This window comes from Oncorhynchus nerka, linkage group LG2 (genome assembly GCF_034236695.1).
Source record: "Oncorhynchus nerka isolate Pitt River linkage group LG2, Oner_Uvic_2.0, whole genome shotgun sequence".
Lineage (NCBI taxonomy): Eukaryota > Metazoa > Chordata > Actinopteri > Salmoniformes > Salmonidae > Oncorhynchus > Oncorhynchus nerka.
The window spans coordinates 60,035,328-60,179,506 of record NC_088397.1 but is presented as its reverse complement, the minus strand read 5'-3'; the positions used below and the strand labels follow the sequence as shown (position 1 = coordinate 60,179,506).

At 42.2% G+C, this 144,179-nt stretch overlaps 6 protein-coding genes and 2 pseudogenes across 7 annotated transcripts; 3 read left to right on the top strand and 5 right to left on the bottom strand.

The window, feature by feature from the left end:
- Positions 1 to 16,344: 16,344 nt before the first annotated feature.
- LOC115145804 (mRNA turnover protein 4 homolog) lies at positions 16,345 to 18,442 on the bottom strand. The gene is made up of 8 exons (XM_029687349.2): positions 18,336 to 18,442; positions 18,026 to 18,084; positions 17,807 to 17,910; positions 17,586 to 17,667; positions 17,397 to 17,464; positions 17,096 to 17,247; positions 16,801 to 16,877; positions 16,345 to 16,701 (listed from the first exon to the last, which is right to left on the bottom strand). The coding sequence occupies exons 1-8, from the start codon at positions 18,361 to 18,363 to the stop codon at positions 16,549 to 16,551; spliced, it is 723 nt and encodes a 240-aa protein (XP_029543209.1). The 5' UTR covers positions 18,364 to 18,442; the 3' UTR covers positions 16,345 to 16,548.
- Positions 18,443 to 25,852: 7,410 nt separating this feature from the next.
- On the top strand, positions 25,853 to 92,121 carry LOC115139021 (intermediate filament family orphan 2-like). Of its 2 annotated transcripts, none has more exons than XM_029676207.2 (8): positions 25,853 to 26,827; positions 77,068 to 77,128; positions 82,562 to 82,657; positions 85,262 to 85,432; positions 85,820 to 85,968; positions 86,517 to 86,685; positions 86,978 to 87,076; positions 87,624 to 92,121. In XM_029676207.2, exons 1-8 carry the CDS (start codon positions 26,325 to 26,327, stop codon positions 87,855 to 87,857), a joined length of 1,482 nt encoding a protein of 493 aa, XP_029532067.1. In that variant the 5' UTR covers positions 25,853 to 26,324; the 3' UTR covers positions 87,858 to 92,121. The 2 variants fall into 2 exon arrangements, with proteins under 2 accessions (XP_029532067.1, XP_029532060.1); XM_029676200.2 differs by having other exon boundaries at positions 86,487 to 86,685.
- A 1,796-nt stretch (positions 92,122 to 93,917) lies between these two features.
- LOC115139006 (delta-1-pyrroline-5-carboxylate dehydrogenase, mitochondrial-like) lies at positions 93,918 to 104,044 on the top strand. The gene is made up of 15 exons (XM_065000720.1): positions 93,918 to 95,119; positions 96,994 to 97,087; positions 97,225 to 97,317; positions 97,836 to 97,883; positions 97,983 to 98,138; positions 98,372 to 98,521; positions 98,674 to 98,748; positions 98,880 to 99,067; positions 99,200 to 99,273; positions 100,477 to 100,673; positions 100,866 to 100,913; positions 101,042 to 101,194; positions 102,732 to 102,853; positions 103,021 to 103,139; positions 103,369 to 104,044. Exons 1-15 carry the CDS (start codon positions 95,079 to 95,081, stop codon positions 103,479 to 103,481), a joined length of 1,671 nt encoding a protein of 556 aa, XP_064856792.1. The 5' UTR covers positions 93,918 to 95,078; the 3' UTR covers positions 103,482 to 104,044.
- Positions 104,045 to 108,477: 4,433 nt separating this feature from the next.
- On the bottom strand, positions 108,478 to 109,523 carry LOC115145798 (transcription factor HES-5-like). The gene is made up of 2 exons (XM_029687335.2): positions 109,421 to 109,523; positions 108,478 to 109,308 (listed from the first exon to the last, which is right to left on the bottom strand). Exons 1-2 carry the CDS (start codon positions 109,472 to 109,474, stop codon positions 108,877 to 108,879), a joined length of 486 nt encoding a protein of 161 aa, XP_029543195.1. The 5' UTR covers positions 109,475 to 109,523; the 3' UTR covers positions 108,478 to 108,876.
- Positions 109,524 to 112,928: 3,405 nt separating this feature from the next.
- Positions 112,929 to 114,661, top strand: LOC115145794 (transcription factor HES-5-like). The gene is made up of 2 exons (XM_029687322.2): positions 112,929 to 113,603; positions 113,715 to 114,661. Exons 1-2 carry the CDS (start codon positions 113,466 to 113,468, stop codon positions 114,114 to 114,116), a joined length of 540 nt encoding a protein of 179 aa, XP_029543182.2. The 5' UTR covers positions 112,929 to 113,465; the 3' UTR covers positions 114,117 to 114,661.
- Positions 114,662 to 118,116: 3,455 nt separating this feature from the next.
- Positions 118,117 to 119,267, bottom strand: LOC115145791 (transcription factor HES-5-like). Its single transcript, XM_029687306.2, has 2 exons — positions 119,172 to 119,267; positions 118,117 to 119,060 (listed from the first exon to the last, which is right to left on the bottom strand). Exons 1-2 carry the CDS (start codon positions 119,232 to 119,234, stop codon positions 118,659 to 118,661), a joined length of 465 nt encoding a protein of 154 aa, XP_029543166.1. The 5' UTR covers positions 119,235 to 119,267; the 3' UTR covers positions 118,117 to 118,658.
- Positions 119,268 to 124,217: 4,950 nt separating this feature from the next.
- Positions 124,218 to 124,798, bottom strand: LOC135572915 (transcription factor HES-5-like; annotated as a pseudogene).
- Positions 124,799 to 129,769: 4,971 nt separating this feature from the next.
- LOC135572612 (transcription factor HES-5-like) lies at positions 129,770 to 130,980 on the bottom strand (annotated as a pseudogene).
- Between the last annotated feature and the right edge of the window lie 13,199 nt (positions 130,981 to 144,179).

The following is a 144,179-nucleotide window of genomic DNA, read 5'->3' as shown; positions in this document are numbered from 1 at the left end:
ACTGGAAACACTTATCTCCCTCACTAGCTTTAAGCACCAACTGTCAGAGCAGCTCACAGATTACTGCACCTGTATATAGCCCACCCATAATTTAGCCCAAACAACTACCTCTTTCCCAACTGTATTTAATTAATTTATTTATTTTGCTCCTTTGCACCCCAGTATCTCTTATTTTTATTTCTACTTTGCACATTCTTCCATTGCAAAACTACCATTCCAGTGTTTTACTTGCTATATTGTATTTACTTTGCCACCATGGCCTTTTTTGCCTTTACCTCCCTTCTCACCTCATTTGCTCACATTGTATATAGACTTGTTTATACTGTATTATTGACTGTATGTTTGTTTTACTCCATGTGTAACTCTGTGTTGTTGTATCTGTCGAACTGCTTTGCTTTATCTTGGCCAGGTCGCAATTGTAAATGAGAACTTGTTCTCAACTTGCTTACCTGGTTAAATAAAGGTGAAAAAAAATAAACAGAGTCGTTTATTAAGTGCTCACAAAACTCAGAAAACCAAAATGTACAAAATAATAAAAGTGGGTACAAAACCCGTCGCACACCAAAACATAACTCGCACATACATACAATCAAACAATCTCCGACAAGGACATGAGGGGAAACAGAGGGTTAAATACACAACATGTAATTGATGGGATTGGAACCAGGTGTGAAGCAAGACAAGACAAAACCAATGGAAAATGAAAAATGGATCAGTGAAGGCTAGGAGGTTGGTGACGTCGACCGCCGAACAATGCCGAAGAAGGAGAGGAAGTCGTGACAGTACCCCCGCCCCCCTGACGCGCGGCTCCATCAGCTTGTCGACACCGACCTCGGGGACGACACGGAGGGCGAGGCGCAGGGCGATCCGGATGGAGACGGTGGAAATCTCGCAACATAGAAGGATCCAACACGTCCTCCACCGGAACCCAGCATCTCTCCTCCAGACCATACCCCTCCCAGTCCACGAGGTACTGAAGGCCCCTTGCCCAACGTCTCAAATCCAGTACAAAACGAACACAGTACGCCAGGGCCCCCTCAATGTCCAGAGGGGGGAGGAACCTCCCACACCCCAGACTCCTGGAGCAGGCCAGCCCCCACCGGCCTGAGGAGAGACACATGGAACGAGGGGTTAATGCGGTTATCGGGGGGAAGCTGTAACCTATAACAAACCTCATTCAGTCTCCTCAGGACTTTAAATGGCCCCACAAACTGTGGACCCAGCTTCTGACAGGGCAGGCGGAGGGGCAGGTTTCGGGTCGAGAGCCAGACCCATTCCCCCGGTGCCTCACTGCGGTGACGGTCTGCGCCAACTTTTTGGCACGGCGTGCTGAAGGTGGACATGGGCAGCATCCCATGTTTCCTCTGCGTGCTTGAACCAGTCGTCCACCGCAGGAGCCTCGGTCTGACTCTGATGCTAAGGAGCCAGAACCGGCTGTTACCCCAGTAAACACTGGAAGGGAGAGAGATTAGTGGTGGATTAGTGGCCCTCCAGACCCTCGATGTGAACTGTGGACCCCGATCAGACACTATATCCTCAGGCACCCCGTAGTGCCAGAAGACGTGTGTAAACAGAGCCTCCGCAGTCTGTAGGGCCGTAGGGAGTCTGGGCAAAGGTAGAAAACGACAGGACTTAGAAGAAAACGAACCACAACGACCAGGATCGGGATGTTACCCTGTGAAGGAGGAAGATCAGTCAGGAAATCTACCGACAGGTGCGACCACGGCCGTTGTGGAACGGGTAAGGGTTGTAACTTACCTCTGAGCAGGTGCCTAGGAGCCTTACACTGAGTGCACACCGAGCAGGAGGAAACATAAACCCTCATGTCCTTTGCCAAGGGAGGCCACCAGTACTTCCCACTCAGACAGCGCACCGTCCGACCGATCCCAGGATGACCAGAGGGGGGTGACGTGTGGGCCCAATAGATCAGCCAGTCGCGGACAGCAGACAGAACGTACAAACGTCCAGCTGGACACTGGAGGGGAGCCAGCTCCCACGCTACCGGCACCACCAGGCAATAGGCTGGGAGTATGGGAGTGGGATCCATGGGCCGCTCCTCTGTGTCATACAGCCAGGACAATGTGTCTGACTTAACATTCTGAGAGCCTGGTCTGTAGGAAAGGGTAAACACAAAATGGGTGAAAAACATGGCCCACCTAGCCTGGCGAGGGTTCAGTCTCCTTGCCTCCTGGATGCACTCCAGATTGTGGTGGTCAGTCCAGATGAGAAAAGGGTGTTTAGCCCCCTCAAGCCAATGTCTCCATGCATTCAAGGCCTTGACGACAGCCAACAGCTCCCGGTCCCCCACATCATAGTTTCGCTCCGCTTCTGTGGCGTACCCGAGCGCTGAGAGAGTACCGGGCCAACACGGGAGCCAAGGTAAACAGAGCCCTCAGGTGACTAAAAGCCCTGTCCACCTCAGCTGACCACTGCAAGCGCACCGGGCCCCCCTTCAGCAGTGAGGTAATGGGAGCCGCTACCTGACCAAAACCCCGGATAAACCTCTGGTAGTAATTGGCAAACCCTAAAAACCGCTGCACCCCCTTTACCGTGCAATGCGGTCACTCTCCATCTCCACCCCTGAAGTGGAAATGCAATACCCTAGGAAGGAGATGGACTGTTGGAAGAACAGGAATTTCTCAGCCTTGACATACAGGTCATGCTTCAACAGGCGACCAAGCACTCTGCGCACCAGGGACACATGCTCAGCGTGTGTAGCAGAGTATATCAGAATGTCATCAATATACTCCACTACACCCTGCCCGTACAGGTCCCTGAAAATGTTGTCTACAAAGGCTTGGAAGACTGATGGCGCATTCATCAACCTGTACGGCATGATGAGGTACTCATAGTGCCCAGAGGTGGTACTGAAAGCCGTCTTCCACTCGTGATCTGATTCAGACCCCGATAGTCAATACACGGGCGTATACCTCCCTCCTTCTTCTTCACAAAAATAAACTCGAGGAGGCGGGTGAGGTGGAGGACCGAATGTTCCCCTGACGCAGGGATTCAGAGACATATGTTTCCATAGCCTCCGTCTCCGCCTGTGAGAGGGGATACACGTGACTCTTGGGAAGTGCAGCATCTACCAGGAGATCTATCGCACAATCGCCCCGTCGATGAGTTGGTAATTGAGTGAGAGCCAAATCGGCATATTCAGGGGGTATGCACACGGTGGAGACCTGGTCTGGACATTCCACCGTAGTCACCAACGGGAACCCCGAAACACCTACCTGAGCACTCTCGCAACCACCCCGTGAGAGCCCTCTGTTGCCAAGAACCAGTGGGGTTATGACAAGATAACCAGGGTAGGCCCAGCACCACGGGAAACGCAGGAGAGTCAATAAGGAAGAGACTAATTCTCTCCGTATGACCCCCCTGCGTCACCATGCCCAGTGGCACGGTGACCTCCCTAATCAACCCTGACCCTAATGGTCAACTATCTAAGGCGTCAACAGGGAAGGGCACATCCACGGGAACGATGGGGATCCATAAACTATAGGCTAAAGCACTATCAAGAAAATTCCCAGCTGCGCCTGAATCGATAAGCGCCTTATGCTGGGAATGCGAGGGAAAATCAGGGAACGTAACAGACACAAACATATGAGCAACAGAGGGCTCTGGGTGAGAATGGTGCCAGCTCACCTGGGGTGACGCCAGAGAGCCCTGCCTATTGCCCCGATTCCCAGATGAACCAACCCGGCACTGACCGGCAGTGTGACCTCTGCGGCCACAGATGGTGCAAGAGCGTGAAACCCCTCCGGTCTGATGGACAGGTCCACCAGCTGGTCAAACGTGAGGGTGGTGTCTCTGCAGGCCAGCTGCCGACGGACATCCTCGCGCAAACTGCAGTGGTAATGGTCGATCAGGGCCCTGTTTTCCATCCTGCGCCGGCAGCCAGGGTCCTAAACTCCAGGGCGGACACCCTCTCACGGTCCGATGGAGCCGGGTGGATGGTGGCCAGATAGAGGTCTAATTGCAACAAGAATCCCTGGTAGTTCGCAGCCCTCCTGTCATACTCTTGGGGCAAGGAGCATCGCCCGGACAAGGAGAGGGACCGACTTTGGCGGAAGTCGTGACATAAACAGCTGCTCTTAGCAAAAATGTGTTTTGCGTTACCTTTCTAGCTAATAAGCTACGTTTGAGTTTACACTTCCTCTTTCAATTATAATGTGTGGGACGTCAAAATAATGAAAAACTATATCTACCAAAACCCATTTAAAAATGTTGATTACTTCTCCCTACCAATATCCTTCCCCTGAAAACAAGATGTGAAATTATTATTTTTTGCAAATATATGATGGGGGTCCCTGGGTTGCTGGTTTACCTGGGAGAGGGTCCCTGGGAAAGAAAGGGTTAGCCTGAATAGTGTACTGCATAGGCTAAGGCCAGGCACCACACCGGATAGAGTATTTTTTCTCCCTTCATATATACCAAAATGACCATTACTAGTTGAATGTAGACACAAATATGATAATATTTGTATTACACATTTGATGAAATATTGTTAAAAAATATATGCAAATGAAGCAATGCACATGTGCCTATACCCACTGTTCTGCACGTTTCTTTTCCACCATGTCAACTTCATAAAAATGGCAAAACAAGCTCTTTGAGCCCTTTTCCACAAAAAAAAGATATATGATTGACCGAAAAGTGTTATACGACACTTGGCATCATATACTCTGTAATGGAATAAATCATTCCATTTCCTACATACATGGTTAAATAAAGTCTGCCCACCACAATATTAGTGGTAATTAGGAACGTGGTTTTATTTTGAAATGACAACATGGGGATAGCAGAAATGTGTGGGATTATCCCTCGTCTTGATACAGTTGCATTTGCCATTAATCTGATTCACTTTACCATGACTGGAGGTACAGCTGACTACCTTCAATGTGTCAAACCAAAAACAAATCAAATGTATTTATTTATATAGCCCTTCGTACATCAGCTGATATCTCAAAGTGCTGTACAGAAACCCAGCCTAAAACCCCAAACAGCAAGCAATGCAGGTGGAGAAGCACGCTGGCTAGGAAAAACTCCCTAGAAAGGCCAAAACCTAGGAAGAAACCTAGAGAGGAACCAGGCTATGAGGGGTGGCCAGTCCTCTTCTGGCTGTGCCGGGTGGAGATTATAACAGAACATGGCCAAGATGTTCAAATGTTCATAAATGACCAGCATGGTCAAATAATAATAATCACAGTCAGAACAGTTGAAACTGGAGCAGCAGCACGGCCAGGTGGACTGGGGACAGCAAGGAGTCATCATGCCAGGTAGTCCTGAGGCATGTTCGTAGGGCTCAGGTCCTCCGAGAGAGAGAAAGAAAGAGAGAAAGAGAGAATTAGAGAGAGCATACTTAAATTCACACAGGACACCGGATAAGACAGGATATAACAAACTGACCCTAGCCCCCCGACACTGCAGCATAAATACTGGAGGCTGAGACAGGAGGGGTCAGGAGACACTGTGGCCCCATCCGATGATACCCCCGGACAGGATATAGGATATAACCCCACCCACTTTGCCAAAGCACAGCCCCCACACCACTATAGGGATATCTTCAACCACCAACTTACCATCCTGACACAAGGCCGAGTATAGCCCACAAAGATCTCCGCCACGGCACAAACCAAGGGGGGACGCCTACCCAGACAAGAAGATCACATCAGTGACTCAACCCACTCAAGTGACGCACCCCTCCTAGGGACGGCATGTCTAACTTGGACTGGCTGTGAAAATGCTCTCCTAATAGTAACCTGCTTCTGTTAGCAAGAAAGTGACCCAAGGGAACAGAGTATTCCACATAGGCCAACATAAGCTATGACTCCGCCAGCATGCTGAAGTCTCCACATTGACATAAATATTAGAAGACTGTAATTAATTTATTAAACTGTGTAGTCCATTCAGATGACAGGTTGATGAGCCAGAGGTGTTTCCCTAATAAAGGAGAACCTGTAACACTTAGTTATAAAGGTAATGTTTATACATTGATTATTCGTTTATAAATGCTACATTTACATCATTTAGCAGACACTCTTATGCAGAGAGATTTACAGTAGAGAATGCATACATTTTCATACTGGTCCCCCGTGGAAATGGAACCCACAACCCTAGCGTTGCAAGCGCCATGCTCTACCAACTGAGCTACACAGGTGCACATGTTAAACAGTAACACATTGGTTGAAATTGGTGCTTGTCTTTAATCTGCACAGAATACACATAGCATGTAGCCTGTGTTACTGTTAATCAGGCTATTGGTATTAAGATCAATGCAAGGCATTGATGAAGTTTCTGAATGAAGATTCAGAGGAATCTGTTGTAGTTTGCTGACACCATCTGGTTGAAATTAGAACTACACAAGAGAAGACGTTCAAATTGTTGACCGGCCTCCTAACCTGTAAATCATTGTCGGACAGAAGCAATTGAACTCTGCAGTCTACAATTCAATTTCAATTGAAGGGTCTTTATTGTCATGGGAAACATGTGTTTACATTGCCAAAGCAAGTGAAATAGATAATAAACAAAAGTGAAATAAACAATAAAAAAAGAACAGTAAACATTACACTTACAAAAGTTCCAACAAAAAATACATTTCAGATGTCATATTATGTATATATATACAGTGTTGTAATGATGTACAAATAGCTAAAGTACAAAAGGGAAAATAAATAAACAAATATTGGTTGTATTTACAGTGGTGTTTGTTCTTCACTGGTTGCCCTTTTCTTGTGGCAACAGGTCACATCTTGCTGCTGTGATTGCACACTGTGGCACTTCACCCAATAGATATGGGAGTTTATCAAAATTGGATTTGTTTTTGAATTCATTGTGGGTCTGTGTAATCTGAGGGAAATATGTGTCTCTAATACGGTCATACACTTGGCAGGAGGTTAGGAAGTGCAGCTCAGTTTCCACCTTATTTTGTGGGCAGTGTGCACATAGCCTGTCTTCTCTTGAGAGCAAGGTCTGCCTTCGGCGGCCTTTATCAATAGCAAGGCTATGCTCACTGAGTCTGTACATAGTCAAAGATGTCCTTAATTTTGGGTCAGTCACATTGGTCAGTTATTCTGCCACTGTGTACTCACCGTTTACGGCCAAATAGTATTCTTGTTTGCTCAGTTATTTTGGTAAATTCTTTCTAATGTGTCATGTAATTATCTTTTAGTTTTCTCATGATTTGGTTGGGTCTAATTGTGTTGCTGTCCTGGGGCTCTGTGGGGTCTGTTTGTGAACAGAGCCACAGGCCCAGTTTGCTTAGGGGGCTCTTCTCCAGATTAATTTCTCTGTAGGTGATGTCTTTGTCATGGAAGGTTTGGGAATCGCTTCCTATTAGGTGGTTGTAGAATTTAACGGCTCTTTTCTGGATTTTGATAATTAGGGGGTATCGGCCTAATTCTGCTCTGCATGCATTATTTGGTGTTTTATGTTGTACACAGAGGATATTTTTGCAGAGTTCTGCGTGCAGTCTCAATTTGGTGTTGTCCCATTTTGTGAATTCTTGGTTGGTGAGCGGACCCCAGACCTCACAACCATAAAGGGCAATGGGTTCTAGAACTGATTCAAGTATTTATTTGCAAGATCCTAGTTGGTATGCCGAATTTTATGTTCCTTTTGATGGCATAAAATGCCCTTCTTGCCTTGTCTCTCAGATCGTTCACAGCTTTGTGGAAGGTACCTATGGTGCTGATGTTTAGGCCGAGGTATGTATAGTTTGTGTGCTCTAGGGCAACGGTGTCTAGATGGAATTTTTATTCGTGGTCCTGGCAACTGGACCTTTTTTGGAACACCATTATTTTTGTCTTACTGAGATTGACTGTCAGAACAGAATCTGTGCAGAAGATCTAGGAGCTGCTGTAGGCCCTCCTTGGTTGGGGAGAGAAGCGCCATATCATCAGCAAACAGTAGACATTTGACTTCAGATTCTACCAGGGTGAGGCAGGGTGCTGCAGACTGTTCTAGTGCCCTTGCCAATTTGTTGATATATATGTAGAAGAGGGTGGGGCTTAAGCTGCATCCCTGTCTCATCAATTGGTCCTGTGGAAAGAAATGTGTGTATTTTTTTGCCAATTTTAACCTCACACTTGTTTGTGTGTATGGATTCTATAATGTTGTATGTTTTTCCCCCAGCACCACTGTTCATACATTTCTTTAGCAGGCCCTCATGCCAAATTGAATCAAAAGCTTTTTTTAAATCAACAAAGCACGAGAAGACTTTGCCTTTGTTTTGGTTGGTTTGTCTGTCAATTAAGGTGTGCAGGGTAAATACGTGGTCTGTCGCACGGTAATTTGGTAAAAAGCCCATTTGACATTTGCTCAGTACATTGTTTTTGCTGAGGAAATGTACGAGTCTGCTGTTAATGGTAATGCAGAGGATTTTCCCAAGCTTGCTGCTGACGCATATCCCACGGTTGTTATTGGGGTTTTGTGTCTACTTTTGTGGATTGGGGTGATCAGTCCTTGGTTCCAAATATTGGGGAATATGACAAAGCTGAGGATGATGTTAAAGACTTTAAGTATAGCCAATTGGAATTTGTAGTGTGTCGATTTCATCATTTCATTAAGGATACCATCAACCCCACAGGCCTTTTTGGGTTGGAGGGTTTGTATTTTGTTCACTCAATGTAATTGGAGAATCCAGCGGGTTCTGGTAGTCTTTAATAGTTGATTCTAAGATTTGTATTTGATCATGTATATGTTTTTTCTGTTTGTTCTTTGTTATAGGGCCAACAAGAATGGAGAAGTGGTTGACCCATATATCTCAGTTTTGGATAGATAACTCTTTGTGTTGTTGTTTGTTTAGAGTTTTCCAATTTTCCCAGAAGTGGTTCGATTCTATGGATTCATCAATTACATTGAGCTGATTTCTGACTTGCTGTTCCTTCTTTTTCCGTAGTGTATTTCTGTATTTTATCAGTGATTCACCATGGTGAAGGTGTAGGCTCAGGTTTTATGGGTCTCTATGTTTTTGGTTGGATATGTTTCTCAATTTCTTTCTTAGGTGTTTGCGTTCTTCATCAAACCATTGTTGTTAATTTTCTTCGGTTGTCCGCTTGATATTTTTAGATTTGATAGGGAAGCTGGGAGGTCAAATATATTGTTTAGGTTTTCTACTGCCAAGTATACACCTTCACTATTACAGTGAAACATTTTGTCCAGGAAATTGTCTAGAAGAGATTGAATTTGTTGTTGCCTAATTATTATTTTTTGGTAGATTAGCCACACTACTTTCCTTCCATCTATAGCATTTCTTAATATTATCCAGTTCCTTTGGCTTTGATGCCTCATTTTTTTTTTGCTGTGGTCTGATAGGGGTGTCAGTGGGCTGACTGTGAACGCTCTAACAGACTCTGGGTTGAGGTCAGTGATAAAGTAGTCTACAGTACTACTGCTAAGAGATGAGCTATAGGTGTACCTACCATAGGAGTCCCCTCGAAGCCTACCACTTACTATGTACATACCCAGCGTTCGACTGAGCTGCAGGAGTTGTGACCTGTTTTTGTTGTCATAGTTTTCTTTAGGGGACATATGGGGGAGGGAATGCTGTCACCTCCAGATAGGTGTTTGTCCCCCTGTGTGCTGAGGGTGTCAGGTTCTTGTCCAGTTCTGTCATTTAGGTCACCACAGACTAGTACATGTCCCTGGGCCTGGAAATGGTTGATCTCCCCCTCTAAGATGGAGGAGCTGTCCTAGTTAAAGTATGGGGATTCTATTGGGGGGATATAGGTAGCACACATGAGGACATTTCTCTCTGTTGAGATCATTTCCTTATTCATTTCTAGCCAGATGTAAAATGTTCCTGTTTTTACTAATAGAGTGGGTCAGGTCTGCTCTATACCAAATTAGCATACCCCCTGAGTCTCACACCTGGTAGTTTGATGGATGGGACTACCAGCTCCTTGTAACCTAGAGATCAACCAGTAGGTTCGTCTCCTTGATACCATGTTTCATGTAGGATGACAATGTCTGTATTTCCAATTTATTTTTATTTATTTTCTTTCACCTTTATTTAACCAGGTAGGCCAGTTGAGAACAAGTTCTCATTTACAACTGCGACCTGGCCAAGATAAAACAAAACAGTGTGAAAAAAACAACACAGAGTTACACATGGGATAAAGTCTGGGTTCTTCCTCTTTAGGACAAAGGCAGATGACCTCAGACCTTGTATATTCCAGGATAAGATTGTAAAAGCTTTGAGTTCCATAGTGTCTAGTGTTGTTTTTATGTGGTTTAGGCCCAGACCATTACAGTAGGTGTGAGTAGAACATTGACGTCACCAGATCCAGGCTTTGATTGATTTGGTCTCAGCCCTAGTCTTTTGCCCTGCTGGGATGTTGTAGAACAAACTAGGCTACAGTGCTTTACATTGAATATTCCAATCATCAGCCCTGGCCTGCCCTGCCTTTTTAGTTTTCCAAAGTCATTTTTAATTCGTCCAAATAAATGATATTTTGGCAAGCACGGGCGACTGTTCGTTCTCTGAGAGAGAGAGAGTGCAAAGATGACAAGGACGGAGGTCAACTTTGTTAGCTAACTTACATTTCAACATGTTGACTCAAAAGCTGCACTGACAGATAGCTAGTTTAACGTTAACTAACTAACGTTAGGCCGGGACTACTAGTCTAGCTACCTAGTGCTGCTAGCATTAGCTACCTGGTACAGAGATTTGACATGAATTGATTAGCTATCAAGACACTGAATCCAACTGCTGGAACTCCATTCACCACCCGACAAGTATCTCAAAATAAACTATTACTGTCTAACCATGGGGCAGAAGATAGCCTGTTGTGATTCTGGATGGCCAGATTGCTAGCAAGAGTGACAAACTCATGTGAGGAAACATAAGAGCTCATTTCCGGATGTTTCATCATGTTATTGATACCATGTCTTGAGTTGTTTGGACATTTCATGTCAATGCAAATATGGCTAAAATTCGCTAACTAGCTAACCAACAACTGTAACAATGTATTTGAGACAACAAGTGGTCATTGTGCAAATGTATTTGTTTGCAATAAGCATTGGAGATTAAATATAGCTTACATGTTGTCAACTATCTCGAAGCCTACCTCATCTGTTTTGCCCCATGGTTGCACACATGTTGATTTTGTTGCTAAAGCAACACAGAGAGAGAGAGAACACAGGTATTGTGTTAGGGAAGGGTAAGACAGTTGAATGTTAAATCAGACTTAAGATTGAGTGAACTAATATCATTAAGGAACAGTAATGATCCCAGATTTGACCTTTTCGCTCAATTCAGGTAAACATTATTGGCCTATTGTTCATATTGCATGTGTGTTCGTGCGCATATTGCTTCTGTGTCCGTTTGTCTGTTCAGAATACTTCATATTATTACGGCACATGATACTATGACATCTCTGTAATAAGATAGGAGATCCAGGGAGGCAGGACTTCAGACAGCAAGGAAGAGAGGGGAGGGAGAGAGAGGAGCAAACAAGACAGACAGAGAACACAGGAGAACATAGAGGGGAGGCACGCACAAGACAGATGTCATATTCCTCTCAAGCCAGAGGAAGTAGTTATTGCTAAACATTACCTCTTCTGACATGTCCTGTGTGTATAAACTGTTAGACCCTAATTGGTTTCCATCATTGAAGGCAATCATGCAGGACACGCTGACCATCCCTGTTATAGCAGCTGTGAGAGATCTTTCAGTGCATTAAGATGTCTACATACCTGGCTTAGGAGCCAAATGACCCAAGACTGCATCACGATATACATACTAACCTGCTTGGGAACGAGTGAGGTCAGACAGGTTCTCACCTACAGTTTCATTTGGTTTCATTTCTAATCTTTATGGATGGACTAATATCCTAGTACCGTGTAATATAACTCGCAAAGATTAACATTTAGTTGGAGAAAGGATTGTATGCTGGTAGGTACAGTTAGTTATATAATACAAGCCTACTGCTAGTGAGTTTACACAGTTCCAACATAATTCAAAAAATGTCAGCCTAAAATCCCAATCCTGCTATACTGCATGTAACTGGAACATTATTTTATGCAAAACATTGAATTGTTTTGGAACTGCACAGTGCACCCAGCATGACTAGCTCACATTAGTTAGCATTGATGTGACCAACATGAGCCTTGTTTTTATTGCCTATCAAATATTGGACATGGTTTATAGAAACAATGTAACAAAATAATGATACAAATACACTTTTTCCAATTTTTTTTGTTAATGGTAAATATAAACTCAGCAAAAAAGATCTGTTTTTGCCATTCTGTACCTGTCCCGCCAGTGTGATGTTCGGATGTACCGATCCTGAGCAGGTGTTGATACACATGGTCTGCTACTGCGAGGACGATCAGCTGTCCGTCTTGTCTCTCTGTAGCACTGTCCTAGGCCTCTCACAGTATGGACATTGCAATTTATTGCCCTGGCGACATCTGCAGTCCTCATGCCTCCTTGCAGCATGCCTAAGGCACATTCACGCAGATGAGCAGGGACCCTGGGCATCTTTCTTTTTGTTTTTCAGAATCAGTAGAAAGGCCTCTTTAGTGTCCTAAGTTTTCATAACTGTGACCTTAATTGCCTACGTCTGTAAGCTGTTAGTGTCTTAATGACCGTTCCACAGGTGCATGTTCATTAATTGTTAATGGTTCATTGAACAAGCATGGGAAACGGTGTTTATTAAACCCTTTACAATGAAGATCTGTGAAGTTACTTGGATTTTTACAAAATATCTTAATATATAGACAGGGTCTGGAAAAAGGGACATTTATTTTTTTGCTGAGTTTAGTTATGCACTTGTGATTTGTACTTGCTAATAAATAATTTCAACACCATATTCCATGGGTTTACTGACCACAATCCATTGAATTCATATTATAAAAAGTGTTGATTATTTGGCATAAGGAGAGCACAGCGCATGGAAAAAAAAACTATATTCCATATTTCACTGCTATGTTTCTGCAATATGTTCACTACTAGAGTATGGGGCGTTTCATTTCAGTTGTGCAGGGATCCCCAGATTGCATTGGAAAATAGGCATGTAGGCCTAATAACATAAGAGAAGAAGAGACAAGTTAAACAAACGTGTATGAGTGTAAGAAAAGTTAACCAAAATGCAGTGCCTAAAATGTGTCCAGAAATAGAATCCTAGTTTACAAAGCACAAACTAGCTACAATGTTTCAAACCTCTGCTACATTAGGGCCTACCACTATAACTTCTTACACATGCTCTCTGAAGTTATTGGACCTTATCAGCCATTTGTTTTATTGCCTGTATCTCCAGTGAGCATTGCCACTAAGACCAATCCCTGAGACGAAAAGACCCTGAAACCAGACAGTGTGAGTTCCCAGCTGGACCTGGCTGAAGAGACTGCTTACTTAGTCTGTGGAACTCTTCTACCTCCATGCTCCAGACCATCAGAACCCCATCCAGGCCTCACTGCAGGCTTGCCATGAGCTCCACGATGTACTGATGTACTGGCCTCACTGGGGGTTACCCTCCTAACACCACCTACAGGAAAATCTGGTCAGCCATATTAACTAAAATGCCAGTGCAACACAAAACCTCCAAAGTTGCAACACAGGCTACGTCTCGATTATTTTCCAATCGTTTTGTTCTGAACAGAACCATTATTCCGACCAGCGAAATAAAGTTCTGAACCAGTTCAACCCCCCCCCCCCCCCACCCCAAAAAATGAACGGTTTATATGGTTGCTTTCGGTTCCTTTCGAAACCTCTGAAATACATTTTTCACATTTAGCTCAACATGACATTTCTTCAACAATCAGTGTGCATAGAGCAGCTTGCTATGGAGTGGGCGAGCTATAGTAGGTTATCTGCATTGGACAGACAAATGTAGGAAATGTGACTGAACTTTTGCAGGTGTGCGAATGGATGGATAGAGAGAGAAAGGGTGGGGGAGGAGGCTTGACTTGAAGCACTGGGCATCTTCTTATGACATACATTACCTGAATTAGGCCCACATAATTATACATACGGAGGAGCGGCTTCTATGAAGGAACTTTGAACTTAATGTTGGACCAGAGCTAGCTAGCAAGCTTGTGTGTGACGTGCTGCACAAGAATATTTTAAAATGTACAAATCCAATGTGAAACGTGATAACTATAGTATCCTAAACTAGCATAGAAAAGGTAATCCATTCTTCTATAATTAAAAATCTCTCCCTAATTTCTGAATCGCGCTTGTAACGTCTGTGATACTGTGATACAGTAGCCTATGCTTCAGAGTGGAGGGGCAGGCATCCTACACATGTGCACACACACTGGCAAAGATTTTCAGCTGGCAGGTTGACACTGGAATACATTTCTGAGTGACAGAAGGGGGGGCTTTGCATAGGCACTTTGTTGTGTTTTTTTTTGTGAGACTGGAAAAAAACAGCCATAATGTAATAGAACATTATTAACCCATTCCCATGCTTTTAAAATAACAGCTCTACTCCTGAACAGTATAGATCCCTTTTGTTCCCGGCTCTGAATCTGTTCCTTGATAAAAGTTGTTTTCCGTTCTGTTCCTTGAGCCGGTTCTAATACCTGCTTCTGATATTTGAGCAAGAAAACAATTGTGGTGACCATACCAACCATTAAAATATTGCAATATTTTGCTAATGCAGGGATATGACTACTGAACATCTAATCAAATGGCTACCCAGACTAGTTGCATTTCCGCCACCCCCCTCCTCTTCTTTTACACTGCTGCTACTCTTAAGTCACTTTAATAACTCTACACACATGTATATTACCTCGACTAACGGGTGCCCCAGCACATTGACTCTGTACCGGAACCCCCTGTATATAGTCTCCACATTGACTCTGTACCGGTACCCCCTGTATATAGTCTCCACATTGACTCTGTACCGGTACCCCCTGTATATAGTCTCCACATTGACTCTGTACCGGTACCCCCTGTATATAGCCTCGCTATTGTTATTTTACAGCTGCTCTAATTATTTGTTACTTTATTTCTATTTTTTTTGTGTGCATTTTTCTTAACGACATTGTTGGTTAGGGGCTTGTAAGTAAGCACTTCACTCTAAGATATACAACTGTTGTATTCTGCGCATTTGACAAATAACATTTGATAATGCTCTTTGGGCATGGTCTTTATTTCTATGTTGGTTTTCAGGGGAAATACAAGGAGCTTGGCTTACCAAACTATATAGCATCAGAAGTCGCTACTATCTGCAAACAACTGGATACTTCCCACTGTTTATCAGGTAACACACACAGAAAGCCTGCATCTGTCACTCACCACATTGCCCTCATTCAAATTACAGAACAATGTTTTGTTTTTAAACTATTACAATAAATTAAACAGTAATAATAGGACAAACATTGTTATTCACAATGAAAACATTATTTGTCGAGATTACCTTTACTCTAGATACAATAAAACATTACCTTTGGATGATTCATGTGTTCTATGTCAGGTACTGGAAGGAATGTCACTCCCAGGATATTGAGCTTGTTCAGAAGACCCTGGAGACAGTGTATGGCTCAGACAAGCAGACCCTGACATGTGCTGCTTTACACTGGATGTACCACCACTCCAATCTCAATGTAACAAGCCACATGCAACAAGAACAGGGACAACCCACTATCAGCTAGTCACTTTGATTTTAAAGCTACAATATGTACCTTTTTGGGCAAACCAACCAAATTCACATAGAAATGTAAGCTATAGATCTGTCAGTCCCATTGAAAGCAAGTCTAAGCAGTAAATCTGTTTCATGTAGTGCAAATGGTTGGGTCCTCTTGCACCTGGGTTTTGTCGCCACTGTTCCAGAGGGATTTGGGATACAGTGTCATCATTGGAATGTCCTGCATCGAGCAGCTGCAGCAGAACCCGTTTGCCTCGGAGGGCCCTCTAGAATAGCGGGTGGTGGAGGCCTTCCAACAGGTCTGGGACCTGGTAGCCCCAATTACCTCTGCTAGATGTTTCAAAAACCCATGGTCATCTGATTGACTATATCGACATTATCCACAAACCATATAACAATTGGCTAATTGTACAGTGAGATTTTTCGTTATCAGATTGATGCAAGTATTCATTAAAACAAACTACGAAAGGCACAGATTACTTTGATCTTGTATATTCTAATGGTGAGCAATTCATGTAAATTCAATGAATTAGGGAAAAACATTTTCTGGAGGCTGTGTCTAATCAACTGGAGAACAATGGGAGTATTTTAACTTCACTGATCTGCCATGGCTGGTGCATTTGTAAGGATCAAAATGTGGCTAACAATTTTACATAGCTGGCAATTTTAAAGCTATACTGTGCATAAACAATTCCAACTAAACATTTTTTTTTGTGGGATGTTTTATAAGACACAACCAAGCAAACTGTTTTAGTTTGTACTGTTGTATTTGAGTGGACGACAAAAGATGTATAAAGCACAAAATGTATGTTCACAAGATTCAATGGGTAACATACCAGAAATCTAGCATTTCATAGGCAAAAGGAAACACTTGAAGGTTGAGACATTAACACATACAGGTCACACAGTATTAAAATCCTACGGTCTGAGAAGTCCATTAGTCTATCCAGATTCATTTCCCACCCCCTTCTTCCTCCTCTGTGTCATTATCCTGCATGGCCTCTTCCTCTTCTTCCTCAGCCAGCTTCTCAAAGTCGCTCGTTTCAGAGTTCCACATGCACTTGATCTGCACTCTGAATTCTGCCATCTCAATCCCAAAGAGTTTCTATATGGGAAAAATAATGGAACCATCTAGCAACTGTGGACTTGCAGAATGTCTCATAGGCCAATCAGGTGTAGACTGGAGGAAAGGTTTAGAACTCACCAGAATACGGGCCTGTTCAGGGGTTAGTGTGTCTCCCTCTTTGCACACGTCATGGTCTTTCAGTAGTGTCACCACTCCTACAACAATGGGGTATAAGCCAACAATTGCAACATTTAATCTTTCCCCTTTGGAAGTAATCCTACATAAACTTGACTAGTTATCGATGAGTTTGAATGAAGTCTGAAGCAGAAAAAGTTCATTTAAATTAAACAAAGTGGGTCACTAGAGAGGTTACAGCCATCCTTTCATTGCAGACTTATGAAAGGTTTCTCTGAACATCAGAGACAGGTCTCACCTTTCTTGAGTGCTGTGGGGAGTCCCAACTGTCTCAGCTGTGGCTCCATGGAGTGAGGGAACTGTTCCAGGGGTCCTTCATCAAGTGTTACGGCCATCCCTGCCTTGTTTCCCGCTCGTGCAAAATCCATCTCTTTGAACTGGCTGAAATGCCTGAAAAACATTTATCAAGAGAAAAACAACTTATATGAAACTACCATTGAGGGCAAGGAATCAGCCGAAGCACCAGATGAACCAAAAAAAAATACTACATTTAATGATGGTACATCTTTAATGGAAATGCAAGACATAGGTTTACATACTCTTGTACCTCTTCCTTGGTTTTATTTGTGAATAACACACCCACTTCTCCCCTCAGAAACCGGCTGACCTACAAAATAAGCAGAGACCAACATTAATTCAACTCCTTGAAAATTGTCTTTGTGCAAACCAAATGTACAAGACCTTAACTCATGAGTCTACATAACTTCATCACAACAAATATAGCATACCTTGTGCAAATTGTCTTTGTACTCGCTTGTTGGTCCTTTACCTATAGCGATCATCATGACCTTGTTTTTGCCAAAAAAGAATCTGAAGAAGAAAAACATCACCTCATTGTCAAACCAGCTGCACCTACCTATACGCATAACACATCATGGGTGTCTGACAATTAGATTTGTCTGAGTAATGAGAACCAGGCTGCTTAGACCTGTGTTGTGTGTGTTCTTACCGACTGTGTTTCCAGGCTGTCCTGATGTCTTTCAGTTTGTTGTTCCTCATGTTTGCCACAGAGAAGATGAACAGATGCTTGTAAATGTCCACACATTTCCGCAACTATAAAGACATGGACATACAGACCATTAGTCAAGCGTTTATTAGCTGGGTACCGATGTCAGACAGAAAACAACTTAGCTAGGAAGGATTGATGGGTATCAGTATACGTAGTTACCTCTTCTATTAAGTTCTGTTTAGTTTCCAGACCCTTCTTGGCTGTTTTTGTTAGTGAAACTGAAACGGTGAAAAAGACAAAACAATCAGGTTGGATGCATACAGGACAACAAAGTATGTTCAGCATTAGCCATCTTAATAAACATAATTAGCTAGTTAGCTAACGTTAGCTTCGTAGCTAGCTGGCTCCTCTTTTCACCTCTTGATGCAAGACATACCCTGGAAATGCTATATTCGTGAACTATTACATGAAGCAATACACTAGACTATATATACGCTTAATCTACTGGACGAATGACATACAAACATACCTTTCTTGTCTCTCTTTGACTTCGGCATGGTCCTCACGTTGTGTAGACCTATGGAGGAAAAGGACCCCACATGTTTCTGTCTGTTGAATATAGCGGTCCAAAATATGCCTACAAAAAAAATGAATTGTTGCGTTTCCCGAGCTTATTTTCTGCTACATAATTGACTTGAAATAAAATATTGACTTTGATAATATAAATACATGATTTAATCATCTGGATTAACAATGCAAAATAAATGTGCTTTATGGACATGGTCTCTTTTTCCCCAGTAGATGGAACCCTGCAAACATGAGAGGGCGCACCTCATAATAAGTGCTATAACAAGCACACAGAAATCATGATAAATCCATTAAAAGTTATTATGGTGTGACAGAAATTATGATTAAAAAATGTATTCTGTTGTTTTCTATTGAATATAAATATTGTACCTCTTTTGCTCCACAAAGCACATAATGCGCTGCAATGACAAAAGATATTGACAGGTTGGAGAGGGCAGCAGTCTCACTTGAATGAGGTGTCTGTGGTATACACTTGCAAGTAAAGGGTGTTATTCTCACTAAAATATGATTCAATGTAGACTAATTAATGAATGCTTTAAACAGACATGGATACAGTGGCTGTTGCCTGCTGTGTTTATTTTTATTTATTTTTAAATTTCACCTTTATTTAACCAGGTAGGCTAGTTGAGAACAAGTTCTCATTTGCAACTGCGACCTGGCCAAGATAAATCATAGCAGTGTGAACAGACAAAACAGAGTTACACATGGAGTAAACAATTAACAAGTCAATAACACAGTAGAAAAAAAGAGAGTCTATATACATTGTGTGCAAAAGACATGAGGAGGTAGGCGAATAATTACAATTTTGCATATTAACACTGAAGTGATAAATGATCAGATGGTCATGTAGAGGTAGAGATATTGGTGTGCAAAAGAGCAGAAAAGTAAATAAATATAAACAGTATGGGGATGAGGTAGGTAAAATTGGGTGGGCTATTTACCGATAGACTATGTACAGCTGCAGCGATCAGTTAGCTGCTCAGATAGCAGATGTTTGAAGTTGGTGAGGGAGATAAAAGTCTCCAACTTCAGCGATTTTTGCAATTCGTTCCAGTCACAGGCAGCAGAGAACTGGAACGAAAGGCGGCCAAATGAGGAGTTGGCTTTAGGGATGATCATTGAGATACACCTGCTGGAGCGCGTGCTACGGGTAGGTGTTGCCATCGTGACCAGTGAACTGAGATAAGGCGGAGCTTTACCTAGCATGGACTTGTAGATGACCTGGAGCCAGTGGGTCTGGCGACGAATATGTAGCGAGGGCCAGCCGACTAGAGCATACAGGTCGCAGTGGTGGATGGTATAAGGTGCTTTAGTAACAAAGCGGATGGCACTGTGATAAACTGCATCCAGTTTGCTGAGTAGAGTTTTGGAAGCTATTTTGTAGATGACATCGCCGAAGTCGAGGATCGGTAGGATAGTCAGTTTAACTAGGGTAAGTTTGACGGCGTGAGTGAATAGAAAGCCGACTCTAGAATTGATTTTAGATTGGAGATGTTTGATATGAGTCTGGAAGGAGAGTTTACAGTCTAGCCAGACACCTAGGTACTTATAGATGTCCACATATTCTAGGTCGGAACCATCCAGGGTGGTGATGTTAGTCGGGCGTGCGGGTGCAGGCAGCGAACGGTTGAAAAGCATTTGGTTTTACTAGCGTTTAAGAGCAGTTGGAGGCCACGGAAGGAGTGTTGTATGGTATTGAAGCTCGTTTGGAGGTTAGATAGCACAGTGTCCAAGGACGGGCCGGAAGTATACAGAATGGTGTCGTCTGCGTAGAGGTGGATCAGGGAATCGTCCGCAGCAAGAGCAACATCATTGATATACACAGAGAAAAGAGTCGGCCCGAGAATTGAACCCTGTGGCACCCCCATAGAGACTGCCAGAGGACCGGACAGCATGCCCTCCTATTTGACACACTGAACTCTGTCTGCAAAGTAGTTGGTGAACCAGGCAAAGCAGTCATTAGAAAAACCGAGGCTACTGAGTCTGCCGATAAGAATATGGTGATTGACAGAGTCGAAAGGCTTGGCAAGGTCGATGAAGACGGCTGCAAAGTACTGTCTTTTATCGATGGTGGTTATGATATCGTTTAGTACCTTGAGCGTGGCTGAGGTGCACCCGTGACCGGCTTGGAAACCAGATTGCACAGCGGAGAAGGTACGGTGGGATTCGAGATGGTCAGTGACCTGTTTGTTGACTTGGCTTTCGAAGACCTTAGATAGGCAGGGCAGGATGGATATAGGTCTGTAACAGTTTGGGTCCAGGGTGTCTCCCCCTTTGAAGAGGGGGATGACTGCGGCAGCTTTCCAATCCTTGGGGATCTCAGACGATACGAAAGAGAGGTTGAACAAGCTGGTAATAGGGGTTGCGATAATGGCGGTGGATAGTTTCAGAAATAGAGGGTCCAGATTGTCAAGCCCAGCTGATTTGTACGGGTCCAGGTTTTGCAGCTCTTTCAGAACATCTGCTATCTAGATTTGGGTAAAGGAGAACCTGGAGAGGCTTGGGCGAGTAGCTGGGGGGCTGTTGGCCGAGGTTGGAGTAGCCAGGAGGAAGGCATGGCCAGCCGTTGAGAAATGCTTGTTGAAGTTTTCGATAATCATGGATTTATCGGTGGTGACCGTGTGTTTGTGGAATAATTATCTGTAACAGATGAGTTTATGGAAAACATACTATTTATCTTATGCTCTGCACCGAGCCATGTATTCTGTCAAGGGAGCCACCTTGCAGCGAGATCTAGGGATCTGGTTTGAGGCGTTGCATGGATCAGCAGACACAACAGCTGCAGTAGTGCATTTATTGAGCATTATTCAGCAGGGGGTGGGGTGGGTGCTTGACTTGTCAAATCTGGGTCACAGTGATATGTTACATCATATCAGCCATTTCCCATTCTCATTCCATCTCTCTTTCCTTCCCATCCGCTAGGCTATGTAAGTATAGCCTATGATCATGTGGTGATGAGAATTACTGTGGTGATTTATACAAGGCTTAAAATGATGAATCTCCATCACCCATGGTTGTATCTGTGACCCTGAAGTGAGAAATGCAGTGGCAAGAGGTGAAATCCCAGATAGACAAGCTATTAGGCCTACCTTGGCTCCTACACACACAAGCACCTAGTGATGGTGTACCAAACATAAACAAATGAAATGGAGCTGTGAGTGTGCATGTGTTATTTATATTCTTTGTAGACTTCACTGATTTTCTTTAGCTTGTATGACTGAATATTTTCACCATATTTTCTCAATGATGCGACTGGGTATAAATGTAGGGCTTTATTCAAATTGAATCTAAAACCTCTGATGAAGTGTTGTCAAGTCTCCTTCAACTCAGCTGATCCCAATGTATCGATTGATTTCAGTGCCAACAAAAATTGTATTTGAATCCCATCATTTTGAATTTATATTCAGATATTGAATTTAAATGTGTAATGCTCAAATTGAATCATTCATTTCATAAATTGAACTTGTATTTCATGATTTCAAACTGAATTGAATGAATTCAAATACAATTTATTTTGGCACTGACTTTTTTTGTGGGGGGACACTGAAATCCCTCCATACCGATAACGGACACTACGTCAAAGCTAAAACAAAGATTAGATTGGTTAAAATGAGATCATATCATTTTAGGTCATATTTGGTCATATTTGGTCATATTTGCAGGACTATTTGAAGCAGAAGGAAAATATAGTTTTGAATAGAGTACAGCTTATGTCAGAATTGACTTTTCGTAGCAGGCTAGGAGAACTTACGCAGCAAGTTATGAGAATTAGGTTGAGGTTAGGAAAAGAGTAAGGGTTAGCTAAAATGCCAAAATGTTCTACTTTTGACGTCAATTTGACATAAGCTGTATTCTAACTAGACATGATCGGAAAATATTTCAACAAAGCACATTTGAAATGTTCAGCTGAAGATGAAACAACTGGATGAAGAACATGAAGGAGCAATGGAAGTTTATTTTCAACAGGTTAAAAACACTTTCGCTAACAGTTAGCTTCAGCTAGCTAACGTTTTCATTTCTACTGCGTGCTGTTGTCTCTTGTCTGTTTACTTTATTGCGAACTGGTGGTTTCTGTTTTTTCCAGATGTGATGGTGTGAGGCACTCTACCGCAAATGATGAAACTAGGAAAGTTATTGATATATATAGGACTCTGCTCCCCCCCTCTGTGTTGGCATTTCAGGGTCTCTCTTATCACTGGTATGCTGAAGGCACTCACTTTTTCTGCCTATCCCCTGACATATTATCTCTGTGTTTCTGGAAGATGTCTCCGCTTCAAAATCTAATTTTATTAGTCACATGCGCCGAATACAACAGGTGTAGGTAGACCTTACAGTGAAATGCTTACTTAGGAGTCCCTAACCAAACAATGCACTTTAAACAAATCTGGATAAGAGTAATTAAAGAGCAGCAGTAAAATAGAACCTTTTGAGGATCTGAGGACCCATGCCAAATCTTTTCAGTCTCCTGAGGGGGAATAGGTTTTGTTGTGCCCTCTTCACAACTGTCTTGGTATGTTTGGACCATGTTAGTTTGTTGGTGATGTGGACACCAAGAAACTTAAAGCTCTCAACCTGCTCCACTGCAGCCCCGTTGATGAGAAGGGGGGAATGATCGGTCCTCTTATTCCTGTAGTCAGGATCAGGCCTACCACTGTTGTGTCATCGGCAAACTTAATGATGGTGTTGGAGTCGTGCCTGGCCGTGCAGTCATGAGTGAACAGGGAGTACAGGAGGGGTCTGAGCATGCACCCCTGAGGGGCCCCTGTGTTGAGGTTCAGCGTGGTGGATGTGTTATTACACACGCTTGGATGTTGGTCCACACCCTCAGGTTCAAACTCTACAAGACAGCACTGCTATTCATTCCTTGGGAGACCTGCCAGCTCCAAGACCTCTCCATCACTGTTGACAACTGCGTTGTGTCAACCTCCCGACTGTGAAGAAACGTCAGACTGAGGTAGGCCGTCTTGGTGGATGTGCAATGAGGAGCCAGACAAGTATGCTAAGGTGCAATCTGCTATTAACACAGGACAGGAGAAAATATAGAGGACATGACAAGATGGGAATATCTCTCCTGTGTGTGCTGTTGCCTTGAGGAGGCATGGACAGAAGGTGGTAAAGCAAAAATAGTTTGTGGTTGTTTTAGTGTGGTAGTTGTGGTTGTGCTTTAGTAATCCACCGGGTGCGCTGTTGTGTTTGTTTATTTTCATTGTTGAAGTGTAACTGTTGAAAACTGTTGAAGTGTTAACACAGCCTCAGTTTGTGAAGATGAGATTTGATTTGATTTATTAGGATCCCCATTAGAAGATGCCAATGGCGACAGCTAGTCTTACTGGGGTCCGACACAATGAAAGACATTACAGACAAAAACAACTTTACAAATGACATTAACATGTATTGTGTGTGTGCATCTATCAGTTACATATACACTACTGGTCAACAGTTTTAGAACACCTACTCATTCAAGAGTTTTTCTTTATTTTCTTCAACGACAAACTACTTCCCTTTACCACCTTCTACATTGTAGAATAATAGTGAAGACAACAAAACTATGAAATTACACATAAACAAAAAAGTGCTAAACAAATCAAAACATATTTTATATTTGAAATTCTTCAAATAGCCACCCTTTGCCTTGATGACAGCTTTACACACTCTTGGCATTCTCTCAACCAGCTTCAGCTGGAATGCTTTTCTAACAGTCTTGAAGGAGCTCCCACAATGCTGACCACTTGTTGGCTGCTTTTCCTTCACTCTGCGGTCCTACTCATCCCAAACCATCTCATTTTGGTTGAGGTCAGGGGATTGTGGAGGCCAGGTCATCTGATGCAGCACTCCATCATTCTCATTCTTGGTAAAATAGCCCTTACACAGCCTGGAGGTGTGTTGGGTCATTATCCTGTTGACAAACAAATGATAGTCCCACTAAACCCAAAACAGATGGGATGGCGTACCGCTGCAAAATGCTGTGGTATTGCTTCAACCTCAGGAGGCTGAAGAAATTAGGCTTGTCACCAAAAGCACTCACAAACTTCTACAGATGCACAATCGAGAGCATCCTGGCGGGCTGTATCACCGCCTGGTACGGCAACTGCTCCGCCCTCAACCGTAAGGCTCTCCAGAGGGTAGTGAGGTCTGCACAACGCATCACCGGGGGCAAACTACCTGCCCTCCAGGACACCTACACCACCCGATGTTACAGGAAGGCCATAAAGATCATCAAGGACATCAACCACCCGAACCACTGCCTGTTCACCCCGCTATCATCCAGAAGGCGAGGTCAGTACAGGTGCATCAAAGCTGGGACCGAGAGACTGAAAAACAGCTTCTATCTCAAGGCCATCAGACTGTTAAACAGCCACCACTAACATTGAGTGGCTGCTGCCAACACACTGACACAACTCCAGCCACTTTAATAATGGGAATTGATGGGAAATTATGTAAATATATCACTAGCCACTTTAAACAATGCTACCTTATATAATGTTACTTAACCTACATTATTCATCTCATATGCATATGTATATACTGTACTCTAGATCAGACTGCATTCTTATGTCACTAGCCACTTTAACTATGCCACTTTGTTTACTTTGTCTACATACTCATCTCATATGTATATACTGTACTCGATACCATCTACTGTATGCTGCTCTGTACCATCACTCATTCATATATCCTTATGTACATATTCCTTATCCCCTTACACTGTGTACAAGACAGTAGTTTTGGAATTGTTAGTTAGATTACTTGTTGGTTATCACTGCATTGTCGGAACTAGAAGCACAAGCATTTCGCTACACTCGCATTAACATCTGCTAACCATGTGTATGTGACAAATAAAATATGATTTGATTTGATTTGATTTGATTTGGTAGCCAACATTGAATTGATGTCTGTGTCCAGTGGGATCTATCACACATCTTTTTTAGGACAACATTATACAGGCAGGTAGCTTAGTGTTTAGAGCATTGGGCCAGTAACGAAAGGTTGCTAGATCGAATCCCTGCCTGGAGCTGACAAGGTAAAATTCTGTCATCCTGCCCCTGAGGCAGTTTAAATCACTGTTCCTTGGCTGTCATTGTAAATAAAAATTTGTTCTTAACTGACTTGCAAAGTAAAAAAATAAATAATACTAATGATATTTTATTGCTTAATTTTAAACTTTAACAATGTGTTTTCTGCACAGGGTGACTGGGAGCTCTGAAGCCCAAAGCACAGAATTATGAGAGAAAATACAGTTCCTAAAATTGACATATTAGCCCACGAATTAGACAAGCCTACCTTGAAATAACAAATTGTGTCCACTTAAGGACATTCTTTGAAAGGCCTATGCATTTTGGGAGTACTGTGTGTGCGCGCGTGCTTGTGTTTTTGCACGTGAGGGTACGTGACAGAGAATGGGAGGGTTGATGCATACAGTGCCCAGTTTAGCAGTTTGCTTGAATGACCCAGCGGCGCCACAAAGAGGCAGGGGTAGGGCTGTAGACTAGTCTGTCATCACACCGCGGTACCAGAGTCCGGAGAAAGAAACGCGAATAGGAGCAAAGACAGTGAGTGTGTCTAGAGAGAATGGGAAAGGGAGAAACTGAGCGCATAGGCCTACAGCATCAGCAGCATCTGAAAAAGCAGAGGCAAACGCACGGTGTGTCATATTCCTGCGTATAACAGAGGAGGATGGAGACTTTCCCGTTGCGCCAGAGATCTGGACTGATAAGATTATATGTTTGTGGATAGCCTACCAATAGGAAAAGGTGTTTTCTGGAGGTTTGAGGACAGCGAAGGTCCATCACCTTCAACTGCCCCGTCAATCTAATTTCAAGGAGCCACATCATAAGAAACTACCTAGAGAACTGGCATTTTGGAGGATATGATCGGTTTTATTGTTCAATTCATGTAGCAAAACAAAAAACAAAAGGTTTTTATCATTTGTATGTTTACCAGTATGATGAACTCTTTTTTTGATTCTTCGTCTGCTGCTATGATTGATACAATTCCTGTCAGCGGTATGTCCACTGCTGGGACGGGCGCTGTAACCAGTGCGCTTCGAAATGATTTGGGGTCCAATATTCATGTCCTGAAGACTCTGAACCTGCGGTTTCGCTGTTTTCTTGCCAAAGTTCATGAATTAGAGCGGAGAAACAAATTATTAGAGAACCAACTGCAGCAAGCCTTGGATCAACAACGATACCAAGTATACACTCGTGAAGTAGCTGTCCAAACCGACTCTACTGAATCCCGACTACCTGGTACCATTTGGAGTTTCACGCACGTGAGAAGACACGGAGAGCGCTATGAGACTCTCCAGGGCCCTGGTGTATCCTGGAATCATCCGGACGGTGTTGGGGTCCAAATCGATACCATCACCCCAGAAATACGAGCTCTGTATAATGTGTTGGCTAAAGTCAAACGAGAGAGAGATGAATACAAGAGAAAGTAAGTAGCCTACCAACAAACTACTGCACTCTGACAGTGACATCAGTGCGCATTTTGAATTGCAGCAGTTATAGGCCTGACGGATTATTTTTTATTCAGGTAGGAATGAATGAAATACGCCATGGGTAGAGAAACTGCAACTCTCAATACCTCCCATTTCCCTATATTTTTTTAAAGAGGCAGTCAGCAGTTGAAACAATAACAAAGCCTTCTCATAGCCCCTGTTTCTGTAAAATGCAGAGGGATGGGGCTGGAGAAATTTAACCAAATTCATAGACAGAGCTATGGATGCAAGGACTGAACATACATTATATACAAACAATAGAGGCTATAAAGTGTTTAACATTGACTTTGTTTAGAAACATTGGAGTAAAACAAGCTGATATTTTGGGTTCTGATGGAGTACAACATTTGAACTGAGCTCAAATCAAATGTTATTTGTCAGATACACATGGTTAGCAGATGTTAATGTGAGTGCAGAGAAATGCTTGTACTTCTAGTTCCGACCATGCAGTAATATCTAACAAGTAATCTAACCTAACAATTTCACAACAACTACCTTATACACACAAGTGTAAAGGAATGAATAAGAATATGTACATAAAAATATATGATTGAGCGATGGCCCAAACGACATAGACAAGATGCAGTAGATGGTATAGAGTACAGTATATACATATGAGATGAGTCATGTAGGGTATGTAAACATTATATAAAGTGGCATTGTTTAAAGTGGCTAGTGATTTATTACATCCATTTTTTCATTATTAAAGTGGCTAGAGATGAGTCAGTATGTTGGCAGCAGCCACTCAATGTTAGTGATGGCTGTTTAACAGTTTGATGGCCTTGAGATAGAAGCTGTTTTTCAGTCTCTCGGTCCCCGCCTATACTGACATCGCTGTCTGGATGATAGCTGGGTGAACAGGCAGTGGCTCGGGTGGTTGTTGTCCTTGATGAACTTTTTGGCCTTCCTGTGACATTGGGTGGTGTAGGTGTCCTGGAGGGCAGGTAGTTTGCCCCCGGTGATGCGTTGTGCAGACCTCACTACCCTCTGGAGAGCCTTACGGTTGTGGGCGGGGCAGTTGCCGTACCAGGTGGTGATACAGCCCGACAGGATGCTCTCGCTTGTGCATCTGTAATGGTTTGTGAGTGTTTTTGGTGACAAGCCAAATTTCTTCAGCCTCCTGAGGTTGAAGAGGCGCTGTTGCACCTTCTTCACCACGCTGTCTGTGTGGGTGGACCATTTCAGTTTGTCCATGACGTGTACACCGAGGAACTTAAAAAACTTTCCAACTTCACTACTCTCCCGTCGATGTGGATAGGGGGCTGCTCCCTCTGCTGTTTCCTGAAGTCCACGATCATCTCCTTTGTTTTGTTGACATTGAGTGTGAGGTTATTTTCCTGACACCACACTCCGAGGGCCCTCACCTCCTCCCTGTAGGCCGTCTTGTCGTTGTTGGTAATCAAGCCTACCACTGTAGTGTCGTCTGCAAACTTGATGATTGATTTGGAGGCGTGCATGGCCACGCAGTCATGGGTGAACAGGGAGTACAGGAGAGGGCTCAGAACGCACCCTTGTGGGGCCCCAGTGTTGAGGATCAGCGGGGTGGAGATGTTGTTACCTACCCTCACCACCTGGGGGCGGCCCGTCAGGAAGTCCAGGACCCAGTTGCACAGGGCGGGGTCGAGACCCAGGGTCTCGAGCTTAATGAGGAGTTTGGAGGGTACTATGGTGTTAAATGCTGAGCTGTAGTCGATGAACAGCATTCTTACATAGGTATTGCTTTTGTCCAGATGGGTTAGGGCAGTGTGCAGTGGGATTGCGATTGTGTCTTCTGTGGACCTATTGGGGCAGTAAGCAAATTGGAGTGGGTCTAGGGTGTCAGGTAGGGTGGAGGTGATATGGTCCTTGACTAGTCTCTCAAAGCACTTCATGATGATGGAAGTGAGTGCTACAGGGCGATAGTCATTTAGCTCAGTTACCTTAGCTTTCTTGGGAACAGGAACAATGGTGGCTTTCTTGAAGCATGTGGGAACAGCAGACTGGGATAAGGATTGATTGATTATGTACGTAAACACACCAGGCAGCTGGTCTGCGCATGCTCTTGAGGATGAAGACATCGTGTTCCACGACAGGGCTGGTTTTCCTTTTGTAGTCTGTGATTGACTGTAGACCCTGGCACATACCTCTCGTGTCTGAGCCGTTGAATTGCGACTCTACTTTGTCTCTATACTGACGCGTAGCTTGTTTGATTGCCTTGCGGAGGGAATAGCTACACTGTTTGTATTCGGTCATGTTTCCGGTCACCTTGCCCTGATTGAAAGCAGTGGTTGGCACCTTCAGTTTTGCGTGGATGCTGCCATCAATCCACGGTTTCTGGTTGGAGAATGTTTTAATAGACGCTGTGGGTACAACATCACCGATGCACTTACTAATGAACTCGCTCACCGAATCAGCGTAGTCATCGATGTTATTGTCCGACGCTATGTAGAACATATCCCAGTCCACGATGCATTTATAAGTTATAATCTTCAAGAATCAATGGGTACATATCATTCATTTATAAATCAGAAAATGTATGTAGCAACTTCAGTTTGCCCCTTTAAAGGGGGGATGGATTCATTGCTTACCTGAAATCTTTGGCAGCCAAACAGCAAGCAACAAGGGTATTGCACCTCTTGCCAAAACCATGCAATTGCATTGCACAATCTACCTCCATGAAGTTTGAATTCAGGACAGATTTGTTGAAACCAGTTTCAAATATTTAATTGTCATCATGTTTAGTATGAACCATGATTGGTTGACCCATGAGCAGTTATGTGGCCTGTAGGCCAGAAGGTGCTGTTATCATGGTGAGATGATAGAAATGATAAAGAATATAGCTAAACGAAGCCAGAGGTCATACAGTATTGGTTTGCAGTGTTACTGGTACAGTAATAGATACAGCGAGAATGTTGAAACTAGAGGGTCTGAGGGAAAATAGTGGGCGCACTTCATTTAAATTGAACACTCATTTTAAACCTGATTACACTGTCTTAATGGAGTTCACCATGGTAGAATGGTTCATGGTGTGGATGTCCCATCCAACCCCCACTTCCTCTTTGCTCACACTAATGTCATTTCCCAAAGGATTCACTGCAGCCTCCCTGGCCCACGTCACAACTGGCCGGCATGGCTGGCTACTGCAGGAATCCCTGCCAATCGCCTCTGTATCCCCATGATTTAACCAGGGAAGGTTTAAATAACTGAACTAAGAGTTTGGCTTTGGAATAGACTCACTTCCATGTCCTCATAATGACTCACTGACACAGGATGATGAAGTCATGAACTGTGTTTAGTCATTTTTATTGAAACTTTATTTAACTATGCAAGTCAGTTAAGAACAAATTCTTATTTACAATGACGGCCGTAGGTAGCCTAGTGGAGGGTGATCTTATTGGTAAAGTAGACAATTTGTAACTCTGCTACAAATGACCGACAAGGCATGGGACAATCTTGCAAAGATCAGCTCACATTATGTTTGGGAGGTACCAGCTCCATGTACTTTAGACATTTCTGCAGTTAAGATAAAAAAAATGTCCTATGCCCAATGTTTCCATTGCTAAATTAGGGAGTCAGTAGCTGTCAGTTGAGGGCCCAGATATACCCCTGTCAGAACCACACGTGGAGTCATACATTTAACTGTTAGGCTTCAGACACTATTCATGTTCTTTAGATGCATCTCAGAAAATAGAATAGCAATTCATTATGAGAGGCAAGATTCCATGGATGGAACATTCAAGAATGCATGATGACAAGTCAACTGAGTAGAATATGCTGTCAAAAGACTGGCCTAATAGCCCACTAACTGTAGCCACCCTTTTCTCCACCCCTCCCTGTCTCATGCAGACTGCTTTGTAAAGCTTATTCAATCCTACTGGAGAGGCCCTGTACCTTCGGCCTAGTGTGCTGATTTAATTAATCTTTTTGAGTGTGGACACACCATGAGATGGATTCCCAAAGTATTCATATGTTTATAATCTGCTTCTTTACAATGCAACCTTCCCAAATCCGGCGTCCATTTTGTAAGCTTCAGGAAAAACAGAATGATTTGTCACCAGCCATCACGTTACACAATATTGATATACTGTGTCTATGGAATTAGTGTGGACAGGATTTATTAGATTTTTTTCATACCAGATTTGGGAAACTAAGTATCTGTAGAGACATGGCAAGAAGTAATCAATTTACTTATGTTAAACATGTCATAACAGAATTTGTTATCACATGTTATCACATGCTTTAAATATTGCCTGTTCCCCCCCCCCCCCCCCCAGGGAACAATAAAGATGAACTTCTTTCTAAATTGCTTAGTGCTCAGTTGCATAACGTTCATTGTTTTGCAGTTGTGCAACAGTCTCTATTATTTCTCGGTCGAAAAGTTTCATGCCAGATTTGAGAAAGAGCCTTACCTCTTATCTGATTTTATAACAGACTTTTGCAACACTGTCTGAGCAGGACATACTGTACATATAGATATACAATCAATTATTTTGACATTTTATTTTGGGGGATGCAAACACACACACGCAGTACATAGTCCCATGGATGGATGATAGGCTCAGTTAATCAGTGAGACATATTTGATTGATTTATTTAACCTTTATTTGATCACGGAAGACATATGGAGACCTAGGTCTCTTTTACAAATGTGCCCTGTATATACACCATAAATATATACATTATAACTAAACTACATATTACACACATATACAGTTGAAGTCGGACGTTCACATACACCTTAGCGAAATACATTTAAACTCAGTTTTCCACAATTCCTGACATTTAATACTCGTAAAAATGTCCCTGTCTTGGGTCAGTTAGGATCACAACTTTATTTTAAGAATTTGAAATGAATAAAAGGCACAGTCAACTTAGTGTATGTAAACTTCTGACCCACTGGAATTGTGATACACTGAATTATAAGTGAAAATATCTGTCTGTAAACAATTGTTGGAAAGATTACTTGTGTCATGCACAAAGTAGTGTTCTAACCGACTTGCCAAACTATAGTTTGTTAACGAGACATTTGTGGAGTGGTTGAAAAACAAGTTTTAATGACTCGAACCTAAGTGTATGTAAACTGCCGACTTCAACTGTATATATATATATATATATATATACTGTATCACAATTCCAGTACGTCAAAAGTTTTACATACACTAAGTTGACTGTGCCTTTAAACAGCTTGACAAATTCCAGAAAATGATGTCATGGCTTTAGAAGCTTCTGATAGGCTAATTGACATAATTTGAGACAATTGGAGGTGTACCTGTGGATGTATTTCGAGACATACCTTCAAACTCAGTGCCTCTTGCTTGACATCATGGGAAAATCAAAAGGAAACAGCCAAGACCTCAGAAAAAACATTGTGGACCTCCACAAGTCTGGTTCATCCTTGGGAGCAATTTCCAAACTCCTGAAGGAACCATGTTCATCTTTACAAACAATAGTACGCAAGTATAAACACCATGAGACCACGCAGCCGTCATGCCGCTCAGGAACGAGACGTGTTCTGTCTCCTAGAGATGAACGTTCTTTGATGCGAAAAGTGCAAATCAATCTCAGAACAACAGCAAAGAACCTTGTGAAGATGCTGGAGGAAACAGGTACAAAATTATCTATATCCACAGTAAAACGAGTCCTATATCAACATAACCTTAAAGGCCACTCAGCAAGGAAGAACCTATTGCTCCAAAACCGCCATAAAAAAGCCAGACTACGTTTTGCAACTGCACATGGGGACAAAGATTGTACTTTTTGGAGAAATGTCCTCTGGTCTGATGAAACAAAAATAGAACTGTTTGGCCATAATGACCATTGTTATGTTTGGAGGAAAAAGGGGGAGGCTTGCAAGCCGGAGACCACCATCCCAACCGTGAAGCCCGGGGGTGGCCGCATCATGTTGTGGGGGTGCTTTGCTGCAGGAGGGACTGGTGCACTTCACCAAATAGATGGCATCATGAGGAATTATGTGGATATATTGAAGCAACATCTCAAGACATCAGTCAGGAAGTTAAAGCTTGGTTGCAAATGAATCTTTCAAATGGAAAATGACCCCAAGCATACTTCCAATGTTATGGCAAAATGTCTTCAGGACAACAACGTCAAGGTATTGGAGTGGCCATCAATCACAAAGCCCTAACCTCAATCCCATAGAACATTTTTGGGCAGAACTGAAAATGTGTTTGCGAGCAAGGAGGCCTACAAACTTGACTCAGTTACACCAGCTCTGTCAGGAGGAATGGGCCAAAATTCACCCAAATTATTGTGGGAAGCTTGTGGAAGGCTACCTGAAACGTTTGACAGAAGTTAAACAATTTAAAGGCAATGCTACCAAGTACTAACTGAGTGTATGTAAACTTCTGACCCACTGGGAAAGTGATGAAAGAAATAAAAGCTGAAAGAAATAATTCTCTCTACTATTATTCTGACATTTCATATTCTTAAAATATAGTGGTGATCCTAACTGACCTAAGACAGGGACATTTTACTAGGATTAAATGTCAGGAATTGTGAAAATCTATGTTCAAATGTATTTGGCTAAGGTGTATGTAAACTTCCGACTTCAACTGTATATACTACCGGTCAAAAGTTTTCGAACACTTACTCATTCAAGGGTTTTTCTATATTTGACTATTTTCTACATTGTATAATAATAGTGAAGACATCAAAACTACTAAATAACATATGGAATCATGTAGTAACCAAAAAAGTGTTTAACAAAACAAAATATATGTTATATTTGAGATTCTTCACATAGCTACCCTTTGCCTTGATGACAGTTAACCACATGTGTGGCATTCTCTCAACCAGCTTCATGAGGTAGTCACTTGGAAAGCATTTCAATGAACAGGTGTGCCTTCTTAAAAATGTATGCGTTTGAGCCAATCAGTTGTGTTGTGACAAGGTAGGTAAATTTCTTCAACAAATGATCAGGTCTATATAATTATCAAACATGCATTAGTAATGGAAAGGAAACAGACTATTTTTTTTAAGTATTAAAAAAGACTTCTTTAGCAATACAATTTGGAGGCAGAAGTTGGTACAGAGTTCAGTATATGATACTTTCTTCCCAAGTTCTGCAAAATGTCTAAGACATCCAGTAACTCATATAGCCTCCCCAATCACCCTTACGTAACTTTCCCTGGCAACAACATTTTAATAAATCTGACCTCCCCCTGACAGCAGGAACCATCTTATCAGCAAGTAAAAACTCTTTGACCAAAACTTGACCTTTCATCACAAGTATAGGGTCATGACAAGGTGAACGAGTGTAAGCATCTTCTGACAGGGGGCTGGTTTCATCAGGTCTGTGGCAACCTCAGAAAACCAGATAACCATGGTGGGATCCAGAAAGGAGAAGTCTGAATGTAGTTGCCTTCTGATAGTGTCTGAAGGTCACACCACTCAACAACAGGTTTTAACACACACACACACACACACACAGAGGTCTCCTTAAGAGGAGACCTTACGTTTTATCATAACATCATTTATTAACCCCTTAAAAGGTATAAGGCCTTGGTTTAACCCTCTTCATTCCCCCCTTTGAGGCTACCAGGCCTCAACAAAAGCAAAGCAACTCAAGTATAGTAATTATAAGAATCATACATAAAAGGTGTATTAGATTGCAAGCAATCCTCAGGAGATTGAGGATAGAAATAAGGGTCTGGGGGATGAGAATCATGAAGCATAAACATGCCTGGCATGGCCTTATGAAAACAACTTCAATCCAAAATGTCCTAGTTTATCTTTCAACCACCCAAAAAGGAACCAGGAGTCTTCTATTGTGAGGGTGTAGGTGTCAGCCAACTGTTAATTCTTTCCAAATCTCAGTCATATTATCAGAGGAGTCAGGGAGAAGCATAACACAGTCAGTGGGGGAAATATAATTTAGGGTCCGGCAATATCCCCCCTCCTTATCCAGGATGTAGTCTAATGCATAGCCTGGCTGTAACAGCTTTAAGATTCTGAACATCAGTAGAAAGAAGGGCAAAACCAGCAATAGTCAAATTCATATGGGCCTGCATGGTGATGTTGTTAATCCAATCACCTAACACTTTAATTCCAACCCCTGGGAAGAGTGCCAATTCGAACGGTTCACCATTGCTAAGAGAAAATCTACTAGCCAAGCCATTATCTGCCATTGCTCATTTCACATGGAAACTACGGTGCGCTGTGGAGTTAGGCTTAGTCTTCAATAGGGTCAGCAGGGGTATGGTTGCGACTTGAATTTGAGTTTGGCCTAAATAACAGCAACCATCCCACACATTAGGCAATTCTAAGAAGCCATTGTCACCGCAAACCCACATAAACCCATTAGGAGCTCTCAATCCCTATAACCCTATAACGGATATCGGTATTCCAGTTTTAGAGTCAGAGAAGGTTAATGCATAATTCATATTAAGGGAAGGTTCGGTAGTTGGTGGCACACCCACGTAACACCTACAGCTGTCTGAAACGCCCATGGTAACACTACCTCTACCACAAAGACAAAGCTAGGGTTCGGTTACAGGTCTCAAATTATTCAAGACAGGTTCTCTCTTGTTATTTCCAATTGCCAAAGGCAGTGGATGAATGGGATATTTAGGACATTCAATAGCAGAGGAGACATTATATAACTTAGAGGCATACTTACTACCCCTAAACATAAGGGTGGGTCCTAGACTAAGGCTCTGGATGGACCCATTACTGGGGAGTATATTTCTCATTCTGGCACATGGATTGGTAAACTGACCAGAAACCTTATGAGAGCCAATAGTATGGTTAATCGTGGTGGAATACTCTTTGGAGACATATAATTGGATGCATCTGGGTTGATTCCTAGCTGTCTTAACTTGTTGGAGGATGTATGAGAGGACACTGCATGCGATAGACGTACTTAGCAATGTGACTACAATTTATCCAAACAATTCATTCTGACTGAGTTTGTGAAAAATTACTACATACGAACCACTAGGTGTGGCTTGTCGGCTCAGGTTCTGAACCATTTTTACCCATTGGTTACTGGTTTTCAATTGATTCCTTTGGATCTCTATTCCCCCCAACAGAGGCTGCTAGTGGATGAAAAGAAGTATCAAAAACATGTACCTCAATGGTTTAGCCCAAGTTTTATTTTTGACAATGTAACCATAGTGGTCATGTGTAACAACATCTGGGTCTGGGTGTGCACTCTTATCTGTTATGATGGTTGGGGCGTCTTTTGGCAGCGTGATAGGTGGTGCCACTCCTGGCGCTCCTAAACCTTTACTGCTGTGAGCATTGCTGCGATGACCTGGTATGGACCCATCCATCTGGGGTGGTTCCATTTTAGTTTGTGGACCTTTTAGCTTGATCCATTCTCCAACGTCAACAGGTAGGCTGTCTGGGTCACCCTGTTCTGGAACTTCCTGGGCCTTCCTGTATTGAGAATACAAAGATCTAACAGCATGGGTTAGTTCCTTCATATGTTTACCCAAATCATCACCCAGTGCAGTCAGGTCAGTCAGTTTTGAAGTCATTGGTCTGTGTAAAGGAACGTTCATTGGACGGTCAGTTAAGAGGTCATGTGCGCTAAGCCCTGTTCCGCGGTTTATACTTTTGCTCATTTTCACCAAGACTAAGGGGAGACACTCTACCCATGACGTTCCTGTGGAGTGGCATGCTTTGGCAAGCCCCCCTTTTATGGTTTGATTAGCCCTCTCAGTAATCACGTTACTTTGTGGGTGGTAGATAAAAAACTAACTTCTAATCTATCCCCAATTGGGCAGCCACCTGTGCAACCACATCTTGTGTGAAATGGGTGTCATTGTCTGCAGAAAGAACTTCCGGAATACCAAATCTAGGGATAATTTCCCTTACCGGAAGTTTTGCTACCGTTTTAGCATCACATTGAACAGTTGGAAAAGCTTCAACCCACCTGGTAAATCAAGAAAGGTTGACTGTGTCACGCCCTGGTCTAAGTATTTTGTGTTTTCTTCATGTATTGGGTCAGGCCAGGGTGTGGCATAGAGTTTTTGTATTGTGGTGTGTTTTGTCTTGGGATTTTGGAATGTGTGTATAGTGGGATTGTAGCTTAGTGGGGTGTTCTAGGAGAGTCTATGAAGTGGTTCTCAATCAGGTTAGTAGACACTTGTATAGGCTATTTTCGGTTTTCGTTTTTGTAGTGTTAGTGTTTTGTTGTGTGTTACGTTTGTTTATTAAAGATGAATCACAATAGACACGCTGCAGTTTGGTCCGACTCTCCTTCACCATTAGAAAGCCGTTACAGACTGAATAATCTGATTACCAATGCTTAGAGAAAGGCACAATCAGGTTTTTTATTTAAAACAAGCCATCTGTAAATCTTAGCTTCTTAATTAACCAGCTCATTTATATGTTTTTAAACGTCAAATCCATATCAATCCAAATGCCAAAGTATTCATATGCGGGAACACGTTCGATTGGAGAACCACCTAATGAGTGAACATGTAGTTCATCTGAAACAATGTATTTATTTTTAAGTTTTAAATCAGCAAGGGATTCCTGCACTGCTATAAAATCTGACTGTAGTTTTGACACAGTTGGGGCAATAGCATACATAAAAGTATCATCCGCATATAGATGAAATTGAATTTTTTTAACAGATTGATGGTGTCAATGGTGTTTATATAAATATTGACGAAAACCCCTGTGGGACACCTTTATATACTTCAATAAATTCAGATGGCCTGAGTTCTGTCACTAAGATAATCATGAAACCATAAACAGGCGTCAGAGCTCAGACCTATCGAGGACAGTTTATTTAATGAAATAGCATGATCAACATTATCAAAAGCATTTGACAGGTCCACAAACAAAGCAGCACATTTAATTTTAGTGTCTAAAGCATTCGCTCATCTGAGCTATCTTTGTTGCAGGTGCATGATAACAGTTGAATAAGATGAGAAAAAATAAGAAACCCGCACACTGCTCTGTCTAGTATCACTGCTCTTTATTAAGCTCTACATATCGGCCTCAAGGCCTTCGTCAGAGCTTTTGTGTCTAAAGCATTGACAAGATCATTAACAACTAAAGTGTTTGCTGTAATAGTGCAATGCCCAGGCCTAAACCCGATAGATTTATATTATAAATACATTTCTCAGATATAAAAAAGCAAAGTTGTGCATTTACCAAGGATTCAAGAATCTTAGCTAGAAAAGGAAGCCTTGAAATGGGACGATAATTATTAAGATCTCTACTATCCCGCCCTTTTGGAGTGGCAGCACGAGATGATTTTGGAATATTTCCTGATAATGGTAATTAAAAAATGTGGGTTATTGAGCCAACAATGATGGTCGCTGCACAGTTAAGCAGACTGGGAACCAATTGTTCGGTCCCTGTGGATTTATTGTTATTATTTATTGTCTATTGCTAGCAAAGCATCCAGGACTTATTTTTCTGTAAATAGCCTAAAAGAAAAGCTTTGACTATAATTTCTCTAATCATTCAGCAAGTTTCGTCTATCAGTATCCAGCCCAATATCATTGTGAATAGACTTAGAAGTTATTTAAAAGAGAGAGCCCGCTTAAATAAAATTGTGATTTACAGTGCCTTGCAAAAGTATTCATCCCCCTTGGCGTTTTTCCTATTTTGTTGCATTACAACCTGTAATTTAAATGGATTTTTATTTGGATTCCATGTAATGGACATACACAAAATAGTCCAAAGTGGTGAAGTGAAATGAAAAAAATAACTTGTTTCAAAAAATACAAATGGAAAATGGAAAAGTGGTGCGTGCATATGCATTCACCCCCTTTGCTATGTAGCCCCTAAATAAGATCTGGTGCAACCAAATAAAGTCCACCTGTGTGCAATCTAAGTGTCACATGATCTGTCACATGGTCTCACTATATATACACCTGTTCTGAAAGGCCCCAGAGTCTGCAACACCACTAAGCAAGGGGTATCACCAAGCAAGCGGCACCATGAAGACCAATAAGCTCCCCAAACAGGGCAGTGACAAAGTTGTGGAGAAGTACAGATCAGGGTTGGGTTATAAAAAAATATCAGAAACTTTGAACATCCCACGGAGCACCATTAAAGCAATTGTTAAAAAACTGAAATAATATGGCACCACAACAAACCTGCCAAGAGAGGGCCGCCCATCAAAACTCACAGACCAGGCAAGGAGGGCATTAATCAGAGAGGCAACAAAGAGACAAAATATAACCCTGAAGGAGCTGCAAAGCTCCACAGCAGATATTGGAGTATCTGTCCATCTGACAACTTTAAGCTGTACATTCCACAGAGCTGGGCAAGAGTGGAATAGTGGACAGAGAAAAGCCATTGCTTAAAGAAAAAAATAAGAAAACACATTTGGTGTTCACCAAAAGGCATGTGAGAGACTCCCGAAACACTTTGAAAAAAGTACTCTGGTCAGATGAGACTAAAATTGAGCTTATTGGCCATCAAGGAAAATGCTATGTCTGGCGCAAACCCAACACCTCTCACCACCCTGAGAACACCATCCCCACAGTGAAGCATGGTGGTGGCAGCATCATGCTGTGGGGATGTTTTTACATCGTCAGGGACTGTGAAACTGGTCAAAATTGAAGGAATGATGGATGGCGCTAAATACAGGGACATTCTTGAGGGAAACCTGTTTCAGTCTTCCAGAGATTTGAGACTGAGACGGAGGTTCACCTTCCAATAGGACAATGACCGTAAGCATACTGCTAAAACAACACCAGTGGTTTAAGAGGAAACAATTAAATGTATTGGAATGGCCTAGTCAAGGCCCAGACCTCAATCCAATTAAGAATCTGTGGTATGACTTAAAGATTGCTGTACACCAGTGGAACCCATCCAACTTGAAGGAGCTAGAGAAGATTTGCCTTGAAGAATGGGCAAAAATCCCAGTGGCTAGATGTGCCAAGCTTATAGAGACATACCCAAAGAGACTTGCAGCTATAATTTCTGCAAAAGGTGGCTCTACAAAAAGAAAATCCATTTTAATTCCAGGTTGTAGGGCAATAAAATAGGAAAAATGCCAAGGGGGTGAATACTTTCGCAAGCCACTGTAATTCATCAATGATGACCTTTTTTGAGGCCAGTGTCTGAATTCATTTGTTGTGGCAGAGAGGAGGAAGTAGAACCCTTCAGGGATTTGACAGTTTTCCAGAATTTGGCTGCCATTAGAATCCAAAAGAGTGATTACATAATAATCAGATTGAGCCTTTGTGATTGGATCACTTACACAGGGATTCATCAGTTGCTTAAAAGCTTGCCAGTCCGGGCCTAAGCCTGTGTTCCTGGCCTTGACCCAAGCAGAATGAGTTCTGATAATTCCGGAGTGTACCAGGCATTTCATCTACCTTTAACTCTTTATTTTCTGAAGGGAGCATGATTATCCACAAAAGTATTGAAGACATTTGCAAAAAGGCACAAAGCTAAATCAGGTTCAGGGATACCTGAAATACAATCAAGGTCACTAAAATAACGATCATGTAAAAAAGCCTGTTCAATGAAGTTTTTGAACTTCCTCTTTGCGGTGACACAAGGCTTATGGTCACTAATGTCTTGGGCGAAGACACCAATAGAAACATATTTCTCTGGTGTATTCATTAAAATAAGATCAATCAGAGTTGACTTTGGGCTGTGTAGGCAAGTCACAAACTGGGTTAAGTTTTGATCATTACATGTCTTTTAGGTTGTCTGAAGCCTGCAATTTCCAATAATAATAATAATAATAATACATTCTGATTGAATAAAAGAAGATAAACTAGTTAACTCCTCGAGTGCACAAAGGTTTTCCCGAGGGAGGATGGTAAAGGCCCCTATAACAGTTATGGATACATTCTTCCCCAGACAAAAGCTTAAAGATATTGGCTACATTATTTTGGCAAGGGAAATGGATTTCAGTAAAGAGACAGTGAAATAATTTTTTATAAGAATGGCCACTCCACCACCTCTACCCTGTCTGTCATCACTGAACACATTATAACCCTCAATATTAATATCAGTGTCCAGAATGTCCCCAGAGAGCCAAGTTTCAGTCAACACCAGAATGTCTGGATTTGTCTGCATAGCCTAAATCTTAATGTAATCCAGTTTAGAAAGTCAGCTTTTCAGATGCATCAACCCAGGTCCTTTAAGATTTTAAAGACACATGTGGTCTCCATCTCAAACAAGCTACGTTCAATAGGTGGTTACAGGCCCTGTCTGATATTGATATAGTTGGTATGGCTATAAGATTGCATAGAACTGCACAATTTGGTCTGTCCCTATTAGTAACAGAGGATGGAGTAGAAATTAAAATAACTTTTCCAAAGTTAGGCCCATTGGGCCTGAGGCCACAGCCAATTTCAATATGAGGAACTCTCTGAGTAACCAGTGATGGAATGTTATATACTGACTTACATGGGCCTTGGTTGCTATAGTGGAACAGCCCAAGCCCTCTAGGTGATTTGAAAACCGAGGGGGTATTCAAGTTTATGGAATTCACATTTGAACTTAAAGCACTAGGTGAGCAGACTACAGTGGGCTTCTCTTTTGAGATAACAATAGCATGCTGGAATATATGGACAGGAAGGTCTTTCATGTTGAAAAATTAGAATAGAAAGATAGGTGACCAGGATTATTGCCAGTGCCCCAGTTCAGATGCTGAATGTCATCCATAATACCAAAGCAATGGTTGAGGATAAGAACCATAAACATAGAAAACTATTTTTATTTTATTTTTTACTAGGCAAGTCAGTTAAGAACTAATTCTTATTTTCAATGATGGCCTAGGAACAGTGGGTTAACTGCCTGTTCAGGGGCAGAATGACAGATTTGTACCTTGTCAGCTCTGGGAATTGAACCTTTTGGTTACTACTCCAACACTCTTACCACTAGGCTACCCTGCCGCCTATAATGAAAATTGCATTTGAACTCCATCCCAATCACTGACACGGGAGAGACAGAGGGAGAGAGAGAGAAAAGCAATGTCCTTGTCCAATGTCCCTTTTTATTGGCAATAAAGTGTGTGTGTGTGTATGAGTGTGTGTGTTGCCTGTTGTGGAAGTTTGTTATTTTTATTGTAATGTAGTATCCCTTTAGTGTATTTTTTTATTGAATGGAGAGCAGGTTTCACACAGGCTGTGTGTGTGTGTGTGTGTGTGAGATAACTTCAAAATGTGAAAGAGAGAATGAAATTAGAGTTGTAAATGGGCAATTAGCTGCCTACTAGAGTCTGATGTACTGTAGTTGGATGGATGCTTCTATTTCAATGCGTCTTGTAGTGGGATGTTACACAATTTCTATGTACAGTTGTGACCACCCAGGTTTTGATCCTGTAACATCTGCACAACTCAATACCATGTTGTGCTTGTGAGCTAATCCTTACAGTAGGCATAAACTGTGCAAGCTAACATGAGTCTTCAGGACTAAGGCAAGGTTGCTCGTCATATGACCATTGTTCACCGAACCACCTCCGCTACACAATGTTTACTGCAGCAGTTCAGACACAGTGTAGCCCTCAACGACAAAAAGGGACCTGTTCCCAACCCCATACAGTGCAGGCAGGCAGCACAGCTCTTCGCGACAGTCAGTTTCTTCCTGCATTAATAATTGAAGGCAGCTGAATTTAGCTGCATCGCTGTGTGTAGATCAATGAGATGAGAATCCTGAGGAGACACTTTCTCTCTGCTTTGATCTCTCTGCTGCTGCTCAGGAGATGAAAGGGCTAATTGGGCCTGTTGGGTTCAGCAAAGGGAGGACAAAGACCTGCCTACGTGGAAAACCTAATATGGCTAATTACAGAGCACAATAACCTCAGGTTGTAAATTGTAACTTTATTCCATACATAATTCTGCATTATGTATGCAAACCTTTTTGCACTGTTGTGGTCTGCTATGTGTAATTCTCATCTGCTGTTCAGGTGGCCTGTTCCACCCAGTAGTCAGTCAGTCCTACACTACAAATTAGGGGTTCAACAAGGGTTCTTCTAAGATTCTCAAAGTTCTTTGAAGAACCTTCTGGGGGTACTGAAAATTGTCCCCAGAAGGTTCTTCCAAGAACCCCATAGGGGGTGGGGTTCATCGTGGAACCCCATTCATTTGAATGAATACATACAATAATAAAATGGTAACTATACCAACTTCAGATCAGCTCATTGAACCTATAAAACTATCAGTGTTCAGCCTTAATATGGGATGACAATTCAACAGAACAGATGCACAGGAATGACATTTACTCTTAACAGGTGGGCAAAAGAAAATATGAAAGCCACGCCCCCAGAAAAACACACCTCCACTCCAGGGTTCCTCCAGGAACCCATTGAAACATGAAAGGTTCCTCCAAGAACCCCTCAAATAATCGAAGGTGTAAATATGAACTATTGACTAGCAATGGTTCCTTGAGGAACTCCAGGGGTTCTTTGAGGATTTCTAGGATTCCTAGTCACCACTATTTCTAAGAGTGTAGCCTATATTGCATCCTGGCACTTAGTCCGCTGCCTGTGCTGAGCACATGGGCTGAGGCCTCCTCTCTCCAACCCCTGCTGATACACAGGCAGAGTGAACTCATTTCTCAGGGCACACAGTTTCTCTCTCTCTCTCGTCTGTATTTTCATCTCTAATTTTCGATTGCAGGCTCAACCAGTCATTACCTCCTTAGCCTGTGGAGGTCAACCCACTGATATCAGACTGTCATTAAGGTCAGGACGTGTCCACAGATATCTGTATCATTAGAAGTGCTTTCAATTTTCCACCGTAGAGGTGATGATAAGCTGCTTCATTTAATGAGAGGCTGCATGCTGTCATTAAGGTCAATGATAAGGCTAGGTATTTTGGTGTAAAGATGTGTAAAGAAGCTATGGTTTCTTTCCCTATTGATTCTGGGTGAACATGGGCGGGTACTCGGTTGCTGGAATCCTTTTTCCACCTTTGTGTGTCTGCTTTCTTAGTGAGTGCACCATGTTTCTGAAGTAGCACTGGTGCTAGTGGAGGCGATTATTCATGGGCATTCATGTAGCTGAGCGCAGTGGCACACTGCCATGTATAAACGTGCAATAATGCACCTGTCTCATTTAACCACTGAATACACTCTTAGAAAAAAACAGGTTTCTTCAGTTTGTTCCCATTGGGAAACCCTTTTTGGTGATGGTTAGAACTTTTTGCAGAGTGTTCTATCTAGGAACCTCTAAGTAGGGTTCTTCCTAGAACCGTCTATGTAGGGTTCTGCTTAGGACCTTATATGAAGGGTCCTACCCAAAACCCTTTTATCCTTGGAGGGTTCTTCCTAGAACCGTCTATGTAGGGTTCTGGTTAGGACCTTGTATGAAGGGTCCTACCGAGAACCCTTTTATCCTTGGAGGGTTCTTCCCAGAACCGTCTATGTACAGTTCCAGCAGCCGTATCATCCTTTACATTTGTATTATTTACGACAATACATATGTCATTAGGCCTTTCTTTGAGGGCCTAGTTATATTCTAATACAGTTGTGTTAGAAATCTCTTGGTTTACAGGCCACATCAGGCCTGCAATTCACATTATGCTGGCTTGCAAAGTGATGTGTAATTCTTCTTGGAATCCAGCTAGAGTTAAGATTAGTCAACAAGTGGAATTGTTAATTACTCACAACCTGCATTCAGACTGACTGCTAGGGTAGGTAAAAAAAAACTCCTGAGAGTACCTCAATCATTTAAACTTGAACCACCATCTCAGTAACAGGTGCAATAAATCCAATTACTAACATATTGGACTAGTTTAGAAAACTGTATGCTATGTATCTTTGTGTAGCATAAATGTAATCAACCAATCAATGTACATGCAAAAAACACAGATATTACAGTAAAACAAACCATTCTTAAAATCTCCCTGCAACAGACCATGCTGGGAAATAATATATATGGTTCTACGTAGAACCCTTTTTGCCTTCCAAAGAATCATCAAAGAACCTTTGACTTTCAAAAAAGGTTATTCTGATCAAAACGGTTCTTGGTAGAACCATCTCCATCTCCAAAGAACCCCTTTTCTAAGAGTGTAGTGCTATAGGAGGAGGCTATGGTCTGGTATAGTGGATACGGACATTCAGTGTTAAACGTAGATTTAGTGAAACATACATATAAATATTCGTAATTTAGCAGATGCCCTTATCCAGACAGATTTACAGGAAAGCAAATACATATTTTTCTCATGCTGGTCCCCCGTGCGAGCTGAACCCACAACCCTGACGTCAAACAAGCCATGCTCTACCAGCTGAGCCACACGGGACCATGTATATATTGATTGGAATTCTACTGCTCTATGTAGGATAAGGAGGATGTGGACTCTATCTATGCACCTTAATGAAACAGATTCATATACTGACACTGCATTGTGCCTTTATCACTGCTTTATTTCAAGATCTTAATAACGCAGGATAAAAACATTCTCTTGGTTGACCGCTAAGAAGCTCCAAGGCAAAGTACACAAAGATACAGCCTCAATCACTTACCAAGCTCAGGCTTGGGGTAGAATGTATTTATTATGATGGTGTGTTAGTGATTAGGGAAGGATATGGGTCAGCGTATTTGATGTCGTTATGGGTGAGTGACCTCAGACATGGATATTCCGTTGCATTAGACCAGACTAAACATGTCCATCTTAGAGACACACTAACACTTAAGACACACTTAATGCAGTTGGATGGAGAGCACATTAACCTTCTGTGACAGTGTTTTCATTATGTCTGTTTAAGTGGCCCACTGTGGAAAGGCTAATCGTCATGGTGATGTAGACGCGATTGCTGTAGCTCCCTCCCATCAAACAAGCAATATAGCTGGATGAAAACAGAGAGCCCACACATGTACTGTATACAATGCGTATCTATTATATGCTAGTATTGGTGCCTTGCTCTTTAATAATCATTCATATATAGTTTGCTGTAAGTTATCATTTTGTGGGAACTGCTGTGCTTGTCAGCCTCTCTTGTGATCCATTCCAAACTACACTTCAAATTATTTTAACCTTTGTTTAACCTATATTGAATTCGGGACATGTTGGCTTTGACATACCTTTAAGCCAGGGGATAAACAATGACGATGGACCATGATGAGAGTGAGGGGAAATTAAACAAGGATGATAATGATGGAAAGCTGACTTTCTGTCAATACAGCTGTCATGCTTTCCTGGGAGTTCTGATTTATTTGACACAATCTACTTAGACGATAATAGGGATGTACAATGGAGAACATTTCCAGTGAAAATGGAAAGCAGAAACATGGCTTTCCCATAGTTTAAACTGTACACATCCCGATTAGGGAGGATTTGTGCCAAAAGGGTAGAACTTCTCTAATGGGACTATCCACCCACAGCTCCACCCAAACCAGGCCTGAGCTTGTGTGTGTGTCCGGTGGGGACAAAAAATATTTCATAATACTCTCCAAATCCCCCATAATTTGTTAACCGGGAAAACCTATTGAAATGCACCCTTATTAGCGTAAGAAGACGTACTAATTTTCCACCATGAACTGTGTTTTATCTTTTCAGCTCTTTTCTTGCATTGATACATTTTAATGTCCCTCTATATCTCGAGTCAATAGCCTGGAGCGGACAGCCAATGTACTGGGTTCTAATGTGGCCTGCAGGAGGTTAGATCTTTATAGTGGAAAGAGCAGGCGTGTTCTCAATTGAGGATGGGTGGGTGAGCTGTTGGCTTTGCAGACCTCAGTGAAAAACAGATTTTCTGTAATTATTATCAAGCTCCTCTTAATTAACAAATTGCATCAATGTGCCAGAACTGTTGACGCCCTTCCCTGGGATGAAAGTACGATTTTATCGTAATTAGTGCCATTTACATTGGATAAATTAAATGACACAGAATGTTGTTGGTGTACAGTGCAATGACATTACACAAAACTGCACAACCAGTAGTAGACATTTAACCATACATTTTAGAAGAGAGAAACAATAATCTATTCTTTGTGCCTTTTAGAAATCCCTATTGTCAGGCATTTTTCAATACTGTCAGGTCATCTCTCTGTGAGTGAGCTTTACAGCTGTGGGGCTAAGCCTTGTGGTCCAGCCTTGGAATCCGCAGACTCAGGAGAAACACAAAGCAATAGGTTTGGGCGTTTTATCACACCGTCTCCTTCATCTTGCATCGGTTTATGGTGTTAAAAAAAAAATGGAAGCCAGTGCCAATGTGACAAGTCCATACACACCCACATTTATTATCTTTGCCTTTCTAGATCAAATGTTAGCAGCCTGAAACTGTTACTGTTAAAACAATTACCTGTGCCCTATTGAAAATGATGTGTTTTTCTCCCAGGCTGTTCTTTGATCACAGTGCCATGTGTTAACAAAATGTGAGATTACCTGTCTGGCTGACACGTAAGGCGGTGAACCAGAGCTCTGCCAGTCTTCTCACTGGGTGTGCCTCTGTAGAAGAGCTAATGGACGGACAGTATACCCCATTGGGGGAAATGGAGGGCCATCATGGCTGGCTGTGGGGCTTAGTGATTAAATAATGTGTTAGCAAAGTGCAGAAACTGGAGACAAGCCTAGCACACACTCCTATTGTTGGGATAGTCGAGTGGTGTGTGGCTCTGCATGGAGTAGGACCAGGAAAGGCCTTGGGTTTCGGACTGTTACAACGATGGCTTCAACCCATCCAGCACTCCACCCCTGACCGTGGTGTGTCCTCTAATACCTATACAACTCCTTCTATTGAGCTAGACTTTGATTCATTGCGGGTTCATCAGCAAATAGCTTACGGAATCGTGAATTATGTGAATTATGTGAAATGGCTATTTACTACAGACTACCTAGGCCTGTCTCTGTATCATTATTGCACCCAGAGCCTGTTGTGTGTTGTCAGAGCCTGCCCCTCCATGGTTTCTTAGTGCTGGGATGCTTGGAAAAGGAAGTTCCATTGCTCTAGGATTTGGAATACATGCTGTATATAAGTCTCCCTTGACCCTGTGAGACCATCGGTTGCAAAAATGCAACAGGTCCTAAACTCATTTCAAACACTACATAGTTCATCTCTTTAGACCCAGATGTACTATATCTCTTAGTATTCATTGTTGTGTCCTGTTTTCCCTATGACGTAGTGATTATGAGGAAAAATAAATAGAGAAACAAACATTCTGAGCTAGAGCTATGTTTCTAAGTTTGGCAAAAATGGGGACTCACAGGGCTAATAATGTATGTTCCCCTGACATTGTTGTGGTTGAACTGTTTTCAAGTTGATAACTAAAAGTAACAGACTCCTCACACAAACAAACAAACAAACAAACAAACAAACAGTGCTTGGAAAAAGTACCCAATTGTCATACTTTTTACTAAAATTAAAAATAGCTTGATAGAAATGACTCAAGTAAAAGTAAAATACCATCCAGTAAACTACCACCTGAATACACGTATTTGGTTTTAAATATACTTAAGTTAAATTGCTAAACTATACTTATGTATTAAGCAAACCAGACAGCACAATTTTCTTGTTTTAAAATTTACAGATAGCCACGGGTACACTCCAACACTCAGACATAATTTACAAATCAAGCATTTGTATTTAGTAAGTTCGCCAAATCAGAGTCAGTAGGGATGACCAGGGATGTTATCTTGATAAATGCGTGAATTGGAACATTTTCGTGTCCTGCTAAGCATTCAAAATGTAATTTTAGGTATTTTGGGTGTCAGGGAAAATGTATAGAGTAAAAAGTACATTATTTTCTGTAGGAATGTAGTAGAGTAAAACTAAAAGTTGTCAAAAAATATAAATAGTAAAGTACAGATACCTCTAAAAAAATACTTAAGTAAAAATACATTGAATGTACTACTTAAGTACTTTACACCACTGCACACACATACACACAACATTAGCCTGGGGCTTAACATACAATGTCTAAGACAGGCACGTTGCACACACACACACACACACACACACACACACACACACACACACACACACACACACACACACACACACACGGCATGCTGCTCTATAGTTTGTAGCGCCTTAGAAAGACAGAACATTTGCCAGGCTTCATCCTCCCAGCTGCTTGTCCTTTTCATTGTCATTGATACGTGTAGTGAACGTTGTAAGTTTAAGCTGGTTCAGGGTGGTCTATTTGAAGTGTAGTATTTATGGCTGTGGTCTTCCTCCCCAGTAAGGGTAGGCATCAGAGGAATCTTCTGAGTCATATAATGCTTACTGTTCCATTCAAAACTCAACCACTTCTCACTCGGATCAGTATTGAACTAGGTACATATCTAACCCAGTTATCCAATGGGGATCAATATTGTAATGGTGGTGCCGGAGAGGATGGCTGCTGTTTTATTGGCTCTTATCCAACCGTGCTTTTTTGTTAGTTTTTTTGCATTGTGTGTAATTTATTTTGAACATAACATGGTTGCTACCGTCTCGTATGACCGAAAAGAGCTTCTGAACATCACAACAGTGATTACTCACCTCGAATTGAACTATTAATTTTTCTTTATTGAGTCGGACAGGAAGGATATACTCCAAACGCCCTCATCAAATCAAATGTATTTATATAGCCCTTCGTACATCAGCTGATATCTCAAAGTGCTGTACAGAAACCCAGCCTAAAACCCCAAACAGCAAGCAATGCAGGTGTAGAAGCACGGTGGCTAGGAAAAACTCCCTAGAAAGGCCTCATCCCCATCATTCGCAGGAGAATGAAACTGAGATTTTGCGGAAAGAGATTGTGGTGCCTTGTGAGGATCAGGCGACGAGTGGCTAATCTGTCTTTGCCATCCGTAATGTTAGCCAACATTTAATCACTGGAAAATAAATGTGATGAACTGAAAGCACATATATCCTACCAACAGGACATTAAAAACTGCAATATCTTATGTTTCACCGAGTTGTGGCTGAACGACGACATTAATAACTTACAGCTGGTGGATAATACACTCTATCGGCAGGATAGAACAGCAGCCTCTGGTAAGACAAGGGTGGCGGCCTATGCATATTTGTAAACAACAGCTGGTGCACGAAATCTAAGGAAGTCTCAAGATTTTGCTCGCCTGAGGTAGAGTATCTCATGATAAGCTGTAGACCACACTATATGCCGAGGGAGTTTTTATCTGTATTTTCGTAGCTGTCAACATACCACCACAGACCGTTGCTGGCAATAAAACCGCACTCAATGAGTTGTATATTCCGACATAAGCAAACAGGAAAACACTCATCCAGAGGCGGCGCTCCTAGTGGCCGGGAACTTTAATTGCGGGAAACTAAAATCAGTTTTATCTCATTTCTATCAGCATGTTAATGTGCAACCAGAGGGGAAAAAAACTCTAGACCACCTTTACTCCACACACAGATACGTGTACAAAGCTCTCCCTCGCCCTCCATTTGGCAAATCTGATCATAATTCTATCCTCCCGATTCCTGCTTACAAGCAAAAATTAAAGCAGGAAGCACCAGTGACTCGGTCTAAAAAAGTGGTCAGATGAAGCAGATGCTAAACTACAGGACTGTTTTGCTAGCACAGACCGGAATATGTTCCGAGATTCTTCCAATGGCATTGAGGAGTACACCACATCAGTCACTGGCTTCATCAATAAGTGAAGTGCATCAATGACGTCGTCCCAACAGTGACTACGTACATATCCCAAACAGAAGCTATGGATTACAGGCAACATTCGCACTGAGCTAAAGGGTAGAGCTACCACTTTCAAGGAGCGGGACTCTAACCCGGAAGCTTATAAGAAACCCTGCTTTTTTTCTTATTTTTTTTCTACTGTGTTATTGACTTGTTAATTGTTTACTCCATGTGTAACTCTGTGTTGTCTGTTCACACAGTCGCAGTTGCAAATGAGAACTTGTTCTCAACTAGCCTACCTGGTTAAATAAAGGGTGAAATAAAAAATTAAATAAAAATAACCTCTGGCGAACCATCAAACAGGCAAAGCATCAATACAGGACTAAGATCGAATCGTCCTACACTGGCTCCGACACTCATCGGATGTGGCAGGGATTGCAAACTATTACAGACTACAAAGGGAAGCACAGACGAGAGCTGTCCAGTGATACAAGCCTACCAGACGAGTTAAATTACTTCTATGCTCGCTTTGAAAAAAGCAAAACTGGAACATGCATGAGAGCACCAGCTGTTCCGGACAACTGTGTGATCACACTCTCTTGCAGCCGATGTGAGTAAGACCTGTAAACAGGTCAACATTCACAAGGCCGCAGGGCCAGACGGATTACCAGGACATGTACTCCGAGCATGCGCTGACCAACTGTCAAGTGTCTTCACTGACATTTTCAACTTCTCCCTTTCTGGGTCTGTAATACCAAAATGTTTTAACAAGACCACTATAGTCCCTGTGCCCAAGAACACTAAGGTAACCTGCCTAAATAACTACTGACCTGTCGCACTCACGTCTGTAGCCATGAAATGCTTTGAAAGGCTGGTCATGGCTCACATCAACGCCATTATCCCAGAAACCCTAGACCCACTCCAATTTGCATACCACCCCAACAGATCCACAGATATGAAATCTCTACTGCACTCCACACTACCCTTTCCCACATGGACAAAAGGAACACCTATGTGAGAATGCTGTTCATTGACTACAGCTCAGCGTTCAACACCATAGTACCCTCAAGGCTCATCACTAAGCTAAGGACCCTGGGACTAAACACCTCCCTCTGCAACTGGATCCTGGACTTCCTGACAGGCCGCCCCCAGGTGGTTAGGGTAGGGAACAACGCATCCACCACGCTGATCCTCAACATGGGGGCCCCTCAGGGGTGCGTGCTCAATCCCCTCCTGTACTCACAGTTCACTTAAGCCTGCACGGCCAGGCACGACTCCAACACCATCATTAAATTTGCCGATGACACAGTGGTAGGTAACAACACAGTGGTAGGCCTGATCATGACAACAATGAGACAGCCTATAGGGAGGTCAGAGACCTGACCATGTGGTGCAAGGACAACCACCTCTCCCTTAACGTGATCAAGACTAAGGAGATGATTGTGGACTACGGGAAAAGGAAGACCGAGCACACCCCCATTCTCATCAATGGGGCTGTAGTGGAGCAGGTTGACAGCTTCAAGTTCCTTTGCGTCTACATCACCAACAAACTAACATGGTCCAAGCTCACCAAGACAGTCATGAAGAGGGCACAGCAAAACCTATTCCCCCTCAGGAGACTGAAAAGATTTGGCATGGGTCCTCAGATCCTCAAAAGGTTCTCCAGCTGCACCATTGAGAGAATCCTGACTGGTTGCATCACAGCCAGGTATGGCAACTGCTTGGCCTCCGACCACAAGGCACTACAGAGGATAGTGCGTACAGCCCAGTACATCACTGGAGCCAAGCTTTCTGCCATCCAGGACCTCTTTACCAGGCGTTGTCAGAGGAAGGCCCTAAAAATTGTCAAAGATTCCAGCCACCCTTGTCATAGACTGTTCTCTCTGCTACCGCACGGCAAGCGGTACCGGAGCGCCAAGTCTAGATCCAGGAGGCTTCTAAACAGCTTCTACCCCCCAAGCCATAAGACTCCTGAACATCTAATCAAATGGCTACCCAGACTATTTGCATTGCCCCTCCCCCTTATGCACTGCTGCTACTCTCTTATTATCTATGCATAGTCACTTTAATAACTCTACCTACATGTACATATTACCTCAATTACCTCGACAGCGGTGCTCCCACACATTGACTCTACCGGTACCCCCTGTATATAGCCCCGCTATAGTTTTTTTTACTGCTACTCTTTAATTTGTTGTTTTTATCTTTTTCTTAAAACTGCATTGCTGATTAAGGGCTTGTGTCACGTTCTGACCTTAATTTCCTTTGTTTTGTATTTATTTAGTATGGTCAGGGCGTGAGTTGGGTGGGTTGTCTATGTTTGTTTTTCTAGGTTTTGGGAATTTCAATGTTTCGGCCTAGTATGGTTCTCAATCAGAGGCAGGTGTCATTAGTTGTCTCTGATTGAGAATCATACTTAGGTAGCCTGGGTTTCACTGTGTGTTTGTGGGTGATTGTTTCCGTGTCTGTGTTTGTTCGCCACACGGTACTGTTTCGGTTTTGTTCACGTTTATTGTTTTGTATTCATTGAGTGTTCAGTTCATGTTTTTAAATAAACAACCATGGACACTTACCACGCCGCATCTTGGTCCGATCCTTGCTACACCTCCTCTTCAGACGAAGAGGAGGAAAACCCTACAGAATCACCCACCCACCAAGGACCGAGCGGCGTGGTAAAACCGCAGCGACGACAGCAGCAGCAGCAGCAACAGCGGCCAGCATCACAGGACTCCTGGACATGGGAGCAGATACTGAACAGAGAGGGACCCTGGGCACAGGCTGGGGAAAATCGCCGTCCTAAAGCAGAGCTGGAGGCAGCGAAAGCTGAGCGGCGTGGTAAAAAACCGCAGCGACGACAGCAGCAGCAGCAGCAACAACAGCGGCCAGCATCAGAGCAGAGTCTGGACTACACGACTTGGGAGGAGATAGACAGGTGGGCGGTCGACCCAGGGAGAGTGCCGGAGCCCGCCTGGGATTCGATGGAGCAGTGCAAGGAAGGCTACAGGAGAATGAGGTTGGCGAAGCCAGCACGGCAGTGCGACAGGTACGAGAGGCAGCCCCAAATTATTTTTTGGGGGGCACACGAGTGTGGTACTAAGCCAGGTAGCAGACCTGAGCTCACTCCTCGTGCTTATGATAAGCAGCGCATTACTGGTCAGGCACCGTGTTATGCGGTTAAGCGCACGGTGTCGCCAGTGCGTGCCCATAGCCCGGTGCGCTATAGGGCAGCCCCGAGAGTGCCATGCGAGTGTGGGCATTGAGCCAGGGCGTATGGTGCCTGCTCAGCGGGTCTGGTCGCCGGTGCACGCAGTTTTGGTCCAGGTTATCCTGCGCCGGCTCTGCGTGCTGTGTCTCCGGGCGCTGGGAGGGTGCAGTGCGTCCTCTGCCTGCGCTCCGCTCGTGCCGGGCAAATGTGGGAGTGGAGCCAAAGGGAGAGAGGTGCGTGTAGTAAGCACTAGATCTCCCGTGCTTACCCACAGCCCGGTTCAACCTGTGCCTGCACTCTGGAGGGTCCGGGCTAGAGTAGTTGTCCAGCCTGGGGAAGTGGTGCCAAGGTTGCGCACCAGAGCTCCAGTGCTCCCCCACAGCCCAGTCCTTCAGGCTCCTCCTAACACCAAGCCTCCTGAAGGTCTCCCCAGCCTGGTGGTTCCTGTGGCAGCCCCACGCACCAGGCTGTCTCTCTGTCTCCTCCCTGCAGGTGGTCCCGCCTGTCCGGCGCCGCTGCCGGAGCCTCCCGCCTGTCCGGCGCCGCTGCCGGGCGTCCTCCCCGCGCTGTCCCGCCTGTCCGGCGCCGCTGCCGGAGCCTCCCGCCTGTCCGGCGCCGCTGCCGGAGCTCTCCCGCCTGTCCGGCGCCGCTGCCGGAGCGTCCCGGCGCCGCTCCGGGCGCCCGCCTGTCCGGCGCCGCTGCCGGAGCCTCCCGCCTGTCCGGCGCCGCTGCCGGAGCCTCCCGCCTGTCCGTCCGGCGCCGCTGCCGGAGCCTCCCGCCTGTCCGGCGCCGCTGCCGGAGCGTCCCGCCTGTCCGGCGCCGCTGCCGGAGCCTCCCGCCTGTCCGGCGCCGCTGCCGGAGCGTCCCGCCTGTCCGGCGCCGCTGCCGGAGCCTCCCGCCTGTCTGGCGCCGCTGCCGGAGCCCCTCAGCCCAGAGGCGCCGGAGCCCCTCAGCCCAGAGGCGCCGGAGCCCCTCAGCCCAGAGGCGCCAGAGCCCCTCAGCCCAGAGGCGCCAGAGCCCCTCAGCCCAGAGGCGCCAGAGCCCCTGCCCCTCTGTCCCGAGCCCCTGCCCCTCTGTCCCGAGCTCCTGCCCCTCTGTCCCGAGCTCCTGCCCCTCTGTCCCGAGCTCCTGCCCCTCTGTCCCGAGCTCCTGCCCCTCTGTCCAGAGCTCCTGCCCCTCTGTCCCGAGCTGCCCCTCTGTCCAGTGGGGTCATTGAGAGGGGTGGCCATGGTGAGAAAGCCACGGAGGCGGACAATAAGGCGGACTAAGACAATGTTGAAGTGGGGTCCGCGTCCCGCGCCAGAACCGCCACCGCGGACAGACGCCCACCCAGACCCTCCCCTATAGGTCAAGGTTTTGCGGCCGGAGTCCGCACCTTTGGGGGGGGTACTGTCACGTTCTGACCTTAATTTCCTTTGTTTTGTATTTATTTAGTATGGTCAGGGCGTGAGTTGGGTGGGTTGTCTATGTTTGTTTTTCTAGGTTTTGGGAATTTCAATGTTTCGGCCTAGTATGGTTCTCAATCAGAGGCAGGTGTCATTAGTTGTCTCTGATTGAGAATCATACTTAGGTAGCCTGGGTTTCACTGTGTGTTTGTGGGTGATTGTTTCCGTGTCTGTGTTTGTTCGCCACACGGTACTGTTTCGGTTTTGTTCACGTTTATTGTTTTGTATTCATTGAGTGTTCAGTTCATGTTTTTAAATAAACAACCATGGACACTTACCACGCCGCATCTTGGTCCGATCCTTGCTACACCTCCTCTTCAGACGAAGAGGAGGAAAACCCTTACAGCTTGTAAGTAAGCATTTCACTGTAAGGTCTACAACTGTTGTATTCGGCGCATGTGACAAACACAAATGTATTTTATTTTATTGGAATATTAATTCATTAAATTCCATTCCACTGCAGCACATCCCAATCAGAATTAATGTGATTGTTTAAAAATATATATTTTATTACAACATTTTGTATTATTGTGTTGTTTTGCATGTCTGAGGTGATACTCTCTATTATTAGGGAGTAGTTTATTAATTGGAGATGTCAGGTTGTATAAAACAGTTTAGGCTGTGACTGTGGCCTGTCTGGGAGAGGACAGAGGAGTGCTATTTAAAGACAAAATTGTGGAACAGGTCAACTGCATTTATTGAGTGATGACTCCATCAGCTGTCTATATGTTGACTACAGTGTACACTACATGCTGGAGTAAGGTGTGAATGTAAAGTAGCTTTGTATGTATTAGATGTATGCAGGCAGTGGTATGTTATCTATGGACACGAGATAGCTACACCGGGACGGGTGATGGGAGAGGAAGGGGGTGGGAGGGGAGGAGGGAGATGGAGTCAGTCAGGGAGCAGGGAATGAGGTCAAGGCAAATCAAATTAGATCTGACCTTGAGGTGTTATTTATTCAGCAAATGCAGACCCCCACCCTCCGCCCGGCCTACAGCCTCTAGGGGGAGACTCCACGTATGCCTGCTGCTCCACCCACACCCCCACTGCTCATTAGCAGGGCCGTGCACAGGCCTTTGGAGGGGCAGGTGCTCAAAGTGACCCCACCCCCTCCCACAAACACACACACGCAAAACATATATGTAGTTGAAGTTGGAAGTTTACATACACCTTAGCCAAATATATTTGAACTCAGTTTTTCACAATTCCTGACATTTAATCCTAGTAAGAATTCCCTGTCTTAGGTCAGTTAGGATCACTACTTTATTTTAAGAATGTGAAATGTCAGAATTAGAGGTCGACCGATTAATCGGAATGGCCGATTTAATTAGCGCCGATTTCAGGTTTGCATATCAAATCAAATCAAATTTATTTATATAGCCCTTCGTACATCAGCTGATATCTCAAAGTGCTGTACAGAAACCCAGCCTAAAACCCCAAACAGCAAGCAATGCAGGTGTAGAAGCACGGTGGCTAGGAAAAACTCCCTAGAAAGGCCAAAACCTAGGAAGAAACCTAGAGAGGAACCAGGCTATGTGGGGTGGCCAGTCCTCTTCTGGCTGTGCCGGGTGGAGATTATAACAGAACATGGCCAAGATGTTCAAATGTTCATAAATGACCAGCATGGTTGACTAATAATAAGGCAGAACAGTTGAAACTGGAGCAGCAGCACGGCCAGGTGGACTGGGGACAGCAAGGAGTCATCATGTCAGGTAGTCCTGGGGCATGGTCCTAGGGCTCAGGTCCTCCGAGAGAGAGAAAGAGAGAATTAGAGAGAGCATATGTGGGGTGGCCAGTCCTCTTCTGGCTGTGCCGGGTGGAGATTATAACAGAACATGGCCAAGATGTTCAAATGTTCATAAATGACCAGCATGGTCGAATAATAATAAGGCAGAACAGTTGAAACTGGTAATCGGCATTGGTAATCTGCATTTTTGGACACCGTTCATGGCCGATTACATTGCACTCCACGAGGAGACTGCGTGACAGGCTGACTACCTGTTATGTGAGTGCAGCAAGGGGCCAAGGTAAGTTGCTAGCTAGCATTAAACGTATCTTATAAAAAACAATCAATCTTAACATAATCACTAGTTAACTACACATGGTTGATGATATTACTAGTTTATCCAGCTTGTCCTGTGTTGCGTATAATCGATGCGGGGCCTGTTAATTTATCATTGAATCATAGCCTACTTCGCCAAATGGATGATTTAACAAGCGCATTTGCAAAAAAAGCACTGTCGTTGCAGCAATGTGTACCTAACCATAAACATCAATGCCTTTCTTAAAGTCAATACACAAGTATATATTTTTAAACCTCCATATTTAGTTAATATTGCCTGCTAACATGAATTTATTTTAACTAGGAAAATTGTGTCACTTCTCTTGCGTTATGTGCAACAGACTCAGGGTATATGCAGCAGTTTGGGCCGCCTGGCTCGTTGTGAACTGTGTGAAGACTATTTGTTCCTAACAAAGACAGCCAACTTCACCAAACAGGGGATGATTTAACAAAAGCACATTTGTGAAAAAAGCACAATCGTTGCACGAATGTACCTAACCATAAACATCAATGCCTTTCTTCAAATCAATACACAGAAGTATTTTAAACCTGCATGTTTAGTTCAAAGAAATTCATGTTAGTAGGCAATATTAACTAGGCAAATTGTGTCACTTCTCTTGTGTTCATTGCACGCAGAGTCAGGGTATATGCAACAGTTTGGGCCGCCTGGCTTGTTGCGAACTAATTTGCCAGAATTTTATGTAATTATGACATAACATTGAAGGTTGTGCAATGTAACAGGAATATTTAGACTTATGGATGTCACCCGTTAAGTAAAATACGTAACGGTTCCGTATTTCACTGAAAGAATACAAGTTTTGTTTTCGAAATGATAATTTCCGGATTTGACCATATTAGTGACCCAAGGTTCATATTTCTGTGTGTTATTATGTTAGAATTAAGTCTATGATTTGATATTGCATTCTGACTGAGCGGTGGTAGGCAGCAGCAGGCTCGTAATCATTCATTCAAACAGCACTTTCGTGCATTTGCCAGCAGCTTTTCGCTGTGCTTCAAGCATTGAGCTGTTTATGACTTCAAGCCTATCAACACCCGAGATTAGGCTGGTGTAACCGATGTGAAATGGCTAGCTAGTTAGCGGGGTGCGCGCTAATAGTGTTTCAATCGGTGACGTCACTCGCTCTGAGACCCTGAAGTAGTTATTCCCCTTGCTCTGCAAGGGCTGCGGCTTTTGTGGAGCGATGGGAAATGATTCTTCGAGGGTGGCTGTTGTCGATGTGTTGCTGGTTCGAGCCCAGGTAGGGGCGAAAGGGACGGAAGCTATACTGTTACACTGGGAATACTAAAGTGCCTATAAGAATATCCAATAGTCAATGGTATATGAAATACAAATGGTATAGAGAGAAATAATAACTACAACCTAAAACTCATGTTAAAAGGAACCACCAGCTTTCATATGGTCTCATGTTCTGAGCAAGGAACTTAAACGTTAGCTTTTTTACATGGCACATATTGCACTTTTACTTTCTTCTCCAACACTTTCTTTTTGTATTATTTAAACCAAATTGAACATGTTTCATTATTTGAGGCTAAATTGATTTTATTGATGTATTATATTAAGTTAAAATAAGTGTTCATTCAGTATTGTTGTAATTGTCATTATTACAAATACACAAATTGAAAAAAATGTAAAAAATTCCAAATCGGACGAATAATCGGTATCGGCCTTTTTTTGGTCCTCCAATAATGGGTGAAAAAATCATAATCGGTCGACCTCTAGTCAGAATAACAGAAGAGAGAATGATTTATTTCAACCTTTATTTCTTTCATCACATTCCCAGTGGGTCAGAAGTTTACATACACTCAATGAGTATTTGATAGCATTGCCTTTAAATAGTTTAACTTGGGTCAAACGTTTTGGGTTCCACAAGCTTCCCACAATAAGTTGGGTGAATTTTGGCCCATTCCTCCTGACAGAGCTGGTGCAACTGAGTCAGGTTTGTAGGCCTCCTCGCTCGCACACGCTTTTTCAGTTCTGCCCACACATTTTCTATAAGATTGAGGTCAGGGCTTTGTGATGGCCACTCCAATACCTTGACATTGTTGTCCTTAAGCCATTGTGCCACAACTTTGGAAGTATGCTTGGCATATTTGTCCACTCGGAAGACCAATTTGCGACCAAGCTTTAACTTCCTGACTGATGTCTTGGGATTGCCAAACAGTTACATTTTTGTTTCATCAGACCAGAGGACATTTCTCCAAAAAGTACGATATTTGTGCCCATGTGCAGTTGCAAACCGTAGTCTGGCTTTTTTTATGACGGTTTTGGAGCAGTGGCTTCTTCCTTGCTGAGTGGCCTTTCAGGTTATGTTGATATAGGACTCGTTTTTTCATTAGTACCCCACACATGTCCCATAATGTGGACATCATAGATCACAGAGCCAGCCTGATAACATACAATCAATGATCCCTCTCCAGATGAAATCCTGTGACGAGTGAGGTCCATCCGCACTACAACCTGCCCGCTCGACTTTCTCCCTCCTTTCTTCCCCAAACCATCTCTGGAGACCTTCTCCTGTTCCTCATCAACTCATCCTTGACCACTGGCTGCATCCTCTCCGACTTAAAAATGGCCTGAGTCGCTGCCCTCCTCAAGGAACCAACAATCAACTCATCTGACTTCAAAAACTATAGACCTGTATCACTTATTTATTTTCTTTCTAAAACACTTGAGTGTGCCATCTTTGATCAACTCTCTCATTATCTCTCTCAGAACGATCTTCTTGACACTAACCAGTCAGACTTCAAGACGGGTCACTCAACCGAGGCCTGCTTGCTTGAAGACTTCTCCATCACGGTTGACACAGTGTCGCCCTCCCAGAGTGTAAAGAACCTTGGCGTGACCCTGTACAACACCCTGTCGTTCTCTGCAAACATCAAAGCAGTGACCCACTCCTGCAGGTTCATGCTCTACAACTTCTGTAGAGTATAACCCTAACTCACACAGGAAGCGGCGCAGGTCCTAGTCCAGGCACTTGTCCGCTGCCATCTGGACTACTGCAATTTATCCAGAACGCTGAAGCCCGCCTAATTTTCAACCTTCCCAAATTCTCCCATGTCACCCGCTCCTCCACACACTCCACTGGCTTCCAGTCGAAGCTCGTATCCACTGTAACAACATGGTGCTTGCCTATGGAACAGCAAGAAAAGCTGCCCCTCTCTACCTTCAGGCTATGCTCAAACCCTACACCCCAACCCGAGCACTCCGTTCTGCCACCTCTGGTCTCTTAGCCCTCCCACCCCTAAGGGAGGGCAGCTCCTGCTCAGCCCAGTTCAAGCTCTTCTCTGTCCTGGCACCTCCATGGTGGAACCAGCTTCCCACACAGCTAAGAGTCCCTGCCTATCTTCCGAAAGCACCTGAAACCCTACCTCTTCAAAGAGTTCTTAAATTATCCTCTACTTTGCTGATAGCTATCACTCTGGATAAGAGCGTCTACTAAATTACTAAAATGTAAAAAACTGAAATGTACCTCCATCTCCCAACAGACAGCCTCTGACTCAAACAACCAACACCTTTTTTTCAGTATTTTCCATCTTAACCCCTGTGTCAGATCCCTCCACACCCCACCTTCTGCCCTCCCTGTGAAGACAGAAGGTGGGGCTGAAGCCCCTTCCATGCAATAGATATAATTGCATGGAGAGGATGTGGGATGCTGTCATGGACCTGGAGATATATAGTGTCATGGATGGCGCTCCATAGGATGAATCATGTACAGTAGGTGTGTGTTCTAGCCTCAGTGCCTGGTGTGATTTATCTGTGTTGTCACTGGGTTCATCCTGGTCTTGTCTGTGAGGGAGGGTGATGAAAGGGCCGTTTCCTCCTGCATGGAGCAGACATATTGATCCTTCAATCCCGTAACACTAACACTTCTGAGTTTTCGATCACCGCTTCTCATATACATTAGGCGTTATTGATGACAATTATGGTGATCTTCCAGTGGTCAATCATTTAAATAATGAAATAATGCGCAGTCCTTTCTTATCAACTGTTTACAATATTATCATCTATATAGTAACATAATTTCGTTTTTAAAATATTTGAATTGATTCTCTAGAAGGCATTGTCCCCCAACCAAATGTCCGTTGAGAACCCTGGGTTAAGGGCAGCCAACAAAAAACTACTGTGTTTGACATGACATTTATGATAGAGTCACTTGGAATGTACTGTAATTCAGAACTTTATGTAAATGAGAATAGAGAGTCCTTGTCGATATGGAAAAGCGCTGTAAGGAAAAAAAACATGTTGATTCAATGTAAAATTGTAAGGCAAGTAGGATTGTGAATTTGCTCAACATTTGGCCATAAAGCTGAACAGTACATTCTCAAGTTTAATTGTATGTTCATTGAACTTTGAATTTTTGTTTGAGTGAACTTACAACTTCACTTAAGAATTTATTCTACCTTATTTGCATATTTCCCAGTGTGCCTTGCCTTTCGGGTAAATTGTAGTTGGCACCCATGACTGTACTTGTTAGTGACAGAGACATCATTGTTGTCAATGGCTTTCAGTCAAATCAAATCTTGTTGGTTACACACAGATGTTTGCAGATTTTATTGTGAGTGTAGCAACATGGTTATGTTCCTAGTCCAACAGTGCAGTAATACCTAACAATAGAAGCAAATCTCAAAAACAAGAAGTAAGAAATGTAGAAACATAAGAATGTGCAATGTATATATGTATATCATGATGTGTATAGACATTATGAAAGTGTATGAAAAAAAAGGTGTGTACAGCAGTAGTTATATATGATCCTTGATTAGAATACAGTATATACATATGAAGTGGGGGAAACAGCATGTTAACATTATCAAAGTGAATAGTGTTCAATGACTATGTACAATGACTATGTACAATGACTATGGTGCAGGGTTGAGTACCGGGTGGTAGCCGGCTAGTAACCGAGACAAATGTTCAGGGCAGGGTACTCGGCAGAGGCCGGCTATTGGTTACTATTTAACAGTCTGAAGATAGAAGCTGCTTTTCATTCTCTCTGTCCCTGCTTTGATGCACATGTACTGTCTCCACCTACTAGACTGTAACAGGGTGAACAGGCCATGGCTTGGGTGGCTGAGGTCCTTGATGATTTTCTTGGCCTTCCTGTGACACCGGGTGCTGTAGATGTCCTGGAGGGCAGGCAGTGTGCCCCAGGTGATGCGTTGGGCTGACCGCCCCACCCTCTGGAGGGCCTTGCTCTTACGGTCAGTGCAGTTGTCGTATCATGCTGTGATACAGCCCGACAGGATGCTCTCAATGCCGCATCTGTAGAAGTTTCTGTCTTAGGGTCCAAAACGCATTTCTTCAACCTCACTGTCTGTGTGTGGACCATTTCAGGATGTCAGTGATGTGCACGCCGAAGACGTTGATGCTTTTCACCCTCTCCGCTGTTGCCCTGTCGATGTGGATGGGGGCTGCCTCCTGAAGTCCACGATCAGCTCCTTTGTTTTAGTTGATGTTGAGGTTATTTCCCTGGCACCACTCCACCAGAGCCCTCACATCCTCCCTGTAGGCTGTCTCTTTGTTGTTGGTAATCAGATCTACCGCTGTTGTATTGTCTGCAACTTGCTGATTCAGTTGGAGACGTGCGTGGCCACGCAGCCATGGGTGAACAGGGAGTACAGGAGGGGGCTGAGCATGCACGCTTGTGGGGCCCCCATGTTGAGGGTCAGTGTAGCGGAGGTGTTGTTGCCTACCTTCATCACCCGGGGTCATCCTATCAGGAAGTCCAGGATCCAGTTGCACAGGGCCAGGTTCAGACCCAGGGCCCTAAGCTTATTGGGGAGCTTGGAGGGCACTATGGTGTTAAAGGCTGAGCTGTAGTTGATGAACATTATTCTTACATAGGTATTCCTCTTGTCCAGATGGGAAAGGTCAGTGTGCAGTGCAATTGCGATTGCATCTTCCATGGATCTGTTGGGGAGGTATGCAAATTGTAGTGGGTCTAGGGTGTCAGATAAGGTGGAGGTGAGATCATCCTTAACTATCCCCTTAAAGCCCTTTATGATGACGGAAAGGAGTGCTACGGAGCGATAGTCATTTAGTTCAGTTACAGGAACAATGGTTGACATCTTGAAGCAAGTGGGGACAACAGACTTGGATAGGGAGAGATTGAATATGCCAGCTGGTCTGTACATGCTCTTAGGACGTGGCTAGGAATGCCATCTGGGCCGGTAGCCTTGGAAGGGTTAACTCGCTTAATGTCTTATTCACATCGGCCACGGAGAACGAAAGCTCACAGTCCTCGTGAGCGTCGGCGGCCCACGTCGGCAGCTCTATATTTTCCTCAAAGCGAGCATTGTCCTGTAGCCTTTACCAAGTGAGTGTCTAAGTACAGATGTCGGATCTCATTTGAGCCCTTTCGTCTCGGAAGGAATATAATTCTGCAGAAGTAGTATTTGAATATCTGAATGAATATTTAGAATCGCCGCCACAGGGCAGATGGAAGCGGTGTTTGTATACGATGCTCACCATACCTACATTGTACCTTACATTATATAGACTATGTGCCGGCTATAGCCCTTCTCTCGTGAAATCTTCTGTGGATTATAATAAATGTATATATTTGTAGGGGGCAGATGTATTAGATCATATTCTTGGAGCTTGCTAGAGCACTGTGAATTGCAATAGCACAGTGGTCTAAGCAACGCACTCCGGCTCCAAGCCTCATGAGTTTGCGCCAAGTGCTGGGCAACATAGGGACCAGCCTGAGCCTACAAGTCAATTGCATTTATTTAAGTAAAACGAATAGTCTGATATTTATTTACACAAAGAAAACATTTGGATAGGCTCAAATGCATAAACATATTGACAGCTTCACAAAATCAAATATTAAAGCCAAACAATATAGGCTTTCAATCCACACAAAAGACCCGAACTATATTAACAAATTATACATAGCCTAAATATGAAACATGGACAAGCATCCACACTGGAGGAAAGTTTATCATTCTACAGTAGGCCTACATCTACCAATCAACTGATGGCTCAAATCCGCTCATCAACTCAGCCAGGGAAACACAGTATCCTATCATCAGATTTCACACCTTTCATTATGTGACAATGGATAGGCTAACGGGTAGCCTACAGAATGTAGCCTATTGGAAAATAATCAAATAACAAAAGGGATCAATTGTAACCATCAATGGCACTAGATTATCACCAGCTGATGTCCCGTTAAACCATCAATACATGCTAAATTCATCTGATCTCAAATGCAACCACTGTTGGTCACCTCATTGCCACTCCCTAAAAGATTATGTCGGTGTTACCTTTAGTCCTGCTTTCAACCAAGGTCTTTCAAGATATGTTCACCCTCTGGTTGATATTGTAATCAGAACATCTTACTCCATTTTGAACAGACTGAGGATGATTTCTCTATTTGACAAGCATTCAGTACAATAGAATAAAGTATTTAATTTTTACCACAACAAACCTGCTGTGGCAATTTACCCGACACTTTGTTTGAATGGAAACTAATGTTGGTGTAGTCTACAGTTATTATTTTATTAGTTTCCTATTTATGTTATCCAAAAGTTGTCTGGTAACAGTCATTTCTTATCAAGGTAATATATCCCTGGACTGTCCATATTTTAAATGTGTAACTAAATCAAGTCAATTGGGGGCAGTGGCGATGTTAGCAAGTCAATCTTGGTGGGGGGGGGAAGAAAGTGGGATGCGTGCCAGCAAATCCACTACACAATACAACACTAAACAATACATCAATTAAACTATAACGGTGACAAATGGTGCCCACAAACTGTTAGGGCCTACATAAAGCCGGCCCAACAACAGAGTCCCAACACCTTACCACTGTTAAACCTGGCTTTCAGTGGAGCCTTGTCTGGCAGCGAAACAGTTCATTCAGCCTCATTTACTGCCTTTTAAAAAACAAACCTGATATGGCTGACTTGCTTAAACAAATACGGTTTCTATTGACAATTGAGATGTACAAACTATGGCATAAGGGGACAACAAGCGGATAAGAGGAAATACGTAATTTTGATTAAGACATTAATGAGTGAGCTAGGACGGACGCAGTCAATATAACTATTTGTTCAGTAGTTTTAAAATGTCCAGCGACAGAGTTCAGAACATGGGCCATTCTTACAGTGTACACGTCAGAACCGTAGGATAAACAAATGGGGCATATAAAACAGACAATGAAAGCTCTTACAATATTTGATGATTACATTTCTCTAAAACAGGTCATAGGCTATTTGTACACCACCAAGTTAGAACAGTAGGCGAAATTAAGAGGTGAAAATAGAGCAAATGATTTGGGTGAGGCACATTGAACGCCATTTAGGTCTTTGCACGTCAAAAAAGATACGTCCTATAACACTATTTGACGCGTTAAGTAAGCTGTTAATGTGACACGTCAAATAACACAATTATATTATAGAATGTTGTGTGTGTTGAATTTGCACGTGCAAGCCAAGCACCACAACTACTAACGTTATATGTTTACAATACCGCGTTACTGAAAATAGACCCAATTATTAGGCTGAGGCACATGGGCTACTAACAGCTTACTACACAACATACAGTTAGTATTCATTTCTAAGCTACAGTTTACATTTCTCCCTTGCATATTACATCATTTATGCAGCAGCTTACTAGACATTTTTGGACTTACCTTGTGAAGGTGACACAGCGGTCCTTTGTAGGCTAATTTTGTCATCAAACTTTGTCATCAAAGTCTGGCATTCTCTGGATTTATGGTGGGAACTCGAAGAAAAAAAACACAGCCACTCCATTGAAATAGCGTTAGTGGTTGCTTTGCAACGCTTGCAGTCGGCCACTGCTTCCTTCCAAACGACTCATTGTTGAATTTGCGATTTCCAACTTGTTGTGTAATCTTTATGTACAATTGCCGATGAGCACCAATACGTTTTATCTATAATTCTATCTGTGGCCAATGACCTTGAGCCTTCTGGGATGGGCACTTCTAATATAACTCTATGGCAGAACCCAAGGGGCAATTTTTTCTCGAGCTCTAACCTTAGAATTGGGGATGAAAACTGAGCCAATCATGTCAGAAAACTGAGCCAATCAGGCTCAATGCTCTATATTTTCTGCTGGCTAGCCTCACCACCACAGAACGCACTGAGCTAGGTTTATACACCTGCAAGGCTGGTGCTCAAAACAGGTGCCCCCCCTGAATGACTGATCGCCATTGATCGGGGGATACTTAATTGAGATAAGATACTTAATTGTTTTGCTTTGTCTATTCACTCTCTGAATGGCACACATACACAATCCATGTCTCAAGGCTTAAAAATCCCTCTTTAACCTGTCTCCTACCCTACACCGATTCAAGTGAACTTAACAAGTTACATCTGTAAGGAATCAAGCTTTCACCTGGATTTACCTGGTCAGTCAATGTCTTGGAAAGAGCAGGTGTTCCTAATGTTTTGTATACTCAGTGTGTAATTTGTTTCCAAAATACTTTTTGGACCAATCACAAGTGGGTCACCACCCCTAATGCCCTAATGGACGAGCTGCCACTGGACCCCACTTTGGAAAGCTGAAACTCTCACGAACATGTACATGCGTCACGGGACTCTTCTGAAGTTGGTACCGCCGATGTGCCAACCTCTGTCTGTAGCGCCCGAATGGTTGGGGCTAATATGACCCCACCATCGAAAGCTGAGACTCTCACGAACATGTGCATGTTGGCTGCCCACAAGCCTCACAAGACTAAATCTGAAGGTAACCCAGTACCGGGCTGAAAAAGTTATGGAAGTGAATAGGGTATTTCTATGTCATTATGTGGTTTTAAAAAATTATACATTCCTGAGCTTTCTAATTTCTCTAATATGTAGGACAGATACTTCAAAACAAAAATGTCACTTTCTCTTTGGAAGAGTGGGGATAGAGTGCCGTTTGAAACTGTTAAGTGCACCTCATCTGACTTTAGATGATAGTTCGGCAGCCTCTGCCACTCTTTCGGTGCAGTGCGGGTGAAGCACGCCATCCTTTCATGTAGCTTGCCAGAGAGCAGTTCTTCCACTTTCGGGAGAAATGGTAATGAATATCAATATACACTGTATGTTAATTGCATGCAAATGAAGGTTGCGTAGCTACCACACCCACAACAGAAGCTCAATCATGGTCTCGAATTTGCAGGTGGATGACTTCTGTGAGAGGTCGCTGCTATGCCTGAATTCGACCCAAAAACCAATGAGGAAGTCTTCTGCAGTGTTGAAATCGGTTGTATGAAACCGATTGATATGTCAATAAAAGCTCTTAACCATGCCAGCCTGTTTTCAATTCCTATTCAGTTCAACTTCCCATAAATTCATTGACTGAACTGTGCCTTAGACTCCAAAGGACACATTAGCTTCAATTCTTGTCCTTTTGAAGTCCACTCAACTCACAGATTAACGTTCATTAAGCAATTGGTTAAATTGGCTTTTTTACAGTGAATTATTTCTCAGAGTGAAAGGTTGGCCAGAGCTTTACAGGGAAAAGGTTGACTAGTTACATGGATCTGGCCTTACTCTGGGAATGAATGGGTTGACACAAGCAGAAATCGCCCTATCCTTTGGGCATTTTCCGTTCATCAATGCAGAGCAGCCATAATAGAGCAGACCATTTCACATTCTAATACCTGAAAATTTTAAAAAGCTTATTTGCACCCTAAAAATGTAATTCTAACAACAACAAAAAACACAAAAAAAACAAAGAATTGATCATCAGATGGAGGAACCATGCTTCCTACAGATGTAGGATCTTAATGTGATCAATCTTTTGTTGCTGAGAATTTCCCCTAATTAATCATTCCTAATTATTTGCCCTAATGATACATTTATCAAACCTTATAATTACTGGACTTTTTTTTATAATCCTCATAAGAACTCACATTTACTGTTTCTGCAGGATTATTTTCCTGCTGTAGCAAACTGGCTCAAATTAAGATCCTACATCTGCAGGTAATAGTGATAATCTCTGTGTCCTGGGGCAGAGTGATAAATAAAGGATTAAAATGGCTCGCGTGCAAATGAAACTCCTTAGGCATACCATACTGAGAGGGAGTGTACGTTGGCAGGCCTTGCCTTATAATTAAATTGTTCAGCAGGGGAAAATCATACGAGAATCTCTGGCTAGGTCTGCCCAGAACTGCATTATTTTATCCTTGTTTAGAACCATTTTCCTGCATTAGCCATTTTTTATTTAAGTAATTGCATTGATTGTTTACTCAAATCAAATAATGTATGTATACATTGTTTATGTAACCTATATTGGACATGAATATGAATCCAGAGTGTACTCTAGTTGTGTTACAGCAGCCTGACTAGATAACAGGCATCTGGTCTCATACAAACAGATGTCTAAGGAATGACACAGTCGGGCTAATAGTCTCCTGCTGTCTTTGTCCTTGTAAGGAGACTCCAGGTTGGTTCACAGACTCCAGCTAAAAGGTCAAACTCATTCAACAATCCTTTGGGAGCGGGGTTATGGCAGAAGACAGAATACCTCTCCGATGTGGAATGGTGGAATGTTTATTTGGATGCCTTGGTTTCCAGGGACAGGTCTCATGACTGCTATCACTACACAGAACCTTTCTATAACCTAGAAGTGATGGAGCAACTTTGTCACATGACCATTTCCTCTGTTGTAATTCGTTTGAGACTCCAGTTATACCACAAATCAATTTGTATTTGTCACTCGCTTTGTAAATAACAAGTGTAGGCTAAGAGTGAAATGCTTACTTATGGGTCCTTTTCCATCAATGCACACTGTGTAAAGGAAATGGCCTAGTGCCCATCTGGGAAGTGACATACTACTGTACTTACAGAGCCTTCAGAATGTATTCACACCCCTTTTCTTTTTTCCACATGTTGTTGTGTTACAGCCTAAGTTTAAAATGGATTACATTTAGATTTGTCACTGGCCTACACACAATACCGCATAATGTCAAATTGGAATTATGTTAAGACAATTTTACAAATGAATAAAAAATGAAAAGCTGGAATGTCTTGAGTCAATAAGTATTCAACCTCTTTGCTATGGCAGGCCTAAATAAGTTCAGGAATAGAAATGTGCTTAACAGGTCGCAAAATAAGTTTCATGGATTCACTGTGTTTAATAATAGTGTTTCACATGATTATTATTATTATTATTATTATTTTTCTGAATATTTTATTTTTGCATTTTCCAATTAAGAACATTCAGAACAAAAGTGAAAAGATATTAGACAACGATAGGACAAAGTGACAGTAACAGACGAGGGTAACAAAACAAAATATATATATATATATATATAATTATATATACAAACATACAATAAGAAAAATAATAATAACGAGACATTGGATCACCTGCCGTAGGCTACATATTATACATTAAGTGTGAAACATTATGTGAGGATTATATATAGATTCAATCAATGAGATGTGGGGAGATTCTCCATATAGTCAATAAAAGGTTGCCAAATTCTGTAAAATGTCTTATTTTAACTTATTCCTCAAGCAGTAAGTGATTTTCTCCAAAGGGATTCAACTATTAACTTCCGATAGCCACATTGCAACTGGCAGGGAGGAATCCAATTTCCATTTCAAGGCAATACATTTCTTGGCAATCGCTAGCAATATTTCTGTTAGCTTTATAGTATGGCTTTGCCTAAGATTGGTGTTAGTAAAGTTACCCAGTAGACAGACCTCCGGGTCTAAAGGGAATGCAACCCCTTGAATTGAGGATATGGCATCGCATACCCCCTGCCAGAAACCGTGTAGTTTTGAACACTGCCAAGTGGAATGGAGGAATGTTCCTTCATCTGAGCCACATCTAAAACATAGGGAGGAGATATCTGGGTTGAACTTGTGCAGTCTAGATGGGGTGATATAGAGCTGATGGAGGAAATTAAACTGGATCAGTCTGTATCTGGAGTTCAATGTGGATGTAACACCATCCCTGCATAGGTCGTTTCACATGATTTTTGAATGACTACCTCATCTCTGTACCCCACATGTAAAATTATATGTAAGTTCCCTCAGTCAAGTAGTGAATTTCAAACACAGATTCAACCAAAGACCAGGGAAGTTTTCCAATGCTTCGCAAAGAAGGGCACCTATTGGTAGATGTGTTTAAAAAACAAAGCATACATTGAATATCCCTTTGAGCATGGTGAAGTAATCAATACAATTTGGATGGTGTATCAATCAATACACCCAGTCACTACAAAGATACAGGCGTCCTTCCTAACTCAGTTGCCGAAGAGGAAGGAATCCAAAACTGCAAAAGCAAGTCTCTTCTTACTATTGGTGTCCTTTTTATTTTTTTCACCTTTATTTAACCAGCTAGGCTAGTTGAGAACAAGTTCTCATTTACAACTGTGACCTGGCCAAGATAAAGCAAAGCAGTGTGACACAAACAACAACACAGAGTTACACATGGAATAAACAAACATACAATCAATAATACAATAGAAAAAGTCTATATACAGTGTGTGCAAATGAGGTAGGATAAGGGAGGTAAGGCCATAGTGGTGAAATAATTACAATATAGCAATTAAACACTGGAGTGATAGATGTGCAGAAGATGAGTGTGCAAGTTGAGATACTGGGGTGCAAAGGAGCAAAATAAATAACAGTATGGGGATGCGGTAGTTGGATGGGCTATTTACAGATGGGCTATGTACAGGTGCAGTGATCTGTGAGCTGCTCTGACAGCTGGTGCTTAAAGTTAGTGAGGGAGATATGAGTCTCCAGCCTCAGTGATTTTTGCAGTTCGTTCCAGTCATTGGCAGCAGAGAACTGGAAGGAAAGGCGGCCAAAGGAGGAATAGGCTTTGGGGGTGACCAGTGAAATATACCTGCCGGAGCGCGTGCTACGGGTGGCTGCTGCTATGGTGACCAGAGAGCTGGGATAAAGCATAGCTTTACCTAGCAAAGACTTTTAGATGACCTGGAGCCAGTGGGTTTTGTCAACGAATATGAAGCGAGGGCCAGCCAACGAGAGCATACAGGTCGCAGTGATGGATAGTATATGGGGCTTTGGTGACAAAACAGATGGCACTGTTGTAGACTGCATCCATTTTGCTGAGTAGAGTGTTGGAGGCTATTTTGTAAATGACATCGCTGAAGTCGAGGATCAGTAGGATAGTCAGTTTCACGAGGGTATGTTTGGCAGCATGAGTGAAGGATGCTTTGTTGCGAAATAGGAAGCCGATTCTAGATTTAAGTTAGGATTGGAGATGCTTAATGTGAGTCTGAAAGGAGAGTTTACAGTCTAACCAGACACCTAGGTATTTGTAGTTGTCCACATATTCTAAGTTAGAACCGTCCAGAGTAGTGATGCTGGACGGGCGGGCAGCGATCAGTTGAAGAGCATGCATTTAGTTTTACTTGCATTTAAGAGCAGTTGGAGGCCACGGAAGGAGAGTTGTATGGCATTGAAGCTCGTCTGGAGGTTAGTTAACACAGTGTCCAAAGAAGGGGCAGAAGTATACAGAATGGTGTCATCTGCGTAGAGGTGGATCAGAGAATCACCAGCAGCAAGAGCGACATCATTGATGTGTACAGAGAAAAGAGTCGGCCTGAGAATTGAACCCTGTAGCACCCCCATAGAGACTGCCTGAGTTTCGGAAAACAGGCCCTCCGATTTGACACACTGAACTCTGTCTGAGAAGTAGTTGGTGAACCAGGTGAGGCAGTCATTTGAGAAACCAAGGCTGTTGAGTCTGCCGATAAGAATGTGAATGTCCTTAGTAGTGGTTCGACCATAAAGGCCTGATTCACGCAGTCTCCTCTGAACAGTTGATGTTGAGATGTGTCTGCTACTTGAACTCTGTGAAGCATTTATTTGGGCTGCAATTCCTGAGTCTGGTAACTCTAATGAACTTATCCTCTGCAGCAGAGGTAACTCTGGGTCTTCCTTTCCTGTGGCAGTCCTCATGAGAGCCAGTTTCATCATAGCACTTGATGGTTTTTGCAACTGCACTTGAAGAAACTTTCAAAGTTCTTGTTGTTTTCAAAGTTCTTCATGTCTTAAAGTAATGATGGGCTCCCGTTTCTCTTTGCTTATTTGAGCTGTTCTTGCCATAATTAATAGGAATCAAGGTAACACCCAAGTGCAGACTGTGTGAAGTAACAATGTTTATTGTAACCACAGGGGCAGGCAAATGACAGGTCAAGGCAGGCAGGGGTCGATAATCCAGAGTAGGAGCAAAGGTACATGACGGCAGGCAGGCTCAGAGACAGGTGGAGTGGTCAGGCAGGCAGGTACCGGGTCAGGACAGGCAAGAGTCAAATACCAGGAGGACGAGAAAAAGAGAGGCTGGGAAAAGACAGGAGCTGACAGGGCAAACGCTGGTAAGCTTGACGAACAAGACAAACAGACAAACAGAACACAGGTATAAATACACAGGGGATAATGGGGAAGATGGGCGACACGTGGAGGGGGGTGGAGACAAGCACAAAGACTGGTGAAACAGATCAGGTGGTGACAATAATATGGACTTGGTCTTTTACCAAAAAAGGCTATCTTCTGTATACCCTCTACCTTCTCACAACACAACTGATTGGCTCAAAATGCATTAAGAAGATAGGAAATGCCACAAATGAACTTTTAACAAGGCACACCTGTTAATTGTAACCTCATACTCAATGTCAACAAAACAAAGGAGATGATTGTGGACTTCAGGAAACAGCAGAGGGAGCACCCGCCTATCCACATCGATGGGACAGTAGTGGAAAGGGTAGTAACTTTTAAGTTCCTCGGGATACACATCACGGACAAACTGAATTGGTCCACCCACACAGACAGCGTGGTGAAGAAGGTGCAGCAGCGCCTCTTCAACCTCAGGAGGCTGAAGAAATTCGGCTTGTCACCAAAAGCACTCACAAACTTCTACAGATGCACAATCGAGAGCATACTGTCGGGCTGTATCACCACCTGGTACGGCAACTGCTTCGCCCACAACCGTAAGGCTCTCCAGAGGGTAGGGAGGTCTGCACAATGCATCACATGGGGCAAACTTCCTGCCCTCCAGGACACCAACACCACCCGATGTCACAGGAAGGTCATAAAGATTATCAAGGACAACAACCACCTGAGCTACTGCCTGTTCACCCCGCTATCATCCAGAAGGCGAGGTCAGTACAGGTGCATCAAAGCAGAGACAGAGAGACTGAAAAACCATCTCAAGGCCATCAGACTGTTAAACTGCCACCACTAACATTGGGTGGCTGCTGCCAACATACTGACTCAACTCAAGCCACTTTTAATATTGGAAAAATGTATGTAGAAAATGTATCACTAGCCACTTTAAACAATGCCACTTAATATAATGTTTACATACCTTACATTACTCCTCATATGTATATACTGTACTCGATACCATCTACTGCATCTTGCCTATGCCGTTCTGTACCATCACTCATTCATATATCTTTATGTGCATATTCTTTATCCCTTTACACTTGTGTGTATAAGGTAGTTGTTGTGGATTGTTAGGTTAGATTACTTGTTGGTTATTACTGCCTTGTTGGAACTAGAAGCACAAGCATTTCGCTACCCTCGCATTAACATCTGCTAACCATGTGTATGTGACAAATCAAATTTGATTTGATTTGAAATGCATTCCAGGTGACTACCTCATGAATCTGGTTGAGAGAATGCCAAGATTTTGCAAAGCTGTCATTAAAGCAAAGGGTTACTACTTTGAAGAATCTCAAATATAAAATAGATTTATATATTAAAAATATAATTTGTTCAACACTTTTTTGGTTACTATATGATTCCATATGTGTTATTTCATAGTTTGGTGTCTTCACTATTATTCTACAACGTAGAAATAGTAAAAAATAAAGATAAACCGTGGAATGAGTAGGTGTGTCCAAACTTTTGACTGGTACTGTATATAAATGACAAATTGGTTTCTCGGTAGGTCCAGGTCCAAACGCCAACAAGTAAGTCCAATCAGTCCAGGTCATACACAGTAAATCCAGCCAATATATATATTGCCACTTTCTATATGCTTCACAAATCCCCCAGCCCCTTCTTCTCTTCCTAGTTTGTCTTGACCCCTTATTTGTGGGTCGGCCCCACTTTCTGGACGTTCCTCTTGCTTCTGGGAGTTGTGGTTTTGGCGGTCGGCCATTTTGTGATCTGTAGTTCTGGTTGTGGTGGCCAGTTTAGTGAGAGGGCAGAGCCCTTTTATTAGTTCTGCCCTCACATATCTGCCATTTATCACTCGGCCCCCTTCTTTGCCACACATCTCCCCCCTAGATTCGACCCCTAGGTCGGGCTACCGCAGCAAACTGGGTGTGTATGCGGGATAACCCATCCACATTTCCCATTTCCTTCCCTGCTCTGTGTTTTAAGTCAATGTGAAACGGTTGGAGACTCAAAAACCACTGCATCACCCGAGCGTTCTTCTCTTTAGCCCTATGCATCCAGGTGAGTGGGGCATGGTCACTGATGAGGGTGAAGTGGTGCCCTAGCAGGTAGTATTTCAGTCTTTCTAGAGCCCACTTTACTGCCAGCGACTCTTTCTCAACGACTGAGTAGTTGGCCTCCCATGGTTCCAGCTTCCTGCTTAAAAACAGGATGGGGTGTTCAACCCCTTCTCCCTCTTGGGAGAGCACGGCTCCAAAGCCGACCTCTGAGGCATCCGTCTGAATTACAAACTCTCGTTTATTAGTTCTGACCTCAGATATCTGCCATTTATCACTCGGCCCCCTTCTTTGCCCCACATCTCCCCCCACACATCTCAGCCATTTTGTGATCTGTAGTTCTGGTCGGGGTGGCCATTTTAGTGAGAGCGCAGAGCTCGTTTATTAGTTCTGCCCTTTATCACTCGGCCCCCTTCTTTGCCACAGTAGATGTTTGAGATTTGTTGTATTTATTTAATCCATTTTGAATTCAGGCTGTAACACAACAACATGTGGAACAAGTGGTATGAATACTCTCTGAAGGCTCTGTAGAATGTAAGTGATGCGGAGCACATGCAGATGCTGTGACAGACTGTTTTCCTCTGTCTACAGAGGGTGGATGTGATGTAGTTCTGAACTCCAATGACCTTTGTGTTACTTGGGAAACATCCTGCTCTTGGACACAGTAAAGCAGCAGTGCCAGCATTTTATTTGAACCAACGCTTCAATCAAATGTGAGCTGGAGACCGCCCAGCCAGGGATACTTCTCTCTAGCTAATAAGACGGTGTCGCCTACATTTAGTGGATTCCGAAAGCAACAAAGGGAGGTTGGTCAGACAGAATGTACTAGTGATGTACTTACTCTATGTTGTTTACTCTACATTCAATGGTGAATTCTAGAAAATTGCTTTTAGATCAAGATTTCTGTCTCTGGTCCTGTTGCTATAGTGAGATCTGAAAATCCCCCACCCCCTGTCTCACATTGGAATCATGCTGTGCCTAAAGTCATTTAGTCACGTTTGCTGTCTGACACTGTCCTCTTTTGACTTTATTGTCTATCCTTAGACAATGTAGCAGTCAGAGTCTAGTTTGGATATACTGACCAGGCCTGTGCTATAACTGCCTGTTATGTCATGTGAATGTAATAGAGGCTAAAAGTGTCTTATAACCCATTGTGGCACTATTTCTATTTCTACACAAGTCTACTGGCATGCTATAGTAATCAAGAAGATATGACCTGTCAACTGAGAGAACGATTCCCTGCTAACCATAGGCTATGAGTAACGGTTGTGACTCTGAGAGAGTCAGGCAGTTCATATACTCTCACATTTATCATGGTCTCTTCTGACTATTCCTGTAAGGAGTTGGTTTATACAAACAATAACTCTGAAGATTTTCTTGAGTAACCATATTCATATTTCTCACTAGTTAAATATTTAAACATCTTTAATACATTAATCTCGTTAGAGTTCATATATACTGACATTAATTTTCAAGTTCTTGCCCAAGCTTTAGCAACAATAGATACAACACATGCTCAGTTATTCCCCTTCTGTGACTAGGATGGAAGGAATGATTCTTCCCCTTCTGTGACTAGGATGGAAGGAATGATTCTTCCCCTTCTGTGAATAGGATGGAAGGAATGTTTCTTCCCCTTCTGTGACTAGGATGGAAGGAATGTTTCTTCCCATTCTGTGACTAGGATGGAAGGACTGTTTCTTCCCCTTCTGTGACTAGGATGGAAGGAATGTTTCTTCCCCTTCTGTGACTAGGATGGAAGGAATGTTTCTTCCCCTTCTGTGACTAGGATGGAAGAATGATTCTTCCCCTTCTGTGACTAGGATGGAAGGAATGTTTCTTCCCCTTCTGTGACTAGGATGGAAGGAATGTTTCTTCCCCTTCTGTGACTAGGATGGAAGAATGATTCTTCCCCTTCTGTGACTAGGATGGAAGGAATGATTCTTCCCCTTCTGTGACTAGGATGGAAGGAATGTTTTTTCCATTGATGTTAGCCACTGAATTCCATGTAATGATGAGACCCTGGTAGATAGTTGCCTGTTTAAGCAGCTAAGACATGATATCAATTGAGACATGCTGTCAACTTCATGGAATCTCTTTTGTAAACATAAAACAGAGGTCCAATCTGGAGGAACCTCAAGCAATTTGTAGTGAAGACTTAGTGATCCTTTGTTTTTCTAGGTGATATACACACAGTATATTGTATGGAATCTCCTGTCCTTTGTTGTATTCAAAGACCCAGTGGGAAGTGTATAGGGCAGTAGTGGGAGACAGAGTTCAGGTTACAGTCAAGGTAAAGGTTAAGGCTGGGACGGGGAGACTCTGACCATATAGTGTCTTTACTAACTGTGACATTCTGTTCACACTGATATACCACAAAGGGCTATATGGCATATTAAACAATACTAAGGCTAGTTGAGAGCTCCATGAGCACGGTTATTCCTAACATTTTTAGAAGCATTAGGCCAGAACCTTTACACTGTTTGACGTCTATGTTTGAACATTAGTCTTGGAGATTAGGCTATTTTCTATTTCAAATGTAAGTATAATGTAAGTGCAGGTAACTGACCCTCCATGTGTTCTGTGTTGTAGATGGGAAGAGGAGCAGAACAGACGAGAGCAGCTCGAGTCCTTGGTGGAATCCATGCAGGAGGTGAGTAGACATAAACCATCAATTCACCTTCAACATAAAATAAATGTACCTTCACCATAACATCATTTCACCTTCATCTCAAGATCCAATTGTACTTTATTCACTACCGTATAATGCCTTTCAGATGGTTATTGTCATAAAGACAAAGAAAATGTCCCACAGCTGCTGAAAAAAGATACATCCTTTGAATCAGGGCAATTCCACCGTGACGGAATTGCGCTGAAACTCACTTGTGCTGAGATGTTTCACTTAAAATGTATGCCAAACAAAAAACATTGATTTCAAAGTTTAACAAACTGTGCAGATGTAAAGTTTGGTAACCGAATTAAGATTCATGCAAAAGTACAACCTTTAATAATTTACATAGAATATTTTACAAAAACACATTTACTCGAGGAACTGTGCAGATGTAAAGTTTGGTAACCGAATTAAGATTCAACGATGTCTGCAGAAAGAATGGTGTGTCAGCTATGACATGACACATTGCCTTCGGAAAAATCTATTTTGGTTATTGAACTACAGTAAGTTAAGTGGATTTACACCCGTAACAGAATTGTAACAGAATTTCATCATGTGTCCCTGATCTGTACTACACAGAAATAGATAATTATGGAAAAACATGTCATCCTCTTCATGGTGATGTATCCTAAATAGGTACACTAAGATATAAACATGCAATATCCTCCTTTGCATATTTGGGTATTATTCTACACACTGGCAATTATTTTAATGAGCTCTGGACCGGACCAAATCTGAACCAATCATGGTGTAAGTTTGGACATCAAATTACATCAAGCACAGTAGAGCTCAGGGGCCTCATTTGTCAATGGTTTATGGACACAAAACAATACTCTAAAGCTTGCGTGCTTTAGTTTTCCCGCAAAGGTTGGTATTTATCCATTTTGAACTTGAAGGGAAAGTGCACATATCTCCACTCAAATCTCAAACCATGCGTGTGCACAACTTCTACAAGGTTGAGCAACTCTATTGCAAGCAAATAGACATTGTTTGTTTGTGGGAAATGGGAGGTGTTTGATGCACAGGAATTACAATAGTGGTAAGTTAATAAAAACATTAAAATGGAGGCCTAATAATAAAACACATGCATTTGCTGATGGTAAAAAGATTGCATAGCAGCATGTCGTCTAATACAGTATATTTATTTTGTTTTTATTATATAGGCCTAAATCATAATCATATTGCAGGACATGTCTCTCCTTTGCTGACATAATTGGTTTAAATTATTCTGTCTACACAACAAATGTTAATTCGCTCATTCAATAGTGAAGCATGCTCTGAAGTAAATAGACTGAAGTAAATAGACTCCCACAACATGATGCTGCCACCCCCGTGTTTCAAGGTTGGGATGGTGTTGGCTTGCAAGCCTCCCCCCTTTTCCTCCAAAAGTAATGATGGTCACAATGGCCAAACAGTTCTATTTTTGTTTAATCAGACCAGAGGACATTTCTCCAAAAAGTATGATCTTTGTCCCCATGTGCAGTTGCAAACCATAGTCTGGCATTTTTATGGTGGTTTTGGAGCAGTGGCTTCTTCCTTGCTGAGCGGCCTTTCAGGTTATATCGATATAGGACTCGTTTTACTGTTGATATAGATACTTTTGTACCTGTTTCCTCCAGCATCTTCACAAGGTCCTTTGCTGTTGTTCTGGGATTGATTTGCACTTCTCACACCAAAGTACGTTTATCTCTAGGAGACAGAATGCGTCTTCTTCCTGAGTGGCATACGGCTGCGTGGTCCCATGGTGTTTATACTTCATGCCTCAAGCTCATTAGCATAACGCAACGTTAACTATTCATGAAAATCGCAAATGAAATTAAATAAATATATTGGCTCACAAGCTTAGCCTTTTGTTAACAACACTTTCATCTCAGATTTTCAAAATATGCTTTTCAACCATAGCTACACAAGCATTTGTGTAAGAGTATTGATAGCTAGCATAGCATTAAGCCTAGCATTCAGCAGGCAACATTTTCACAAAAACAAGAAAAGCATTCAAATAAAATAATTTACCTTTGAAGAACTTCAGATGTTTTCAATGAGGAGACTCTCAGTTAGATAGCAAATGTTCAGTTTTTCCAAAAATATTATTTGTGTAGGAGAAATCGCTCCGTTTTGTTCATCACGTTTGGCTAAGAAAACCCCCCGAAAATTCAGTCATTACAACGCCAAACTTCTTTCCAAATTAACTCCATAATATCGACAGAAACATGGCAAACGTTGTTTAGAATCAATCCTCAATGTGTTTTTCACATATCTATTCGATGATAAGTCATTCGTGGCAGTTGGGTTTCTCCTCTGAAGCAAATGGAAAAATGCACGCAGCTGGAGATTACGCAATAATTGCAACGGAGGACACCAAGCGAGCACCTGGTAAATGTAGTCTCTTATGGTCAATCTTCCAATGATATGCCTACAAATACGTCACAATGCTGCAGACACCTTGGGGAAACGACAGAAAGTGTAGGCTCATTCCTTGCGCATTCACAGCCATATAAGGAGACATTGGAACACAGTGCCTTCAAAATCTGGGGCATTTCCTGTTTGAAATGTAATCTTGGTTTCGCCTGTAGCATCAGTTCTGTGGCACTCACAGATAATATCTTTGCAGTTTTGGAAACGTCAGAGTGTTTTCTTTCCAAAGCTGTCAATTATATGCATAGTCGAGCATCTTTTCGTGACAAAAAATCTTGTTTAAAACGGTAACGTTTTTTTATCCAAAAATTAAAAGAGCGCCCCCTATATCGAAGAAGTTAATAAACTGATCCAGATTACAGGCACTGGTTACAGTGAGAAGCTTCCTCTTGAGTAGACAGATTGATGAAAACCAGCCAATATTCAGGTCCCCAAGAAAGTAGACCTCTCTGTTTACATCACATACACTATCAAGCATTTCACACATATTATTTAGATACTGACTGTTCTCACTTGGTGGCCTATAACAACACCCCAAAAGAAAAGGCTTTAAATGTGCCAAGTGAACCTGCAACAACAACACTTCAATAACACTCCAGGTCTCGTGGAGATTCTAAAATTTCGTCCACAAGCATGTTGTTCCGCCTTGATTGTCCCTCCAGAAAGTCTGATTTATCCATCGTTGTAATCCTGGATTCACACACAGAACTGATGTCCTCTCTCAATGACTTACAGATTGCTGTCATCTTGCCGTTCTCCTGTTTCAACTCATCGAGCTGACCCTGGGAGAATTGCAAACTGTTCTTCAGGTGCTGGACCTCTCTGGTCAAGTCACCATTATTTTATTAGTTGAATTCACCAGTATTTGGACAAAGCACTTGAAGCTATTTTCTTATTGTTGTAGCAACTGCTTGTAGAACTAGTTTTGTTCATTTAAAAGATCCTTCACGTGTGATAGAGAGACACCACTGGCACTGTCCTCAACGGTACTTTGGTCTCTGCCGGTTTTGGTCTTTGTCATGGTAGCTAGCGACGTAGGTTATGCTATTATTCCTCACAGTTCCAGACAGGGCTGGTCACGGGGAAGATTGAAAACAACAAACAGCAGGGATCTAGACAGCCACAAACCTGGGACAATCCGCAGTCCCAGCCACAATGGCTAACTGCGTCACGGGCTGCCTTCAAAAAAACCCAGCTGGCTTGATAATGCCAAAAGGCTCCTCAGATCCATCCTTGTTCGACAGGATCACTGGACAGAGACCAGCAGTCCCAACAACTGATGCCAACTGCGTCACGGGATCCAAACAAAAAAGTTAGCTAGCTACTTCCCATACACTTTCAAAACAACAAACTTTTCAAAACAACAAATCCGAGCTCTTCCTCCTTCCGCGTTCAAAGGGAAGTGACGTATTACAACCTGACAAGGTAGGGGTGGTGTATCAATTCATCAGTAGAGTTCAGTACAGTACAGTAGAGTGCAGTAGATTACAGTAGAGTACAGTAGGATATAATACAGTACAGTAAAGTAGAGTAGACTATAGTTCAGAACAGTACAGTAAAGTTCAGTACAGTAGAGTTCAGTAAAGTACAATACAGTAGAGTACAGTAAAGTACAGTATAGTTCAGTATAGAGTGGCCAGACGGAAACCACTCCTCAGTAAAAGACACATGACAGCCTGCCTTTTGGAGTTTTGCCAAAAGGCAAAGATTCTCTAGTCTGATGAAACCAAGATTGAACTCTTTGGCCTGAATGCCAAGCGTCACGTCTGGAGGAAACCTGGCACCAACCCTACAGTGAAGCATGGTGGTGGCAAAATCTAATCCATTTTAGAATAACGCTGTAATGTAACAAAATGTGGAAAAAGTCAAGGGGTCTGAATACTTTCCAAGTGCACTATATTTCTAATGAGGGGTCTTTGCTTATTCAACATTTTTAGGATGGAACATTTGTGCGTAAAAAAAAAAAATATGCCCAAATATCAAAAATAATATAGACTCTTATCTTTCATTTGACACCCAATTTGATATGCTCCTATGAACTTCACATGTTGGTGCTCATGGTTCCTTTTACGTGGAAATGACCATTACTTATTGTACATGCCCCCATCCTTCATTTCTTATGGTCTGTTCATATCCATAATGTCTTGAGCGGGTGTGTGTCAACAGAATTTGGCCCGAGATCAGGTAGTAGGGCTGGGAATGTCTAGGGACCTCACGATACGATATTATGGGATTCTTATGATTTTCACTATTCTATATGTATTGCGATTTGATACTGTGATACTGTCTAAATTAATATCTTGATATGTAACTGTATAGATTTTTTCCCCCCATCACTATCTGGTAGATGTATGTCAGAAAACCTACATAGACCCTGGTGACCTGGATGGCCCCCATAGCAAACCTGGAAATCCGTGTCTCACCACTATGCCCCGTGCCTCATCGTTACACCAGTTTGCAGTATCATGGCCCAAGGCAGGCACCATGCTTCCTATGCAACACCAAAAGCCTCAGCAGGTGCTCGTACACTAGCAATCCCCCCTCTCTCTGCACCACCGTCAACAGACAAATCGATCAATGGCAGCGTATGTGTTTGTGTTGGATTATGGGTCAGCAGAACGCTGGAAGAGAGCAGACTTCCCTGGGGTGCTCTAACCTCTCTGAGGTGACACAGGTAGATATTGTTTAGCATGAAAGTGAAACAGGAGGTCTGCATTATAATAGTCATTTGACAAATAATATCAGTTGATTATGTAGTGTGATTTACTCTGTATGTGGTCTCCCTGGGCATCTACTGTAATGTCCATAATCCATCTTTACTACTTATCCCACTGCATACTAGTACAAATATAGATTGGGGCCATATTCAATAACATGCTTTCTCTAATATGGTAAATAAGAAAGTGTGTTGGTATTTTGCTGCATGTCTTTGAGTGTATGTGGTTGGGGCATGTGTTTGAATTGTGCATATCTGTGCATGTGTGTGTGGTGTGTGTTCAGAGTGCCCAGGAGTCAGAGAAGATCCAGGATGAACTGAATGAGAAGGTGGAGAGGCTGAAGGCTGAGCTGGTGGTCTTTAAGAGCCTTATGAGCAATGTGAGTAGTATATACACCCTCACACTCCACAGCACACTCACTCTTTCCATGACATAGACTAACCAAGTGAATCTAGGTGAAAGCTTGATCCCTTGTTGATGTCACTTAAAATCCACTTCAATCAATATAGATGTAGAGAATAATAATGGCACTGAAGGAGATGGCTGTCGTTTTACAATCCCGTAACCAATTGTGCTATTGTGTATGTTTTTTTCGCGTTATTTGATACTTATTTTGCACATAATGTTTCTACCACCGTGTCTTATGACCGGAAAAGAGCTTCTTGATATCAGGGCAGCGATTACTCACCCCATACTGGAGGAATTCTTCTTCTTCAACGAGTCGGACGGGAAGGATTTACTCCAGACACCCGACAAGGCCCTCATCCTCGTCACTCGCAGGAGGAAAAGACAGAGACATTGTGGATCTGTGAGGGTAATCTACCTTTAGCATCGGTCCAATTAGCCAACTTACAATCAATCGGTAATAAAATAGACAAACTACGAGCACGTTATGTTTCACAGAGTCGTAGCTGAACGATGACATGATTAACATACAGCTGGCGGGTTTTAAGCTTTTTCGGCAGGATAGAACAGCGGCCTCTGGTAAGACAAGGGGCGGCGGCCTATGCATATTTGTAAACAACAGCTGGTGCACAAAATCTAAGGAAGGCTCAAGGTTTTGCTCACCTGAGGTAGAGTATCTCATGATAAGCTGTAGACCACACTATCAACCTAGAGAGTTTTCATCTGTATTTTTTGTAGCTGTCAACATACCACCACAGACCAATGCTGGCACTAAAACCGCACTCAAAGAGCTGTACAGTATACGGCCATAAGCAAACAGGAAAATGCTCATCCAGAGGCTGCGCTCCTAGTGGCCGGGGACTTTGCAGGGAAACTAAAATCAGTTTTACCTCATTTCTATCAGCATGTTAAATGTGCAACCAGAGGGAAAAAACTCTAGACCACCTTTACTCCACACACAGAGACACGTACAAAGCTCTCCCTCGCCTTCCATTTGGAAATCTGACCATAATTCTATCCTCCAGATTCCTGCTTACAAGCAAAAATCTAAAGCAGGAAGCAGCAGTGACTCGGTCAATAAGAAAGTGGTCAGATGAAGCAGATGCTAAGCTACAGGACTGTTTTGCTATCACAGACTGGAATATGTTCCAGGATTCTTCCAATGGCATTGAGGAGTACACCACATCAGTCACTGGCTTCATCAATAAGTGCATCGATGACTTCGTCCCCACATATCCCAACCAGAAGCCATGGATTACAGGCAACATTCGCACTGAGCTAAAGGGTAAAGCTGCCACTTTCAAGGAGCGGGACTCTAACCCGGAAGCTTATAATAAATCCTTCTATGCACTCTGACGAACCATCAAACAGGCAAAGCGTCAATACAGGACTAAGATTGAACCATGCTGCTCCGGCGCTCGTCGGATGTGGCAGGGCTTGCAAACTATTACAGACTACAAAGGGAAGCACAGCCATAAGCTGCCCAGTGACACGAACCTACCAGACGAGCTAAATTACTTCTATGCTCGCTTCGAAGCAAGTAACACTGAAACATGCATGAGAGCACCAGCTGTTCCGGATGACTGTGTGATCACGCTCTCCGTAGCCGATGTGAGTAAGACCTTTAAACAGGTCTACATTCAGCAGTGATCAAATTCATTTTGGAGTTTCCTTTGGACCTTCACAGAAATGTTGCATGATGTGCTATTGACCCAGACTGACTGGATGTGGGTTTCTGCCGGGTCTGCAATTTAACAAGTGTATTCAATTGACTTTAATACTGCTGCATATGCTGGGCTGGCTCTAGCCTTTTGGGGGTCCTAAGTGAGATTTGGTTGGGGGGCACACAATTCTCCAGATTTTGCCATGGGACGAAGAGACGAAGATACATCATAAGCAATTCTATAACAAATGTCACGCAATTCTACAAATTTTGCCACAGGATAAAGTTTTGCAGTTTTATAACACATCTCATACAGTTCTACTCATTTTGCGGTGGGGCAGAGAGAAATTTCAGGAGTTTTAAAGCTAATTTCCTGCAATTCTACACATTTTGCCATGACTTATGCCATGTTAATGATATCTGAGTGAGAGTGACTAACAAAATCAATTGGGACCTCCAGGAGGTCAGGGCCCCTGGGCATGTGCCCTATGTGCCCTGTCAGTATTCGGCCATGATTACTACAAGTTTAGATAACTGGTTAGACTAATTTACCAATCTAAAAATTGTTCGCTGACATGGCTAATATAGTGACTGTCAGTGACTGACAAAACAAGAGATAAACTACTGATGCACAACCAAAATTCAAACTTGCACCGTGTGTATTCTACTGTTCTAACTCAACTAAGGGCGCTAAGCGACTGCTTACGTTGCTTATGGTTGGAGCCGGCCCTGCGCATATTGCCAATCACAGATAGCCAGTCATGGATGAACTCAGCATGTGACTTATGTTATTCTTATCTGTCAGATAGCTTTAAAAAGCGTTTAGAGATTTGTTGAGTACAGTAAGGAGAGGTTTTGGTGGGGTGATTCTCTGCTTCACAGCCAGCAACACCGACCCCTCTCCTTCCTCTCCAGAAAATGTCCGACATGGACACTAAGATCCAGGAGAAAGCCACGCTGGTGGACATGGACATCTGCCGGCGCATTGACATCACCACCAAACTGTGTGACGTGGCTCAGCAGTGCAACTCAGAGGACATGTCAAAGATGTTCAACGTGAGCCCGGCCAGGTCGCTCCCAGAGAGGGTGTGTATCTATCTGTATGTTAGGCCTCAGTCTGGAACAGCTAACTACCGGTATACTGCTGCTACACTCTCTTCTACATAGGCAGACACACACCACTAACACAATACTCATTGACCCCTCCTCCATACACACACAAACACAGTCATTGCTCAGCAGTGAACTGCTGATGCTGTGACTCTCTGCACTGCACACAAGGTTATCACATTGTGCAGACAGTGCTGGCTAAAGCCCAACTATGAATCCAGACAGAAACAGACCAGAGGCTTTTTAGGTGGTGCATTGTACTGCTTAAATTACTAATGTCGGATTAGACAAACTGCCTCAAATTCTGCATTGATGCCGCCAGTAAGTAATCTGCGTGTGTGTGTGTGCGTGTGTGTGTTCCAGGGTGCCATGGCGTGCTGCAGGAAGAAGGAGTGCAAGCCTGTGTCTGACGAGGACAGCTCTGAGATGGATGCAGATCCCAGCACAAGTACCTCAGAGGAGGAGGTCCCGCTCAACGTTACTGACGAAATGAAACGCATGCTCAACCAGCTGTGAGTCAGCCTACACACACACACACACACACACACACACACACACACACACACACACACACACACAGTGCATTGTGTTGTACTTTGCTGTACTTTGCTCCCATCTAGTGTTAATTCAGAGTCCTGCATTAATTATTTTTTCAGTAGTTATTTTCATGTGCTACAATTAGGGCCACCAAATGATAGATGAGAACATTATATCAAAGAATATGTATTCATTGTGTATATGAATTCCTCAGTGTAATATTGGATATTGATTATAAGTCTAATTTGTATTATACTACATCTGTCACTGTCTCAAGGATGTCGTCTGTATTCCTGCATGCCTTCTCTAGGTATCTTTCTTCCTCCTCTGTGTTTGGACCTCTTGTAAGGTGGTGCCTGTTGTGTTTGTCCTCTCTTCCTTCCTTTCTCTATCGCTCTTTCTTCCTCTCTCTCTCGCTCTTCCTTCCTCTCTCTCTCGCTCTTCCTTCCTCTCTCTCGCTCTTCCTTCCTCTCGCTGTCTCTGTCCCCCATAGAAATTGTTCAGATGATAATTTTGTTGCCAGGAGGGAGACATTTGACATTGATGATGACTGTGACAGCCTGACGTGGGAAGAGAATGACGAGACCCTGTTGCTATGGGAGGACTTCAACAACTACAACATACAACCCGGTGCCATCACCGCGGCAAACTGCACAGTCACCAGTGCAGCCAACAGCAACACAGAGGAGCCTGTGAGTCGGAATAGACACCATACAGTAAATGTCAAGGATACATATGTAGAGGATAATGCATAAACATTTCAATTACCACTACCTACTGATAAACTAATGGACAAGGGTACAGGAGGGAATTGAGGAGTTGTTCACCTCCCAAACTTCCCATCCATTCATATTCAGCAAAGTGAAATGTTTGCGGTAAAATAACTTATTTTCATTTTGAAATCCTGCCCATTGTTCTTCTCTCAGTTGAGAAATGCAACATCCTAACAGAATGTATTAGCTAATCTTCTTTGCTTCCTCGCAGGTCTCTCAGGATGGAAGCCTGGGCAGCCTCATAGATGAGACAGAATCACTATTCAAGACCAGAGAGCAGGAGTACCAGGAGACCATTGGCGCAATTGAGGTGAACAGGCAGTGTCTGTGGGTGTGTGCATGCGTGCCTGCCTGCCTACGAGCCTGTGTGTGTATATGTGTGTATGAGAGAGACAATGTGACAGAAAGAGAGGTAGGGGCCTACAGTAACAAAAATATAGGGAGATTGAAATCCCCTGAGATTTATCTACCTCTTAGAGATTGTCCCTGGGAATTTTTTCCTCTCATTGTATCTAATAGAAACACCTGTCAAGTGAAAGTACAGAGGAGGGCGGCTGCCTTTAATTTGTTGGTTGTTTTGTCCCTCTCTTTGTTTGGTTTTCATTTGTGACTCGGTTGACGATTCGGCCAGAGTGATTCAGTTCCTGGCAGGGCTGGCACCTGTCCCTGATCAACATCACTGATGTCTCTCTCTCTTCTCTTCCTTACTTGTTTTCCTCTGGCTCCCTTTGACCTCTCCCCTCCTCTTCTCTCATCTCCTCTCTCTGTCCATCTATATCTCTCATCCTCTCCCTCACTCTAACTCTCTCTCCCTCCCTCCCTCCATCTCCTCCTGCCCCTTTCTCTCTCCCTCTCAGATGGAGCTAGCCACAGCGAAGAGTGACATGAACAGACACCTGCATGAGTACATGGATATGTGTAGCATGAAGCGTGGTCTGGACGTGCAGATGGAGACGTGCAGGAGGATGATTAAAGGGGGCAGGAACTCTCCCTCTGTCAGTTCAGTGGCTAGCAGCGACTCAGGGAACACTGACGAGATCCAGGACAAACTACTAGACAAGGATGGAGAGGCTGAGGTGCCAATCAGTTGATAGCCTGGCTCCACCCCCTTCCTCCCCTGTTCACTGACAGCTGCTCACAGAGCTCCTAATTGTCCTATGGATCTGGCCCACTGTCCCAGGCCCGGAACTGGTGCTTATTGTCTCTGTTCTCACAGGAATGAAGGGGGACAGGGTTAATTTGCTTCACAAGTGTTTTAAGGCAGAGGTGGCACATACAATATATGTGTCTGAGCTGTGCTCTCTTCCACAGTGCTGCACAAGAACATCCAGCAAAACAATCAACATGATCAAACAAGTCATTCTGGCTCACTCTTAGCATAGTCTAAGCAGTTCCACTGTCACCACTGTCATTCTATTGGCCTGAGGCTGAACAGTCCATTTGGTGAACAGGGAACAACATGCACAACATTATTCACCAGTGAGAATATCTATCCTTTTGAGTTTGTTAATAATCACACAAAATATCACAGATCAAGAGCAGTCACACTATTTTGTACTTGCATGTTCCCCATAGATGCAGATGGATCATTCACATATACTGTACATGCAAATGTTCAAATGGGGATTGAAATGTTCTCACCAAAGAGTCAAAGCTAAAAAATCAGTTTGACTGGACTCTCCACAGTTACCAGTGTTGACTGGGGAACGGAGCACAGCCCTTTGCTGCTATAATGCATTGTTCACATTCTATGCAATCCTCCAGATTCCTGCTTACAAGCAAATTACCCCTCTTTTCCCTCATGATTTGCCTTTTTAAGCTGGGCAGGTGTTTTCTATCTGTTATTCAGAGTGCTCCTGTGTGTTCTCCAAAGTAGAGGAGCAATGGGAGGTGCAGAATTATCTCATAAAAGGAAAACTCCCTAGTGTCCTTTGTCAAAGGCATACCTTCTCCCCCTATCCATGTTAATTTAGAGGCTGTAAACATTTGAAAGGTTATCCTAAACAATATGGAACAAGGTGCCAGCAAACATGCTGTCTTTGATTTGTATTGCCTTATGCTTATTACTATCATAGTAAGCTTCAGCTAACTTTAATAATTTCCCCTTAAATGTATCTAATTGGTAGAACTAACTAAGTTATTGATGATTCCTTGGGCTACTCTTTGGTAAGTCCAAAGCAGTGGAAGCTGCTGAGGGGAGGATGGCTCGTGATAATGGCTGGAACGGAGTGAATGGAATGGCATCAATGGAAACCATGTGTTTGATGTATTTGATACTAATCCACCTATTCAGCTCCAGCCATTACCACGAGCCCGTTCTCTCCAATTGAGGCGCCACCAACTTCTTGTGGTCCAAAGAGCTTTTGAAAGTTATTGGTCACCTGTTTGTTCTCTCAGAGATAGGGTACTGAAATGATATATTACATAAAACAATCACGTAAACAGGCAATACTATGAACATTGGTTAATGATACATTCCCTAGATTATACACTGAAAAATTTGGTATTTGGTATTTTATTTTGCCAATCTTGGATACTAAACTCAGATGGCCTTTCATAACAACACCCACCTGTCTGTCCAGCAGGGTGCACTGTTCCTATCATATTCCGTTGTCTAATTGTCATGAGCCCTGGATTGGGTTTAGAATTGTTTGTACGTAGATAAGAGGGCTGTTGGCATGTGATCGTATACCCCAGATGCCTTTCTGTTCATATTGCCCTATGTATAATTAATGTTTTTGTATTACATCCTGTCTAATGATTTGAATTAAATGAATCAATTAACAAAATTGATCAATGCATGTGGATTGGGAGAGGTTTTCTGGAAGTTATTTTTCAATTGGTTTATGGAGTGTTGTTAGTTTGCAGAATCAAGGACAAAAGTGCTATTTGTATGATGAGGGTTTTAAGATGGAAAAATAATGATATTTGTCATTGCATTGTTTTATGAAGGAAGAAGGGCTATTGCATTTGGTTGTTTCTTTGAATTATTTTACATTGAACTAGAGGCACATAGTTGTACTATTGCAATTCCCTATAATTTCTTAAATCAAAATATGCATTATGTTCCTGTAGTTTTACATGGGCCCATGGATTTGCGTTGTACAGATTGAATTGTGAGTGTTGAGGCATAAATGAAATATTATCTTCTTGTTGAACAATCGTGGATGGTAAAAATGGTATGGAAACTTAACTATTTCATCATTTCATCTGACACAAAGATTCTGGCCCAACCAGTCTATTTTATATTATTTCCTAAACCATGGTAAAGTGTCAAAACTCATACACACTATAAAGACAGATAACATTTAGGGAGAGGCCTTATTCCCAGCTAACTATAAAAATCATTTGTGTTAGATTTAAAATCAGCCTGACGAGTGCAGCATGCTTTTTTCCCGTCCTTTGTTGCACCATACAGTATAGGCTGGGAAACACCTTGTATGTTGTACAGTAGACCTATGTGCCTTTAGTTCTCATGTCTCATGACTGTAATATTGTTGCATATTTTCAATTGAACAGATTGTAGACACCTCCTTTGCTGAATGTATGGTCAATATTTAGGAGCAGTCTTCTGACTAGACCTACAGTCCCAACCTTACAATCAGAACTGGTGCATATCTCAGGATTTGGGTCAGAACACAGAAACCTGATGTGTACATGGCACATTGTTCTTTATTGTCTAAGCAAACACAAATTGTACATGTATAGTTGAACTACTACATTATGTACCCTTGCAGGACGTAAGTTTGGCTTATTGAGCCTATATGGGAATTTGAAATTGTTGGGTTTAATTGTTTAGGTATTTTATATGGTTGGTTTCATCAATGTAGTGCTAGGGTCTAAAGTGTTACATTAGCCATTACTGAAATGTACACTATGACCCAAAGTATGTGGACACCTGCTCGTCGATCATCTCATTCCAAAATCATGGGCATTAATATGGAGTTGGTCCCCCATTTGCTGCTATAACAGCCTCCACTCTTCATGGAAAGCTTTCCACTAGATGTTGGAACATTGCTGCGGAGACATGCTTCCCTTCAGTCACAAGAGAATTAGTAAGGTTGGGCATCGATGTTGGGTGATTAGGCCTGACTCGCAGTCAGTGTTCCAATTCATCCCAAAGGTGGTTGAGGTCAGGGCTATGTGCAGGTCAGTCAAGTTCTTCCACACTGAGTTCGACAAACCATTTCTGTATGGACCTCGCTTTGTGCACGGGGGCATTGTCATGCTGAAACAGGAAAGGGCATTCTCCAAACTGTTGCCACAAAATTGGAAGCACAGAATCATCTAGAATGTCATTGTATGCTGTAGCATTAAGATGTCCCTTCACTGGGACTAAGGGGCCTAGCCCAAACCATTGTTCCTCTTCCACCGAACTTTACCTGCCCGAATGCATAGGGACAAATGTAGAGTTCTCTTGGCATCCGCCAAACCCAGATTTGTCCACAGGACTGCTAGATGGTGAAGTGTGATTCATTACTCCAGAGAACGTGTTTCCACTGCTCCAGAGTCCAATAGCGGCGAGCTTTACACCACTCCAGCCGACGCTTGGCATTGCGTATGGTGACCTCAGGCTTGTGTGCGGCTGCTTGGCCATGGAAACCCCGACGAACAGTTCTTATGCCGTTGCGTCCAGAGGCAGTTTGGAACTTGGTAGTGAGTGTTGCATCCAAGGACAGGCAATCTTTACATGCTTCAATACTCGGCAGGCCCGTTCTGTGAGCTTGTGTGACTTTCCACTTCGTGGCTGAGCCATTGTTGCTCCTAGATGTTTCCACTTCACAATAGTAGCACTTACAGTTGACGGTGCAGCTCTAGCAGGGCAGAAATTTTACGAACTGACTTGTTGGAAAGGTGGCATCCTATGACGGTGCGACATTGAAAGTCACTAAGCTCTTCAGTAAGGCCATTCTACAAATTTGAAGGGGTGTTCACATACTTTTGTATATATTGTGTATCTTCCATTGCTTTGTCACCCTAACGTTCAGAGCTTGTCTGTAGTGGGTGGGTTTCCCTGTGTTCTAGAGAGGCAGAGGTAGGTCATCATCCCCAGTCAAGGTGGCCATGGAGGAAAGTACTGTCTTTGTTATTGACCTCATTGTATTTTCATACACATTACATAATAATGATGCTATTTCAAGCCTGTTGTTTTTAATTTAAATGATTTATTTCCCTGGATCTTAATTTTTTCAATGCATACCTCTGCGCATTGTAAAATATGATGTTATTTGTATGTAAACTATTAGTAAACCATTGCATTCATGGGGATTCGGGGTATACTGTTGTTTGAAAATAATGAATGTACACTGTAATTGGTGTTGGGGGAAAGTTAAATAAAATGGTGGATTGTCTTTAGCTTGAGTCTTTGTTGTCCTCTAGAGATGTATCATGTTTAATTATACATATTACAAAATGTTTGATCTGTATGTAACTGTACCCTCCTCATACAGTCTACTCTACATTATCCTGTGCTTAAGTAACAAGTTGAAGATTGATTCATATCGCCTAATAACAATGTCTAAATAATCTGATAGACAGATAGATTGATAGATAGAAAGACATACCATGCCTTCAGAAACTATTCACACCCCCTGACATTTTCCACATTTTGTTGTGTTACAGCCTGAATTAAAAATGTATTACATTTTTTTTTGTCACTGGCCTACACACAATACACCATAATGTCAAAATGGAATCGTGTTTTTCAAAATGTTTATAAAATAATTAAAAATGAAAAGCTGAAATTTCTTGAGTCAACAAGTATTCAACCCCTTTTATGGCAAGCCTAAATAATTTCAGGAGAAGAAAAAAATCAGGCACTGAATATCCCTTTGAGCAGGGTGAAGTTATTAATTACATTTTGGATGGTGTATCAATACACCCTGTAACTACAAAAAATATAGGTGTCCTTCCTCTCAGTTGCCGGGGAGAAAGGGAAACGCTCAGGGATTTCACCATGAGGCCAATTAAAACAGTTACAGAGTTTAATGGCTGTGATAGGAGAAAACTGAGGATGGATCAACAACATTGTAGTTATTCCACAATAGTAACTTAATTGACAGAGTGAAAATAAGGAAGTCTATACAAAATATTCCAAAACATGCATCCTGTTTGCAACAAGGCACTAAAGTAAAACTGCAAAAAATGTGGCAAAGCAATGAACTTTTTGTCCTGAATACAAAGTGTTATGCTTCGGGCAAATCCAATACAACAGATTACTGAGTACCACTCACCAAAATGTCAAGCATAGTGGTGGCTGCCTCATGTTATGGGTATACTTGTAATTGTTAAAGGACTGTGGAGTTTTTCAGAAGACACGGAATGGAGCTAAGCACAGGAAAAATCCTAGAGGAAAACCTGGTTCAGTCTGCTTTTCACCAGACACTGAGGAATTCACCTTTCAGCAGGACAATAGCCTAAAACACAAGGCCAAATCTACATTGGAGTTGCTTACCAAGAAGACAGTGAATGTTCCTGAGTGGCTGGGTTACAGTTTTGCCTTAAATCTACTTGAAAATCTATGGCAAGCCCTGAAAATGGTTGTGTAGCAATGATCAACTACCAATTTGACAGAGTTTGAAGAATTTTGAAAAGAATAAGGGGAAAATGTTGCACAATCCGTATGTGGAAAGCTCTTAGAGACCTACCCAGAAAGACTCACATCTGTAAACCCTGCTAAAGGTGCTTCTACAAAGTATTTACTCAGGGGTGTGAATACTTATGTCAGTTGTAAAATCATCTTTTCACTTTGTCATTATAAGGTATTGTGTGTAAATGGGTGAGAAAAAATATATTTAATCCGTTTAGAATTCAGGCTGTAACACAACAAAATGTGGATTAATTCAAGGGGTATGAATATATTTTTATGGCACTGTAGATATACTGAAAAATATATATAAACACAACATGGAATAGTTTCAAAGACTTTGCTGAGTTCCAGTTCATATAAGGAAATCAGTCAATTTAAACAAATGAATTAGGCCCTAATCTATGGATTTCACGATTGGGAATACAGATATCCATCTGTTGGTCACAGATACCGTTAAAAAGGGGCGTGGATAAGACAACCAGCCTGTAGCTGGTTTGCCTCATGCAGCGCGACGCAGCTCCTTTGCATATAGTTGATCAGAGGCGGTTGATTGTGGCCTGTGGAATGTTGTCCCACGCCTCTTCAATGGTTGTGCGAAATTGCTGGATATTGGTGGGAACTGGAACACGCTGTTGTACACGTCAATCCAGGGCAGGCTCAAAGGGATCCCATGCAGGCTCAAAGGGTGATATGTCTGGTGAGTGGGCAGGCCATGGAAGAACTGGGACATTTTCAGCTTCCAGGAATTGTCTACCGATCCTTGCGATATTGGGCCGTGCATTATCTTGCTGAAACATGAGATGATGGTGGCGGATGAATGGCACGACAATGGGCCTCAGGATCTGGTCACCGTATCTCTGTGCATTCAAATTGCCATTGATAAAATGCAGTTGTGTTAGTTATCAGTAGTTTATGCCTGACCTTACCATAACCCCACCGCCACCATGGGGCTCTCTGTTCACAACGTTGACACCATACACCAGGTCTGCAGTTGTGACGCCGGTTGGAACATTTCTGGAATCCTTTATTTCAGCTCATGAAACATGGAACCAACACTTATCTGTTGCGTTTATATTTTTGTTCCGTGTAGATAGAAAAGTGAGGCAGCAACAGTAGTCTATACATTCTCTGACAGTTACATTCGTCACAATGAAAGTAATTTAGGTTACATGGGAAAATCAGTAATTGTGCAAAAGATAAGCGGGACATTACATCAAAGAGAAACATATGCTCCGTCGAAAATATAATTTCTCAATTCAGAAATGACAGCCCTATACTGTGATTGGCTGGAGATGTCTTCTTAGTGCTGATTGGCCACTCGCAGACTCGCCCTCTTTGCCTCCAGTAAATTTCATTATGAAAATGTGAGGTGTGTTTAGCAATACTTCTTTCTTTGAAATATTAACAAGTACAATTTCAAAAGTTTCACAGTGTAAATATTAAGATTAAATTATGTAATTTCTGTATAGATAAAATACTGTAAATTACTGTGACAATTTAGACGCAAGTGTGGTAATATAATGAATGTGGCCTCCCTATGGAATATTGGTACGGGCCGAATCCTCTGAACTCGCTATACGTGCAACAGGTAGGCTACTCAAGATATCAAACAGCTTCAATGTATCTTATCAGTTTTGATACATTGTATCGGTTGCCTGAAGTGGTCTGAAGTGGTGTTTTTATTAGATTGTCCTTTTTCTCTCTACATATTTTCCATTGGAACATGCTGCGTGTGAGATCTGCATTCTACCAGTCTTGGAGGGGGTACGTATTTTTACATTAACATACACGAGACTTTAACTCGTGGTTACTCTTCGTAACCAAGCTAATGTAATTTGCATTATTTTGGTAGCTAATAGTACATTTCCAATGTCAAGGCCAAGCAAAATAAGTTTAAATAAGTTATTTATGATTTTGTGTCTTCTGATTACCATGATTCCATGCCGCATGAGTAAAGTTAACAGTTCACAGAAATCAGAAAGTGAATGATACACCATGGGCACATAGAGCTAGAAAGAGAACTCCTCTTTTTATCTGTTCTATTATAGCGTCTGTGACAGCATGGGCAGCGCCATTGAGGCTACATCTATTTTAAAGGGGTCAATTTCCCTCTTCATTGGATGATTGCTGCACACCCATAGCAAACCCCACCCATAGCAAACCCCACCCATAGCAAACCCGACCTATAGCAAACCCCACCCATAGCAAACCCCACCCATAGCAAACCCGACCTATAGCAAACCCCATCCATAGGAAACTCCACCCAGTTGACTTCTTAAAAATGGTGGAAGCCCTCCATGGCAATGTTCATGCTAAAATGGTTATATCCATGATGAATCCTCTATCTATCTCTATGACAGTAGACTTGGGCTAAAAACCTGAAGTGGCACTGGCAACTGGTGTTATGCAAGAAATCAAATGGACAGAAGGAACCTGTATGGGCAAGCCAGCTGCATGAATGTTTATTTATGCAGTTACCCTTGGTAAAACATTATAGCCATATTTAGAATCTCTTTAGAGGTCTGACTTTTCTGTTGGGTGAGGAAGATCAATAAACTGTATGAAGGCTGTGTTGTTGTACACCAGGTCACCCATTGACAGAGAACCATCTGTGTAGATGTGGGAAGGCAGTTGACTAATCATATTTCATCAATTCCATGTGTCAGGGGAGTTGAGGGTGTTTTTTAATATTTGAATATGAGCCCCTGTCTACCCAGTTAGACACTCTGACCTTCACTGACTATTTAAACTAGAGCAGTTAATCATTTTTTTGAGGCAGTGCATGCACGATCACCAGACGTTTGGCAGTTTTCTAACTTTTCCACAAAGAAATTAGACACAGACAGCCGTGTTCACCCCGACACACAGAGAGTAGTGAAATATCAAATAAGCATGAATTGCTTATTGCAATTGCTTGCTGCTGTTAGGTGTGTCTGGCTTTTTATAGTTTTTACTGATGCAAGATGGTCCCATCTTTTATGCACGACTTGCATTTTTTAAGCCTTTATGCGATAACAACTGGTCATAACAGAATAACTGATTGTGAGATTACTTCAAGTTACTTATTCCAGCTGACAGAAGACTGCAGCTTGAGAAAATCTATCAGGAAAGAGGCAGGACAGAACCAACTCTGAGGTGCACCTGTATAAAAAGACAGTTCAATATTGTGGCAGGGTAGCCTAGTGGTTAGAGCGTTGGACTAGGAACCGGAAGGTTGCAAGTTCAAACCCCCAGCTGACAAGGTACAAATCTGTCGTTCTGCTCCTGAACAGGCAGTTAACCCCCTAGGCCGTCTTTGAAAATAAGAATTTGTTCTTAACTGACTTGATTAAATAAAGGTTAAAAAAATTGATTTTTATTTTATTTTTTAAATCGCACCAAGACCACAATCTACATGGCCAGTAAAGTCTTATTCAGGTCAACAGAATTTGGACTTGCCTCAAAATGAACTGAATGGCATTCATTATTTTCCATAACCAGAGCTGTAATACATTGATGAACAAATGCTTCACTTTGCACCATGAGGATGAGTCTCAGATTGTGGGATATAATGTATGTGGGGGATGTCTGCTGCTGCGTATATGTCCGCCTTCACTTAGTGTGCATCTGTCTATCCTAATGTGTGTCTCTCTGTGCAGCTTCAGGACCTTCCCCTGTGCAGCTGTTGAGGTGAAGAATGAGCCCATCCTGGGATTCAACGAGGGCAGTCCAGAGAAGGCCGAGCTGCAGAAGGTGCGTGCACACACAATCATACACAGCACACACTCTCAAGCAAATAACCACCGCATGCACCATTCCATATGCACCTTTATGACCTACAAGGTCATCTCTATAAAATATGAGACTCAATAAGGTTGTGTGTGTGATAGGCCCTGGATGACCTGAAGGGGAAGACAGAGGAGATTCCCTGTGTGGTTGGAGATGAACATGTGTGGACCAAAGACATCAGATACCAGCTATCTGTGAGTGGAGTGAACAGCATGTCCCTAATCTGAGCAAACTATTGCTCCATGCTGCCTGCAAATATGGGAGCCTGGATACTGAAGCTCTCACTTTTACCCTCACACTGCTGCTCAGATACACAGCATACTGCCTAATCCAAATGGAAACTTTCAGGCCTGTGAAGTTAAACTGGAAATTACTGTAATAATGTTTTGTTATCAGCTGTGTTATTAGTTTTCTATAATATCCATCATAAACCAACATACTATCTGTGCTGGGGGCCTGCCTGTGGAGTCTGTAGTCCCGTATCGCTCATTTGGTAGTGCATGGTGCTTGCAATGCCAGGTTTGTGGGTTTCATTCCCACGGGGGACCAGTATGAAAATGTATGCACTCACTAATGTAAGTTGCTCTGGATAAGGTGTCTGCTAAATTAGTCAAATGTAAATTTTGACCAATACCACACTGTCTTTAAATGTTATTTCCTGAAGCTATTATTACCTATAAATCAATGTAATTCTTTATTTTATTTTTGAAAGCCCTTCAACCACTCTCACAAACTGGCCAAGTTTTGCTATGCTGACAAGGTAAACTAAGATTACAATTCTTCTGTTTTTATTCATCAGACATTCACCTAGATTTACATAACCTGACTGGATGGTGTTGTCTCGGTATGATTGATACAGGAGCTGCTCAACAAGGCTATCTTGGCCTCTGTGGCGGCAAGGAGAGAATGGGACCTGAAACCCATCCAGGACCGAGCCCAGGTCCTCTTTAAGGCTGCCGACATCATCAGTGGACCTAAGAGAGCTGAGATTCTGGCCAAAACCATGATCGGCCAGGTACAGTGAAATACTATATTTAGTCTACATGTTGTTTTAATAATCTTATAATTGTATGGCTGAATATCAAGTGGATATTCATCCCCTCAGTGTTTTTTTTTTTTCGTGACTGGGAACACATTCTCATTTACAGCAATGACCTGGGGAATAGTTACATAAAGGTTACAGGGGAGAGGAGGGTGGATGAATGAGCCAATTGAATGAGCACATTTTTTCCCTGATTTATTTTCTAGGGTAAAACAGTGGTGCAGGCAGAGATTGATGCAGCTGCAGAGCTAATAGACTTCTTCCGGTTCAATGCGAAGCACGCTGTTGAACTGGAGAGCCAGCAGCCCCTGGACAGTGACGGTAGCACCAACACCATGCTCTACCGTGGGCTGGAGGTGAGCACTCTCTGGTCCTAGCATCATCTAAACTTGATAATAGTCACAGATAAAAGCCTTTATACTTGGGGATATGTTAGGATGGATTTTCTAGAACTCATATTTTCCAGGAGTTGTTGTTGTTAACACCTTTTATTTCCCTTTAACTACAGGGTTTCATAGCTGCTGTTGCCCCATTTAACTTCACTGCAATTGGTGGAAACCTGGCAGGTACACCTGCTCTCATGGTAAGTGTTCCCCTACAAACAACAATACCCAAATTGTCCTTATAGTTCTAATACATTTCACATTTAGATGCTGATGTATGTTGTTGGTTATAGTCTGAACTGGACTTTCTTTGTTTGCCTGTGTTTTTCAGGGTAATGTAGTTCTGTGGAAGCCTAGTGACACAGCCATGTCAGCTAGCTACGCCGTCTACAATGTCCTCCGGGATTCAGGGTTGCCCCCCAACATCATCCAGTTTGTGCCGGCTGATGGACCAGTATTTGGAGACACCATCACCTCCTCTGAACACCTTGCTGGCATCAACTTCACTGGCAGTGTCCCGTATGCGTTTATCTCTACATGTTAAAGCATACCTAAAACTGATTTCCACTTTTGGTACATAATACCAAATCTATACCACACTGTTTTTAGTTAACAACCCTGGAGTCTCTTAACAACCCAGTTCTGTTTCAGTACCTTCAAGCGCCTGTGGAAACAGGTGGCCCAGAACCTGGATGTCTACAAGAATTTTCCTCGGGTGGCAGGAGGTGGGTTGGACCAATAGAGAAACCATAGAGATAAATGCTGTACACCAGCACACTGTCAAGTTATTAAACATATTAAACATGAGAATATTGACTTCATACTCCTCTTATATCTACACTCCCCTCCAAATGTATTTGGACAGTGAAGCTCAAATTTGTACATTTGGCTCTATACTGCAGTATTTTGGATTTGAGATCAAATGTTTCATTAGGTGACAATACAGAAAGTCACATTTTATTTGAGGTTATTTTCATACGTATCTGTTTTACCGTTTCTAAATGAAATCACTTTGTGTCTAGTCCCCCCATTTTTTAAATTTTTTTTTTCATTAGTATTTTTACAAATTCACTTATAGTGTATTAAAGTAGTCAAAAGTTTTGTCCCATGTTACTAGCACGCAATGACTACATCAAGCTTGTGACTCTACAAACTTGTTGGATGCATTTGCAGTTTGTTTTGGTTGTTTTTAAGATGATGTTTTGCCAATAGGAGCTAAATGGTGAATAATGTATTGTCATTTTGGAGTCACTTTTATTGTAAATAAGAATATAATATGTTTCTCAACACTTCTACATTAATGTGGATGCAACCATGGATAATCATGAATGATGAGAGGTTAGCATTTTTGGGGGGAGGGTGGGTTATGATCTTTGTTCCTCTGTAATTTTCTCATCATTATTCACTATTCATTCATAATTATTTGTAATTTTTATTTACAATAAAAGTTACTCCAAAATGATACTACGTTATTCACCATTGAGTTCCTATTGGGCAAAACATAAATAGAAAAACAACCAAAACAAATTGTAAATGCATTCAACAAGTTTATAGAGTCACAAGCTTGATGTAGTCATGGCGTGCTGTGAAATATGGGACCAAATACAAAATATTTGAGTTTAATACACTGTGATTTTGTCTAAATATTTATGAAAAAAATAACTTATTCAAATGTGAGGACTAGATGCATGAAGTGCTTTCATTTTTAAATGGTAGGACAGATACTGTATGTTTAAAAATGTCTTCAAATAAAAGGTGACATTCAGTACTCTTGTCTCATTCAAAACATTTGATCTCAAATCCAAAAAGCTGGAGAATAGAGCCACGTGTTCTCATTTTAACTTCACTGTCCAAATAAATACGAAGGGGAGTGTATATCATTCGTTGGAAACTGCCTCACCGACATCCTCCTCTGCCATACCTTTCAGAATGCGGTGGTAAGAACTTCCATTTTGTGCACAAGTCAGCAGATGTACAGAGTGTGGTGACAGGGACCATCCGCTCAGCATTTGAGTATGGAGGGCAGAAGTGCTCGGCCTGCTCCAGGATGTATGTACCAGACTCTCTTTGGCCCCAGATCAAACAGGGGCTCCTGGACATCCACAAGCAGCTCAAAGTGGGAGACGTAAGTGTACAACTGACCTTAGCTTCTAGGACTGTTTCATCAGTCACTTTGGCACAATGGTTATTTTGGTGGGAATAGTTAGACAGTTGACGTGTGCTCCAATAGGAGATATTTAAAAGTGTTTAAGTTTTTACTGTAGGTGTTAATTTGATATCAGGTTGTTATAATGGTCTCCATGATTCCCCTGTCCAGCCCGTGGAGGACTGGAGTACATTCTTCTCTGCTGTGATTGATGACAAGGTACAGTACTGTGAGATTTGCCACTCTGGATGCTTGATCAGAAGCAGCTATATTACTTCTGATCAAGAGTTATTTTATTTTCAAGATTATTTTAGTGACTCTTTATATATTGTTTATTTTTGTCTCAGTCCTTTGCTCGTATTAAGAAGTGGTTGGACCATGCCAAGTCTTCCCCTAAGTTGAACATTATTGCTGGAGGCCACTGTAATGACAAGAAGGGTTACTTTGTGGAGCCCACCATCATTGAGAGCACAGACCCACAAGAAGCCATCATGGCCGAGGTAAGACTCGATATTCTTGATAAGTAGTTATTGTTGATCACCTCTTTACTCACCACTGTTACTTCGTACTGTGATTCTAGTTTTAACCATGTATGTTCTCACTACTTTAAACCAACCTTCAAGTGGTATACCAGACATGCATACATGTCATAATCACATGAGAGACAGTCAGTTGAGTCTGAATTGCTGAAACTGACTTTATTCTAGCTTGTTAGATATGGTTGTTTTATGAAGAAAAGAAGCAGGATTATTTTTTCAGTTTTAACTGAGATGCCTGCGATCAGGCTCAGGGCCAAGTGCTTGGATTACTCACATAAACATGTATACAGGGATGTAATGGACACAATGTTTGTTTAACCAAAGCCATGCTTCACACACTAAACCCCAAGGCATTTTTAACTCAAACTTCTAGTAAGTTGAACTCAAAGTCAATGAAAAGTCATTATTAATTCAAATGTTTGTGGTACTCAACTGAGTTAACAAATCAACATGAAAAAATAATAATAATAATGATAACAAATTAACTTTTTTCCCAGCATGCTCTACGTCAGGTTGATTTTATTTTTATATCTGTGTTTTTGCATGTACATTGAGTGGTTGATTTAATCTTATGCTACACAAAGATAAATAACTAAACTAATCAAATCATTTAGTTAGATTTCTTGCACCTGTTAATGAAATGGTTGTTCCAGATTAAATGGTTTATGTAGTCTCCTCAAACTGCTTCTAACCCTGGCAGTCACTATGAATGCAGGATGCGGGAGAATAAACATTTCAACTGTTGGATATCCTAACTCTGGCTGGATTCCAATAGGAATTACACATCACCTTGGATGCCAACATAATGTGAATTGTGGTTAGGGTTGTAAAATTCTGGTACATTTCCCAGGTTTTCCAGAAATCCGGTTTGGAAGACTCCTGGATATCCTTCAACCAGGATTTTTTTTTAAATCTGGGAATTTGGGAAAGTTACTGGAATTTTGCACCACACTTTCAGGCCTGATGTGGCCTGTAAACCATTAATTTTAGGCCACTGCATTAGGGTAAAGCTAAGCCTCAAAATTAGGCCTTATGAGATCTGTATTGTCATAAAGAGTTAATTATAATGATAATATTTGCCTAGGAACTCACTTGGAGAAAGACACAGGACAGAAAATGAACGAATTCAACTATCAACAACAAATAGTGTCATGGGTGGTAACACTACAATTCACTCAAAGGCAAGGCACACTGGGAAATTATATTGGAGGTGTGTTCAAGCTGATACAACTCAGTTCTGGACCCCCTACAGGGTCATAGTGACTCTTTCGGTATGAGTAATGACTACAAAATCACTGTAGGTAACTGTACTCAAATATATTAAGTGCAACCGGTTTCCTCAAGTTTTTAGTAATGACAGCACTTTGGGGTTTAAAGTGCACTCTGCTTCACAAATGGGGGGCTAGTCCTCCTTGCTTCCTTGTAATTGTGATTGCTCAGTTAATATGGAACTTTATAACAACTCTGTTATAACTCGGTTCTGGGTTAACTCCTGTAGGAAATCTTTGGGCCAGTTCTGTCTGTCTATGTTTACCCTGAGAACGACTACCTGGAAGTTCTCCACCTGATAGACAACACATCACCATATGCCCTGACAGGAGCTGTCTTTGCTCTCGATAAGTACGTTCCATTACTTCAGCTGGTTTGCAATGGAGTGTCAGTATTGATGAAATAAAGAACATAATATGGTTTTATATACAAATATATGATGAATGCAAAGCCAACTTTGATCAGCTTATTGATAATAGATGTTGCTTCCTAACCCTTTAGTAATGTTTTTGTTCCAGGAATGTTGTGAATGAGGCAGCCAAAGCCTTGCGGAACGCTGCAGGAAATTACTATGTTAATGACAAGTCCACTGGCTCTATTGTCGCCCAGCAACCATTTGGTGGCGCCAGAGCTTCAGGTACCAATCCACAGCCCGCACACCAATCCACAGCCCGCACACCAATCCACAGCCCGCACACCAATCCACAGCTCATTGATATCCATGTGACTGCTAACAGTTGTATAAATCAGGACTTTTCATTACTCCTGGTTAGCTCTCTATGTCTGACATGGATACTTCTGTCAAATGGGTACATCATCTTTATTGATATCAATAATACCTAAAACATGAACTTTTGTCTGCAAAGGTACTAATGACAAACCTGGTGGTCCTCACTACGTACTGAGATGGACGTCCCCACAGGTGGTCAAGGCCACCCACGTCCCGCTCCGAGAATGGAAGTACCCCTATATGGGTTAAAAAGACAGTACTCTACCCCTTCCTCCCCGACCTAGGCCTCCCTCATCCAATCCTAGTTCTGTAGAGGAATCTGTGGACAATGAAATGAAGAGAACAATCCTCTCCTTACTCATCCACGTTTTGTCCCTTTTTGCCCTTATATGTATGCACTGAATCTGTACACAAGTACGAATGTAATTATTAGCTGTTCTAAATTGAAAGGGGGAGCAACAGTGCCCCTCTCTGGCACTTCATGAGATCAGCAGGAGCTGCAGCTGCTAGCTGTACAGAAGAATGACAATATGACAATACGTCCCGTGGATCCACAGACATAGTAAAACTGTGTGGTCTACCATGGATTCCACAGACTTGTAATAATCAATCATCTGTTTTTTTAATCAAATGGCTGCTATGTGCTTCTGAGCCTCTGTTTTACCATCTCAGTACTGACTGGTCCTGAGATGTAGGCTACTCACTGTTAGGTTGTCTCCGCCTGTTCTGTCCTGAGGAAAGTATTCAAAGAGTTGTTAAGCATCAAATACTTTACGAAACTGACTCTATGTTATAAAAATTAACTGACCGTCTATCATCTTAACATCCTTTGACAAAAACAATAACACTGAGTTCCGACCATGAATATTTCATGACAGCTAAAGTTCAAGTATCAAAATGTTTATAATTTTAAGTGTTTTTGATGGCAAAAAAAGATGGAAAAATAGTTATCTTCCTTTTTTGGTGCTAAGAAAGTCCTTACTAACAGTCCTTAACCTTAACTCAGTTCCTCGCTGTGTTATGATTGATTTGCTGTATTGTCACACTAATACTCAACCTCCTGACTGTCTCTGATAGGAAAGGTGATGTACTTGACTTGTTACACTTGAGCTATGGCTGGTCCTACAGGATGTGGCTATGATCACATGTATTTATAAAGCTCTCAGCATATGTCACAAAGTGCTTATACAGAAACCCAGCCTAAAACCCCAAAGAGCAAGCAATACAGATATAAAGTACAGTAGCTAAGAAAAACTCCCTAGAGAGGACCAAGGCTCTGAGGGGTGGCCACTCTTCTGGCTGTTCTGGGTGGAGATTTATAATAGTACATGGCCAGATCGTTCTTGAATATGTTCAAACGAGAGGGTCGAAAACAGCATGTCCTGGACAAGGTAGCACGTCCGGTAAACAGGTCAAGGTTCCATTGCCACATGCAAACAGCAGAAAGTGGATCAGCAGCACGACCAGTTGGACCAGGACAGCCAGGAGTCGTCATGCCAGGTAGTCCTGAGGCATGGGCCTCTGGGAGGGGGGAGAGAAAGAGAGACATTGAGACTGCGCATGACAGCCTGCTCTCATAGACTAAACGTAACATACTAAAAGTACATCCGGGACACTCAAATTAGTATGATATTTTATGTTTGGTATGGTTATGTGAGGAAAATACCAAAAGTAGGGTGTTTGGTCAGGCATATAACGTAAATGTCTAGCAATCCAAAGGTTGCAAGTTCGAATCTCATCACAGACAACTTTCGCATTTTACTTTTCAACTACTTACAACTTTTTATAACTTTTGCAACTACTAGCATGTTATGTAACCCTTGACCCTTTTTAGCTAACCCTAACCCTTTAACAGAACTCCTAAACTTAACCCTAACCCCTATCCTAGCTAACATTAGCCACCTAGCTAGAATTTGTAACATATTATACGTTTTGAAAATTCATAACATATTGTACGTTTTGCAACTTCGTTACATAATCATACAAAATGGGTGATGGACATCCACAAATTAATACATACCATACGAAACGTAACATACTAACTGGAGTATCTTGGATTTCCGTTAAGGATATTACAAAATGCTCTGAGACCTGGTTGAGCATGAGGGTGCTGTTACCTTTTTACTTAAACCCCACTTTGCCATCAGTCATGTTTACCTCAGCAACCGCGCACACTTACTGTTCTTTTCCAATTGTGGAATATTTTACTGAGCGTTTGCAAAAATATATGTAAGTGCTAATTGCTTCATGTGATTGCTCAGTCTCAATTTTAATTTCATGCCATCTTTATCGTTTTGAAAACAATTTCAGGGGGATATATTTTGATAAAATGTATTTTGTATTTTTAATATTTTTGTGCCTGTATTGGTAATAATAGAGATTGACCTTTATTAAATTTGTAAGAATGGTCATTAAATTATTTCAGAAAGTATATTAACCTTTTGTGTTTAATGTCATATTTTTGTTTCTGAATGTGGCTTGCTTTAATCCATACTCTGTTGTTATTGTGACAGCTGATGGTGTTTCTCTAGTTTCTAACCTCTTCTAAATATTGTAAAGTTGAGCTACATACTTCTTGTACAATTGGTTTCTTCTGCATCCATCGATACCAACCATTAATCTGTGTGATTAACGGGGGCTGAGCTAGGGCGGTGTTTGTGAGACTAGGGCGGATCCCGAAGGAGGCTGGGTCTTTTTACAAAAATGTCTGTAGAGTCCTAATGGTTTGAGCTACAAAATCATATAAGGGATCTATGAGAAGTTGGGACTCTAACAAATACACACATGTGACATATGTTTTCCTCTATGACGCTCACAAGCTACACAAGGGTCGTTAGAAGGTAAGGGGCTCTTCTACATAGATCATTGGAAATCCCAGGACATAGTGTCTATAATACCGTAATAAGCTCACATTGTTGCTGTCACAAACACTAACTCCACACAGTTGTCACTGACTAGTTCAATAGTAATTTCCCACTGAGAAAACAATTTCTGTACTTACAGCATTCATATAAATTCATTTTTCTGGTTTTGCTTTGGTGGACATAAAAATAAAAAACATTTGTCAAAACTCATGAATGCAACTAATTTATCAATTTGTTTTGTGTTCAACTTGTAGCCCTGGTTGTCCTGAAAATAAGATGGTCAAACACTTCATTGTGAGGCTAAATATAAGGGCTGGACATGCAGATAAATGAAAACCAAGTTTTGCTGGGGTCTTGGGACTGATAGGGTTAACCAATTTGACAAGATTTCAAATGTGTACCTGCCCAGAGTGAACTGGGAATGCTGTCCTACACTGAGGTGTCAAAGTACAAAGCCAAGGTTTTTACTTCCTGTCAGGACGTTTGAGTATGTGCTAGTATCTCTACCTCATCCCTCACGCTGTGATGTGTTTATAGTGCCACACTCCTGTCACTTCAAAGTCAGATGGGAGGAGACATCCTTACCGTGCCTTTGGCACACTCCCATCCTTCAAACTGTTGGAAGTTAGTGCTGTATGTTTAGACACGGGAAAGAGCACTGCCTGGCAGCACAGGAAGTTGGTGGCACCTTAATTGGGGAGGACAGGCTCATGATAATGGCTGGACCAGAATTAGTGGAATGCCATTCCATTCGCTCCGATCCAGCCATTATTATGAGCCATTCTACCCTCAGCAGCCTCCTACCTGACAGACACCAAATGTCTGGATATATAGGCTCAAAGAACCTGCTGTCTATTTATTTATACTCAACTTTCTCATTGCAACTTTTTCCACTGTTATGAATCCTAATGGAATCAGACAACCAAGCCAATGTGCAGGCAGGAATAGGCAATGGTGCTCATTAACTAAAGGGAAATTGAAAGAAACATATCTAGACAAACTAAATATTCAAACTGGTCACTGGCAAATTTGTAACTCATTAGTTGAACATTTCTAAAACATCTGTAGGGGGAATACAAATTACGTGTTACTATTCCTATTGAAAGAAGTCTGAAGAATAATTGTCATTTTGTCATGTCAAAATATTTAGCACAGGTCCTGGGTACTTTATAGTGTCATTACAAAGCTATGCCAACTATTCTAGGGACTGATCTCATGGTGATACATACTGCAGTGGAATGCTTTTTTATGCAGATTTATGGAATAACATTATGTCTGTTGTGCAGCACAATTGGGAGAGCTCCATGTGGGATGCTTCAAATAAACCCCCATCATGCTTTGAATGATATGATGTCCATTGTTCCCTTTAATACATAGATGTACCTTCACTGGTCATATTCAATTGTTAATGTCATTGTTGTAGCCTACATTTCTGACTAATGCAATATTCACATGTAAGATTTAATCTGATTTATTTTATTTTTTGCCATCCAGCTTTATACCAGCAATAAAACGCAATGTGTTGAATTGAGAATGTTGGCGCTTCTAATTGACAGCTCTTGAATGGCGTGAGTGTGGGAGAGAAGCTCCGGTTAGCTAGCGTTTTCCGGAGGCGCCAGTGCTAGCTTTTGTGTAACAGCAGCTGGACCATTCAGTTTGAACATGTTTACTCAACAGAATCGAGCCCTTCGTGCCTTCATTCTCCCTCCCAAAATCAAGCTCCTATAACTTCTACAGTGAAAACACTCCACTGGGCACAGAGGTCAGTTCAAAGTCTAGCCTTGATATACATTTGGTTGAGTTGTCAACTAACATGAATTCAACGTGAAATCAACTAAATATTTCACCATGTCATTGGGTTTAGGTTAAAAGTTTGGTTAACAAATGAAGAATAAAAATACGAAATGCCCTTATTGATTACTTTTGCAAATCCAATTCGTTTTCCACTTTGTCTTCACATACATTTTTGTGGTTGAAATGACTTGTAAAGAGCGTTGATTCAACCTGTTTTTGCCCAATGGGACATTTAGAGCCAGATGTTTTTATGGTGGGATGCAAAATAAATAGTAACGTTACTCTGTTACTCAATATTTTTTTGTCGGGAAATATGGAGACCACCTGTAGTCTTGTAGGCTTCGTTTAGGCTAAGTTGTTCGCTGAAATATTTTGGTATAAATCACTGTGTAGTCCTGTTGGTATCATTCTGAATGATGTGAAATGATGTCTTTTTATGCTTGAAGTTCAGTCATTCCTGCCATTTAAGTGCCACTTTATTTTAAATAGAGGTGTAGGCCTACTGTCTATAAGTGTTGTGTATAAAAAAAAAAAATAGAAATAGTAGCCCAATTAATAGAGATTCGTCCATAAATTGTCATTTCCTTTTATTTATTGGGGAATATTTCCATATCAATGTGATAATCAATGTTCCAATCACAGCTTGTTTCAGGACACATTACAATTCAGCAACATATGGCGGAGTTCTTTTCCCAGAAATACACCAAGGTATTACTTGAATATATTTTACAATATGTAAAAAATTGTTTACTTCACAATTGTGAAGTTACAAATATATGCGCAATAGCACAATACAGGATATGGAATTTACATTCTAAACAGAATAATAACAATAATTTCAACTTTTACGAACAAAAGATAAATTGTAAAAGGGAATAATTATTTCCTACAAGAGATCATACTTGGTCGTGCAGCTAGACCAACATATTATCTGGTTTTGACATCGAAAGTCTCGTTATTTAACGTCTCAAAATAGTCTATGCGCATCACCAGGGTCTCCACAAAGGCCCTCTTCCACCTGCCGTGACACATTTCGGAGTTCTGCTGTGAGGGACCGTCGCGCGGTTTGGACTCAGCGCGACTCTCTCACCAAGTTTCTGTACCCGATGGAAGTGATCGACAAGCTTATGTTGCGAGTCAGTCGGCTGGTTGTGCGCTGAGAGGAAACGCAGCGTCTCCTCCAGGCAGCGGGTGAATCCCTCCGCGTAGCTCTGGACAGGTGACGCTACGTTGAATGAGGAAGCAGGGCGCGTGCTGTTGTCTTTCAGGTAAAACACAGCTGTCTCGAGAATGTCAGCCTTCTCCAGTTTAGAGTTGGGTTGGTGTGCTTGAAGTTCGGTTTTGAGGAGTGACTTGAGCTGTTCGATGCTGCTGTTGATGCGGTCTCGGCGCATCTTCTCGACCACTGGTTTTCTCAGCTGGATAAAACAAATAATCTGATTAGTTAATCGCAGTGTAAAAAAACATGTTCAAATTAAAATAAAAATTATTATGAATACAGAGGACAGTAGTCAATTGTACTTAGCCTACTTTGATTTTATCTTTCGTGGTCCTCACAATGTTGCACATATTGACAGGAGCCATTGCTGTTGGTCAGTTTGTGTTTGTTCTTAGTAAAGATAGTTGCGGATGTTAGAAGTGGGGTTTGACCACCTCTACAGAGCTTCCGTATTTATACACCCCTCACACTGTAAACCCGTGTGGGTCTCAGTTTGACAGGTTTCCCACACTTGCTGGCCAATCAGGAACGCGGACAGTACAAAGAAAGAGGGTTCCATTACTTCATGCTAAATTGACTGTCTATTGCTTTGGGACAATGATCGTGTCCCAAGGGAACAGGTGGACTGTGCAATAGAGTAAATGCTCTGAAATATTTGACTGCGTTCCTTGCGACTGCACACCAAAATGTTTCTCCATTCACGGTCAAACCCAAAAGGCGGGAAACAAATCCTGATTAAGTAAATGGGTTTCCAGAAGATTATTCAGGATCAAGAGGCGTTGCTTCTGTATGCTTTTTCCCGCATTTTTTAAAAATAAATGAGTTAGTTTGATGAATTCATTCAACCTTACACAATGTTTGATTTGGCTATTTTATGTACAAGTTATAGTTATGATTGTTATTCTCATGCGCAAAAGTTATAATTCTGATTGTTATAGCCACTCATATTGTATTATAATAAGAACCATAACAATAGTATTATAATAAATAGCATATATTTAGACATTAGCCTATATAATACGTTTTTCAAAAACGATTATTATTATTATTATTATACGAACTCTGTTGTCATTGAAAGGATATTTTAGATATAGGCTATACAGCGACAGTCTATTTATATACAGGTAGTTTATGCGAACCTTTGTAAACGACTCTATCCTGTTCGCTTCATCACCAATCGGTCAACAATGTATCAACGTGATATTTTTCCATGTGGCCCCTTGGGAATGGGATGCCTCATTGAGGACCGTGACTAATGCGGTATCGAGCACAGCACACTTACATTGTTGCTCTGTTGAAAGTGTGCTGTGGGAAAGTTGGGACACCACAGCCTACAGGATTAGTCTTTGAATAGAGGAGCAGCTGGCTTCTGTGGCGGGAAACCTCTGTCAGCTGGGTGAGTTCTTCAATACATGGTTCCTCTTTAGTTCTAGTTAGAGGGCATCAGTCCAGTTGTGAAATGTTAGAATTTCAACCAAATTGTTGTTTGTATTGTATACATATTCAAAATTCCATAGATAATGAAAAGTTTCCCATTTCAATGGGAAAAATGCAGCAATCATTGCTGGCAACATTATGGGCCTATAGGATAATGAAAACAACCTGTTGAATCGAAAGTATGTCTACTCCAAAATAGGTGGGTTCTGCTGGATCATCTTAGATAATCCATACAAATTAAATGGACAGCACTCCAAAGGCTAAATTTCAATCTTTCATTTTTTTTTAATTCAATTTTGTGTGATGCTTATAACCACATGAGATGCCATATAAACGGTGGTATCTTTTAAATGACCTATTAGCTATAATTAGTGCACCTAGTTTCACTCATGGCCATGGGCACTGTCTTGTGTTACTTGGACCTATAATTATAGAACTGTTTCATGTGTTGGTCTATGTTATCTGTAACATCAATTAACATCTTACAGTAAAAACAGCTATTTTGTTCATTCATGCTGTTTCTGTGTATTTTTTAAAAGTCCAGATTGTGAGATTGTCTTAACCAACCTTGCATCTCCCACATGTATCCCTCTCTCTCTTCCGCCAAACTGTGCCATGTAAAAGGGCCCAATGCATTCCTGACTGTTCTGCTGAACCAGGCTTCGCCTGAGAGGGGCAGGTGCTTTGGTATCACACGCCTCATCAAGTAGGGCATCCTTGAGGCATGAGCCACACAGGGACCTGGGAAATGCCTGACCTCTCTTTAGACCTGATAAATCCTCCTCGATGTGGACCCCGGGCTATGGCATCCCTTGGACATGTGACCTGAAGTGGGAAATTGTCGAATGTATGACTTCTGTCTTAGTCGACGCCCTGTCAGTACTGTCATGGGTCAGTGTGTTGGTGGTCAGTTTTAATAGGTATTCACACATACAAAAACAATAAGTATCTTATTATTGCTCTGCAATGTACCACTACATGTTTTTTTTTTTCAATTAACTTGTTCTGGAGAAGGTTCAATCTTGTTTAGGTATCATTGGATTGTGTATTTACTGTATGTCCATGTCTGTATTCCATTATCCGACAATAACACAAATATAACATGTATTTGTCTTTATATCATAATAGCAGCCTGAAGTCTTTTTATTTGCGTTCCAGTATGATCTACCTGTGACTTCCTCTAGGTGCGGAGTGTGTGAGAGGCCTGGCCTCGCCCAGCAGAGTTCCAGATGGCCTATTGAGTTCCAGGCATAATGAGGGGTGATGGATCAGTGGCGGCTGTGGCAGGGTGGGGCGCAGCCGTGAATGGGGGCTAAGTGTGGGAAAGAGGAGCAGGTCGGAGCTCTCACACATTCCTCCCTGGAGAGAGGGAGAGGGCCTTTGGCTGCACACAGACACTGGGACATCTGGGCTCAAAGCTATGGAGACTGTTTTGGTGTGTGTGCGTGTGTCCATGCACGTGGGTGAGAGTGTGTGTGTGTGTGTGTGTGTGTGTGTGTGTGTGTGTGTGTGTGTGTGTGTGTGGAGGGGCTTATAATGAGGCCATCGCTTTTCTTCCTGAATAGATGGAATGTCCACATTGGAATGTGTTCATACTCAAATAATGTTTTCATCTGCATAGTCATGACTCACTTATTAGAAATATCTTTAAAGAGAGAAGAAAAGACAGACCAGAAATGATTTCCCTCCAAAAATATCCTTGACATCTGCCTTTTTACATTTTTAGCATGAGCATTTTTGTCCATTTAGTTTAGAGTTAAACATTGTTAAACATTTTAATGCAAGTATGTAAACATTTACCAATTCTATTAACTTATTCACGAGTGATAGGAGAAACATTATTTAGTAATAGCCTCTGATGATGAGAGTGAAGTTCACTGTATTGTACTGTCCGAAGGCTTCAGTGGGAGCAGATGTTTGAGTGCAGGTTTCATTAATGAGAGGCCAGAGGAGATTAGAGGAGGAGAGGTGTAATCAGTGTTAGGTAAGTGTGCACGCACACAGGCCGGCCATGTGAACGAGGGCGAGGTGGGGGGAACACACGTGCCCCCTGGCTCAGCAGTGCCTCTGATCTGGGCAGCAGGTTGAAAGGGTATCTCTAGAGGGGGGCAAGTGGGTGGTGGATGGAGGGGAGATGGGGTGTGGCCTATCGACTGGATCCTCTCCTGCTTTCCCACACTCTCTTTCACATTTACCACATACTCTGTGGGGGGGCTGAGTGAAGGTGTCTCACAATGGAAGTGTGCCTTCCCAGAAGGTGCTGGATAATTGTGTTTAATTGGCATCTACAATGTGAATGTTTCTCTCTCTCTCTCTCTCTCTCTCTCTCTCACTTTCTCTCTCTCTCTCTCTTTCTCCCCCCCCTCTCTCTCTCACTCTCTCTCTCACTCTCTCCCCCTCCCCTCTCTATCTCTCTCTCTCTCTCCCAGTGTACCTTTCTCATGCTTTCTGTACATGTGAAAGACAGAGAAGATGTAAATGGTATATAAGTAACGGATGTAAGGGGAGATAAAGTATTTAATTTTACAGCACACTTACAGTACTTACAGTACTATCACAGTATTAACATTGTGTCTTCTGACTATATTCTTTGTCTCCTTAATAGGTTAGCATTAATATCTGCAATGTGAAGTGTGCAGTATCTATATGCCTTTAGGGTTCCTTATCAAGTCTGACTGAGTCCCAATCTGCAGATGCCTGATAAGGAATGTTCCCAGGTAATAAAAGTGTAACGATGTGCTTGTGTTCAGTCTGTGCCTTTAATATCTGCAGCACCATTCCCTCTGTTGAGGCCAGTAAACCATGAGATAATGGATGCCTCTCCCATTGTTGTGTCCACCTCACCCACTGGCCTCTGAGTGTGGGAAAGCTAACCCAGCCTGGTACACACGGCTTTGTAATGCTAATGGTCTCCTATAAATGGGGGAGTGGGCTCCTCTCTCAGCTCACAACCCTCTCGCCTTCCTCAGAGAAGCACACTCTCTGTCTAACAGAATGGCTCCTACCTACACCAGCGACTCTGACAACACCATGCTCTCTACTAAAGACAAACATAAAGTAAGTATTGTTTATAACATGTTTGTGTCATAGTTTACTACTGAATCCTTTTCTTCATGATTTGAACTTAAAGGACAGATAACTAACTGAATGCCCTCTTTTCTTCATCAGCTAAGGAAACCAGTTGTGGAGAAGATGCGTAGAGACCGCATCAACACCTGCATAGAGCAGCTCAAGACCCTTCTGGAGCGGGAGTTCCACAAACAGGACCCCAATGCCAAGCTAGAGAAGGCTGACATCCTGGAGATGACGGTGGGGTTCCTGAAGCAGCAGCTGCAGCCTCAGCGCCCAGTCCTTCAGAGGGCCCACAGTGAGGGCTACTCCCAGTGCTGGAGGGAGACACTGCACTTCCTGTCTTCCAGCTCCATGAAGGACATGATGCTCCATAACCTCCAGAGAGCTGAACAGGACATCTGTCTCTCCTCTCCACTCTCCTCCCAACACCAAAACCACAGCCAGGGCCCAGTGAAGCAGGCCATCACAGGCCACAAATCAGTCTGGAGGCCTTGGTAGAACCACCGCATCGAGAGACTATCTCACAAACTGGATGGATGTTTACCATCTTTCTTGCTGTAGGAAATACATTTCCAAACGTTATATTGAAATTATATTATTTTCTTGTTATATTTGAACGGAATTCTACTGATGTGATTGTTTGTTCTCAGAGAAGAAGCTGAAAACATATTTGTATTAATTCATAATGAAGAATATGTTTGATATTTTACGTGTATGTTTATGTGTGCATGCATTTTGTGCTCACTTGATGCACCAATGTGTTCTTTAATCCTTTCATTTTCTTTGAAGATGATTTGTAAAGGTCACATCTTAACGTTTATGGTTGCTTAGCTAACTCAAATCTTGCTTTAACTCTATTATATGTACTGTCCTATTGAAGGACATTTACAAATGCTTTGATATGTCTTTTGTAAAGGCTTTTTGGGACATTGTTGTTCCACCATAGGCACTGTTGTGCTGTGAAATGTATTGTTGACACTGTGTGTCTTTCATTCTCACTTGATAAAGTGAACAGATACCTAAAATGGATTCCAATAAATGTTTTGGAAAGTAACCATACTGTGTGTGTGTGTTTCTAAAGGAGCTGTAGTGAAACAGGGGATGATGGGACATGTAGAAAAAGTCATAATGTACAGGGTAGATGGAAAGTAACAATTTTATAAAAGTAAGTGGAGATAAACAGGGAGCAACAGATAACGCAAACAGGCAGATGTACTGATAGATACTATAGGTAGAAGAGCAGGCATCTGGCCATATCATATCAAGTAAATCACAGTCTAATACCTGTAAACCTAAGTTGTAAGGTCACAATTACTGTAATGGAATTCTCTATCTAGCTGTTACATTGAAGTTATTGGATACTGCTGCATTGCATAGTTTATCTTGTGAGATGCATTTCTTTTCAAATATACATTTTGAAAATAGCTGCCTGCCCAAATATAGTTGCTTAATTTGGTGAGCTCACATCTCAACACCAACCTGGAAATGTTGCATGGTTTATCTTGACATTTACATGAACATGTTTTTGTTAAGTAGAGATCACATTGAAAGTGATGTACAGTCAATGGAATAATACAAATAATAAAAACATAAAAAATAGCATCACAACATGTTTATTAGTACATGTTGTGCTGGGACATATGTGTTGGTATTGGTGGTGGAACTGCATGTCTTGAACAGGGCATATTGATACTTTGTAGAGGTCAATAATCAATTATCAGGGATTGGCTTAGTGTGTATATCACATGGTCTGCATCTGGTAGCATGGGCCTGGAGCTCACCCAGCTTTCCCACACTCCTCAACCAATAACAGTCCTGATTAGAACAATAGATAACATCAATGACTTTGTGTGTGAGTGTCAATGTGACTGAGTGTGTGTGCGTGCGCGCGTGCATGACAGAGAGTGAGAGAGAGACCTTGCATTGGCTGTGGGTGGAGTAGCAGTCAGTCAGTTTAGAGGAGGATGTGTGTGCGTGTGTGTGTGTGTGTGTGTGTGTGTGTGTGTGTGTGTGTGTGTGTGTGTGTGTGTGTGTGTGTGTGTGTGTGTGTGTGTGTGTGTGTGTGTGTGTGAGATGGTGTGTGTGTTTGCTTAAGGTGTGTTGACTCTAATCTATCACCTGGGAGCAGACTTACCCTCCAGACTGACACCTGCTTGCATCAGGCAGATAAGATAGGTTTCCCACGGCGCTACACAGCGAGGCCTTGCAACAGGCCCAGGCCCATCCTGTCATATAGATATTAACACTCACATCTTCAAAACAAAGCTTAACCCTCACAGCACTGTTGTATCACTAAGTCAATGAATTGTCTAATATAATATAAGTGCATTCAGACTTTATTTTGTACACACCATTAGATTAAAGAACAGATAAATAAATGCAATGGCACACAAGGTGGAATTTACTTCAACGAGAAAAGTAATTTACATGTAAATCAAAACTAGTTTGAAAACTACCCAAATTGAAATGCCAATTTCCTACATTATTTATGAAATGTGTACAACAAATGTTTTTTTTTCTTGCTAAGAAATACAGAGGGACTGTTAAAGATAATCACTTGTATTTAATAATGAAGAAGGACATGATGATTAAATGAATAAGCAGTTTTTTTCTCTAGGCTGTGAGTGGGTAGGGGGGGGATCAGGATTCTCAGCATCATGCCTAGAGGATAATTTAGAGCGGCACACTTCCTTTGTCCATGCGATGAAAGGGGAGAATGAAACAGGAGTGTGGGAAAGCCGAGGAGAGACACGCCACACAGTCACACAGCCCGACAGGCAGTCAGGCAGTGGCCCGGCTCACCAGCTGTTTGATGAAACCAGAGCTGACAGAGCCGACGGCCCAATGTTAGCCTGGGGCTTTACATACAAAGCCCAAGACAGGCACGTTGGACACACACACAATTGCACATACATGTGTGTGTGCGCCGATGCTCATGATCTCATTTGAATCATACCTGTACTATATACATAAATTATTACATGAGTATGCATTTAATGTTCTCTTATTGGGGTGTCAGTACAAACATATTATCAACACATGCAAATGAATAAATAATAAAACATATCTTTAATTAGAGCTACAAACTAAAGACTGCAACTTTAATAAAACTATTATTGACATTTGACCTATGAAGAGAGTAGATTCTGAGATTTAGAGTACATGAATTGTGTGTGACAGAGTGTGACAGACAGAGAGAGAAAGAGAGAGAGAGAGAGAGAGACAGCAACACAATTAGACCCAAACAAATCATGAGAAAAATAAAAGATATTTACTTGACACATTGGAAAGAATTAACCAAGTAACAGAGACCACTGGAATACTATTTGGGTCTAAACAGAGAGTAAATACACAGTGGGAGAATACCTGATCACTGTGACTGACCCAAAATTAAGGAAAGCTTTGACTATTGTCAGACTCAGGAAGCATAGCCTTGCTATTGAGAGAAGCCATTGTAGACAGACCTGGCTCTCAAGAGTAGACAAGCTATGTGCACACTGCCCACAAAATAAGGTGGAAACTGAGCTGCACTTCCTAACCTCATGCCAAATGTATGACCATATTAGAGATACAGTACGTATTTCCCTCAGATTACACAGACCCACAATGAATTTGAAAACAAATCAAATGTTGATAAACTCCCAAATTTATAAGGTGAAATACCACTGTGTGCCTTCACAGCAGCAATATGTGTGACCTGTTGCCACAAGAAAAAGGCAACCATGTATCCCATGCAAATTGAGCCCTTTGAATTGAATTGGGAAAGAGAGAGAGAGAGAGAGAGACTTGAGACTTCAGTGGCGATAGTATAATCAATATTACCAATATGCATTGTCAGTATCATTGTTTACATTAGTATGATGTCCACTTGTGGACCCAGTTTAGGTTACATGTCAACAATATGAAAATACAATGTCGTCACAACAAAATGTTTCAGTATTTTACTAGGCAAGTAAGTTAAGAACAAATTCTTATTTACAATGACGGCCTAGGAACAGTGGGCTAACTGCTTTGTTCAGGGGCAGAACAACAGATTTTCATATTGTCAGCTCGGGGATTCGATCTAGCAACCTTTCAGTTACTGGCCCAATGCTTTAACCACTAGGCTACCTGCCGCCGCAGTTTGCATGAGGACTCATCATGTGCAATCTGTTCCTTTATAAAAGGATTTCACTTAACTTGATACTTTTTTGTTTTTTATTTAGAATACAATTGATTCTATATTCATCACCAAAATCTGAGTCGACTCCATAAGAGTCATATGCCACATGGCAGGAAGTCTACTCATAAAGCAGATTCATAGTAGTCTATTTTACAGACAGCTCCAAACAGGGGACAACAAACTATAACGCTTGTCATATGACATTTGCTGTCCTTCATAAAGTACCTGTTGTTACTTTCCATCTACCCTGTACATTATGACTTTTTCTACATGTCCCATCATCCCGTTTCACTACAGCTCCTTTAGAAACACACACACACAGTATGGTTACTTTCCAAAACATTTATTGGAATCCATTTTAGGTATCTGTTCACTTTATCAAGTGAGAATGAAAGACACACAGTGTCAACAATACATTTCACAGCACAACAGTGCCTATGGTGGAACAACAATGTCCCAAAAAGCCTTTACAAAAGACATATCAAAGCATTTGTAAATGTCCTTCAATAGGACAGTACATGCAATAGAGTTAAAGCAAGATTTGAGTTAGATAAGCAACCATAAACATTAAGATGTGACCTTTACAAATCATCTTCATAGAAAATGAAAGGACTAAAGAACACATTGGTGCATCAAGTGAGCACAAAATGCATACACACATAAACATACACGTAAAATATCAAACATAAATTATGAATTAATACAAATGTGTTTTCAGCTTCTTCTCTGAGAACAAATAATCACATCAGTAGAATTCCGTTCAAATATAACAAGAAAATAATATAATTTCAATATAACGTTTGGAAATGTATTTCCTACAGCAAGAAAGATGGTAAACATCCATCCAGTTTGTGAGATAGTCTCTCTATGCGGTGGTTCTACCAAGGCCTCCAGACTGATTTGTGGCCTGTGATGGCCTGCTTCACTGGGCCCTGGCTGTAGTTTTGGTGTTGGGAGGAGAGTGGAGAGGAGAGACAGATGTCCTGTTCAGCTCTTTGGAGGTTATGGAGCATCATGTCCTTCATGGAACTGGAAGACAGGAAGTGCAGTGTCTCCCTCCAGCACTGGGAGTAGCCATCACTGTGGGCCCTCTGAAGGACTGGGCTCTGAGGCTGCAGCTGCTGCTTCAGGAACCCCACCGTCATCTCCAGGATGTCAGCCTTCTCCAGCTTGGCATTGGGGTCCTGTTTGTAGAACTCCCTCTCCAGCAGGGTCTTGAGCTGCTCTATGCAGGTGTTGATGCGGTCTCTACGCATCTTCTCCACAACTGGTTTCCTTAGCTGATGAAGAAAAGAGGGCATTCAGTTAGTTATCTGTCCTTTAAGTTCAAATCATGAAGAAAATGATTCAATAGTAAACTATGACACAAACATGTTATAAACAACACTTACTTTATGTTTGTCTTTAGTAGAGAGCATGGTGTTGTCAGAGTCTCTGGTGTAGGTAGGAGCCATTCTGTTAGAGAGAGAGTGTGCTTCTCTGTGGAAGGCGAGAGGGTTGTGAGCTGAGAGAGGAGCCCACTCCCCCATTTATAGGAGACCATTAGCATTACAAAGCCATGTGTACCAGGCTGGATTAGCTTTCCCACACTCAGAGGCCAGTGGGCGAGGCAGACACAACAATGGGAGAGGCATCCATTATCTCATGGTTTACTGGCCTCAACAGAGGGAACGGTGCTGCAGAGGCACAGACTGAACACGAGCACATCGTTACACTTTTATTACCTGGGAACATTCCTTATCAGGCAGATGGGGACTCGGTCAGACCGTAGACTTGATAAGAGACCTTAAAAGCATACCAAATGAGACACTGCACACTTCACATGGCAGATAGGCAGAGAATAATCACACTAAAGAGATTATTAACATAAAAAAGTAATTGTATGTAAAAAATAATAATAATAAAAATGAAGACATAAGGACATGTGCAAATAATGTTAGATAAAGAAAGCCAGATAGATGTCTTGTATTATCTTTCATGATCTTTGTAATGCTTCATCCCAGTTATCCTGACCCCCACATTTACAGCAACAGTTAGTATCATTAATATGTAGGACAAATTGATTATTCATCTAAACCATATTGGTCAGATCTCCCAATGGAGAAAGCACACTTCCAATCTGTCCCTCCAGATAACTAAACTGTGTGTGTGTGTAACGGCTTTCTACTGGTGAAGGAGAGTCGGACCAAACTGCAGCGTGTAGATTTCGATCCATGTTTAATAAAACAACTTAACACGAATCAACACACAAACTCAACAAAACAATAAACGAAACGAAAACCGAAAACAGCCTATACATGTGTCTACAAACCTCTAACAAGGACATCAAGACACACAGGACAATCACCCACAATACAACCAAAGAATATGGCTGCCTAAATATGGTTCCCAATCAGAGACAACGGTAAACACCTGCCTCTGATTGAGAACCACTTCAGACAGCCATAGACTCTCCCAGAACACCCCACTAAGCTACAATCCCACTAAGCTACACACCACATACAAAAACCCATGTCACACCCTGGCCTGACCAAAACATAAAGAAAAACACAAAATACTTCGACCAGGGCGTGACAGAACCCCCCCCCAGGTGCGGACTCCCGAACGCACCTCAAAACAACAGGGAGGGTCCGGGTGGGCGTCTGTCCATGGTGGCGGCTCCGGTGCGGGACGCGGACCCCACTCAAACACTGTCTTAGTCCCTCTTCCTCGCGTCCCTGGATAGTCCACCCTCGCCGCCGACCATGGCCTAGTAGTCCTCACCCAGAACCCCACTGGACTGAGGAGCAGATCGGGACTGAAGGACAGCTCGGGACGGAGGCAGCTCGGGACTGAGGGGAAGCTCGGGAGTGAGAGAAAGCTCGAGAGTGAGAGAAAGCTCGAGAGTGAGAGAAAGCTCGAGAGTGAGAGAAAGCTCAGGAGTGAGAGGAAGCTCAGGAGTGAGAGGAAGCTCAGGAGTGAGAGGAAGCTCAGGCAGGTTGATGGATCTACCAGATCCTGGCTGGCTGGTGGTTCCGGCAGATCCTGGCTGACTGGCAGATCCTGGCTGACTGGCGGATCCTGGCTGACTAGCGGTTCTGGCAGATCCTGGCTGACTGGCGGATCCTGGCTGACTGGCGGATCCTGGCTGACTGGCGGATCCGGCAGATCCTGGCCGACTGGCAGATCCTGGCTGACTGGCGGATCTGGCGGATCCTGACTGGCGGATCCTGGCTGACTGGCGGATCCTGGCTGACAAGCGGATCTGGCAGATCCTGGCTGACTGGCGGATCCTGGCTGACTGGCGGATCCTGGCTGACTAGCGGTTCTGGCAGATCCTGGCTGACTGGCGGATCCTGGCTGACTGGCGGATCTGGCAGATCCTGGCTGACTGGCGGATCCTGGCTGACTGGCGGATCCTGGCTGACTGGCGGATCTGGCAGATCCTGGCTGACTGGCGGATCCTGGCTGACTGGCGGATCCTTGCTGACTGGCGGATCCTGTAGACTACTACCATAAAGTGTGAAGTGAAAGGCAACCACACATTGGATTTCCTGTGGAGCAGCGCGTGGATCTAGCTTTATGAGTTATTTGACAAGCACCATGGGTGCAAAATGCATCTTTGATGTTTGTGCTAACGTGTGTCCGGCTACTCCTGTTTCCCCTCTATCTCACCACGTGGTGGACATCAAACATCCGTCAAAGGAGACAGACTATTTTGCTCAAGGTAAATGGTGGGCTGTTGGGCAGTATAGTTAGGCGCCAAGGTAGGTGTGATTAACCGGCACACTTTTGGGTGGCAGCATGTCCCATTCACACACTTATGTTCCTTCCAACAGTGTTAGTGGGACATCTCAAATGGGGGATGTCATCAAATATATGTCGCTGAAATGTTATTGCAGTCGTCGGCTATATGGTTGGCTGTGGAGTGTGGGAAAGTTTCAGGTGTTAAAAAAACACGCAATTAGGTCGGGATGCGCATAGTATAAATACAGACTCCACAGACTCATCACAAACTTATTTAGATTGGGTTGCTGGGCTGCTGTAGCCTACATATAGCTTTGTGTGAGAGCTCGTTGAAGGATATCCACTCTAAACGTCCCAAGTTGGAACGCCTGTTTCCAACGGCCTGTTTCTAACGGCCATGGCTCCTTTTGCTGAAAGCAATAGGCTTACTTCTGTTTACTCGTCCTGTTTATCCAGTAATAAGGTAAGTAGCCGAATGCTCGGCATTTGACAAGCACAACACCATTTTAATTTCATATTTTTTTAGATTCAGTTGAATTATCACGAACAATAGCCTAAAATGTATTTCTTTATCCTTCCTTTAGTTACGGAAGCTCGTTGTGGAGAAAATTCGGAGAGACCGCATCAACAGCAGCATTGAGCTACTGAGAACACTTCTCCACAGAGGACAGATGTGTGGACAGCAGCAGCAGCGCTTATCCAAACTGGAGAAAGCGGATATTTTGGAGTTGGCCGTGAGTTTCTTACAGAAGGAGAAAAAGCGGGCGTTTCGCCCACCTACTCCCAGTGTCTGCAGGGTACCCTCCGCCACCTGTCCCTTCACGCGCCCCTGCAGGCTGCAGAACAACAGGATATCAAACGCTTTTACGTGCTCCAGAAAACAGCCCTGTCCAGGAGCATGTCAAGTGAACAGCACGCGCAGTCTGCAGCCAAGCGGTCAACATCAAGGTCATCATCACGGCGGTTCCAAGGCTCTCTGTGGAGGCCATGGCAATAGCTTACTGACAAGGATCACTGCATCACAAGACTAGGGAAGCGTACCTGAACATTTTGGATCATATTTGCTCCTCTCAACCCAACAACCAATGCTGTCGTTGATTTGTCTTATTTTCAGTATAGGCTTTTTATTGTCAGTTGTTCAACATTTGCACATATCTTGTTTTGATGTACCCAGGAAATTGTCTACAGTGTATGACGAACACTGCTTCAAAGCAGTTGTATTATTATAGGGAGTAAGCTTCTGGAATTATTTTGCCTTTTGTAAAGGCGTTATACTCTGTTTTGTTGTATGATGTTACTTCTCTTTCAAATTCAGCAATGATTATTTTCACATCATGTTGTAATTGATACCACTTCATGTTGTAATTGATACCACTTCATGTTGTAATTGATACCACTTCATGTTGTAATTTATACCACTTCATGTTGTAATTGATAACACTTCATGTTGTAATTGATACCACTTCATGTTGTAATTGATACCACTTCATGTTGTAATTGATACCACTTCATGTTGTAATTGATACCACTTATTAAACATTCCTGATTATTTTCTACTAGCTCTATCGGTTCTGTCTTCTATCTCTTTCCCTCTTATCACACTGACTCAAGGTGCACTAAGCCAATTGTGGAATGACTTTCAACATAATTATCTAAGTAAGCTAACATGTATAAATCTTAGCTAGCAATGGCATCAGTAACTTCGTTTAGAAAGGCTTCGCTTCGTGTGCTGCAATGTACAGTGGCGGGCAATTCTAGTTCAGCACCATGGACAATTCCAGAGCTAATCGCACACCAGGGGGCGCCACTAGATAAGTATTTTCAAAATGTTCTACACTTTTAGCTGTGGGTATTCACTTTTTCGGCTTAATCCTCAGAATCTAAATGTGAAATTGAGCCCATTCATGTCCTTTTGTGGGGAGATTAGTAAATACTAAAGACAGGGAAAAAAGTGAAGAATCAATTATTTTGATTGCTTTTATAGTTTATTAAAATTGACTCAACATGAATAGACAAATAATAGTGATTTAACATCACAACCAGAACTTGGACAATTCTCCAAGACTTATGATACTCTATCAGAGTATAGGAAACATATTTACTGTCTTTATAAAAAGACAACATCCTTGTTTAAAATTAACAATGGGTCTATGTGAGAGAATACACATTTATATGCAATATCTTTAATGCTGAAATTATCTGAATAACATTCACATGAAGCAAATTCTATATTGTTGATCTGACACAGATATATTACCCAGTTTGGGTAAAGTCTACTCACGGAGGAAGTTGAACAGACTGGTACATACTCAATAACTTTTCAATATTACTTTATCACTACAAAATGTAGTGGTAACATATAGACAATCACAAACAGATATAAAATCTATTTTGGGTTAAACATCCTCATGGAGGACAATTCAAGTTATTGATTAAAACATAATCAACATAATCAACACGTTTCATAAAACATAAATGGTTATTATTTCAATTAACACTTCTAAAATGGAGTGTTCATCGACTGGATCATTTTCATAGAAAATAGAAAAAAAATAAAAAGAAGTTCTCAGTCACAACAAGACTTTTAAAACCTCCTGCATAAGAAGAAGACGAGGAATATATATTCCTATTCTCATTACTGTCCACAACATTAATCTTAGACCAACATGGTCCATCTTGTTTGTTTGAGTGGAGCTCCGGTCTGTAGGACTTTAGCAGGGCCTCCAGAGGGCGCTGTTGACTGAACTCTTCTCTTTGCTGATGCTGTGCTGGGGTGGGGGACTCAGCTGAGACAGGTCACTCTCCCTTCTGTTCTTATCAGAGGATGGCTGAAGTATCTTGAAGTGGCTTGGCAGTCTTCTCTGGAATGTGTCTTCACCTCATCCTTGGACAGGAAGTGCACAATCACCTGGACACACTTGGAGCAGTGGAGGCTGTTAAGGGGAGGACGGCTCATAATAATGGCTGGAACGGCGCTAATGGAATGGCATCAAACACATAGAAACCAAGAGTTTGATACCATTCCACCTATTCCGCTCCAGCCATTACCACAAGCCCGTTCTCCCTAATTAAGGTGCCACCAACTTCCTGTGACCTGGAGTAATTAACATGAGGAGGAGCTCACTGGCTGGTACTGTTGTTGTTGTCTCAGGAAGCAATCTGTCATCTCCAGGATGTCTGCTTTCTCCAGCTTGGAGTCAGACTGCTGGTTAAGGATCTCTCGACCCAGGAGAGACTTGAGCTGCTCAATGCTGCTGTTTATACGATCTCTGCGTAACTTCTCCACTGTCTTTCAGTCTTTCTTAGCTGCAAGAAGAGGATAATAATGAATAACCTTATTCTGAAATATGACATTATTGAAACAAATAAACCATTAACATTTATTTAATTTCCTTGAATTTAAATCTTTAATTTACCTTATCGGTCAGAGTCAGGTGCTCCTTAATAGATCATGGCTGAAGTGATTGTAGGTGCCATGGCTTGATCTCTGTGCTGTAGATGCCTCTGTGTAGAAAGTGAATCTGATCTCTACTGGCTTCATCTCTCCTATATATAGTCCCAAATCTGCATATGAATGTGTGTGTCTTGGGCTTGTTGGAGTTTCTCACAGTCTGTAGCCAATGGGTGAACTTGGGAGGACAATAAGAAATGTGGAGCTGCCACATGCTCAGTGTTCTTATTTCTGGGGGACAATGGTCACATCTCAGGGGAACAGGTGGAGGGGTGGGGGTGATTGAGAGTGACTAACAGAGCGCTGTGTGACTCTGGGAAAGTGGTGAACCCCAGATCTGCTGCCTGATGTTGGGATCAATGACACTGACAGAACACACACTCATCATCACAATTTACACAGATCCTCTACATTAAAACTTTTGGTGCTACACAGGTCCTTTTGATTGTTGGGTTTGTTGTTGAATACCATTATTTTTGATACAGTACAGGTTCAGTCACATTTAAGCACTAGAAGATGGGTTTGACCTCTTTGATTCTACTGATATCAATATGTTGTGCTCTCCAAAAGTTTAATTTCAAGGTAGGGCTGCTATTAAGATCCTGTTTGGATCACAGTTAGCTGGCTGATGATGGTTATTTATTGTACTTTCTTAGGCTCCTTCTCTAAATTGGCTTCATTCCTTTTAGAAATGTATGTCAAATACAAAACCTCCCAATTATTGCACTCAGTATGATCAATACGACATGAAATGCATAACAAACTATGAAAAACGTGCACATTTAAGTGGAGTCTAATTGATGAGTATTGAAGTGATTGATTATTGATGTTCTTCTTGAAGAAAAAGAGTTTTGTATCTTCACACCTTCACTGCTTCTGTATTCAGAGAATGGAGGGAATTCTCCTTCAGTGTTGAGAGTTCAGAGGTAGCAGATGTGTCCTCTGTCTTGGGGCTATTGGTTAGTGTGAGTAGAGAGCGGATCTGAGTTTCCCACACTGAGTCCTGTGTGCTGTGATGAATGTACTCCTAAAGCTGCTCAGTGGACTAGTAGTGACGGCCATTGGCTCTGTGTTGTCTATAGAAAGAGCCTGACATCACCGACCATCTGGATTCTGGAGGGAAAAACCAGGACTGGCTGATTCAGGTCCTGAACTCACAAGATGCTGATACACTGTTATAGAAACATCATTACAATAATTATACATAAAATAGGAATATAATGCATAATACAAATGGCATTGAAAGTTATCATAATAAAGTTATCAAGAGTAATAAATAACCCCAAATACACTCTCCCACCCATTCTATCCACTGAACAATACAAGTGTGCCTATTCCCCATTGAGACTGGTGGTACTGAGTCTCTAAACAGAGACTCTGCTCTTCAGAGCTTTCCCACACTCTGCCCATTGAGAGAGCTTTTCCTAAACAATTGAAGTGTGTCTTGTTATATGCTAATTCATCTCTACACAGGCAGTTCCCATAAAGCCACTGCAGGTAAAGCCCATTACTGAAATATTTTAATTTTAAAAACTGATAAAGATACACTGTTACAGATAATCAATGCACAAACAAATAGTGTGTTTTAACTATACCCAACATACAAACAGTATATAGTGCATTCGGAAAAGTATTCAGACCTCTTGACTTTTTTCACATTTTATGTCGTTACAGCCTTATTCTAAAATGGATTAAATTGTTTATTTTCCTCATCAATATACACACGATACCCCATAATGACAAACAAAAACACATTTTTATCATTTGTGCAAATGTCAACAAAAACAAAATTGCGGAAATATTACATTTGCATAAGTGTTCAGACCATATACTCAGTACTTTTTTGAAGCACCTTTGGCAGCGATTACAGCAATGAGTCTTCTTGGGTGTGACGCTTCAAGCTTGGCACACCAGTATTTGGGGAATTTCTCCCATTCTTCTCTGCAGATCCTCTCAAGCTCTGTCAGGTTGGATGGGGAGCGTTGCTGCAAAACAATTTTCAGGTCTCTCCAGAGATGTTCGAATGGGTTCAAGTCCGGGCTCTGGCTAGGCCACTCAAGGACATTCAGCGACTTGTGCCGAAGCCACTCCTGCGTTGTCTTGGCTGTGTGCTAATGTTTGTTGTCATGTTGGAAGGTGAACCTTTGCCCCAGTTTGAGCGGTCTGGAGCAAGTTTTCATCAAGAATCTCCCTGTACTTTGCTTCATTCATCTTACCCTCGATCCTGACTAGTCTCCTTGTCCCTGCCACTGAAAAACATCCCCACAGCATGATGCTGCCACCACCATGCTTCACCGTAGGAATGGTGCCCGGAATCCTCCAGACGTGACACATTGGCATTCGGGCCAAAGTGTTCAATCTTGGTTTCATCAGACCAGAGAATCTTGTTTCTCATGGTCTGAGAGTCTTTCGGTGCCGCTTGGCAAACTCCAAGTTGGCTATCATGTGCCTTTTACTGAGGAGTGGCTTCCGTCTGGTTACGTTACCATAAAGGCCTGATTGGTGGAGTGCTGGAGAAATTGTTGTCCTTCTGGAAGGTTCTTCCATCTCCACAGAGCTCTGTCTGGAGCTCTGTCTGAGTGACCATTGGGTTCTTGGTCACTTCCCTGACCAAGGCCCTTCTTCCCTGATTGCTCAGTTGGCTAGCTCTAGGACGAGTCTTCTTCCAAACTTCTTCTATTTAAGAATGATGGAGGCCACTGTGCTCTTAGGGACCTTCAATGCTGCAGCCATTTTTTGGTACCCTTTCTCAGATCTGTGCCTCAAAACAATTATGTCCCGGAGCTGACTTGGTTTTTGACATGACTTGGCTTTTGCTCTGACATGCACTGTCAACTGTGGGAACTTATAAGAACAGGGGTGTGCCTTTCCAAATCATGTCCAATCTATTGAATTTACCACAGGTGGACTCCAATCAAGTTGTGGAGACATCTCAAGGATGATCAATGGAAACAGGATGCACCTGAGCTCAATTTCAATTCTCATTGCAAAGAGTCTGAATACTTATTTAAATAAGGTATTCTGTTTTTAAGGTTTTATAAATTAGCAAACATTTCTGAAAACCTGTTTTCACTTTGTCATTATGGTGTATTGTGTGTAGATTGATGAGCAAAAAAATAATTTAATCAATTTTAGAATATGGCTGTAACGTAACAAAATGTGGAAAAAGGGAAGGGGTCTGAATACTTTCAGAATGTACTGTAAATACTGGACTAATTGCATTGATCTTGAAGAAGAAGAAGTACTGCCCAAATGTGGCGCAACAAAGCTAATTATCAAAATATTTACATTTACATTTACATTTAAGTCATTTAGCAGACGCTCTTATCCAGAGCGACTTACAAATTGGTGCCTTTAAGACATCCAGTGGAACAGCCACTTTACAATAGTGCATCTAAATCTTTTAAGGGGGGTGAGAAGGATTACTTTATCCTATCCTAGGTATTCCTGAAAGAGGTGGGGTTTCAGGTGTCTCCGGAAGGTGGTGATTGACTCCGCTGTCCTGGCGTCGTGAGGGAGTTTGTTCCACCATTGGGGGGCCAGAGCAGCGAACAGTTTTGACTGGGCTGCGCGGGAACTGTACTTCCTCAGTGGTAGGGAGGCGAGCAGGCCAGTGGTGGATGAACGCAGTGCCCTTGTTTGGGTGTAGGGCCTGATCAGAGCCTGGAGGTACTGAGGTGCCGTTCCCCTCACAGCTCCGTAGGCAAGCACCATGGTCTTGTAGCGGATGCGAGCTTCAACTGGAAGCCAGTGGAGAGAGCGGAGGAGCGGGGTGACGTGAGAGAACTTGGGAAGGTTGAACACCAGACGGGCTGCGGCGTTCTGGATGAGTTGTAGGGGTTTAATGGCACAGGCAGGGAGCCCAGCCAACAGCGAGTTGCAGTAATCCAGACGGGAGATGACAAGTGCCTGGATTAGGACCTGCGCTGCTTCCTGTGTGATGATATGATGTCTTCAACCTTTATTTTGATCATGTTTATATTTTATCAGTTTTCTTCCTGCAAGACACAAAATACAGAACATTTATAGGGCTCATTAGCAATAGATCCCTAGATTTCCCCATTGAGACCCAGACCCTCGCTCTAACCTCTGACAGTCCAGGTTAGAGGTCTGAATCTATTGCCCCAAAGGGGCTCCGTGAGTGAGTTTTCCTGGATTTCCCACGCTCTCTCCGTTCACTGCTTTCAATGGAGGAACAATAGAAGTGTGTCTTATTACACATCACATGATGCAGCCCCGCAGCCGTACATTTTTAAACCACTAAAGATGACAGCAGAAGTTTTCTTCCAACACCTGGAGTCACTGATGAACAAACTAAATTCAATTGCAATATATTCTGATATACTAAAAATACATTTATGTAATACAGGTGAGGTCAGTAAAAACAACACAGCCATGCTTCTGGGAACTCATATGATCAATTATCTCTTTCAAACTACATCACACTTTAGTGATATTATATGTCAAATAAACAGCCTGAATGTTTCATTCGTATTTTCGGACTATATCAAACCAATTCATGTGAAGTTACAATGTGTGACTAAAAAAATATTTATCGTACTCTGAAAATGTTGAACAAAGCACAAAGAGGTGAACGATATATATTTAGTGTGTTATTCTTTCAAGTTAATTCTGTAGAATCTAAACTCATAGTAGGCTTTGTGTGATTCAGCTCCATATGGTGTAGCTCGTAGCTCTATGTGGAATTTGATAAATCAGTAATATAACTGTGATGGAAGGTTGTCAAGAGAAGAATAGAGTAACAAACAACAAGATTTCATTTCATGATTTGTGTATTTATTGAGTAGCTCAAATGAGTCTCGTCGTTGAAAACCTTAATTTAAGGTAAATATTTCAATAGAAATAAAGTGATTAAACATCACAACAATAAATCTCCAGACATAAGATACTTTAACAGAGTATAGGATACACAGGTAATGTCTTTTGAAAATAAACAAGAGGTCTTACAATGAGAGGGAACAGTTTTCTCAGTGATGCTCTAGCTTAGGTTGATCAATCTCAAACAGATGACTGCTTCACAGAAGATGCTCAATATAACGTCAACATGACCATATCACTACGCAGATGTAGCGGTAACAAAACAACAAACAGTTGTTTTCTCTTATACGTTTTGACCTTTAAACAGATGAGTCATAGAGAATCACAAAAAAAAGGTATGATAAACTACACATTGTGGGTCAAAAGTCCTTATGAAAGATCATATTCAGGTTATTGTTGATCTTGAATGAACACACGATCAACATAACTAACACGTTTCACAAAACATAAAGGTTATGATTTCAGAAATGCGGTTGAGCTGAAATGAAAAGTCTCAATCACAGAAAGACTTGTAAAAAACTCCTACATAAACAGAAGGTAAAGAAGTTCTATTCTCATCCATGACATTAACTTTAGACCAACATGGTCCATCAAGTTTGTCTGAGTGCAGTTTCTTCAGGACTCTACCAGGGCCTCCAGAGGGCGCTGTTGACGGGACTCTTCTCTTTACCGATGCTGTGCTGGACTGGTGAGCTCAGCTGAGGCAGGTCACTCTCCCTCCTGTTCTTATCAAAGGATGGCTGGAGGCTCTGGAAGTGGCTCAGCTGTCTTCTCTGAGATGGTGTCTTCACCTCATCCTTGGACAGGAAGTGCACAATCTCTTGGACACACCTGGAGTAACCCTGATTGACAGGTGCTTAGCATGAGGATGAGCTCACTGGCTGGTACTGTTGTTGTCGTATCAGGAAGAAAACTGTCAGCTCCAGGATGCCTGATTTCTCCATCTTGAAGTCTATTTCTTCATAACTTTTCCACTACTGGCTTTCTTAGCTGCAAGAAGAGAAGAGGAGAGTCATTAATAACCTTATTCTGATATGGCATTATTGAAACAAATAAACCATCCATCAAAGTAAACAAATGTCCTTGAATTTGAATCTTCAATTTACCTTATTGGTCAGACTCAGGTGCTCCTTAGAGTGGATCATTTCTGAAGTGATTGTAGGTGCCATGGCTGGATCTCTGTGCTGTACAGGTCTCTGTGTAGAAAGTGATCTGATTTCTACTGGCTTCACCTCTCCTATATATAGTCCCAAATCTGCATATGAAAGTGTGTGTCTTGGGCTTGTTGGAGTTTCTCACAGTCTGTAGCCAATGGGTGAGCTTGGGAGGACAATAAGGAATGTGGAGCTGCCACATGCTCAGTGTTCTTATTGCTGTGGGACAATGGTCACGTCTCAGTGGAACAGGTGGAGGGGTGGTGGGTGATGGAGAGTGACTCACAGAGTGCTGTGTGACTCTGGGAAAGTGGTGACCCCCAGATCTGCTGCCTGATGTTGGGATCAATGACACTGACAGAGCACACACTTATCATCACAATTTACATGTGAGATCGACGCAGAGCCTCTACATTAAAACTCTTGGTGTTACCCAAATCCTTTAGATTGTTGCATTTTGAAGGACAGTCTGCTATTTCCTTGATACCGTGCAGTTTGGTCACATTTAAGCACTTTTAAGCTCTGTTTTAAACTCTGTTAATCTGATATGATGAATGACTTGAATTGTTTCACTTTATTTACAAACAGTATATCCATTTGGTAATTCCTTGTGATTTCAGTATGTAACTTTTTTAAATCCAGAAAAATAGAATAATTAGACAATAATCGGGCAAAGTAGGATGTCATGTGTTTTGCATGGAATGCTCTCTCTGTTTTGGGAGTCCAGATGCAGCAGATTGTGTCCTCTGTCTTGAGAGAGCTAGTCGTTTTTCCCACACTGAGTCCTGTGATCAATGCACTAAAAAAAGCCGCTCAGTGAACCATTTGTGACGGCAATTAGGTCTGTGTTGTACTATAGACAGAACTTGACTTCACAGACAATCACACTTTTAGAAAGGGATTGTTAGCCAATCAAAAGAGCACATGATTGTGTCTACTTTTGAACAAAACCTTACATTTTTACTTTTTGTTTAATGACAAAATATTTCAAATTCCCTTGGGATTTTGAGTGCTTTACTTCTGTCTACACAAATAAGTGGGCTACACACATTTACTAATAAAGATTGTTTAATCATAGAGATAGAAAAAGTGAAAATGGCTTTCATAACTTTGGTAAACCTGAGATCCCTTTATTTAATCTTTCTTTTATTACCCTCATAAAGTGTGCCTTTTCCCCGTTGAGACTCACAGGTGCTGGTGGGACTGACAAAACTAAACTATGACTCTGCTTTCCAGAGCTTTCCCACACTCTGCCCATTGAGAGAGATTCTATTAAACAACAGAAGTGTGCCTTGTTAAATGTTAATGAATCTCTAAACAAGCAGTTCATTAAAAGCCCCCTTTTTTTACTTTTTTTTATACAATTTTCACCTAAATGACATACCCAAATCAAACTGCCTGTAGCTCAGGCCCTGAAGCAAAGATATGTATATTCTTATACCGACAAATCTGTCGTTCTGCCCCTGAACAGGCAGTTAACCCACTGTTCCTAGGCCGTCATTGAAAATAAGAATTTGTTCTTAACTGACTTGCCTGGTTAAATAAAGGTTAAAAAAATATATAAAAAAATAAAAAATACCATACCGTATATACCATTTGAAAGGAAACACTTTGAAGTTTATGGAAATGTGAATTCTGTAGGAGAATGTAGGATAATATAACACAATAGATCTGGTAGAAGAAAATACAAAGAAAAAACCAAACAGTCTTTTTCTACCACCTTCTTTGAAATGCAAGAGAAAGGCCATAGTTATTGCCGTCACTCTGGTTGTAATTCCGATAGTGTCCACAAGATGGAAGCAGTGTATGTGCAAAGTTTCAGATGGATAACGTGAAAAATGAGTGAACAACAAGACTTTAAGTCCCCAGGTACATTTGGGCAAATCGTGAAGAAGACATTCACATTTTTATTCCATTTTTCTGCAAGAATATCGTCAAATCTGTATACTTGGACTTTGATTTAGCTTTCCAAGTATTAGTAGCCATATTATAAGTTCAACATTTGCAAAACAACCATTATTGATAACTTCATAACTCTGAATATCCTGTTGTACAAAGGCATACTGTCGTACAAGGTTAGTAGCTACATTTTACGACATATACATGGTTTCCGGATACTCCCATAAAGCCCAGCTCATTGGCTATCTAACTAGCTTTGTTTGACCCCGATTGGTGCTTATTGGACAAAGATACAGTCGTTCAAGTGATGGCCCGGCGTGCCATTAAGGTGCAGTTAAGGCGTCGCTCTCTGACCAAATATGGTGTCCTATAGGATATACTACACCCCTAATGAAATAGTGAAATCTTGTTACCTTCTAGGATCTCTGAGGAATACATATGAATGTGATTAGACTCGCTGAATTACGCCGGAAGAAATGGCAGCAGTTTTACGGGTGCCCAACCAATTGTGCTATTATGTGGGGGGTGTTTTGCGTTATTTGTAACTTATTTTGTACATAATGTTTCTACAACCGTATCTTATGGCAAAACATTGCTTCTGGATATCAGGACAGCGATCACTCATCTCAGATTAGACAAAGATTTTTTCTACAACAAGAAGGACGCAGAGGAAATTCTCCAAACACCCCACAGAGCCGACATCCCCGTTATTTGCAAGAGGAAGCGACGCAGGGACAGAAGACAAAGAGCCGGATGCCTTGCCAGGACCCGGAGAAGGTGAGTGGGAAAGCTGCCGTTACCGTCAATACTACTCGCCAATGTGCAATCATCTGTCTGTGGTGGACTCCCTGACGGGCCGCCTCCAGGTGGTGAGGGTAGGTAGCAACACATCTGCCACGCTGATCCTCAACACTGAAACTTCCCAGGGGTGCGTGCTCAGTCCCCTCCTGCACTCTCTGTTCACCCGCGACTGCATGGCCAGGCACGACTCCAACACCATCATTAAGTTTGCTGATGACACAACAGTGGTAGGTCTGATCACCGACAATGACGAGACAGCCCATAGGGAGGAGGTCAGAGACCTGGCCGGGTGGTGTCAGAATAACAACCTATCCCTCAACATTACCAAGACTAAGGAGATGATTGTGGACTACAGGAAAAGGAGGACCGAGCACGCCCCCCATTCGACCGGGTTGTAGTGGAGCAGGTTGAGAGCTTCAAGTTCCTTGGTGTCCACATCAACAACAAACTAGAATGGTCCAAACACACCAAGACAGTCATGAAGAGGGCACGACAAAGCCTATTCCCCCTCAGGAAACTAAAAATATTTGTCATGGGTCCTGAGATCCTCAAAAGGTTCTACAGCTGCAACATCGAGAGCCACTTGACTGGTTGCATCACTGCCTGGTACGGCAATTGCTCGGCCTCTGACGGCAAGGTACTACAGAGGGTAGTGCGTACGGCCCAGTACATCACTGGGGCTAAGCTGCCTGCCATCCAGGACCTCTACACCAGGTGGTTTCAGAGGAAGGCCCTAATAATTGTCAAAGATTTTGATTTTGATTTTGATTTTGATTTGATTTGATAATTGTCAAAGACCCCAGCCACCCCAGTCATAGACTGTTCTCTCTACTACGGCATGGCAAGCGGTACCAGAGTGCCAAGTCTAGGACAAAAAGCTTCTCAAAAGTTTTTACCCCCAAGCTATAAGACTCCTAAACAGGTAATCAAATGGCACTATTTACATTGTGTGCCCCCCCAACACCTCTTTTTACGCTGCTGCCACTCTCTGTTTATCATATATGCATAGTCACTTTAACTATACATTCATGTACATACTACCTCAATTGGGCTGACCAACCAGTGCTCCCGCACATTGGCTAACCGGGCTATCTGCATTGTGTCCCACCACCCACCACCCGCCAACCCCTCTTTTACGATACTGCTACTCTCTGTTTATCATATATGCATAGTCACTTTAACTATATCTTCATGTACATACTACCTCAATCAGACTGACTGACCGGTGTCTGTATGTAACCTCGCTACTGTATATAGCCTGTCTTTTTACTGTTGTTTTATTTCTTTACTTACCCATTGTTCACCTAACACCTTTTTTGCACTATTAGAGCCTGTAAGTAAGCATTTCACTGTAAGGGGTTCATACTGGCTGTCAGGACTCCTACCGAAGGTGGCTTCACTTACCTTTTCGGGTGGCACTCGGAGGTCGTCGTCACCTGCCTACTAGCTGCCACTGATCCTTTTCCCCCTTTCTGTTGACTGGTTTCACCTGTGTTGTGTTTAGGCTGATTCGTCAGGCTATAATTACCAGGAGGCCCGCCTGCTCTTTGTGCGGGATAGTTTTGTGTTACTTGTGTGCACGAATGAGGTTTGCGTGTTTCCCATTTTGTGGGGTTTTGCTGGACTGTTTAAGTCCCTGTGTTTGGAGCATTTGGTTTGTGTGTGCCCTGTGTTTCGTGGGGTGGCTTATGTTCGCCTATAGTGCATTAAATAGCACTCCCCTGAACTCTCTGCTTCCTGCGCCTGACTTCGCACCCACTACACCCAGATCATTACACTGGCGGCAGAGAAGTCAGGCGCAGGAGAGCAAAAACTGTGTTACAACGGCGCAGTTTAATAATAAAAATCACCGTAAACAGAACAATCAATGCAAAGGGTACAAAACCCGTCACACACCAGAACAACGTGCACAAGCACTACAATAAACAATTCCGGACAAGGACATGGGGGGAACAGAGGGTTAAATACACAACATGTAATGATGGAATTGAAACCAGGTGTGTGGGAAGACAAGACAAAACAAATGGAAAATGAAAAATTGATCAATGATGGCTAGAAGACCGGTGACACCGACCGCCGAATGCTGCCCGAACAAGGAGAGGAACCAACTTCGGCGGAAATCGTGACATTCACTGTAAGGTCTACACCTGTTGTATTCGGCGCACTAGACAAATAAACTCTGATTTGATTTAATTGAATTTGAAACATGGTTTAGGGTGAGATTTTCACAGATTCCTTTCTTTGCAAATTGAACGAGTGAGTCGAAATACAAAAATGATTGTGCATGCTATATGGATCTTTTTAGGATATAAAGGAGTTTATCTAACAAAACGCCACTTCATGTTTCTCTGGGACCCTTTGGATGATGAATCAGAGAAAGATTTCAGAATGTAAGGACCCGTTTCACCTTCAGAGGTGAATTTATCAAACCTATCGTGAAGAAAAAAGTGTTTTGTTGTTAGGAGCTCTCCTCAAACAATAGAATGGCATTGTTTCGCAGTAATAGCTACTGTAAATTGGACAGTGCAGTTATATTAACAAGAATTTAAGCTTCAGCCGACATAAGACACTTATATGTGGTCAAAGACTCCAGCCACCCTTGTCATGGACTGTTCTCTCTGCTACCGCACGGCAAGCGGTACCGTCACGCCAAGTCTGGATCCAAGAGGCTTCTAAACAGCTTCTACCCCTAAGCCATAAGACTCCTAAACATCTAATCAAATGGCTAACCAGACTATTTGCATTGCCCCCCTTTTACGCTGCTGCTACTCTCTGTTATTATCTTTGCATAGTCACTTTAATAACTCTACCTACTGTACATGTACATATTACCTCAATTACCTCCAATAACCGGTGCCCCGCACATTGACTCTGTACCGGTACCACCTTTATATAGCCTCGCTATTGTTATTTTACTGCTGATCTTTAATTATTTGTTACTTTGGTTTCTTTTTTGTGTGTATTTTTCTTAAAACTGCATTGTTGGTTAAGGGTTTGTAAGTAAGCATTTCACTGTAAGGTTGTATTTGTATTTAGCGTATATGACAAATACAATTTGATTTGATTTGTAAGTGGGTTCTTGGAGAAGGGCACATTTCTGCCGCAAAAATACATAATGGATGCCTTCAAATGTTTCAAATATGATGTTTTTATTTTTATTTTCAAAACATTTGCAAAGTCCTACCTCCATAAACCAAGTGCTCAACATTTGTTTGATAATAAGAAATAGATCCATTGATTTCCCCAATAGAGAGCCAGACCCCCCTCTAACCTCTGACAGTCCAGGGTAGAGGGCTGAGTCTGTTGTCCCTAATGGGCTCTGTGAGTGAGTTTTCCTCAGTTTCCCACACTCTCTCCATTCACTACTTTCAATGGAGGAACAATAGAAGTGTGTCTTATTGCACATCTCATTAGCTATTGAGTTTTGAGGGCACAGCTGCCCTAAACTGTTAGAGCACTAAGATGACAGTAGCAGTTTTGGTCCAACACCTGAAATTACTGCTGACCAAACAAAACTCACTGAAATGGAATTGTTATACATTCTGATACACTGAAAATACATTTATGTAATATATGCGTGTCAGTAAAAAGAAATCACATTCATGCCTCCTGGGGAATATTTATGATTAATTATCTCTTTATAGTCACTTTCACATGCCAACTAAAACAATTAATGCAATGTTTTGTCATGTCTTTCCTGGTAATTATGTGTGGATAGAAATGTCTAACTTTTATCTTACGTGGTAGACTTAGAATGAAGCACCCAGAGAGGCACAAATGAATATGGATTCAGTGTTGCATTCTAATGAATTCAATATCCTTGTTTACAGTAATGGGTAATAGTAGGCTTTATTGTTTCTACATGTGGAATATCATGAATCAGTAATGTAACTGCGATGGAAGGTTGCCATCAAACCAAACAAGATTTAATCGAATGATTTGTGTATTTATTCAGATTGACTCTATGATTCATATCATTAAAGACCTTAATATAAGGTAAATATTTCAATAGAAATAAAGTGATTAAACAACAAGAACTTGGACAACTCTCCAAGACATAGGATATACAGTTACAGTCTTTATAAAATACAACATATTGTTCAAGATAAACAACAGGTTTTACAATGAGCGTGAAGTTTTCACCATTTGCAATGTGCACATTATTCAAATCATGTGAGACACTTTTTCACACAAAAAGTCTTCACACAATGTCTGATCTTAAAACAGATCAAATATCGCTAATCACAGGTTGATGATAACAGGTACTGTATAACACCCAGTCTGGGTAAAAATGTGTCATGGAGGAACAGAGATGCTGTAGCTCAAGTTGATCAATATCAAATAAATAACTGATACAGATAGCTGTTTGAAGGGTGGGCGCTGATTTATTTATTTTCCCCGCGCTACAGACGACTTTATTGGTCCGGTAATACAGGACTAGTATACATGTTTTTTTTTAACAGAAGATGTGCAATATAACGTCAATATGACCATTTCACTACACAAATGTATTGGTAACAAAACAAATATGTTCTTTTGTTCTCTCATACGTTCCCCTTAAAAAAATATAAGGCATAAACATTCACAAGCAGATTGGTGATATAACACCCATTTTGGGATAAAAGTCCTCATGGAGGGCCATTCAAGTTATTGTTGATCATTGTAATCAACACGTTTAAAAAATACTACAAAAATGTAGTGCTCATCAATTGGATAATTTCTTTCGAAAAAAACATTTCAACTTGTTCAGTACAACTGAATTTAAAAGTCTCAATCACAGCTATACTTAAAAAAATCTACATGAGCAGAAGATGAAGAAGAAAATATCTTCCTATTCGCATTACTCTCCATGACAATAATCTAAGACCAACATGGTCCATTGTGTTTGTCTGGGCTAAAAGCTCATCTGAGGCAGGTCACTCTCCCTTCTGTTCTTAGTATCTGGAAGTGACTCAGCAGTCTTCTCTGAGACACAGAGAAGGAGTAACCCTAATTGGCTCATGCTGAGCAGGATGAGGAGCTCACTGGCTGGTACTGTTGCTGTTGTTTCTGTCATCTCAGGAAGCAAACTTTCATTTTCAGGATGCCTGCTTTCTCCAGCTTGGAGTCAGACTGCTGGTTGAGGATCTCTGGACCCTGGAGAGACTTGAGCTGCTCAATGGTGTTGTTGATACGATCTCTGCGTAACTTTTCCACCACTGATTTTCTTAGCTGCAAGAAGAAAAGAGTCATTAATAACCTTATTTGGGAATATGGCATTATTGATACAAACAATCATTATAATGTAATTAATTTCCATGAATTTGAATCTTCAATTTACTTTATTGGTCAGATTCAGGTGGTCCTTAGAATAGATTATAGCTGAAGTGATTGTAGGCTCCATGGCTGGATCTCTGTGTTGTAGAGGTCTCTGTGTAGAAAGTGAATCTGATCTCCACTGGCTTCATCTCTCCTATATATTGTCCCAAATCTGCATATGAATGTCTGAGTCTTGCGCTTGTTGGAGTTTCTCTCAGTCTGTAGCCAATGGGGGAGCTTCGGAGGACAATAAGGAATGTTTCCCAGATGCCTCAGGCAGCACACTTCCCTCCTCTGAGCTTCACAGCACAGCTGGCTCCCTGCACAAAGATGAGTGTGCCCCAGTCACACGCCCTCTTCTCTCTGGAGCTGGGAGCCACAGAGACACACGGCTTCCCACACTTCTGCATGCAGTCTGCTGAGCCCTGACACACAATATAAGTGTGTATGCTTTCACAAAGACCTACTGCCTGTTCCCATGCAGGGACACAGAATGGCTTACAGGGCAAACCATCTGGTTCAGCTATAACTCACATCAGAAAGACACTCTTTCAAAAACAAACAAATCAGTTTCAATTTGTACAAAACACCCGTTTCCAAAACTTTTTTCCTTCAAAAGGTAAGCAGACAAACTTTTTGATATATTTTTATTTCAACGTATCTTATACTGTAAATGTTGAAATCTGATATATTGACACCTTAGGATATGGAAATAATTTATCCTATTTACGTGGTCAAAACCTTCACATGGCAAAATATTGGACTAAACTGGCCATGCGATGGCCAGTTTATAGTCCAATGTTTTGCTGATGGTTGGCTATCAATCTAAAGACAGGAAATCCATGCAACTAGGTTCTCATCACTGTCTTTATCATATTCCTACTATAAAATGGTCATATTATAAATAAAGACTTGTGTTGTTGTGTTTTCTGTGATGCGTATATGTGTTGCAATGAGCACAGAGACTTGTGATCCTAGCATATGTGCCATATTCTAATTCTGATGATTCCTGACATGGGAACTTGACACGGGAACATGATTTGTCTGAGTACACATGGGCAAAGACACGTTCCCACGGACTAAAGTGGCCAACCTCTTTGCCGTATGGCATCAAGAACAACCTCTCACCTGTCCTGTGTGGAATCCGCTATTATTCCCATTGACTATTGTCCCACCATCCGAGCCCTCTGATTGGCTGCAGAGCGTATGATAGCGTAGGAGGAGGCACATAAATAAATAGAAAGTGGAGATGCAGAATTCACTAACGAAGACTCTCTAAGCATCAGCTGACCCAAGACCAGCAGCAACGCAGCACAGCAGAGGAGCTACCACAACACAAATGCTAGAGCAAGACCTACCAAGACCAACTTCTCTACTTTTTTGACGAGCTTCAAACTCAAGACCAATATCTAAAAATGCCAGCCTACGTGGACATCGCTCTTCAGGACAGCATGAACGTGAAAGATCAGCACATTAGGTAAGACCAGGTTAAATTACACAGAAATATTTAAACAAGATATTAAAATGAATTGAAACTGTGTGTGAGAGAGAATAGGTGTCTATGATTGTCTTGTGTTGTTTTTAGGTGTAAACGCTCTCTGTTTGAGAGGAAATGCAGTAGTGGTGTGGAGAAACTGAAGATAGTCATTGGAGGACACCTCCAGAACGGGATCCCTACATCTCCCATATCTCCTATTTTGGAGAAGACACTGTCCCTTTTCACTCCGAAGAAGGCCTTTTTCCTGCTCCAGAGGAGGACATTGTACCACTGCTTTGAACAATGAATTGAGAGAGACGCATGGATGTGGAGGTTATAGGTCAGAGGTCACATACTGGGCTTAGACTCGGGTCTGAGACAAAATGATCACTGCACTGTGAGATACAAACCCGTGGAAAGGGAATGAACTGACCTGAAGGCAAGCAGAGCACAATATACTGTTTATGTGCAAATTCTGCTCAGATATTATGTGCCATTTCTACGTCTGTTCCCACCATGGTGATTGGTTGGTTGTCTTATTTGGACCAGACTGTCAGAGATAGTTTTACATGACATTTAAAGCTGCAGATTCATTTGAAATGAATTGTGTGCATTGATATAAGCAGAGTTGTACTGCTTCATTCTTTCTGTGAAATTATGAACCAAATACATTGTTTCAAGGAGAAATCATGCCTTGATTCAAGTTGGAAAGTAAATCCACACGCATACCTTTCTTTTTGTAAAGGAACAGTGCATTTTTGTGCATGATACATAAAGTAAATGTTTATTTTATTGTAAGAACCCAAAGGGGATTTATATTCTTGTTAATATTGTTGTTTATTTTTGTAAGCCAATAAAACTGCAAACAAAATCCACTTTTTTTTGTCTATTCCTCATATCTGGGATTTTTGTCTGAAAATGAATACTGAATTTTACTGGCTTCATTTACCAGCCTGTAGAAACTCAGGACAAAGACACCTTCTGATTATTTTAACGTCCCTCCTCAAAATGTGTATACTGCAAAAAAGTCCAAAGCATCACTATGGTTCTTCACATAAAGGACTTACCATTTCCTACCAAGTGTGCACTTGCTCTCATGGATTTAAATGCATGGCACTGGTGATCCATCATATTTCTTACACTAGTTCATTTCTTTTAAATCCATGAGGTGGAGTGAAAGGGGAGAGAAGGGTAGACAGGGAATAGGATCGTTGAGTCTTTTGACATGTCCTGTATTATGTGCATCAGTTAGGGCATTGCAGTAAACCACCTGTAGGAAAAGCCTATTTGGGCGTGACATTTCCATGACTAGACAGTAATTAGGAGTAATAACTAACATTAGTTACTAATTCATTACAAATTAATTAAATTAATTACTACTACATTACATTATTAATTACAACTACTGACAAGCACATTGACAGTAAAAACCTCTTAGATCTGAAGTCCCCTGTTTTTAGGGGACCTACGTGGTTCTGGGACCGGTTCCAACCTATATTTTCGCTTAGAAATCAACATTTTCACTTAGAAATGGATCATCTGTGGACACCGTAGATCGAAATGGCATGCATTGAGCGATAGCCCTGGTTCCCACACCAACACAGTAGTATATTTCTGAGCCTGCTTGACATAGGATGTGAAATCTTATAGGTAGTCATTTTAGTATTTGATTATACGAAATTTAGAAAGCGTATAAGTCATTTCAAGACTTGTTCATTCAATTGTGTTGAATAGGAAATATGTCATATAAAATATTTCATATTTTCATACTTTGATCATATTTGTACTGTGTACTTGAGCTTGTATCCTCAAAAGTGAATACACTTCAGCAATTTATAAAAAATGTTTTACCAGAAAGGTAAGATTGGAACCTTTCTTGGAGTGTGCAGCAGTACTATTGTTATTGTTTATTGCCCTCTCACAGTGGCGCCCCCTCATTCAAGGCAGGTGGGGCCAATTATTATTATTATTATTTTATTTATTTTTTGTGTAGGGGTTAGTAATGGGGCTGGTAATGTCCTCTAGTTGCACCGTGATTGGCTCAGTGTTCTGTCACTCATGGGGACACTGTAAAATCTACAGAGAGAGCTTGAAAATTCAAGCCCATTGGGTGCTGCCATAGAGTTACATTAGAAGTGCCCATCCAAGAAGGCTCAAGGACATTGGCCACAGATAATATGACGTAAAATCTACCATAGCTTTGATTGGACTGATCAGGTCAACGTCATACTTTCAAAATCTTAGCTAGCAATTTAGACAAGCAGTCTTCATCGTGAATCACGTCAACAATCTACTGGCAAATCCTTTCCATCCTTGAAATATGAAGAGAAATTATAGATAAAATGTATCGGTGTTCATCAACCATTAGACATAAACACAACAAGTTGGAAATCGCAAATCCACTAATAAGTGCGTTGGAAGGAATCAGTGGCTAACCGCAAGCGTTGCAAAGCAATCACTTGCCTCCTATTCAGTGGAGAGGGTGTGTGGTCCAAATCTGGGTTTTAGGGTCTCTTTTCCAAGCTTAAAAGGATAAACATTCAACACCATGGACCAGAAAAGGTTGAATACATTGGCCATGCTGTCAATTCAGCATGACTTCTGCTGCATTCAAAACAACTGGAAACTCGGTACTGGGAAATCTCAGACTTCAGTGAGTTCAAGACAACTGGGAACTCAGAAAAAAACTAGCTCCGACTGGGAAAATGTGTTTTCATCCAACTCGGAATTCCAAGTTGGTAACTGGGGCCCGTTTCTAGAGCTCTAAGCTGAAGATCACTGACGTCATGATTTTACTTTGTTTTCGGAGTTCCTGTTTGTCTTGAAAGCACCATAAATCCAGAGAATGCCAGACTTTAATGAAAAAGTTTGATGACAAACTTTTCCCACAAGGACCGCCGTGCCACCTTCCTGTTCAAGTGATTACAGCACAACAAATCAAAATCAAATGCAATCAAATTGATTTATATAGCCCTTCAGCTGATATATCAAAGTGCTGTACAGAAACCCAGCCTAAAACCCCAAACAGCAAGCAATGCAGGTGTAGAAGCACAGTGGCTAGGAAAGGCCAAAGCCTAGGAAGAAACCTAGAGAGGAACCAGGCTATGAGGGGTGGCCAGTCCTCTTCTGGCTGTGCCGGGTGGAGATTATAACATAACATGGCCAAGATGTTCAAATGTTCATAAATGACCAGCATGGTCAAATAATAATAATCACAGAAGTTGTTGAGGGTGCAGCAAGTCAGCACCTCAGGAGTAAATGTCAGTTGGCTTTTCATAGCCGATCATTAAGAGTATCTCTACCACTCCTGCTGTCTCTAGAGATTTGAAAACAGCAGGTCTGGTACAGGTAGCAAGTCCGGTGAACAGGTCAGGATTCCATAGCCCCAGGCAGAACATTTGAAACTGGACCAGCAGCACAGCCAGGTGGACTGGGGACAGCAAGGAGTCATCATGCCAGGTAGTCCTGAGGCATGGTCCTAGGGCTCAGGTCCTCTGAGAGAGAGAAAGAAAGAGAGAATTAGAGAGAGCATACTTAAATTCACACAGGACACCGGATAAGACAGGAGAAGTACTCCAGATATAACAAACTGACCCTAGCCCCCCGACACATAAACTACCGCAGCATAAATACTGGAGGCTGAGACAGGAGGGGTCAGGAGACACTGTGGCCCCATCCGATGATATCCCCGGACAAGGCCAAACAGGAAGGATATAACCCCACCCACTTTGTCAAAGCACAGCCCCCACACCAC

What these genes read in the sequence shown, in the direction of transcription:
- LOC115145794 (XM_029687322.2), top strand. Translation starts at nt 113,466, where the DNA reads ATGGGGGAGTGGGCTCCTCTCTCAGCTCACAACCCTCTCGCCTTCCTC. An exon ending in CTACTAAAGACAAACATAAA is followed by an intron (nt 113,604 to 113,714) that starts GTAAGTATTGTT and finishes TTTCTTCATCAG; the next exon opens with CTAAGGAAACCAGTTGTGGA.
- LOC115139021 (XM_029676200.2), top strand. Translation starts at nt 26,325, where the DNA reads ATGTTTACCAGTATGATGAACTCTTTTTTTGATTCTTCGTCTGCTGCT. An exon ending in TGGTGGAATCCATGCAGGAG is followed by an intron (nt 77,129 to 82,561) that starts GTGAGTAGACAT and finishes GTGTGTGTTCAG; the next exon opens with AGTGCCCAGGAGTCAGAGAA. An exon ending in CCAGGTCGCTCCCAGAGAGG is followed by an intron (nt 85,433 to 85,819) that starts GTGTGTATCTAT and finishes TGTGTGTTCCAG; the next exon opens with GGTGCCATGGCGTGCTGCAG.
- LOC115139006 (XM_065000720.1), top strand. Translation starts at nt 95,079, where the DNA reads ATGCTGCGTGTGAGATCTGCATTCTACCAGTCTTGGAGGGG. An exon ending in TTTTCCTCGGGTGGCAGGAG is followed by an intron (nt 99,274 to 100,476) that starts GTGGGTTGGACC and finishes CATACCTTTCAG; the next exon opens with AATGCGGTGGTAAGAACTTC. An exon ending in AAGAAGCCATCATGGCCGAG is followed by an intron (nt 101,195 to 102,731) that starts GTAAGACTCGAT and finishes TAACTCCTGTAG; the next exon opens with GAAATCTTTGGGCCAGTTCT.
- LOC115145791 (XM_029687306.2), bottom strand. Translation starts at nt 119,234, where the DNA reads ATGGCTCCTACCTACACCAGAGACTCTGACAACACCATGCTCTCTACT. An exon ending in CTACTAAAGACAAACATAAA is followed by an intron (nt 119,061 to 119,171) that starts GTAAGTGTTGTT and finishes TTTCTTCATCAG; the next exon opens with CTAAGGAAACCAGTTGTGGA.
- LOC115145798 (XM_029687335.2), bottom strand. Translation starts at nt 109,474, where the DNA reads ATGGCTCCTGTCAATATGTGCAACATTGTGAGGACCACGAAAGATAAA. An exon ending in CCACGAAAGATAAAATCAAA is followed by an intron (nt 109,309 to 109,420) that starts GTAGGCTAAGTA and finishes TGTTTTATCCAG; the next exon opens with CTGAGAAAACCAGTGGTCGA.
- LOC115145804 (XM_029687349.2), bottom strand. Translation starts at nt 18,363, where the DNA reads ATGCCGAAGTCAAAGAGAGACAAGAAAG. An exon ending in GTCAAAGAGAGACAAGAAAG is followed by an intron (nt 18,085 to 18,335) that starts GTATGTTTGTAT and finishes TCACCGTTTCAG; the next exon opens with TTTCACTAACAAAAACAGCC. An exon ending in CTGAACAGGCCCGTATTCTG is followed by an intron (nt 16,702 to 16,800) that starts GTGAGTTCTAAA and finishes TTTCCCATATAG; the next exon opens with AAACTCTTTGGGATTGAGAT.